This window comes from Rousettus aegyptiacus, unplaced genomic scaffold, assembly GCF_014176215.1.
Source record: "Rousettus aegyptiacus isolate mRouAeg1 unplaced genomic scaffold, mRouAeg1.p scaffold_m13_p_12, whole genome shotgun sequence".
Taxonomy (NCBI): Eukaryota; Metazoa; Chordata; class Mammalia; order Chiroptera; family Pteropodidae; genus Rousettus; species Rousettus aegyptiacus.
The window spans coordinates 7,960,205-8,075,504 of NW_023416287.1; the positions used below are offsets into that span (position 1 = coordinate 7,960,205).

Below are 115,300 nucleotides of genomic sequence, written 5' to 3' on the forward strand. Positions count from 1 at the left end.
GACCTGGCACAGACCAAGTGCTCCAAGCATGGAGTGAGACTACCCTAAGTCAACGAGACCGTTTTCTACTTGGGTGTTGTATTCATTTTTACAGCACTGACAAAAAAGACAGTTATTTTCAAGCCTGGGATTCGGACACTTGACTAGACCATGAATCACCTTTATAACTTAGGAAAGAGTCATGCTTTTCTTTTCAGGTCCTGAAAGATAGCCATTAAGACCGAATACTTCTCTAAAATGTGAATTTGATACTTACATGCAAATAAAAGGTCTATTCTAGCAGTTGGCCAAATTTACTCAACACTAAAATGTCACAACACAGTGGGTCCCTCCAAAACCAGCTCTAGGGACAGGGTAACAAACCCAATGCCCACATTTAGCCAGTGGATGTGTTTTGTTTGCCCCGAAGTACTTTAAAAAATAAGTGAAACTTCAAATGCGATTACGCATCTCCAGCTTCTTGGGGTCGGGGGTGGGCAGAGGACACTGGCGACACCGTGCCTCTGCGTCCACACGGCAGCGGTCAGCTGGAGCCGATGGCGGCATGGTGGGCCACATGCTGTCCAGCCCGCGCACCCTCCCGCGCACCCTTACGAAGGCCGTTTCCATGACGTGCCCGGCGCCTGCGAGCTTCAGAATCCCAAATCAGGTTCTATCATAGATGAAAACTACGCATGCAAAAACAAAGTGGGCAAAAATTTTGACAAACAAACAAAAAGGAGCAAGCTGTCACTCTGCCTCAGTCTGCACGACCGGCCAGCTAATCTTCGTGAACACCACGCGACGAAGGCTCCGGCCACTTCCTGGCTCCTGAGTACAGACGGCACGGCTGCCGCTCCTGGGACTCATCACATCGGTGACAAAACTCACAGTGGGGCCGGCGGTTCCACAGGTACGAGAAGGGAGGCGGCTGTGCTGTCCCCCAAGGGAAGGGCCAGAGCCCGGGCTTCGGACTCACCACGAAAGTGTCGTACGAAAACTGGTGCCGGCGCTGGACGTGCTCCATGAAGTTGGCGCTGCGGTAGTTGGGGTCTCCCCAAGGCATCGAGGCACATATGGGACAAACCTTTCAACAGAGAAGCACAGTCTCAGGCGCCTGGAGTCGGAGGTGGCCTCAGCCCTGTGCCCTGTGTCGGGCCTCCTTTCTTCCAAGACAGCTCTCCTGACGCGCCAGTCCCAGGCCTGGCCACTCCTTCGAGTGCACATTCGTATCTCCTACTCGAGTCAAATGACCCATGGCAGCAGGCAAAGGCTTTGGCCGCGACACCGCCCTTTCATTATTCTCTACTGGGGTCAGAACGCAGCGGGGGTCGAGACTGCGGCTTTCCAACCCAGTAAAAAAACAAAACAAAACAAAACAAAAAAAACAAGGAAATGACAGAAGAGCAATGTCCCAAGAAAGTAAAACAGCCTTAAGCGCTCTTTTTACAAAGTAAATGCTCAGAGGAGGGAGTGCGAGCTGAGAAGCCTGCACGCAGGGGCTGGTTTGGGCTCTGAAGACTGGAAGGTACCTGGAAAGACAAGGAGAACACGGAACAGTATTCCAGGAGAGGGGCAGTAGAGGAGCGGAAAGAGAAAAGGCCAAGAGGCAGTATTACAGGCAAACAGGCAGCCAATCAATGTGGTCAGAATGAAAGATTCGGGGATGGGCAGGGAGAAGCTGGGGCAGGGGAAGAAGCAGGCCTAAGTGGTCCAGCTTGGAGATGGAACCCCACTATTTACAAGGAAGATATGGTAACAAAGGGGGTAGGCAAGAAACGAGTCTGAAATGGTAGAAGACTCCTAGAGCGGAGAGCTGGGCAGGTGGCTGAAACCGGGCAGCTGGAGTTGGAGCAGGCTCAAGGCTTCAGACAGAGGAGGAGCTGGCTTCCTGGGGGAAGGGCTGAAATGCTGACACCTAAGGACTCTGCAGAGGCAGAGAGAGAACAGAGGGCCCGGGGCCGAAGGAAAGGAGGCTTCGACAGAGACGAGATGAGCGGAGGGATGTGAAGAAGCCCAAGGAGGGCAAAAAGGGAGAAATTAGGTTGCGGTGCCAGAAACCAGAGCAGTGCGACAATATTGATCACAATTTTGAGTGCACTTAATCTTCAACCGGATCAATCCACATTAAAGACCTTATTTTATAGATATACAAAAACAGGCAAGATGTTAAAATTTATAGTGGCCTTTTAAAATTCATTATAAAAAAAGTTCAAACCTACAGAAAAGTAGGTAATAGTTTGAACCATCTCTTATTCTCAACACCTAGATTAAGTTTGGAACACTCATTTCAGCAAAAAGGAAGCATTTTAAAGTAAGATACATTTTACCCTTAACTAAGATACATTTTACCCTTAACTATATCAGTATAGTCTTCAAAACAGGCATTTCCCTTTATAAATACTATACAACTCTCCCACCTATCAATCAATTCTTTAGTAGAATATTCCACCCTTAATCAAGTTTCCTGATATTGTCTGGAACTGACCCTGATGTTCATCAATAGTTAAATCCTGGTACAGACAAGTGATATAAACTGTGAAGCTCATTAAAAAGTAAACCAGTCTACATGTACTGACAGGGAACAGATGCCAAAAACGTGGGTTACAGCTCGTATAACGTGCTGTCATTTGTATAAAAAGGACAAAAAAGGGGTCGTACACGAATCTCTTAAGGACAGTCAGAAGCTGGAAATGTCTCTGATCACGATTCTGCTTTTCCACCTCTGCAGACCACTCTGATGCCAGTGAGCACTCGACAGAGGCATGTTCCGATGCTGTGAGGAAAGGGCGGGTTTAGGAGCCAGGAATCCAGGTTCCGGTACTGGCGCTGCCAGTAACGAGCTCTCTGACACGGGCGATCCTCTAAACGTGCTGGCGCACAGGTTTCTTTACTTATTCACTCGTAAAAACGAGTGCAGGGGAGATGGTGCCAGGAGTGAGAGCATCTCTACCATTTTACTGGGCATTCGCTTTAGTTTTCATAATTAGAGCTGTGTTTCTTTGGCTAACTTGAAAATGGAAAATGGGAAGTGAGGGCAGGTGAGTGGTGTGCGGGTCACTGCGTCCGTGCACACGTGCTCTTTCGACTGGCAATTAGTTGTTAAGAACTGTAACACATCCTGAAGAAGCCGAAAGCCTGGCTCTGGGGGCTTCTATCCGGCCTAGTGCAGCCAAAGAACAAGGACCGCGCAGCTCTTTTGGAATCTCAGGGACAGAAAGGCAGCAGGTGCGCTGCCGTCCAGGCTGCCGTCTGCCTGCGGAGACTCCCACAGGCTTCCACGCAGCAAAGATGTAAATGTCAGAGAGAGGGATGTTACCACCAAATGATGAGACTGTTTATTTTTGAGCAAGAATCAATTCTTTGCGACTGATCTCCTGAAGGGCTGGCAGGCCACCACTGTACGATATTTTACTTCTTATTGGGTTTATTTTTACTATGCTAACACGGAAAGTGGTAATACAACACATTTTCCACACACAAACACAGAATAAATATCAAGAATATAAATACTGGAAACTGATGGTACAGAAGGGAAACAAGGGCTAGGGGCAGGGGTTGGAGAGACACTCTTTACAGTTCGCTTTTTACACGATGAACTGACTACATACAAAGGAACACATTTTTTAAATTCCAAAGAGGTGACAGAAAACAAGGACCCGAGAAGACCAGCAGGGACCACAGAGAATGTGATGTCAGCAGGGTGGAAACCAGACTCTAGGGGAAGTACAGGAAGGTGTGGGAGAGACAGCAGCAGCTGAAAACCCACAAGCTGGAGGGAAAAGAGAAACTAAATACAATCTAGAGAAAGGGCTGGATCAAATATTCCTCCTACTATTTAGACGGGGAAGGCTTGGGTACATCTGAAGGAAAACGAGTGTAAGGAGCGGGTAGAGAGGGAAGCTGAAGGTAAGAACACGATGAGGAAGCCGCAGGGGCAGGGAGTCTTTCTCTGCGTCAGGCCCGTCTCGGTCCTTTGGATGCAGGTAGGGAAAGGTCAGACTTGGAAAGGAGCCTTTTCCTCAACACAAGACGGAATGATAAGAACAAGGAACAAGGGTGACAAACTCAGGTGCTCACAGGAAGCATGCTGGTCAGGCAAACGAGCAAAGCAGGATGGGTAGAAGCCTCACCTCTCCAGAGGGGCAGCAATTGCTCAAAGCTAGCTGACTCCTGCCAGAGACTCCTACTTTCTCAAATGGAGAGTATTAAGTCTGAGAAACCTTCTGATTTCTAAAGATTAGGGAAATTTAAATGTGTATGGGCCAGACATGTCCCACAGGCTGTCAGTCTGTGACCTCACAGGTAGATCAGAGCGCACCTGAGATAGAGGAAGGACGAGAGAAGAAATGAACGCACATCTGATACTTTGAACTTAGTTAAAAACAGGATTCAGTGTTATCTGTGGCAAGGATAGGGACAGTCATGGCAGGAACTCAATGTGGAAAGCTCAGGATCCCACTAGAAAGTATGTGTCTAGTGGCAACAGGGCCTGTGTGAAAGTGGGGCGCACGATGAGCCATGCCGGCCTAGTTCCCTGGTCTGGGGAGTTAGGACAAACCGCGGGGCGGGGGTTCATCTGTGGGATCTGTTGCAGCACAATGTGAACAGTCCAGGGAGGCCAGTGTGAACAGCGGATGGACTGACCAGAATCTGCACTTGGCAAGGAGTTCGATAAAGTCAAGAGAAGACGTGAGACATTCTTGAAGAGACCAGCTGCTTCTTAACATTTACAACAGAGAAATAAAGAAGGCCGGTAGGGCCTGATCCTATCAGCAAAGGCTCATGTGAATTCTAGTTCGTGCACCACCTTCTACACCCTGGGGCTGAAGACTGCACGTAAACCAAGCACACAGTTCATCGGGAGCAGCCTGAGATAAATGGGGAAACTGGAACTACGCGGGGCAGCTGTATCACGACCAAGTCTGTCAATCACATCAAGAGGGAAGGGTCACACTGCTGAGATGGACCGAATTCAAACTTTTTTCAGAACAAACTCCATGTCAGTCTGTGATATTTAAACGTCTAAGCTCCAATAAGCACTTTCCTGATAATTTCATTTTAAATTCTCTTTCTCCACAAGTATTAGGGAGCTACTCCCAAAAGGAAAATGGCAGCTTTACAGAGGAGAAACTTGGGGGACATCAAGGGGTCCAAGTTAGCATTACCAACAATGGGACCCAGACATCGAGTGGCCCCTAATGTGGCACCTGGAAGACATATCACTTAGGGAGCAGTCCTGAGTCTCATCATGGAGAAACAGATGAGCCCAATGAAGGACATGCTACAAAACCACCTGCCTGTCTGCTTTAAAAATGAAAAGGCCAGGAAAGACAAAGACAGAGACTAGGGAGACATGACAGCTAAATCTACCACACCGATCCAGGATTTGGGGGCAGCGGAAGACTTATAAAAAAAAACTACAATGGAAGACTTATTAAAAAAAACTACAATTTTTAAAAATTAAACATGAACTCTACATTAGATATTGGAGCATATCAATGTTATAGTTCCCGAGTGTGACAATTATACACACACAGTTTTCTAAGAAAATGTTACTGTTCTCAGGAAATACATGCTGAAGTATTTCGGGACAAAGGGACATGATACCTGTAACTTATTTTTAACGGTCAGCAAAAACGTGTATGTAGAGAGCAGGGTTAAGCAAATACGGTAAAATGTTATTAACCTGTGACCTAGGTCAAGGGTACAGAAGAGGAGTTCACTGTACTATTCCTGTAATTTTTCGGTAAGTTTGACTTTTTTCCCACAAAAAGTATTTTTTAAAAAAGTTTCTCTTACCACAGATTTGGTATCCGTGCTGTGGGATAACTTGCAGTGTTCCACAAGTCCTTCTTGATCAAAGTTCTTCTCAGGACAGTAAGGGCAAGGAAAGGTGTAACGGTTGGGGACATTCCTGGAAGATCAAAGGAAAAGAGAAAAAACCTGTCAGTGCATTTCCATGCAACTCCAACCACTGCACCCTCCAAAAAGGAGCAGCATTCGCTGAGGGCTGTGATGGTCACTTCAGAATCGGGTCGTGTTTGGAAGATGACATAACAGCATAGCTAATATTTACAGTGAACATCCGTCTTTCTCCACCCCACCTCCCGTACAAAACATACCAGCTTTGGCTGGCTTAACGATGACATCTTCGCTTTCAAAAACTCTTACAACCAAATCTTTCGACATGCAAAGTGCCCAGTGTCTCTGTAGCAAAAGATGACCTTCACCTTGAGGAGTCATTGAATCACTTACCTCGGCTGCAGGGACGCATCCTTGGTGGTGGCCTTCACACCTTCCATGATGTAATTCTGGTATTTGGAACAGGTAGCTACATGCGCCCGGATCTTGGATAGGAAGAGCTTGGACCAGAAATATCAGAGGCCATGAGTTAGTCAGGAGCTCGTACCAGGCCCAAAACAGTACCAAAGCAAAGGCGAGATGAAGGCTAGACCTCTACCACCCCAGCAAACAATCTCAACAGACTCCTGGCTATGGGGCCAGGATTGGATGCCTGTTTGTTGCATGGTTTCTGTTAATACGAAGGCTGTTTTACTTGACCAAATCAGGACATCTGCTTCCACTCTGACTCTCCTAGATGTCTGCTTTACTCACAATGTGCTCTCTGCTGAGACACACTCCAAACCCAGTTAAGTTTTTCAAGTTTTTCACGCTAACATTTAAACTCGTCTCCTTACAGCAAGCCAAGAACCACGTCCCATTATGTGCAGCAGAGAAAAGTGATCATTCAAGTAAAAGGGATAAAGTACGATTGCCACATTGTGATAAATGATCTTAAAAAAACACCTGAATTCAAATCTGAATTCAATTTCTTCTATAAAATCTACTCTTTGCAATATAGAAAAGAGAAAAAAGAAAACCCAAAGAAGAGTGCGTCATGACAGCTGTTTAAAAAAAAGAAAAGGGAAACGTGTAAGGAATGAAGTGAGAGGGTGATAAAAGGAAGATGCACATTTTTGGAGGCATGATGCAATACAGTCACTGATCTCTAAAATGGAGAAGATCAAAAGCATACAGGAAAAAAAATATGTAAAAATATCCATCATGTATACATGAAGGAGGAGATAACATGGAATTTTATTTTACTATCTTGAGTTTCTAGGTTAAAAGAAACTGCAAGAAAACAACAAAAAACAACAAAAAAAAACGCTTCAACATTTGAGCTCCCGCTTACCATGCTACTACTGTATTAACCTCCAGCTAAAGAACTTGACACTGAGCTGCCAACCAATGAACTTCCAATTAACAGGGATGGGAAAGAGCCCCATTTAGAACTATCCACAGTGCACCACTCCTGCTAAATCACTCTGAAAGGAAGGAAATGGTCAAGTGTCTGTGGCTAGCCACACTGAAGTGTTAATGAAACTGATATACAAGGCTGTCCAATAAGTGAAAAAATTTTTCAAAAGTGAAGAGAAGTAAAAATATATATTATAGTATGATCCTATTCAGTAAAAGTCCTACGTCGGTGTTTGTTAAGGGTGGGAAATGTTTTACAGCCTTCTAAATTGAATCACTTTAAAGAGATAATCTCTGGAGGGACAAGCCTATCTTATTTATTTTTGTTGGAAATTAACAAAATGTGATTTAAAAACCAATAAACCTGTGTATATCTCTTGAAAAATAAAGCAACAGTGTTTTTTAGCAGTTATAACAGATGTTAAATATACTTGAGTCATAATGATTATACTAAGGAGCATTTCAAATCAGATATTGCTATTATGATTTCATACTGACCTTTATATCACGATTCCTGTCAAATGCTAAAAATTGATTAAATTTTATATCTGTAATGATAGATTTTAAAACTTCCTCTCATACTCACTACAGCAGATAACTTGAGTCACTGACTTCATTTTATAAAAAAAAGAAAAAAAAAAAGAAATACTCTGTCATTATGTTCTAATCGTGTGTAGTGCTTTGGAAAAATGGGTCTTTTATAAGAAAAACGGAACTGATTTCTAAGGCTTTCAAAGCTGACATATGTAATAATCTAAGCCAACTCTTTAAAAAAAACCCAATACAGTTACCAAAATGAAACGGCACAGCCATTGCCACGGATAACTAGCATGCGCACGTGCTATTAGTCACCCAGTCATGCTCTAACTTCAGGAACATGGCAACAGCTCTATGTTTTACCCCATCTCAACACAGAAAGACTGACTCTTCCATTTTACGTCCACATACATTTTTACGGCAGCCATGGCAAGAAGTCTCTGTGCTCTCAATCTGCCGCTCGAGCTCCACAGCTCGGTCGCCAGGTGCCAGAGGGCTACGACACACCCCACAGACAGGCTTCTTCGGCTTCAGACATTCCTGCAGGCATGCAGAGCAAAAGCTAGAACAAGACATACAGAGAACCTGAGTCATGCATTGTGGAGACAAGACGACAAAAATGGATCAACTTTTAAAAAGACATCAAAGAATAATGGATTAAAAACTTGCTCCCTAACCCTGATTCAAATACTGGGTCTTCCTACACAAGAAAAAATGGGGGTGGTGAGGGGGAACAGGTCTTGCAAAAAACACACGGGTCCAGCAACAGAAACAAACACAAATTACTGTGATAATGGTGAAAGGTGTCATGGCGCTGTTTTCAAACCTTAGCCCCCAGCACTGAGGGATCTTGGTGGGCTTTCCTGACCCTTGGTTTTTCCTCTGTGAAATGGAGAAGCAGAGCCCACTTCAAGGACCGCTGGGAGGATAAAATACATACAGACCCTTAGTACAGTGTCCAGCACATATGAAATGCACCACAAAGAGGAGCTGCTATCGTCAGAGGTGAATGCAAAGCACTATGGGAATACAAAGAGCAACTAGTTGTGATCCAAGAAGGACAGGGTGAGATTTCAGTGACGGCACCTATGAAAGATCTCTAAGAGTTCAGCTGGCAGAGGAAGAGAATATTCCAGAACCTTAACTTAAAAATTCATGATGCGTCTGAGGAAATAAAAGCCTGACACTTCCTCATCAGCAGTGGGGACCCAGATGTTTAAAGCAAAGTATCAGTAAGACCGAATACGTTTTATTTTTTTAATTATTATTTTTTACGCTTACAGCACCTGGTCTTCCTAGGTGGTCTCCCATCCAAGTACTAACCACGCCCAACCCTGCTTAGCTTCCGAGATCAGATGGGATTGGGCTTATTCAGGGTAGCATGGCCATAGACCAAATCCCAGTTTTAGAAAAATAACTCTTGAAGTTATCACAGATAATAGAGTTAACTTGAAGTTGAAATCAAAGAGATGGCTAATGGCAAGGGACTGTGAGGGCTTAGCTGGGGCAATAGATAATGAATTCAGGAAATGATTCAGAGGTGGAATCAGTAGGACTGGTAACTTCTTAAATTTGAAGAAAAGGAAAATCGAAGATGGCCAAGTTTCTATCCTGAAGCCTAAGCAGGTGGTGACGTGGAAAGTACAAAGAATGGAATGTGCGGCACGAAAATATCCCAGCTAAACACCCAACGTGGTAGACGTAAAGCAGGAAAACAAAAACCTGCTAGAAAGAACTCAAGATATATAACTGAATGTAATCTGTGCGTTTGTCAATTTTAAACTGTCTACAAATTTTCTTCCTCTGTCATTAAACTAGATATTAACGCTGCTAAGCAAAACTAGACCAGGCTGGGAGAAGGTGAGGGGTCTACTGATTCACCACAGAGGGCACAGTGGTAAACTGAACTAAGTCCCTGTCCTCATAATGCTTATGTTACAGAGTGGAGAAAGACACAAATGTTAGTTTCAGACAGTGATTAAGTATATGAAGGGGAAAAAAGCAATGAGATCAGCTGGGGTGGATTACAGAAAGCTTCTTTAAGGAGGTGACATTTGAGCTGAGACCTAAAATTCTGAAAGATCCTCGCAGATCTGGATGGAAAGAGTTCCACACAGAGAAGACACCAAGTGTGGAGGGGTGTCCGAAAGGCAGAAAGGAAGGCCTTTGGGCCATGAGTCATGGTCAACAAAACAGCCTGCTTTCAGTTTCTATTTCCTACTATAGTCTTTTTCTATTTCAGCCTTCTTAGATGTTCCACCATTTCTGTCACAGTGTTAGGTACAAAGTCCCTTCTCTGGAGTACCCAGCCACTACCCTTCCCCAGCTGTATTCCATTAGACTGAAGAAGAATATAGTCATCAGGACTTGAAATAAAGTTTTATAAAAACCTGGTGTCCCACTCAGCCAGAGCTGCAGTGATGTTCAAGTTCTCAAGCACAAAGATTAGCAAAAACCAACGAGGCAGAGGAAAAAGCACTTGGCTGGAGCTGAGACAGGTACTGCTCTCAGCAAGGTGCATTCATCTGTCTTCAATCAACACTGAATTGAACACATGGAACTAGTCTGGTGAGTATAGAAAAGAGCCAAGGTTTGAATCCCAGTACTGCCCCTTGACCTCTGAGCCATGAAAGGTTAATCTGGCTCAGGGAAACCTCAAATTTTGTTGCTCTTGTTGCTAAACTGAACTGGGTCAAGCCTCTTGATTTACCCATTACCGCCGCCATGAATAGGTTTGATCCCCATAGCGCCCTCCCATTACACAATGAAGTTCACCATAGTCTGAACATTTGTTGGTACGTTATCATCATTCACGAGACTGTGAACCCTGAGAGCAGAATCACCTTGTTTCTTACTATGCCCCAAGAATCTGGCACATAATTGGCAAATATTTTAGTCTGCTGAACATAAGATTTGCTATGTGCAGCACATGCTCTGCGGAGGTAATCTAAATGAGAATGGTGATAAAGGAGGTAACAAACTGGACCTTGAAGTTTGAAAAGGATTTGGGTAGTGCAGGGGGGAGGTGCAGAAGTGGCAGGTAGAGTTCCAGGTTAACTGAACTGCAAACAGGAACAGCCAGGAGCTAGAAAGAGCTTGAAGCAAAAAGCAGTCAGTGTGGCTGGGGAGCCCTTGTCAGGTGCCAAGTGTTCTCTGGGCTGGCAAACATGCCTGTAGTCCATCTGGGAACAGTTAGACGATGGTGAGCCTAAGTACTCTCACCTGCAAAATGGTTACCAACCCTCTTCCCTGGCAGGACTGACTTAAAAATAAAGATGCCCATAAGGCCTTGCAGGTGCCTATTGTGCCTACTGATCAGTAAAGGAGTCCTATAGCCAACGCCAAAGTGATGCCCCTGAGGGAGGCCCTGGAGAAAATGCCAACTCCCAGGGGCAAGAAGCATGTGGTCATGTTTTCTACAATGCTTTCAACTTAGATGTGCTCGAAGCAAGGCTGAGATGCAAATCCTGCCAACCTCAAAGCACCTGCCCCAGCCCAGGACCCGCACTGACACTTTCACACATACCTCCCTAAGTCTTCACAACGTCTATCAGCAACATGCAGGCCACGGAGGCTTCATTCCAAACAGCACGAAACAAACCTGTACTAAAGTAAGTAGGAATGCTAACCACCCCTACCTGCCAACTCCCCACCTGTTTCACAGTTAAGGGAAAGGCTGGGCAGTTCTGTATCAAGACTTCCCTTTTGTTTTTAGTCTAGTTCTGCGTTTCTCCAGCGTCAGTGCACATTAGAATTATTTAGCAGAGCCGGATATGTGACGCCATCCGTAGTTTGGGATACGGTCGATGTACGCAATATTCGAGGGAAACTGTGGCTCTAGAGAGCAGACTTTAGACCCTAACCCCCGGCGGGGTGCGACTCCACTATCATGGGTGGGAAGGAGTTGACAGGCCGCCTGGAACACAGTAGGCGCTCATCCGAATGGCGGCATACTTGGGAGTGAGCAGGGCAACAAAGAGTATCCCGCCAACTTTCACGAGCCCGGAAAGCCCCGTCAGAGAAACCGCTCTAGGCCGGTCCTCTCGCTCCGGCCCGACGCCCTCCCTGCCGGAGCCTCGCCCCTCGGCTCCACTCCCCTCCCAATCGCCCCCCGGCCAGGCCCCGGCTCGCCGCTTACACGTGTCCGCAGAGCACCCGCACTGGCTTCTCGTACACCTCTAAGCACACGGGACACGTGAAGCGGCTCAGCGGGTCGGACTCCGCCGCACGGCCTGCCAGCTGCGCACCGCCTTCACGGTCCTGCTGTTGCGCCGCCATCTTGCCGCCGCGGAGCGCAGCGCAACGGCGGCCCAGAAGGAGGAGCCCGACGGGGCGCGGCCAAGGCGGACGGCCTGCGCGAAGGGGCGGGGCGACGGCGGGGCTCGAGACCGCTGGGGGCGTGGGCTCCGCAACGCGCGCCGGGCTGGGGGCGGGGCCAGTGCGCGGGGCACGCCTCTTGGCCCCTCTGATGGACGGGAGGGAGGACAAGGCCGACGGCGATCTGAAAAACGTGGAAACCAGATACGGAGACTGGCCAAATTGGAACGGGCTTTGCGCTTCGGCCTGTTTCCTAAATTTAAATCATTGCTGTTACTTAGTATTTACTTATACACTATTACTTAATATTTCTCTTCAAACTGAGTTGCCTTCTTTAAACTTAGGACACAAATTGTAAAAGGAGTCCTGATATCACTCCTGAGCTGCAAATAGAAAATCAGTATCACTTGCATCTGCAAAGGAATTGTAAAAATACAGTGGAAACAAAACAGTATCAGTTATTCATGCTGGATACTGTTGACGCTGAAAAGAGAGATTGGCCATTATAAGAGAGGCGTTGAAGACAGGCTATCACCACACTGAGACTTGCTAACTAAAGCAGAAGTAGTGAGAGGAGTCTCCCTCTGTGAGTCAACATTATTTAATACTGTGTTTACATGCCTGCTGGCGATGGGGTCTAGCTCCTGCTCTGTACGGATAGGGAAGCAGAAGCTCGAAGAGATAGACTAAACCTTAATCTCACAAGAAGCAGGTCTAAGACCCAGGTGTTTTGAATCTCAACTCTCTCCACTTTCTATTGCACCCAAGTGGCTCTTATATGCAGCCCATAGATGTATAGCTTTAATAAGATACATCTTTTTAAAAGGCAGGTTGTGCTAACAATTCTACATAGTTTTCTTAATCAGGAGAGTTAATGATCAATTAAACCTCCACCTGAAAGGCCACAAAGGCCTCATAGTAAGGAATCAACCCAGGACAAATAAATCATGCTTGTTAACCAGGTTAATTGAATGCAAATGTGTGCCTTCTTTGTCTCTCCCCTTCCCAATCATCTGGATTGATTTTTCTGGACTTGGTGGCAGCAGGAGGATTATTTTTTAGCTATCCACGTGGGTATCTTTTCTGCAACAAATAACTTGGTGGGAAGGCAGCCTCCCAAGAGGCCAATGCTTGCTTACACTTTGTAGTCTCCTTTTCCTGTTCCTACACCATGCACCCACTCATCTGATCTCTTCCCTCTCTCCCTCCAGGGCAGAAGTGGGGGCAGAGGTGGACTGTGGGTATTTACTAGCCTTTGCATTGGTCTTGTAGCTGCTGCTAGACCCTGGGCAGAAGCAAGAGAGCCCCAGACCTGGACTTCAGATCCACTGAGCGCCTCCAGATTGGGCTCTTGAAATGAAATTTCCATGAGGTTATATACTTAGTCACAGAGACAAGAGGACAAGATTGAAATATTATCAGTGAACTTTTCGGTGTTTATTATTATAAGCACTTTACATGAATAAATCCTCACTTTTTACAGCTATGCAAATCGAAGCACAGAGAGATTACCTTTTAACACAGACTGAAAACGAGAGTCAGGATTTGAACACCACAAGCACTCTGGCTTTGGCACCCACGTCCTTAAGTGACCCTGTGCATTAGAGTCAACTGGAAGGCTTCCTAAAACAAAACAAAACAAATGCTGGAGAATACCCCCAGAGTTCCTGATGCAGCAGGTCAGTAGGTCTAGACTGTGGCCGGAGGATTTGCAGTTCTAAAGGTTTGCCGGGTGAGGCTGATGCTGCAGGACAAGCTAGAACTACCAGGTACCTCAACCCTCCCCTCCCCCATCAGTGCTGAGGCTAGACGAATGTGCTCCATCCCTTCCTGTTTTTCTGAGCACTCCCAGCAACAATGTTCCCACTATCCCTTTTCTTAGTTTGCAAATATATTGCCGGTATTCTCCACACACTCCTATTTGCTATTTTTCAACAACGACCTAATAATGTGTGCCAAATGAATGAACTGTTCTCTTCCCATTTCCCTTAATGTTCTTTAGGAAAGTATTTCCCACAATAGTCTCTTCCTTTCCTTTAGTTTTTGGCAGCTTCTCCCAGGTTGCCGGTATCATCTAAGATTCTCTTAGAGTGAGCCTGGAGCCAGGAGAAGGTTCTGTTCAAAGCCTTCACAAACTTGATTTTTACTGCCAAGTTAGACTCATTCATTCAAGAGACAAAGAGTTGCTATGGGCCTACAGTGGACCAGGCCCTCTGCATGGTGTGGGGGATACAGTGTAGAAGAACAGTTGAGATGAATTCGGCATGATCCCAGCCCTCAAATCATGTAACCCTCAGAGCCCTATCTCCCAGACTCAGGTCGCATGTAAAACTTATTACTATACTAGGCAGAATTTACAGTAGTATGTATTACTGTATTTATTAATCTATGGGCAGATAATTTCATCTTGATTTCGAGCTGGTGCCAAACTGTAAGAGCCAGGAGGGATTCCCACCTACACCACTAGGGGGCAAACGAGTATCTCACAGACTCAAGCATCCCAACAAGGTGTATACCACATTCCTTGTTCTTTTCAGTTCCTTAGGTGTCTACTGCCCCTGCCCGTTATAGCTTCCTGTACTTGGCCTAGAAGTGAAAATCAAAAAGAGCATAGTCTTAGATTGTAAAGGAGTTTTCACATGAGTGACACTGTAAATATTCATTCGACCAGTAGCTTCTATGTGTCAGGTATTCATTCTAATAGGTGTTGGGGATATGGCAGTGAATGATTTGGACGTAGACAGGAAAGACGCAGGAGAATGACCACATAAAAATTCTGCTTCCAGAAAATTTTAGTTCATCAGCATTTTACAGTTTATATTATATCAAGAATCAGCCATATAATGGGTACAAACGATGATCCAGTAAGACTGACAAAAACTAGAACCAAATGAATATTATCAAGACTGACTGAAATAGGGATTCAGATCCACCATCATCAGTGACAAAACTGCACTTGCGTGCATATTTGTGACTTGAGACATTCGCTAATGATAGAATGAAGTTATCACCATTAGGAAGACATTGAAAAACTAAGCGTCCGCATAGAAGTGGAACTGCCATGTTGTTTGGCAAGTGCATGCTTAAATTCATGAGAAACTGCCCAACCACTTTCCAAATATTTTCCACTGCTCCTCGTGATGTTATGAGTTGCTCCACAATCTCACCATTTGCTTGTCAGCCATTTTGATTTTGGGCATTCTATCGGGTGTGTTGTTGATCTTGTGGTTTTAATTTTCAGAATGATGAATAATGTTGAGTACTCATTTATCTGCTTATTGGCTATTTGTGTGTCTTCCTTGGAAAGTATCTGTTTAAGTCTTTTGTTCATCTTGGGGGGGGGTTATCTTTTTTTTATTCTTTAGTTGTTGGAGATAAGACGTTGTTTTATATTTAGGCCATTCTTTTTGTGTTTATTTCGAAATAATTTTAGACTTATAGAAGAGTTGCAAAAATAGTTTTAAAAACTCCTAGAGACCTTTTCAACTGTATTCCCCAATTTATCACATTTGCTTTATTGTTCTGTCTCTCTCCATATATATACACACACATACACACCTATGGCAGGCTTTTATATATATACACACACACACATAAATACATGTGTTTATGTATATTTACGTATAAGTATGCATTTATGTATACATATGCTATTTTTCCTGAAATATGAGAGTAAGTTGTAGACATGATGCCTCTTCTAAATAGTGCAATGTGTATTTCCTAAGAATAAAAACATTCTCTAAAAAACTGTAGTACGATTACCAAAAAGAAGTTAGCATGAATACAACAGTATTATCTAATCTGTAGACCTTATTCATATTTTACCAATTGTGTCTGTAATCTTTATTTAAATAAAAATAAATGTCTTTATTTTTTATTATTGTTTTTTTTAGTTTGATTGTATTTGGTTATCAAGTCTCTTTAAACTTTGTTAACTTGGAAGAGTTCATCAATTTTCCTTTATCTTTCAAGACTTTAATGTTTTTGAAAGGTATATTAGGCTATAATTTTTATCTTTGTGTGTGTGCATATGTATTTTTAAGGTCCATAAAAAATTAGTATCGTGATTATTTATTATGTATATTGTGGGTGTTTTCTCTGATTTTATGGTGATGGAATATAGGAGTGAAAAAGTTTGGAGACCACTGTTTTATAAGATGCTTGTGTGCACATTTTCCTATTTGGAAAACTATAATGTATTTGATGTGTGATGTTGAGAAAACATGAGTTATTCTAATTGCCTATAGCAGTAATCTTTGTTTCCAGCAGCATAGTTTGGTTGCAGGCAACAGAAACCGACCCCAGTAAACTTTAGCAAAATGGAAAGAAAATTTAAATTCTCAACTGGAGGAATTAGCTTGAACTTTTTATAATCTGCACTGTATTCAGACTCCCACAGACGAGTCTGGTTGGCTCAGCTTGAGCCATATGCCCATTCCTTAGGGTAAGGGGCCTTGATTGACAAACTACAAGGCTGTAACCAAAGTAGCTGTGGCCAGTGGTGGCCTCCCAAAGCAAAATTGAGATGCTATTATCAGAGTAAGGTGGCGGGGTGAAGGTGGGGGTGGGGGGAGGTGGAGACTGGGTGTCCACAAGTGATCTACATTTACTGCTGGTGGTTTTGTGCTCAGGAAGCTCTGTTAAGGCTTCCATGTCTGCAGCTCTTTCTGAGGAAAAGTGCAGCCCCAGGCTCATGCCATGTGGTTCTAGTGCCCAGGCCACAGCTGACTGATCAAGGCCCAGGGTCTAATCTTAGCCACCATCATGGGCCACCTGGATTGTTGTAGCAGCCTCCTCGCTACTTCTATCCTCATCCTACGACAGGCCCTCCTTGACACAGTGCCTGCTTCCCGCTGATGCTACTCTCCTGCCACACTGGCCACACTAACCTTCTTTCTCTTTCCCAAGCACACCAAGTTCATTCCTGCCTCAGGGCCTTTGCACCTACTGTTCCCTCCCCCTGGCATGCTCTCCCCTAGTTACCTTCATGGCTTTTTATAAGTCTCAGGTAAACAGCCACCTTTGTAGAAGGGCCTTCCTGAAGCACCTATATGAAGTCACCTTCCAAGCATGCTCTATTACATGACCTGATTTATTTCCTCCCCAGCCTGTATCAAAATTTGCAATGATTCTGTTCATTTGTTTGTCTACTTATTTACTATCTCTCTCCTCACCCTTAACATGTAAGCATGCCCATAGCTTAGATCTTATCTCTTGTTGCCTCCCAGCCCCAGTGCCTGGCACATAGGTGTCAATAAATATTGAATGAATGAATGAGTCAATGATAAATTAGGTAGTTTGTTGAGAAGCTGAGCCCTCAAGTAGACTAACCTTCCCAGTCAAATTCTTCTCCCTCTAGCTATTTCCCTCTATTCACTTTTTCTTTCCTTCTTTCTAATGAAATAGCGGAAATCATATATTTTTTAAAAAAGTTTTTTGTGGATTGTATATCATAAAATTTGCCATTTTGACCATATAAAAATGTATTAGTCAGTGGCATCAGTTACATTCACAATGTCAGACAATCTTCACTACTGTGTTACCAAATTTTTTTCATCATCCCAAACAAACCGTACCCATTAAACAGTAACTTTTCATTCTCTCCACCTCTAGGCCCTGATAACCTCTAATCTACTTTCTCTTTCTTCAAAATTTGCCAATTATAGACATTTTGTGTAAGTAGAATCATACAGTATTTGCCCTTTCGTGACTGGCTTCTTTCAGGTAGCATAGTATCATCAAGTACCAAGTATCAGAACTTCATTCCTTTTCATGGACGAATAGTATTCCATTGTACGATGGATAAACCACATTTTGTGTATCCATTCACCTGTTAATAGACACTTGGGTTGTTTCCACCTTCTGGCTACTGGGAATAATGCTGCCATGAACATGGGTGTACAATGTTTTGTTCAAGTTCCCATTTTTAATTCTGGGTAGATAGCTAGGAGTAGAATTGCTAAGTCATATGGTAATTCTGTTTAACTTTTTATGGAACCACCACACTGTTTTCTACAGCAGCTGCATCAGTTTACATTCCTGCCTGCAATGTACAAGGTTTCCAGTTTCTTCGGATCTTTGCCAACACATTTATCCGCCCCCCCTTTTTAAAGTATAGCCATCCTAGTAAATATAAAGTTGTATCTAATTGAGTTTTGATTTGAATTTCCCTAATCGCTAATAACGTTGAACACCTTTTCATGTGCTTCTTGGCCATTGGTATATCTCTTTGAAGAGATGTCTATTTAAGTCCTTCACCCATTTTTTTCATTAGGTTGTCTTGTTGTTGTTAAGTCGTAGGAGTTCATGATATATTCTGAATATTATACAGTTTGACTCTTTTGAGCGGCATAAATGCAAGGTGATCAGGATTGACCAGTACCTCAAGCCCAGTAATGTTTCCCATCTGAAGCCTACTGTACACCACAGCCTGGAAAACCCCACGGCACTGAGTCAGAATCATCATAGCTAGCTTGTGTTGAATGCTCACCCTGTGCTGGCGCCATGTATTAGCTCATTTAATCTTTCAATCATCCTTGGTGGTTGTTACTCTATTAATCCTTTACTGATAAGAAAAGGAAAAGAGGCCCAGAGACAGCTGGCAGCTGTCCACAGTCACACCGCTGGGAAGGGGCAGAGCTGGGATCTGCACTCAGGTCTTTTGGCTTCAGAGGCTATTTCGCCTTCCTGACTTGGAAAAATGTTGCTATGTAACAAAGACAACCTGTGGCTTTCCGTGGCCTGTTTCAAGGGAAGGACAAAGACGGTCAGTTCCAGCAAACAGTCCTTTGAAACCCAGTACTTTAAGAGACTGGTACAGTACACACCAGGAGTTCGTAACCTCAGGGTTACTGTTTTCAGGAGCCATTTAGAATCATCCTGATGGTGTGCTGGCTGGTCTCCACATCCAAACCCAAGGCTGTGTCTTCTGAGAGCTGGGCTGGGCTGGGTGGATCACGCTAATAAACAGCTTTAAGCCATCTGGGTTACCTTTGGACTTGTGGGTGGCTCCCGAGAGACAGAGATAAAGACTTTGAAGTGATTGGCAGTTGGGTTTATATTGAGAGGATGGGGGGAGAGCCTTTCTTCTTGCGCGGAAGGCTGACTGTGCCAGCTTTCATTTCAAGAGGAGTCTTCTTCCGTGTTTCTAACCGCCCCCAGCCCTTCCTCCACCAGTGGGAGGTCAGAGTGAATGCTGAGCTTTGAGAACCAGTTGGAATTCTTAGCCCCCAGCAAACTCATGTTGCACAACACTGATCCTCATCGTGGATGACATTAGCTGCAGGCTCACCCCTTTCCAGGCACAGGGTAAAGTTATTTCTACCCGTAATTACATTTGATTTAAAAAAAAAAAAAGGATCAACAAAAATAGCTAATGCATAATGAGCACTATGTCACATGCTCGAGTGGACTACCTCCTAACCGGTATGGAAGCTGGTTATCATTGTTATTTCTCATCTTACAAAAAAGAAACTGAGGCACAGAGAGGTTATGTCATTTTGCCCAGGGTCATGCATAGTAAATAGCAAAGTGGAACCCAGGTATTCTGGCTTCAGAGTCCAGCTTCTTAGAGGGCCTTGCCCAACTCACAGGGCTATTAAATACTATACCAGGGACTTGAACCCGGATCTTCTGGCTGCAGAAACATTTCTGTTCCATTGTGTCATGCTTCTTGGGACTGCAGAAACTGATTTCTTATCCACTATACCTTGCTACCTCCCAGCACCAAACACCTAGTTTGGAGAGCAAGGGCTGTGATCACCATCTTTCCTGTTCACAGACCTTCAGTAACTCCCAGGTGCCACGGGGTCAAATACAGACTCTTGGACTGACATGCCAGGTTCTCAGAGACTGGGCTGAATTCTCATCACCCCGATTTCCCAGTTCACCTTGTGTACTCATATACCTAACAAGATGGACTACTTGTTTTCTATCCATCCTTAGGGCAGGCGTCAGACCTGGTACCCAGAGCCATACAGCCCTCAGAGACATTCTTCTGGAAAACACAGTGTTTTATGTTTGGTATAAGTATAGGATCATGGTTTCTCCCCCACCCTCACTAAGGGCAACCGAGTCCTGGGCTTGCATTGCCTGTGCCACTCAGCCAACAGACCGACACAGGAGTTGGGATATTTAGAATAAGCATTTATTGTCAGAGCATCAGTGATCTGAGAAGGCAGCAGGTTAACACCTTCAAAACTGCCTTCCTTCCTCAGTCTGGCTCCGAGTATTCAAGGGAAAATCTGAGCCTTAGTTCAGAGGCTGCGTGATGGTTCTGGGGTGGGGTGGGGGTCTGTTGTGCTTCACGGAGCCAGCCGTTCCTCTGGCAACGTGGTCCTCTGGTGGCGTTAGCAACCCAGGAACAAAGATGGGAGGAGTCTGGAAAGAATGCTACATCAGGATTCTGATCAGTAAGCATAAGTGCATTAATCACAAGTTTCAGAGCAACTTTCTATGGCAGGGGATGTGCCAAGCTCTGGGTCAAGCTACTGAGGACAATCTATTGTTCAGCTACAGGGCTAGGAAAAGGGAAGAAGCTAGGGCCGCCCTGAGGCTGCTATTAGGGTGGATGTAACTAGGCAAGAGCACTACGGTCTCATTCTATGCACCCAAAATGAGTGGAAATGTAGTGTGAGAGTACCTGGCTCACGGCAAGCATTCAGCAAATCCTTCAGTGTGAAAACGAACATTGTTGACCCCCTTCACCATCGTTACTTATGTGGATGTTCAAATTGTCCCACATTGGCCAATAGGAACAACCTCTCCAACCTGGTTTTTGTGGCCTTTTGACATGTCCCATCGTTCTGTCGGCATTTCCTTAGTTTCTGGCTCAATAAGATGTTCCTGTAATTTCCCTGCCTTGGCCTGAGAATCAGTCATTTCTCCAAGGAGCCTTGGTTCATTTTAGTGGAGAATGGTATTTAGAAAGCAAGATCTGGGTGCTAGACCCTCGTTACTACAGGGGTGGCATTCCTTGTAGGCTCTCTCAACAGATGGAACGAGGACATTTATTTACACATGTGCTTATCATTGATAAGATTCATTTGAAAACCTGGACTTCTAGCTCCAATTCAGAAACCCCGAGTATCTGACTACTACAGTGAGGAAATTGGCAAAATCAGCTGGAGCCCGGTAGGGGGTCAACAATATTTGTTTCTGCACTGAAGAATTTACTGAATGCTTGCTGTGAGCCAGGTACTCTCACACTACGTTTTTACTCGTTTCCAGTAGTACACAGAAATCAGACTGTAGCACTCTTGTGCCTAGTTACGCCCACCTACACTCGTAGGCAGTTGTTTCAATTTCAAGGCCTTGCTTTTGATTGTTTTCTTCCCTCCAGCTGAAAGGACAGCTGGAGAGCCTCACGTGTCCCACTCAAAGCCCAGCTTAAATGCCACCTCCTCCTTGAGGCCCTCCCCAATTTGCCTTGTCAGAGGTCACTTCTCCATTCTCTCAGCTCTACACCCCGTTCACGATATTTACCACCGTCTATTCTGCATTATGGGTTTTTAGTTCATCCTACTCCTATTTCATATTGTCTTTCTGAGAAGGAGACTGTACACTCCTTGAGGGCCGGGGCTGTGTCTGTCTTGCTCACAGTTATGCCCTTTAAACCTAACATCAAATCTGACATTCAATGAAAATTTCCATCGGAAACAAATTCTGACCAACTTCCTATTGTGTATAGGGTAATGTATATATGGCAGATAGTAGTAATATAATTCTAAGCAAAACAAATATAGCTATATCCTTATGGAGCTTCCTGACTTCTAGGAAAGAAATGAATTAATAAAAATCACATAACATGTATTTGTGGAATGATTTTAAAAACCAATGATCTATATTTGTATTATTGTCCTCAGTTGAATATATATATATATATATATATCTCCCCTTAGAAAGTAAGTAATATCTGTTGATGTTTTGTTTTTCATTTCAGGGTATGTCTTTCTTTTTTCATTGCACAGTAGGTTTAGTGATCCTTTTAAAGCAGTATATAATAGTCATTAGTATCCTTTTAAAGTGATACATAATAGTCATACCATTCCCCTACTGATGGACATTTAAAATGTTTTTGGTTTTGTTTTGCATTATAAACAATGATACAACAGATTTTTTGTGCACTTATGCTAGTTTCTCTAGTATAGTCCAAGAAATCAAATTGCTGGGTCATAGGATTGCTTTTTCTTTTTTGGTTCTAAACACGTTGTCAGAATTCATGTGTTACTTTTGTGCTTTGGGGGAAAACACCCAAAAAATAGAAAGAAGTAGGTAGATTGTTCGTGTTATTGGATCTTAGGAAGTAGACGTAGCTAATCATTGTCATATGACTGTTATATAATCTGCTAATCATTATGTAATAAGATCTGAAAAAGATGTTCCTGTGATTCCACATCATTAAGCAGAGAACTCTCAGGCCTTCAACCCTATGTAAAAGATGAGAAACCTGGCTCTCTTCAGAGACTTTGGGACTCTTCTAATACAAAATGCCACCAAGTCTCAATGACCTGGGTCACCTACTGGTAAAGCCTTTTTAAAATATTTCCCTTTTGTCTGTCACAGAGCCACAGAGCTGGAAGGGACTTATCAGCAGTCTCATGCAGTCTTGAAACAGTTTCCAAAGGACAGTTATGAGTTGTTGTAAAGGCAGAGAGTTAGGGTGGGACAGTTTTCATACCTAGAATTACTGTAAACACCATCACCTCTTGGGTGATTAAGGGAGGAGCTTAAACATGAGCTGATAAAGGCTGAAGTATACAAAGACCTTGAGTGGGGATAAGACAGCAACAGATAAATATAGTAATCGCTGCTGTTTGAATAGCAGGTTGCTGGTTCTCTGAATGCTTCCCCATGTATTATGTCATTGATGCCTGAGATAAGACTCATCAGCTTTAGCTGGGGTCACCAAGGCTGAGAGAGAGAATCCTGCAATCAAGGTACCTCATGATCAGACATATTCAAAGCTCAGGGAAAACACAGATGTGTAAGAAGCTCTAGGTCTTGTGTGTGTGTGAGTGGGGCGGGGGGAGGTCAGGTTTAAAAATATATCTAATCCACTGTGGTAAGAGCTGAGATAAAATTATGGCATTGTTGTGGGGAACCAGAGAAAGGCAGGTCTTTGCCTGGAGAAATCAGAGAAAGTTTCAGAAAAGGTGTGAGGGCTGAGCTGGGGCTGGAAGCCAAGAAAGCAAGGAAGGGACAAGGTGAGGGAAAAGACATTTACGTGGAATGAACGGCATATAGAGGCACAGAAGCCAGAGAGGAGAAGAGCACAGTAAGTCCAGGGAGCCAAGAGCATGTTGGAGGAAGAGAACTTGGCACAGAGTGGGCTCTGAGTCTCTAATAAATGTCTAGGTAGGTAAGAGAGAGATAATAAATGGTTCAATCACAAGTATGTTCAATAGTTTTGACTTTGCAAGCACTGAGGATTCAGTGAGTGGTGAACCACAACACCGAGTCCTCGGGGAGATCATGGGCAATGTGGTGGGTGGGAGTACAGACAAATCCATTAAGTGAAGTGACAAGCAACCAGTATCCATGCCATTGTAGACCATCTGGGTACTGCCAGGTGACTGGTGAAAAGTCACAAGGTGAGGAGGCAATATTTTGCCTTGGTCTTCTCCAAGACTGACTTCCATTTAAAAAGGCAAAACCTATTTAGATCCTTACTATATGCCAACTATTGTAATAAGCAGTTTCCAGATATAAACTCGTTTAATTATAAACTCATTTAATTTTCATATGAATCTCATGAGGCTGTACTATTATTCCATTTTACAGGTGAAAAAACTGAGGCTTGGCGAGGTTAAGTAACTTGTCCAAGGTCACACAGCTAATAACTGGCAAAGGCAAAGCTGGGACCGCACTCTTAACGACAGACTGTAACAACAGTCCTCCCAAGGCTAGATTTAGTCTCAGGTGATCCTGGGCATCTCTTGAGCTCTTTAAGCCTCGGTATTTTCACCTGTAAAAACAGAGGCAAGGGATCCAAATGTCGGATCCCGCTCAGGTGCAATCGGGAGCGCACTTCGGGGATCATCTTTACGGGGTCAGGCCCGGTGGTCGCTCAGTCTGCATTAGCAGCTCTGAGACGCCGCTTACCGGTTTCCATGACAACCCGGCTAGCTGCCATTCCGGGGCCGACGGTGTGCGTAACTTCCGGCCCGTTTATTTCCGGGTCCTGGCCCCCACCGGGGGCGGCAGTCCGTTAGTCCTCAAAGCGGGATTCTGCGGCTTCTGTGCTTGCTCGTCTGCCTCCCGCTCCTTCCTTCGCCGCCCGTGGGCATCGGCCTTTCCCCGGCCCAGCGCGCAGCCGCGGCCTGGCCTCCCTTTGGGCCCGCCTCCTAGGGACGTCACTTCCTGGTCGAGTGTTTCCGGGTCGCCGCTGGCCCCGGAGTACTGGTTTCGGTCTCTTGCAGCCGGCCGGAGCGGCGAGAGCCCAGCCGGGCCCGGCTCCGGCGGCGGCCGCGGCTCCTTCTTGCTTCCTCCGGCCGGGGCGTCCTCGGCAGCAGTGCTTAGGTGAGTGTGGGCCGCCGTGGGCGGAAACGGCCTCTGGGGCTTCCCCGGGCGCAGGGGGCGCCCGACTCCGCGGGGCTTGGCGGTCAGGGAGCTGAGTCCTCTCGCGGCCGGCTGGCCGAGGCGACTGGTGGTGGGCCGGCCTTTTCGGCGCTCCGGGGTCTCAGCTCGTCCACCCCCAAGGGCTGCCTCGCAGACATCTAGGACCAGCCAAGGGTGGTTCAGGGAAGCTCAGGAGGAACACCCCCTCTCGGCGACTAATCAATCAGGAGGACACCCCGATTCCACTGTGGGGCAGTTACTGCTCAGTGGCCCCCAACCCAGTTTTTGGAGGCAGACTTGGGTTTGTACTCACTATGTGACCTTGGACAAGTCATTTCATCTCCCGAGCCTCAGTTGCCTAATTAGTTAAATGGGAGTGAACCTCCCTGCTGGTACCGTAGTGGGGATGGGTTGAGATGCGTGTATGTCTCTGGCATACAGCAGGCGTCCAGTAAATGATAGCGGCTGCTAATTCATTTACAGACCCGTGGGGAGGGCCCGAGTTTGGGAGAAGGGTGTTTTTCACAACTGATGTAGCTCTCCGGGGCTGTAGGAATGATCAGGCTGGGAATAGCAGCCGCCAGCTTCTGTCCCCTGCAGGGAGAAAAAAACCACTTCTTTCAGAGTCCCTCGGAGAGGCAGCTGCCACTAGGGAAGCCCAATTTCAGCACCGCCGAGGTTATTTTCAGAGGCTTGGAAGGCCTGTCTCAGTATCTCTCTGGAATCTGGTTGGGGTGTGGGGACTCTCTGGTGTTTCACAACCAGTGGAAGGTGCCTTGGCTGTGTCTTTGGAGCCTCCGTCTTGGAATGAGTGCAAAGGAGTCGGGTGCGGAGGTGGAGGGGGTTGAACTGCTCTCGCCCTGGTGCTGTTTGGAGGCTGAAGGAACTCTGAGCCCGCCGAAGCTAGATCTGTAAACCTGTGGACTGGGGCAGTGCTGGGACCAAAATAGCTCTTGTCTGTGCAGGGAGGGGGCGCCTTCAGATGCTGCTTGGGGAACATTTCTGCTTGAATGGGCCAGCTGAGGTAAAGCCAAGCTAATGCTTTGCTACCCAGAATCATTTCAATTCCATCAGTAGGATTTTAAACAGACACAGCTTTCCTTGGAGATGTTTAAAAAAATAAATTAAAAAGCCACCCCCTCCCTGACTGTGATATCTGTCTCTCCATTGATTTGCTTTTAAAAGGGGCGCAGATATTGTGGGCGCAGAACGTGCTGACCAGGCCCATTGGCTCTAGGCACCTATCTAACTCTGTCAGGGATATACACAGTGCCATTTTCTTTTCTTTTTTTTTTTTTTTCCGCCAGACTGGCACGTCTTGGCTTTCCAGTCCTTGGGTTGCTTGGAGAAATTAACAGCTTGTGTCACTGCGCTGTCTGGTCTCCTGTAACCACGCTGTTTTTGCAGTGAGCGTGTTTTTGTTTCTTGCAGAGTGCTGGGAATAGATTGCTGGTTCTGTGAAAAGATACCAGCTATGACCCGACCAGCTATAATGCAGTCTGTATTCTCAGAAAATGTATTCAGGACGGATGATGTCAGCTGCCTTACCACTGGCCGGTCTCTGGCCAGCCTCTTTCCTTGGCCCTTGAGCTTACATCATAGAGCTTTGTAGCTCTTCCAGCCTAATTTTGTGTGGGAAGATGTGAATTTTGCTACTACAGGAATTTTTGGAAGTCAGCTCTGCTTGCCCGGCCACAGGGCATTCTAGCTTAGCTGAGCCCTTTGAAGTAGTGCTGTCCAGCAGATGTAGCAGGGCAGCTTTACTTAAAGCTGTGCAGTCTACAGCCATGCTACCCTGAACAAGCCTGATGTCTGATCTCAGAAGCTAAGCAGGATCTGGCCTGGTTAGTACTTGGATGGGAGACCACATAGGAAGACCAGGTGCTGTAAGCGTAAAAAAAGAAAAAAGTAAGGGATTGTAAACCGACAAGGTCCTTGCAGTCTGTGAGGTTAACCAAGGGTTGCTTTGTCTAAAAAATAAGTGAAGAAATAAAAAGTAAAAAATAGATAAAAGCTGTGCAGCCCAGAGCTTGATTCAGGGTTTTGGCACCAGACTGTGGTTCAGACCTCAGATCCATTTCTTTCTATCCTGTGACTTGGTCCTTGCTGAGCGTCAGTTTCTTCTTCTGTCACCTTGGGGCTCTTGGATGGATTTCATTAATTTTTATCGAGCCTCAGTAGAAGGCCCTCATATCCTAATCCCTCGGGGAATGGTACTAACTGAAACAATAAACAAGTGAGATAAATGGGGAAAAGCACAGGCCTCAGGGCCGGCCAGCCCAGGTTCACCTTGCAGTTCTGAGCTTGTGAAGCTCTTGGTTTCCTCGTAGCGTTGCCGTGAGGATGAAACAGGTCGATGCAGTTGACTTGGAAAAGCCCAGTGCTTAGCACATAGGACCTCGATAACTGTTTCCTTCTCGCTTTCCTTTCTTTAACTGTCTTTTAGCATTTATTTTCTTTCACCTTTTTCCTCGCTTGCCTAAGTTGGTTCAGAACTCTTCTTAGATGGGTTTCCCATCCTTGACTTTAGGATTTTGAACACCAACTGGGCTGTTTGGATCCCTTTTCTTTCTTTCTTGTTTGCCAGCAACAAACAAGGGTGTGGATTATGATATGATTTCAGAGCAGCAGACACTGAGCTTGAGGGTGGCTGGCTTTAAAAAAAAAAAAAAATCAGCTGCTATGGGCTGGAGGCTGACTTCCTTGTAGAAAACGCACAGTAGTGTCTAGGAGGCTTGCTGGTCCTCTGTTTAAATTGTTTTCAGGTGTACCAGAAAGAGTCCTTGGGGACAGAGGCAGGATGAAAGCTTCTCTTTGATAAATAAAAAGTGGTAAATGCATATGGGTTTTTATTAGCAAGGACAGCGATGTCTTCTCTCAAGTTGCAATACAGTTTTATTTTTTTAAGAGAATACGCAGACTTTGATGCTAGACAGTAAGCTCTTTCAGCTGGAGTTGAGGGCAGGGCTGTGTCTTCTCAACTGTTGTCCGTTGCTGCTCCTACCTACCCCATATCCCCCCCACCCCCACACTGCACCCAGCCCAAGGCCTGGCATGAGGTAGAAGCTGCATAAATACTCGTTGAACTCAGGAGTCCTGGAGAGGTGAGAGGAATACAGGTGCCAGGTTAGAAGGCCAGGCTTGAAATCTTGCCCTTTACTAACCCTGAGCTACTTAAGAGCATATTGTGGAGCCTCTGTCCCTTTTCTCTCTAGCTGATCTCCCAGGATTCTTGGGAGAGCTAAATGAGAAACCGAAGGAGTGGTATCATGATCTTACATCCTTTGCATCGTTCATTTCACCCTTTGTATCAAACGCCTACCAAGGGCATCGTGTTAGGCATCGTGGTGAACAAAAAATGTGCAGTCCTTGTCTTTGTGGAGCTTTCTGGGTAAAGGGGGAGACAGAGAGGAGGCTAGTAAAGTTGATAATTTCAGATGGCGATTATCCAAGGCTGACTGGGAAGGAGGGAGTTACTGAGCTGGGGCCGTCAGGGAGGGCCACTGAAGGCCGACATTTGAGCCACGGCTTGATTGAGAGTGAGCCAGCTATGGGAAGAATCAGAGTAAGAACATGGAAAAGCAATATGTGCAAAAAGGTCCTGAGATAGAGATGAGTTTAACGTGTTTGAGGAACAGACAGAAAGGTCCGTGTGGGCGGAACTGAGAGGGAGGGGAGAGACTGCTGCGGGAGGCGAGCGGGGCTCTGACCACGCAGCGCCTTTGACCTTGCTGAGGAGGTAGCTTTTATCCTAAGTGGATTTGTGTTTGCCTTGTGTGCTCCTCAAGCTTATCCATTCTGTTTGTTTCTGAAACACTGGCAGGGTAATGGGTGGGAGAAGGTGGCCTCCCTGTGTCCTGCGTGTCTTGCTTCTTATTCTCCAAAGCTGTGGAGAAGCCAGACGAGTGGGTCATTGGGACCTGGGTGATTTTATTGACCTTGCGATGGCTGCTGGGCTCATAGGCCTTTAGGACTTCCGGAGCTGAACTCGCATCTGCTGATGGACTCCACAGGTCTGTCCCATCTCATTGCAGCGTCTTTCTCAGTCTCTCGCCGTCTCCCACTGCCAGCAGGAGCCTCCTTCAGTCAGATAGCTGGTATTTGTGAAGCACGTGGCCTCCCTCGCCACGGTGCTTTGGTTACATTACTGAGTAATTCGTCATGATCCCTGCACCTGTGGAGCTGTGCTCCGGAAAGGCAGGGCAGGAGAGTGTGGAAATGCACATCTACGGCCCGGCCAGAGATGTTTGCCCTGCTCCGATCTTACCGTCCTGAGAGTGCTCGGCATGCTGGGAGGCAGCACCTTCAGACACCGGGAGCTGTCGCTCGTCTGTCAAGGGCTTCCTCTGAGCACTCGGAAGAGCTTTGTAGACTCGCTGCCTACGATCCTTCCACCAGCTCCGGACTCCAGGTTCCAGATAAGAAAGCCCGGAGAGGTGCAGTCATTTGCCCAAGTAACCTTGAGATGCAGGCCCAGGATTCACACCCAGGCAGTCTGGCTTCAGAATCTCTTTGTCACCACGGTGCTTTGTCGCCTACCCTGGCAGTGTCCCTCAGTGAATGCGATTTGCTTCCAACACTGGCATCAGGAATATTGCTGGATCTGTACACGTTCTGCTGCTGACGGGTGGCCAGGCAGATAGCAAGTGTACAGACCCTGTGTGTCCCAGCTCAGAACATTGTGTCTTCTCCCAGCGGCACTGTAAGCTGCTCTTCAGGTAAAGGGGAGCCAGCCTGTCAGGCAGATACAGGCGCTCTCCAGGGGCCAGCAGCCAGCGTCGTCTCTCTTTAAAATCGCAGATTTGATCCGGTCCTCTCCCCCTTGTTTTGAACTCTGACAGGCGCTTCACACAGCCCTTGGAAGGCGTGTGACATTCCTAAGTGCTCTTCGAGGCCTTGGGGACCAGGGCGCTGCATGTGCCTGCAGCTTCATCTCGCGTCACCTCTCCTCCCCACTTCAGCCACAACACAGGCTTCTCTCTGTTCGTAGCCACTTCTTCCCTCCCTGCCTTGGGAAAGCAGGACACGCTGGGCCAGGCTTGGACTTCGGAGCCGGACTGGCAGAGCTCAGATCTCAGCCTGCTGCTTAATAGTCCTGTAACTTTTGGCAAGTTTCTTAACTTTTCTATGTCCCGGGTTTTAGATCTGTAGGATGGAGGTAATGGTAACACCTGTCTCCTAGGATTGTCTGAGAGGATGGCATGCGTTGGCATGGGGTAAGCACCTGGCACGTGGTCAGCACCGGTAGTGTTAGCCCAGGGCCCTTCTCCCTGCCGACGCCTCTGCTGTGACACACTCCTCATCCTTCGGGTCTAACTGTCAGTCTTTTAAGACTTTTCCTTCTCCTCACAGAAGCAGTCGGGCGCCCCCAATCATATCTTTCATTAGTGAGCTCAGCCAAGGCAAGGGCCTCGTTTGTTGCGTTTCCACTATAACCTTTGTGTGCAGTGTGTGCTCAGTAAATGCACTGAATGCGGCCCAGGGCTGGTGGTGCCCACGGCACCCCAGGCCACTTCTGTGTTTTGTTTCGCCTTCGCAGCCACAGCTGGCACGTGGGCCATTTCAAGGAATGATGCGCTTCTTGTTCTTCCCCTTCCAGAGTCCTCCGCTGGTCCAGGTGGGCAGCATGTCAGTGCTTGTAGCAATGTCCCTGCGTCTAACCCAGAGGCCATGGAGGAGATAAGGTAGCCCCCCCTCCCTGGATCGGATGGGGAAGCCCAGTTCAATGGATACAAAATATAAGGATGACTTATTTCGGAAGTATGTGCAGTTCCATGAGAGCAAAGTGGACACCACCCCCAGCAAGCAGCGGCCCGGTGGTGACGAGCACCTGCGGGTGGCAGCCTCGACCCTGCTCAGCCTGCACAAGGTGGATCCGTTTTATCGATTCCGGCTGATCCAGTTCTACGAGGTGGTTGAGAGCTCCCTGCGTGCCCTGAGCTCCTCCAGCCTGCGGGCTTTACACTGCGCCTTCAGCGTGCTGGAAACGGTGGGCATCAACCTCTTTCTCTACCCGTGGAAGAAGGAATTCAGAAGCATCAAGGTAAGATGTAGGGAAGGGCCCGCCACACTGGTCTCCCTTCCGCTTTCTTGCCCCTTCCAGCCCATCTCGAGAGGGCTTATGCCAGTCCAGTCACATCCCTCTTCTGCGCACGGACCCTCCCGTGTTCCCCACTGCCTTTGAGATAACAACCAGTATTACCCCCCGGGTCCCTGGCCTTGCCTTCCTGTCCAGTGTCATCTTTTAGCTGGGTACCATCCCTGGCAGCTCACATCTGCAGCTAGGAGGTCAGATAGGCAGGCGGCACCCCGGTTGTGCAGGACCTTGAAGCCCAGGGCATGGATTTGTCCGAAGTGGGCTGGGAAGCAGGCAGGGCTGGGATCAGTTTACAGTTGAAGGGAATCCTTCTGGCTGGTGCGGGCAGCAGCAATAGTAGGGCAGGAGTGGGGTGGGGAGACCAGTCAGGAGGCTGCCATGGACATCCAGGCATAGCAGGAGAGAGACTTCTCTGTCATTCTGAAGGCAGTGATGGCTCAGGGGGCTTTCTATCAAATCAGGCTCTCAAGCCTGACACAGACATCAGACCTTTGAGGAAATGCCAGAAAGGGGTATCTCCATTCTTCGTCAGACACCTGCCTCTGCTCCAGTCCCTTCTCTTCCCCGGGTTTGCCTGTTCCTCGTAGGGAGCAGAGCTGCTGTGCCCCATGTAGAAAGCAAATGGCTTTGTTCCCTACGCTTAGGAAGGGAGTGATGTGTTGCCTCCTCCACACCAGCATGCGGAGCTGTTGGTAAGCGTTAGCCTCTGCCTCTGTAGTGAGACGCTGTTGAGATCATTCCCTTCCCTTTCTGCGGTTCCCCGCGCTCGTTCCGACTTGGAGGTACTGTGCTTTGAGGCAAGTCTCCCTTGTGTGTCTCAGAGAGACAGGCCCGCCTCTTTTTCTGCCCCCCCTTCCTCCTAGACTTACACAGGCCCCTTCGTTTATTATGTCAAGTCCACGTTACTGGAAGAGGACATCCGAACCATCCTGAATTACATGGGCTACGTGCCTGAGTTGGGGACTGCGTACAAGCTCAAAGAGTTCGTGGAGACCCTCCAGGTGAAGATGGTCTCCTTCGAACTCTTTCTGGCCAAAGTGGAGTGTGAACAGATGCTGGAAATCCACTCACAAGTCAAGGACAAGGGCTACTCTGAGCTGGACGTCGTGAGCGAGCGTAAGAGCAGCGCAGAGGACGTGCGCGGCTGCTCGGACGCCCTGCGGCGGCGGGCCGAGAGCCGGGAGCACCTGACAGCCTCGATGGCCCGTGTGGCGCTTCAGAAGTCGGCCAGCGAGCGGGCGGCCAAGGACTACTACAAGCCCCGTGTGACCAAGCCCTCAAGGTCAGTAGACGCCTATGACAGCTACTGGGAGAGCCGGAAGCCGCCCCTGAAGGCCTCGTTGAGCCTGCGGAAGGAGCCCGTGGCAGCCGATGTGGGGGACGACCTCAAGGACGAGATCATCCGCCCGTCCCCCTCACTCCTGACCATGTCCAGCTCCCCCCATGGCAGCCCGGATGACCTTTCGCTCCCCTCGCCCAACAACGGCCTTGGCCTGATGCGCGGCACATACCTCTCCGCTCAGGATGACGTGGATCTGTACACAGACTTGGAACCTAGGGCCACGTACCGGAGGCAGGACGCCCTGCGGCCGGATGTATGGCTGGTCAGAAATGATGCCCACCCGCTCTACCACAAGCGCTCGCCCCCCGCCAAAGAGTCCGCCCTATCCAAGTGCCAAAACTGCGGCCTGGCCTGCAGCTCCGGCCTCTGCCAGCGCTGCGACAGTCTGCTCCCCTGTCCTCCGGCCTCCAAGCCCAGCGCCTTCCCCAGCAAGCCCTCCACCCATGACAGCCTGGCCCACGGGTCATCTCTGAGGGAAAAGTATGCAGGCCAGACTCAGGCCCCTGACCGGCTGGCGCACCTCCATTCAAAATCCAAGCCCTCCACCGCAGCCACCTCCCGTTGTGGCTTCTGTAACCGCCCAGGTGCCACCAACACCTGCACCCAGTGTTCAAAAGTTTCCTGCGATGCCTGCCTCATCGCCTACCATTTTGACCCCTGCTGCAAAAAGAGTGAGCTGCACAAGTTCATGCCCAACAACCAGCTAAACTACAAGTCCACCCAGTTCTCCCATCTCGTGTATAGATAGAATGGACCTTGTACCTTCCTGCTGCAAGGGCTACACCACTGACCTTTCTAGTTTCATGGGGAAGAAGCGTCAGCGCACTGATGTGGGAAGCAGAGACCTGCACTTGACCATGCGGGGATCGTGGGCCGGCTGCGCCGTGTGGGAGTTCACTTAGCGACTCAGTTATTTCAGTTGGTAGCTGCTTTGTTGCCTGAGAAGGAAGAGGGTGGCATTTCCGTTCAGATTCATTTTTACTAATCACGCCACTCCCTAGTCCATGTCTTTGTTGTTGTTGTTGTTCTTTTTTTTTTTTTTTTTTTTGGAGGATTTCTATCTCTGGGACTCAAGCCACACCTACCCCTCCCACTGCAAAGCCAGCTTGGACTGGGAAGGGCCGTCCAGGTCACCTCCACATGCCCGCCTGGAGCAGCAAGCTAGAGGCCTGTTGGCTTGTGAAATGAGCCCTCCGGCCACAGTGGGCCTCTTCCAATGGCTCATCCCTTCGCGGCCCCCTTCCCAAATATAAAGGTCCCCCCCCGGACTCCCTGCCCATGGCCCGCCCCACACCCCCAGGTTTCAGAAGTGAACCGGGTCCAGTGTTAGCTGAGCGGCACCCTGTTGCCGCATAGCTCCGTGCGGCCTGTGGCGTTTGTGAACTTTGCTCCGACGCGTGGCAGTGTGGACTTGCCACGGCAGAACTGACTTTCCCCCTTTCTGTTGTTTGCACATGCCCTTCTTACTGTACTGTACATAGATATTTTGGAGATTTATTTTTAAATAAATATTCAACTTGCTGTGCGTTTCAAAGTGGTTAAAATGTTAATTATGTAGCTATTTATAAAAATGCCCCGGGTTCTTTAGTCTTCCAAGGAAGGGTCTCGAGCCCTTCTGTGTTGTGTCTTCCACTGACCCCAGCCCGAGGGTAGCGCAGAGTGTGGGGGCAGAGGAGGAGCAGAGACGATGTCCCTGAGTCGGAGAGCCACTGTCTTCCCTACAATAAATCTATACACCTACCTCCAGTGTGCACTTCGGGGGCGAATGCGGGCCGAGAGCTCTGTGCACCTGCAGACTGATCACCTAGTGACGAGTCAGGAACCTCACCTGGGATCTACAGCCTGGTCTTTGCCACTTGCCAAGTGTGAACCTTGCACTCCAGACTTCTTGAGTCTCGTTACAGAAGGAAGCTCATCCGAGATTCCCATCGCAGTCCTCTCCTCTTCACCTGTCTCCAGGACTCTGCAATCTTTTTGCACTAAAAGTGGGCAGGAGTTGGCGTGCGCGCATCAGACATGTCTTCTGAGATTCTCAGCTGAGCCTAAGCGCTTCCAAACCCGGAGGCCCCTTAAACTCCTCATGTGAATGACTTGAGCCCCAGAGTCTCCTTCTGGGGTGCAGAGCAGGAGTGGGGCAAGAGTTTGAAAATAAAACCGCTTCCTTGTGAACTAATAATATATTTTAGCCATAAGTGTTTGTGATGTACAGAATGTTACAGGAATTGACATGCAGCGGGCTTTCCGGTGGAAGGTTTTCAGCTCTTGAGCAAATTTAAATCTGGCTGAATCCTGAGGCCACTGTGAATTTGCTGATGTTCTTCCAACTCGAATGATTTTAAGGTTTTTCAAATCTTCTATGGCTTTTATATATATACATATATATATATATATCTGGTAGATCACATGTAGATATTCAGTGTATATATAAAGCTGAATTTCAACCAACTTTATTACTAAGATCACCCCAATCTGGGGCATTCATCTTTGTTGTTCTTCCTTTTCACATTTCAGAAGTGTCAATGCCTGTCCCACTCCCGAGAGCTCTAGTTTTCTAGTTTTCCATTTCCAGATCGCTCCAGCACTACAGTAACTCTTTTAAGCAACTGTGATGCCACGTAACTTAGACAGAGGACAAAAGCAGGAACGACTAACTCATCCTAGGAGAGAAAGTGCAGTGTACGCGTCCTCACGGAAGGCCTGTGTCTGTGGACTGGAACACGAAGTGCTCTGACCATGCTCCTCCTCGGTGTGTACCCTATTGTCTGAGGTTGCTGTGATCGAGAGCGTTAAATATGTGCTAATTTAAAGATGCAGATGTTTTGCATTCGATTTCTACCAAGAGTTGAAATGTTGAGAGATGGTTTAAAAAATAATAATAAAGTATGTTCCATTAATAAATAAAAAAGTGCTTGGGATTTTATGTCCCCCTTCCCTGCTGGTTTGAAGTTAGAGTGGCTCAGGTTTTTGGGTTTTTTATTGTTTTTGCTCAAGTCATACTTAGTTTTTTCATGACGTTTTCTCTATGAAACTGAGAATAGCCAGTATTTGCGTGCCCATCCTCTGAGCCAGGCACTTTACATGCTGAGACTTTACATGCGTGATCTCATAGAATAATCTCAACACTCCTGTAGGATAGGTACCATTAGGGTCCCCATCGTACAGACGGGGAAGCAGGTGTACAGAGTTCAGTCATGTTTCCCAGGAGTGGGACCACATAGTCCAGGAGAAATGACTTGGTGACCAACAAGCATTAAATTGAAGGGTGTTATGAAAATAATTAATCCATTTTTAATTCTTTCGATCCATTTAAATGCCTCAAGGAGGAAGTCACTTTAAGGCTATCTTGTCTTTAACAAAGAGAAGGCAGGGGTCAGACCCGGGGCCTTTGGCAGAATCTTAGCTAGGTTTTCACTTACATTTTTTTAGGGCAGGCCATCATGTTTCTATCGACAGCGACGATAGGTGATTCCTTTAAAAATTAATTTCAAATGTTTTTATAAATGAAGGTTGATTCAAAAGCAAAATATATGGCAGAAAGCTTAAGGCTGGTATACGAGTAGCTGTGGTTTGGAGACACCCCGGCCACAAGTACCAGCAGGGTCTCTATGCCCAAAATGCTGACCACTCTGCTGGAGTGGCCCCATGAGGTGGCCTAGTTGCTGGGGAAGAGACTGGATGGATGGGTTTCTCCATTTCGTCATGCACCGGCTGACCAAATATCCAGGCCTCAGGCCAGACCAAGGCCCAGGTGCTGGGTTTGGTTTTAGCTACAGCATAGGAAATGGCACCTACCATCTCGGCTGCCAGGAACAGCAGCTTCCCAGAGATGAGCACCCAGCCTGGGAGAGCAAAGGAAGCCAGACACTGCTGCCTCCAAAGTGGAGCAGAGACTTCAAGCAGATTGCTTAATTGGTATATGTAAATGACAAGCATGTTTAAACATCATCAGGCCCACCAGCTGTACAGCAGTGGCCCTGCTGGCGGCTCCGAGCACCGCTCTGTGGCACCCCACACGCCTGTGCCAGTCTCAGAGGGGTGAGCGTGGTGGCAGACACTGCGAATTGAACCCCTGTATCCGGCCCCCCTTTATCACTCGGTAGTGGAAGCCCTGATTTTTACATACATGGCCATCCAGAATACAGGGCGCCTTTCCCAAGCCTCTCCTGCAGCCAGACGTGGTTATATGACTGTCGGGTCCCTGGGGTGGAAAAGCGCTTTGCGTGGCTTCTGAGACGTGTCCTTCCCACCCAGCTCTTCCTTCCGTCCTATCTGGAATGGAGCAGCCATGCGAGACTGAGGCAGAAGCCCAGCGAAGTGGGGGTGGGGCAGTAGCTGGATGGGGCCGGGTCCCTGATGCCATCTTCCTTCAGCCACTTCTTATTTTTATTTTTTTAACACAAAACAGCTTCAGCAATTACCGACTGTGGCCATCGTGGTTTCCTCTCTCCCTGTCCTCCACTTTCCCGCTCCTCAGTTCCTGAGAAGCAAAATTCCAGACATCGATTTCATTCGTGACTATCTCAGTACGTGAATCTGGAAGATGACAACTTTTAAAATGCAATACCATTATCATATCTGAATTTTTATAATAATTCCCTAATGGCAGCGAATATCCATCCAGCGTCCTCATGTCCAGTTTTCTTATAAATCTGTCTTTTAAAAACTGTTTGCATCAGGGCTCAGATAAGTTCTCTACATTGCAATTGGTAGATAGCTCTTAAAATCACTGTTACTGTCAACAGCAGGGGCCCCATCTTTCTCTTACTTTGAAATGTGTTTGCTGAAGAAACCAGGTTGCCCTTTAGAGTGTGCTGGAGCCCAAGTTTTGCTTATTGAAGCCCTCCATTTGAACACGTTCTGTTTACTCCGTCTCCTGAAAATTGGTAGCTGGTTCTTCTTTTTCCCAATTCCTTACTGTTTACAAAAGTAGAAAAATAAACATTTCTATGATAATGAGTCAGGGCTGCACCTTCATAAATTAGGGGTGAGGGGAAATAACTTAAGGCCAGGTGGGGCTTAGTGCGTGAGTAAGGTGTGGGTCCTGGGCGGCTTGGGGGCGGGTGCAGGTTCTCTGATGTGCAGGTCTCCAATGGCAACACGTTTCAGGTCCCACTGAGGAGGTGGAAGAGGTTGAAAGTGACAGAGGCCTCGAGGCAGCCTTGGGACTCCTTGGCACAGCCAGTGGTGGAGGTGGCCCCAGGGGCTGGGGCCTGCTTTGGGGTGAGCCTTCAAAGCAGCTAGTCCAGGATGATCCCCAGGGACAAGTCACCTATGATCTAGCTTGACCTCCAAAGCCACAGGCTGCTCCCACACCCGCAGCTGCCCCAGGTTCCTGGTTCTGGGACGAGGCGAGAGTCGCAGCTAGTTTTTTTAGTGGGAGCGATTCTTCCAACGCGCCCTTGGCTTTGAAGGCTTCGGCTCCATGGTCGGCTTGGGAGCAGCGACAGGGCCTGCTGTAGTCAAGCCCAGCACCATGGTCACCAGCTCCAGGCACCTTCCTTATGGTTTATTCCTTAGTGTATCATTCTTTTTGATGCTATTATAAATGGAATTGTTTTTGTAATTTTCTTTTCAGATTGTTCATTGTTCATGTATAGAAAGCAATTGATATTTGTGTCATTTTGTAGCCTACAACTTGGCTGACTTCATTTCTTGGTTCTAACAAGTTTTTTTTGTGTGTATGTGGAATCTTTAGGGTTTTCTATGTATAGCATCATATCTTCTGAGAACAGATATAACTTTACTTTTTTCTTTCCAGTTTGGATGCCTTTTATTTCTTTTTCCTGTCTAACTGCTCTGGCCAGGACTTCTAATGCTCTGTTGAAACGACGTGGCGAGAGTGGACATCCTTGTCTTGTTCCTGACCTTAGGAGCACGATGTTCGCGGTGGCACATATATTTTCACATGTGGCTTTTATAATTTTGAGGTATTTTCCTTCTAGTCCTAGCTCGTTGAGTGTTTTTATCATGAAAGTATGTTGAATTTTGCCAAATGCTTTTTCTGCATTGATTGAGATGATCACGTATTTATTTGGCTTTTGTCCTTCATTCTATTATCGTGGCAAATCACACAGTAGTCGACTTTTGAGGCTCGCTCAGCTTTGGGTTTGCTCTTTTTGGTAAGAATACTTCAGGGATGTTGTATTCTTTCATCCGGAGGCACAAGACATCGTGTTCTCTCCTTTTGGGGTATTAACAGCCGTTGCGTCTGTTACTTAGTACTTAGATCCATTATTTCACTGTAGGTTGCAAAATGGAGATGTTCTAATTCTAGTGTTCCTCCTTTGGATACTTTTATAACAAGAGACTTTTATAAAAAGAGACTTCCCTGTGGTGGTGTGAATTTACATGTGATGAAATTGCATAGAACTGCACACGCACATGCACGCAGGAGCGCACGCACACCTGGTGGCCAGAGGCTGCGGACTGTGCTTCACGTCAGTTTCCTGGTTGCCGTGTTGTTCTGTAGTTATGCAAGGTGTTAGCACTGGCGGGGAAGCTGGGTGCAGGGGATGCGGGACCTTTCCGTACTGTTTTTTGCAACTTCCTATAGATCTATGGTTTGTTTTTTTTTTTTTTTTAAGTTAAAGAGAGAAACTCCCCTCATCTACTATTTGACTACCAGAGGTATAAGAAAGGTGGGATAAATGCCTAAGTCTTTCCTTTTATGTTTACTTAGAATAATGAGTCAATACCTTAGAATCCCTCAAGAGTGACTCATTTTTGAATAGTATCATTCTGAACTCATTGATTTCAGCGTATTTTAAGCATTTCGGTCCGTTGCATTATCATCATTATTGACGTTCCAGTTCCCACCTTTGGGCAGTAGGAACCCCTTCGGGCTGGCTCCTCAGTCCTTCTGACACGACCCTGAAATCTTTGCCTCCTCACTCTCCGGTGCGGCAAGGTGCTCCAGGTTCGTCTTGTACACGTCCTGCCCACGTCCCAGAGTCAGATGTTCATCCAGAGTCCTGGGTCCTTTCACAGTGAAATGACGTTTGGAGAGCACAGTCTGAGCGCTCAGGGTGTCACTGCCCCTGGGCTGCTGACAGGTTTTAGGTGTCTCCAGTGGGCGAGGAACAGATGGGCACCTTTAGGAAAGACAGTATATATACATCACAAGTTCATGCTTCTACTTTGCACTTTAAATTCAGGGCCGCAGAATGTCCACTGAACCTCGCTTGTCCTTTTTCCCCATGCTAAGAGTCCTGGGTCTTAAGGACTCCAGGGAAGCCACGACTCATTTTGATTTTGTCGCCCATGACTGAAGCTAAGCCTGATGGACATGAGGGCATCATGGGGGCCTGGGGGCGTCCTCGGAGAGCATCTCAGGTATTCACCACGGAGCCAGGGAGAAGGACCGGGGCTCAGAGGAGCATCTGCAAGTTTGCAGATACAATGAACTCCTGGTTGCCCTCAGCTGTTAGGGAATGAAACATCAGGAATACAGGTGAAGCCAGGGGGGGTGAAATGTGGTCCAAATGCAGCTCCTCACCTTTCCTCCCCTCCCCTGGAGGGCCCGGGTCCTGGCGCTGACCTTCCCAGTCTGCACATTTTCACCGCTCCCGTCTGCAACCCTAAGCACCACTATCTGCATGGTTTTATGTGTACTTCCGGTACTGTATTCTCCTGCAGCTTGCTCTTCCCGCTTCCCTCAGCATTCTCACATGTATCCCATTGATATGTGCATTCTAGTTTCTTTCATTCATTCATTCATCCTTCCATCCTCACTGCTGTATAGTATTCCACTGCATTGCTGTGCCACAGTTTATCCATTCTCCTAGTGACAATCATTTAGCTTGTTTCCAACATCTTGCTATTACAAATATTCTTGTAGGTGTCTCTTACAAGGTGCATGAGTAGGTAAGAATTTCTCTAGGGCAGGCCAGGGGCGGGTAAACTTTTTTTAAAATGGTCAGATAGTGAATAATTTTGGCTATGGGAGCCAAGAGGCAAAAGAAAAAAAAAAGTAGGTACTTATATAACAAGACAGAAAACAAATTTCCATAATTTTTTTAATTTAAAAATTCACAACTTTATTTATGGACATTGAAATTTGAATTTCATATCATTTTCACATGTCATGAAATAGTATTCTTCTTTTGAATTTTTTTTTTCCCCAACCATGTGAAACTGTTAAAAACCGTTCTTAGCTCTCTGATAGTACAACAGGAGGCGGGCGGGGCTGGCCCTCAGTCAGGAGTTTGCCGCCCTCGTGAGCTGGCGCATGAACAAACCCAGCGTGGGTGGCAGGGGGCCAGGCGTCTGTCCCCTGACTCGGTATTGCCAGACGTCCTTCGGAGTCACTCCTTCAGTTGGAGCCTCACCTGAGGATGGCGAGGCTTCCGTTTCCCTCGTGCTCTCAGGGTCCCGGCAGACGTTGCCTGTGTCGCTCCTCCAGTTCTGGTGTCATTTGCCATCACGTTTCGAAAAGTGAAGAGGACCCACTGTGTGTCCCTTATGAGTGAATAAATGTTCTTTACGAAAGAAAGAAGAATTTATACAAACAACAGATTTTTTAAGTTATCCATAATCCTTCTACTCAGGACCAAAGTTAAAACTTGACACTTAACCTTCCAGACTTTTTTCCTATATATAAACACGCCATTCATTTAATTTTTAGAGCCTAATGCTGTGCATATTATTTTGGAATCTGCTTGTCTCACTTCATGAAGTTGTATCAGGATTATTTTTGTCGTAACATAAAACCCAACCAGAAGTGGCATAAACAGTAAGAACACGTATTGTCTCGCACAGTGAGATCAGAGGGAGGTCAGTTCCAGGGCTAGTTAAGTCATTGGTCCAGCTGTGTCATTAAAGGCAGGCCTTCTGCTCCGCCACCCTCAGGGTGTCCGTGAGGTCTTCCCTCATCGACTCGAAATGGCCGCGGCAGGTCCAGATACCACGTCCTCACAGAACGGCGGGCAAAGGCCAGACGGTGGGAAGAGGGCGCTTTTCCTCCTTGCATCTTTTTTGGGAGTGAGGAAAGAGTTCTAGAGATTCCCCCAAGAGGTTGCTTCATTCTCCTGCCGGCACTGGGGCGAGGGGAGTGGAAGGACCGGGACCAGCATGCACTGGGGATGGATGGATGGGTCCAGTTTCCCCTTGGTGCAAACGCTCCCCCCTTTACGTGAAAAAATGGGTTCTCTTAGCAAAGACAACAGGGCACAGGGTGGAAATGGTGGTCGGTAGGCAACCTACAGGTCTGCCACATGAGGGATTAGTGGGTGTTTGACGAGTGGTATCTGAATGTTAAAAGAATTTAAGATTTCTCCTTTGATTCATTTTTAGTCATTTTGAAATTTCAAACATTTAAGGAGAGAATAAAATCCTCTCTCTAAAGGTGGCAAGATGCTGACCTAATACACTGTAAACCCCACACCTTTAAATCTTTAATTGCTGGTAAATAGCCTACCATTTTTTCCCACCAATCCCTCACTGATGAGCAAAGAATTTATTTTCAATTTTTCCTCATTACAGATATTGTCAAGGTGACTATTCTTGGAGCCAAATTTCTGTGCACATTTGTTGAGGGGAGTTGCTGTGTCAAAACACGGGACATCTCCAGGCTTTTGACAGGTGTCTCCATGTTGGCCTCCAAAAAGTCTGAGCCAGCTGGGCCTCCCACCAGCAGGTGGGAGTGTGCAGCTCACTTGGCCACAACATAAATTAACTACATTTCAGTAAGCGAAGACCTGTTTCCTCCCCATTTGCATCAGAGCATCATCTGAAAGCCACCTGTGTGCCCAGAGGGCTCCTGGTCCCTTCTGTCCCCAGGACCAGGCTGATGCAAAAGCCCCCAAAGTTCCAGCCTCTGTCCCATCTTCCCCTCCACAGTCCAAAGCCCCATCAAGAAGAGCAGCAAATCCTTTCTGAGGAACCGGGCCCTAACAAATGCTTCTCACAGCTTACTGAGAAGAGGACAAAAAGAGTAAGTCTGACTGTCCCAATGGCTCTCAAAACAAATCAAAAAGTAGTACTTAAAAAAAAAAAAATCCTTCATTTTGGAAAGAAAATTGCTTAACAGAATATAAGATTCTGATTCACCCTGAGAACACATCGAGCTTGCAGGAGCTGTGAGGAGAAAACGTTAAATTTGGTAAGTGACGAACCTCACAGCGTCCAGCCAGTAAGGAGACTGCCCCGGCCATGTGCCCTCCCTGTGTGCCCTCGCGGTTCCTCCGAGCGGGGCTGGCGCTGTGAGAAGCCAGCGCCAGGAACAGGCTAACGGGCTCTTCCCTGGCTCTTCCACGAGGCTGACGGGTCCATGGGTGACCCGCATGTCCCCATCCAACCACGGGGCCACAGGGCCCTTGAGGATGCTCTCACCTGGACATCAGGCAGCTCATGCAGAGCAGCCTGGGAGGACAAAGGTGGACCAGGTTAAACAAGAAAGTCGTCTTTTTTTCTGTCACATGGCCAATGACAATGGTAGACCCTCAATATCTAACTCCATTTGTGTGAGAAATGGCAGGGGACTAAACAGAAGGCACCTGGCTACTGTATCCCCCTTTAAGCCTTTACTCGGGTGTTTTCATTTAAAACATACGGCCTGGGGCGTTGGAGACTGCGTTCCTGGTTCCTGGTGGAACGACTTAGCGATTCTGGCTGCTGTATCAGGAACATTTCAGATTTGGTTTCCTACTCACCAAGCAGCAGGAGACACGTGCCTGCTCTCCGGGGGGAATGGGGAAGGATCAAGGGGACCGCTTCTCTTTTTTTTGCATTTAAAGTTCTAATCAATGGCACATCATTGCCACTGAGAGATTCCTCTTCACATCTGAATCAGGGACCAGTTCTAGGACCAGATCCACTCCAGGCCGTGCCTGCATCTTTGCTGCCATGACTTGGCCGAGGAGAAGCTGGCCACCAATCCCCCCCACCCCCCGCCCCAAGCAGAAATGAGACCCACGCTGTGGCCACCTCATTGAGGACTATGGCAAACGTGTGGCCCCTGTGGGAATGTGGAACCGAGACTTCATGAGGCTACGCCTTGCTGATGGCGCCTCTGACGTGAGTTTTGAGATCCTCACTCACCGATCTCGCCACATTCCACCGCCCACGAAAGCGTCGCAGGCACCTCAGCGCCTCGGGCTGCCCGCATCCTGGGCCAGGCCCTGCCCCTTGTCCTCACGACAGCCAGGGCCCGACCAGCACTCCCACGGCGAGGAGGCTGGCCTCGGGGTGGGAGGGTTTCGGTTCTGCTCCTGGGCCGAGTGTCTGAACGCCAGACTGTGGAACTGAGCCACCTGCTGCCTGGCCTGGGCCCAGGCCAGCCCGAACTTGATCTCTGCGGGCCTAGGGAAAGCCAGCTTCTTCCCCTGTAAGGCCTCGTACCCCAAGCCTCAGGGTATGGTTGTACCTAGGGGTCCTACAACGACAGGGCTGCAAAAAACATGGGATTTATTCTTAGAAGTTCAAAATGGTAGAGCTGCTGTGTGGGGCTACAGGAGTCGTCTCAGGGTGTGGGGCTCGCTGCCGCATGGCTCCCCAAGACAGCCATGGCTTCTGAGTTCACTGGCTAACAGGCCAGCTTCCCCAAAGGCGCACACTGACTTTCCAGAATTCACCTCACTCTAAATAGTGTCACCTTCTCTACATGCTACAGCTCTCCTGTCCCATGGCCTAAAAGAAAATAAATATGTGAGAAATTATAGTTATGCTGGATTTTTAAAATCTAGGCATTTATTGTTCTAAATAATAGATTAGGTATGCCATAGGTAGACAGCAGCAGTTTTGATTCTCAGGAAAATACGCTTGGAAAAATCCACCAGAAAAACCTCTATGGGCTTCTGCCTGCTCCAAAAGTGACCAGACTGCCAGACTGCTGAGGAACGTGGGTTACGCACCCTCGTTTCCGTGGGAACGCTCTCCCAGGCCAAAGCCTCACTCAGCCAGCAGGGGGCAGAAGAGGCTCGGGAGGTCTAGGTGGTGCCCGTACCCGCCTTTCTTGGCAGGTACGGGCACCACCTCTCCCCACGGCCAAGCCTTGGGGACCTTTAGCTAAGCCCGCCATGTGCTTCTCTACTGGTGTCACTTTCAGGTCTCAGCTAACCTGGTGACAGGGGCAGTCTGAATCGGGAAGATCCTGGTTTCATTTTATTCTGTGAACTCACACACACACACACACACACACACACACATACACACAAATGTTTTCTTTTCAGGCAAGCTATTGAGTTTGCAATGCAACTTCCACCTCTGAGATCAGACTCTGAATTTTAGAGGAGAAAGTAAATTATTTGTGAGTTGGGGAATGAAGCAATCTGGTCTCAGATCGCTGCCCCTCCCCACCTCGTGTGAGCAGAGCCTCTCCCTCTTTGGCCTCTTCTCTTACTTTTGCACTAAAAGGAAACAGGAAACTAGAGACTATGCATGCATCACTCCTCCAGCGGGGATAACAAGTGGAGCGAAAGAATCCTGTTTGGTGCAAATCTGGAGGTCAAGGTGGGAGAGGACAAAAAGGAAAAGATCGTATTTTTAGCTCTATCAAGTACAAATTTACTTTTCATGCATGAAAAGGAAACCCAGCGCTTCCTGCCTGACTGGCCTTACACTTACACTTCTGGGGAAAGGGAAAGGGTTAGGACAGGGGTCTGGCCTCGTAGTCCTGGAGGGTCCCAAGGTCAGTCCTTCCTGACATCCAGAGCCATGCTGCCTGAGGCAGAAGAGACAGACTCGTGCTTGCTGCCAGCCTAGGGTCCCTGGTGGGCCAGTGTGTCCTCAAAGAGAACCAAGGACATGCACATGATGAATTAAACCACCCAGAGAGTGCCAAGTCCCAGCTCCAGCTGGGACCCTGAGCCACATGTGAGAATCACCAACAGCCTGCAGATGGGCAAAGAGAAGCAGGTGTGAGTCTTATTAAAGGTCAGGTGTGCGTGGATGTGAGCGTCAGTAACTCCGTTTCATCTGGACATGATTGGTAGCTCCTCACCCAGAGATGGCCCGGGCGCTGGAGTGAGTGAGCGAGTGAGTGTGTGTGTGTGTGTGCGTGCGTGCGTGCACGCGCGTGCACGCGCGGGGTGGGGGTGCCGGAAGGGAGAAAAGGAGGGGTGGGAGAACGCACTCTAAGAGAGAGCGAGATCACCGCGTGGCTGCTCGGGTGCTGCAGGTAGGGATGAGACGCGTCTGGCTCCAGGCCACTGGAGTCCTGGGGAGGAGTGGCAGACTCTGGCTCCCTGCCCTAGTGCTGGGCGAGCTGGGACCCTGGCATGGGGACAAATGGGACCCAAAATGGTAGAGAACTGGGAAAGAGGAAACGCTGATTAGCAGTGAAGGTGAAAGCAGGTAAGTAAATGGTGGGCTGACCCTGTGGAGCCCAGGAAAAGGCCTCAGGACGAACAAGGACACCAAGTGGGGAATCAAGGCGAGGGAGGCGACTGCGAGGCCCTCGCCACTCTGTTCAAGTGCGTGAATTTAAACTGAATTCAGAAACAGCAGCTGCGGCCCGCGTACGCCCTGTACCTCTAGCTTTTCCCTCCAGAGGGCGCTCTGAGCCCACGGAATAGGTTCACTCACCCCCAAAAAACCCAGGGATGTGGCTTCCCACGGGGCTTGAGAGAAGGGCCTGGGCCCGCGCGTCAGTCCCAGTGTAAACATTCACAGTATTCCCAGAGAAGGCGGTGGCTGCCGCCACCCGGGGAGACAGCCTGCGAGGTGCCAATCAGAGGTAAAGAAGAAAAAGGTCACCCAGTTTTCCTCAGGGTGTGCAAGCGACGTCACAGAGGGGAGTGTAAGGTTTTCCAGATGTCCGGGCCTGCCACTTAGGTCACAGGTGCTGCCGCTGAGACCCGAGGCACCTCGACGATAAGGAAAACGGCAGCTGCTACCCCGGAGGCCCAGCCCCTACAGGGGCCGCGACCAAGGCAGAGCCTGCGGCCAGAGCTACCCCAAGGACCGCCAGTCACGGCGGCTTCCGCAGCAGGTTTTCTCCTCTCAGGCACCTCGGCTGGGCACATGACTGTTTGCCTTGGCTGCAGAAGCAAAAGGAAACATTTACCTGGACAGGTAGTCCCTCCAATCTGCAGGGAGCCACTGTGAGCAGAGGCCTGGCTCAGTGAGGAGTGGGGAGATGACGTGTTTCAAAGAAGCCAGCTGGCTCCGAAGGCCTCGGCTTCACCCTGCTTTCATCTTCCCTGAAGAGGCGGCCAGACGCATGCACCTCCCGGGGTCCTTGCTGGGTGTCCGTCCTGGGAGCCCGGGGGAGGCTGAGGGCAGCGCGGCAGCCCCGCTGGCCCCGCAGCGCCCTGCCCGGTCACAGCAGCTCCTGCTCGTCGTCCTCAGAGCCAGAGGGGCCTTGGCGCACCTCCTCATACCACTTGTTGGTGAGGGTTTTCATCTGGATGCGCCCGTGGTGGAGGTCCTGGAGCAAAGACACAACCAAGCCTTGTCAGGGGGTCAGGGCCAGGGTCAAGGAAGGGGAGGGGAGCTGCTCTGCACCCAGTGGAGGGGATGGGAGGCAGGCCACATGGCCACAGGCAATTTAGATGTGTTAACTGACAATTTCGAAGTGTTAACTGACTGACTCGCTGGGGTTCTTCTTTGTGGGAGTGGAGGTAACAGGAGGTGTCACTCAGAAACAGGAGTAGGAGGCAGGATGGCTTGATGTTAAAATACGTGGCTCTGGAATCAGACATGCTCGGGCTCTACGCCCAGCTTTGGCTCCCACTGGCTGTGTGTCCTCAGGGGGCTACTTCGCCTCTCTGGGCCTCGGCCGCCCAGCTGTCAGAGGTAACAGCTGCATCTACTGCACGCCCTTGGGAGAATGAACCGAAACAATCATGGAAAATGTGGTGCAGCGTCTGGCTCATAGTAAGAGCCCATGGACTGACAGACAGCACGGTGACTGCCGACGGAGGGGATCAGGACAGGAAACCGAGGAGGGCAGCAGCAGAAGGCCCCACCCCCACCCCAGAGGCCTGCAGGGGGCATGCGGACCGTTTCAGCAAAGTGGGCCCGAGCTGGACCCCATGAAACTGCGCACACACTGTCACCCAGAGGCCAGCAGTGCCCGGAGGGAAGGAACGAGGCCTTGAGCCTTGGGCCATTGCCTGAGGCCCTGGCATGTCCGAAATTCCTCAGCGCAGATTCAGGAGCTGATCAATGTCCCGAGTCTATCAACCAGGAAAAGCAAACTGTGTTAACAAGTCTATTATTAAACTAGCTCTAAATCTGGCAGTAAAGGAAAAACAGCAGACGCCGAGATCCACAGCACATCCAGCCCGTGGGCCTGGGAAGGAGCGAGCCAAGTGCAGGCGGCCCGGCTGTCCCTCCCCAACACAGCACGTGGACCTTTCCCGGCCACCGCAGGCCCTGAGGGAGAAGGGCAATGGACCCCTGGCCACGTGCGCTGGCCTATGTCCCACCTCCTGGGTCAGCCGCCGCGTGAAGAAGGGGTTCAGGTACTTGGCGTCCAGCCACAGGAAGCCTTTGAGGTCTTGCCGCCTGATGTAGTGGGCTTCGTACTCCTCCTCCGTGAGCTCGGACAGGTGCTCCGACTCCACCGTGTGGCCCTGTGGGGGAAGGGAGGCAGCGGGAGGGTCATCTGCTGGCATCTTCTTGGAAGCCCCACACCACCCAGCCTACCCAGCAGCCCTTCAGCCCTGGGCTCATGTCCCCAACCCTAGCTGCACTTTCAAATCAGTGTAGTGCGTCTGGGCGGCGAAGGGCTTCCTAGGAGTCTGGGGAGGCGGGAAGGTTTGTAAAGACACAAAGGATACCCAGGAATAAGTCAGAATTGTGAAAAATCAGATGGCGCTTCCAGGAGAATTTAATGTGCTCAGAGGATTGGGAACTTCGGCTCCAGGCTGAGCTCTTATTATCAGCAAACTGACCTTTATCAGAAACTTGTCATTTTTTGCCTGCGGTTTGGGCAGGTCAGTGCCAGGGAGGGGGTGGGAGGAAGGGGAGAGAGACACGGGACCTGCTCCCAGCAGGAACCGGAGAGGAGCGGAGAGAGAGGCTGCACTGCTGGGGCAGCGGGTCTCGGCTCACGGGATCCACTCGGCCCGGCCGCGGGCCCTGCAGGCTCGGCCAACCGGATTGGAACGCTCGGAACGCAGCGTTCGCTGTTCTCCGAGGGGAGTCAGCTGGGCCTGCACCCCGGGGCCCCGTGGGTGGTGGCGGTTTGGAGGGCTCAGGAACCCACAGAATGCTGGGCCTACCTGCAGAGTTCCTGATTCAGAGGTTTGAGAACTCACGCTAGAGCTTTTGTTAAAAACAAACAAGAAAGTTGGAGGGTGGCGACAGAGGAAAGGGCTGGGAGAGTGAGGAAAGGTGAGCCGCCCCGCCGGAGGGCACCTGAAGGGTTCTTTCCAGCACCTCAGAGACTGGAGGTCAAGACCAGCCCGGACCCGGACTTCCCAGCATGAGAAGCGGGAACGACCCTTCTCCCTGTCTCCTGGTTGAAGATTTCTGTGCCCTCCATGACTGATTGAAGTTACTAATGGCCTCGAATAAGGGAACTAGAAAAAGGTGCCTTTCTGGAAATGTGCGAGAAGGCAGGCTGAGAGGCCAGGGCGGCCTCTGCTCCTGTCAGAGTCTGGCTCGGCACATGGGCCTGGAGCAGGGACACAGGGCAGGATAGGTGTGACCACAGCTGGGCCCTGGCCGCTCCAGTCCCAAGTCATACCCTCCTTTGTCCTCCGTGGAGAGCACCTCAAAGCCACTATGAGCCCCTTCCTCCACTCAGGCCCCCCCAGGAGGCTTTCAGCAAACGTTGGGGAACGTGATTTTGAAAGCTTCCAGTCCTGGGCCCTGATGGAGGGTGCGCTTCCTGGCAGGCGAGGAGCGCCGCGGGGGGTCTGATGCGGGTTCACAGCTTTATGACTTTACCAAGCCACCGGGCTGGCAGACGAGGCACCCAGAGCGCCACGCTTCAGGGCTCCAGTACAACCCCCTTTTCAAGGTGGGCAACCACGTGCCTGCATGTGCGTGCCGTGCGCACACAGAGGTAGGTGCTGACTGTCCTCAAAGTGTCTCCCCATCTCCAGTCAGCAGGGCCCCGCCCACCCCCGCACTGACCATCTTCTCCGTCTTGCTGAGGTTGACGTCCTTCTTGTTCCGGCGGTGCGCCTTGGCGTCCTCGATGTCCACGAGGCGGATGAGCGGCATGGTGCTGCCGCCCAGCAGCAGGATGGTGAAGAGCACGATGACAATCGTGGTGGTGCCGATGAGCTGCCGCTTCTCCATGGGCTCCAGGTCCAGGTGCAGGCTCAGGGCGTAGGGGATGGCGCCCCGCAGGCCTGGTGGACAGCGCAGGGGAGTAAGAGGAGCAACGGAAGGAGGCGGGACGCGGTGGCATCAGTGACGCGGTTCTCTGGGGACCTGGGGACGGCCTGGCATCACGGCCAGTCGAACCTTCTCACAGACCCCACTGGAGAGTACAAACGCATCCTGTGGGGTCCTGGGGTAGAGAAAAGCAGGCCGCAGAGAGGCTCACCTCCAGTCACTTCACAGGGTGGCTGGGCAGATCAGAAGTGACCTGTCTAGGCCATGAAGCACCGTGCGCATGCGCGCTATCGAGCCCAATGCGCACATTTTAGACTATGACGGCCCAGAGCTCTCCCTGTGTGTGAGCCAGGCCCCAGGCCCAGTGTTCTGTGTGCACGACTCACGTGCTCTGCGCAGGACGCCCTGCAAGGCAGGCCCTACTATTCTCCGCAGTGTACAGATGAGGAACTGGGACTGAGAATGGAGTGTCCCCAAGGGCCACACAGCTTTACAGGCAACAGCACAGAATGCAACCTGCCCCCTGCCCCCCACGCAGCTGGCAGCAGTGACAGGACTGGCAGCCCTGGCGGTGGCCAGAGCCCGCTGGGGCCTGCATCCCGGCCTCTTCCTTACCTACTGTTCGGGCCCCTTGTGAGGCTGCTGTTGGGACTGAGGGGCACGGCACACGCGGGAAACAGCGCTTTCTTTCTAAGGCGCTTCCTGCTTGCCTGCTTCACATGGGGGGACAGGTGGTCTGGCCCTGCCCTCCAGGGCCAGGCATATGGCGACAGGATCTGACCCCGGCTCGGAGGTAGAAACCTCACGGCATGGTGGGGGTCCGACTGCTGCAGCAGTCCAGACCCCAGATGGGGACACAGTGGGGAGGAAGGTAGGGGACAGAATTAAGAGAGACGAGGAGAAGCAGCAACAGTTCACGGGGAGGTGGGGTGACCAGGGAAAAGCAGGGCTGACAGATGCCCGGGTCTTCGGTGGGCGGGGTGTCCTAGGAGGCTGTGCCATGCAATGGTCTGGGCATGGGCTCTGCGGTCTGGCCCTGGGTTCAGCTCCTGGCCCCTGCTTTCCGACGGGCCTCCCAGGCTGGGGAGAGTGACTCAACTGCTCAACCTGTCACAAGGGAACAGGGGCTGTTGTGTCGGTGGCGTAGGGATGAAATGCCTTGGCACAGAACAGCATGTGCACAGAGCAAACAGTAAGAGTTAGCCACACCTGTTATATACACATTATTGTTTTCTGTGGAAGGGGGATGCTGGCAAAGCAGGTTGGGCAGGAAGGGAAGTTCAGTCTTAGACAATGAGATCGCAATGTCCCACGACATCCAAGGAGGACTCAGACACAGGGGTCTGGATCTCAGAGGAGACGTCTGAGTCAGAAGGAACAGCTTTGGGAGTATGGGAACCAAATGGAAGGAAGGCCACAGGATGGGTGAGCTTGTGAGGAAGCAAGAACCAAAGAGAGTGTGGCGGAGTCCCGAGGAAGCCAATATTCAGGGGCCAGTAAAAGAGGAGGGGGAGCAGGATAAGAGCCTGAGAAGACCCCAAAGCGAATGAGGGAGACCAGATGCACGACCACGAAGCCAAGGGAATTGGGAAGGATGGTCTCCAGTAAGAAGGCAGGTCGGTGGGAGGAAGGCGCCCAAGCTGAGGGGGTGACCGGGGCAAGGCCAAGTGCGGCCCAATGGCCAGGAGGTGAGGAAGTGGAGAAAATGGGAGGGGACAGCCCACTCAAAGAGGGCTGGCCATGATGGGAAGAGATGGGGAAGCAGCTGGGAGGATGTGGGGGAGGGACTTTGGTTGAAGTTGTTGGTTTTTCGCTGGGAAATAGGAAAATCTTCAACTGTTTAAATGATGGTGAGAGGAGCCAGTGGAGACAGGTTGAACCAGGAAAGAGAGGGTGGAAATCAATGGAGAGAGGGATCAGGGTGGCCTGAGACAGAATACCTGGAGCCAGCAGCCCTCGCCGTTGAAAATTTGCTCCCCCAACACCCCCCCACTTCCCCATAGAGGTCTCTTATTCCCTCATCCCCAAAAGTCTCACATAACTTTATATAATATCTCATGTGTTTCCTAGATTTTCTTTAAGATTTTCAAGACCTTGGATCAACTACTTCACAATTTTTTTTCCTCACTGGCAAAAGAGATGGAGAAACAAATTTTCTCTCACTATGCATACATACACACATACATACTTATCTCACACACATGTATATATGTATATATTTTAAACAAGGCCTTTGGAAAAAGAAGAGAAATCTGTGAGAAATGTATAGATATGCTGTTGGATAGAAAAAAACTTACAAAGCATGTTGCTAAAGCCCAACCCACACGGAAATATTTTAATTATAATATTTAAATAAGAAAGCACAAAGATCTAGATATATTGCTCAAAAATAAATGTAAAGATGCTTAAGGATCCAGTTCTTTAGAAGCCAAAGGTTAATGAAATCATTTCCATCCTTTAAAAAGTAGAGGAATATGATTAAACAGCAACTGAAATGTTCACATAAACTATCAGACCTTAGTGATTAAACAGGAAAAAAAGTATCCAAATCTAGTCTATAGTACAAAGAGCTGAAACTTTAACCTTCTTTATTTTGAGCGACTTATTATTTCAGCCCAGACAGCACACAGGTGAGAACGCATCTTGCCCTGGGCTGTCCTGTCCATCAGACAGAAGTCAGACGGCAGGAGGGCGCCCCTGGCTCTGCCTCCTGTGGTCATGTGATCCCAAGCAAGCGCTTTGTCCTTGAGCCTCGTGTCCTCCTCCTCCTCCGTAGAGCAGACACACGCCTCCCATTTCACAGCTGGCGAGGGGTGCTGTCTACAAAGGGCTTTTGCCCAGGGGTGCCCATTACATGGGAGCCTGGGTTATTTTTGGCTTATGAGGCACACTCGTTTTCAAAAGGCTCTGTCTAGCTACATGCCCTCTCTGCACGGTGTGTTGTGCTTTTTTAGGTGGGATCGTCCCCTGATTGTGCCTTCAAGATTGGACTTACCACTAAACCACATGATGAACATCATCTTCGGTGTGATTTTATGATCACGGAAGAAATTCAGGAGGTAAGAAAGAGGGAAAATGTTCACCGCTCTGCCAAACAGTACAAGCACCTGTTAATAGCAACAAACCAAGTTTCAGGTGAAATCTCTGGTTCTTCAGGCTGGAGCTCGCAGAGGCTCACACAGGCCTTACAGCACACCCTTTATAAACACAGCGTTCCCCTTGCTTATAAAGGCATGAAGAACAATTCTGGTCAGAAACCCAGCGGGGCGTGTTGCCCTCGTTGCCTGGTTTGTATGTGTCTGGGAAAGGATACAGCTGTGCGCCTCACGTCTCAGTGGTGAGAGAGGGCTCATAAGGGATCGGCGACGGCTTTAGTAATGACAGCAGAAGGAAACTGAATGCCAAGAGGCCATGCAGAGGCATCCGGAGATTAATTTGACAATCTAGCTCCAAAGGTGCTCCGCTGTGGGGCATGCCTGTGCTAATTATTCCCAACGGGCTAGCTCTGGAGGGACAGACAAGGTGTTCCTGCCTCTCCTGTGGGGGCCCCACTGCTCAGGGAAGGGAAGGAAGATGGAGGAGGGCTGACCATGCACGTAAGCGCTGACCCCGAGCAGAAGGAATGAGTAGGTAGGTTCTAAAGGTCAAGCGCATCTGCCTACCCAGTTGCTTGCCATGGATTTAGGTTTCTAACCATCTCCAGAGGTGCGTCAGTCTTAAAATATAGCTTTATGTAAAGTTTAAATCTTACCCAAGTGGATACTTAGAACTACTTATTAATTTACTTTTACTCTTTAATCTTCTCACCAGAACTAATTTGAAAAGGATAATATACACTCGCACATTCTATAGGCTCTAAGTTTATCCTTTTAACCAGCACAAACTGAGTGTGCTTTGGACCGTGTGCCCTGGATAATTAAGTTAATAATGGCTCCCAGTCATCTAACATTTATATGACAGACAATGCGCTAAGCATTTTATATGCGTTATCTTATTAAATTCAGAAAACTGCACTGGTCTTATGAAGTCGGAATTATTGTCTCCATTTTAGAGAGAAGGAAATGGAGACACAGAGAGGTTAAGTAACTGGTCCGAGTTGACCAGGCAGGAAGCAGTAGGGCCAAGTCTCAAACGTAGTTCAGTCCCCAAAGGCCATGCTCTTGACCAATGAGCCAGCCTGAAGTCGTCCATCTGCAGGGCACAGGCCAGGCCAGGCTATGTGCTCAGGGGAAAGAGAGTCAGCACTCCGGAGCACGCTCTCATTTTTCTTTTCCTCCCAACCCCTGGCTGAGAACAGTCACCTCCCTGTGTGACCCCCTGGAATCCGATCTTCCATTCCTACACTTGCATTTCAGGTTTGACCACACCGAAGACTACCGTACATTCTGAAAAGGCTTGCTGCTGTCCTCTCGTCCTGAAACCCGAGTTTGGAGGACAGAAAACAGTGGCAAAGCGACGCGCTCTTGTCGACTGAGAGGTGGAAGCACCCGGATTGCAAGGGGAAACATCGTTTTCGTTAGGTTTCCTTATCTTCTCTGTGCCCCAGGTTCCACATATGGCCAACAGATAGGCCTCGCTGGCTGGCACGTGGTAGACGACTGAGCTTTAAAAAAAAGTTTGCCTCTCACTCAACAGCTGTGTTTATTATAATAATAATAATAAATTGACGATGAATTATCATTCAACAACAATAAAGTGTATTTCTTAAGTGTCTTAAGGTAACATAGGATCTAAAAAGGCGACAAAGAGATCAGATTAGGGACTGGACTATGAGTCAGGAGGAGGGCAACAGGAGATGAGCTCATGCCGAGGGACAGGGACAGAGGAGGAACACGGACCGTGGCCTGGGAACACCAGGCCAAATGCCCAAACTGTCAGGAGCTGGAACTTTCTCTTAAATGCTGAACATTTATTTTTTCCCCCCTCTTCATTCCTCGAAAGGATTTGATTCTGCTGCAAGTGATTAAACCTCCGTTTTCCTCTTTTAGAGGTATATTCCCACCTGTCTCCTACTGCCACCACCAGTCCCATTACATTCCCCAAACCTTCTTGATGGTAAGAATCACCTGGGAGGCTTCATTCCCCTGGGTAAGTCTCCAAGGGAGCTCAGGGCCCCGTAATCAAGCGTCCAAGGTCAGGCTTATGAATGGACACAGCGCAAGGAAACAGCAGTAAGAAGAACGTGTATTATAAATCATCCAGAAAACAGGAAAGAGATCATCTCTAGTTCTACAAGCACTGGGAGCATCTGGTCTCTTTTCTTTACATATTTTCTTTTCTCCATGAATAACGTTTTTACATGGTTATGCTCAATTACATAGTTAATTCTGAAATATGCTTTTACCACCTAACATCAAAACACATGAACTTGTACTTTTAAAAGAAGACCTTAACATTCAAGGCCATTTAAGATATAAAAAAAAGCAAAAATCCTTTTCTAGGGATATTCACTTACTTTTCCCTTTATTATACGTTCGTGATTTTTTTTTTTAACAAAAGAAACTTTAAACAGGAGAGTCTATGTGGCTATAGATGAATGAATCCAGAACACGTGGTTACTGATCTATGAGTAAGTAATTAAATAGAAAAAGCAAAGAAAATACTTACTATGCACCAGATGACAAAGGAAATTTCAAACTTGTGAGGGAAACTAAAAATGGACAGGCCGAGAAATGCAAATACACATGTTTCTGAAACAAACCAAAGAATGAATTATTCAGCTTCGACGATTTTTTTCCAGCAAGTACAAAGCTGTTAAGCAAGCAAATATTCACAAGCAAGTCAGAATCCAACAGAACGTCTTGCTGATGTGCTTGAAAACCCTGCGACCAATACCTTGGTGCAACTTGAACTTGGATTCTCTATTCTTTTCTGTCACACAAGCAACATGTGCTTGCTATTCAGAATCTCCTAATTTAATGAATCGACTGTCAAATACTCATGCAAATAAATACTCTCCCACCCAGGGAAGATGATAAATATATGAATCAGTCCATTTGCTGAACACTGTGATTAGCGAGGATCCCAACGGTGGCAAAGTGGCAAAAATTCAGACGCCACATGACTAACGTGAAAGGGCCCTTTGTTAACTTCCTTGCCGGAGCGGATGAAGCCAAAATGATTGACTTCCCATATTTAATACTGCCACGGGTTTAGAAGACGCCTTACACCCTGCAGGATTTGCAGGAAGAGACACATTTCCGACTTTTGGCTCTGCTCCATGAGTCAAAAAGAGTCCGACATTTGTGCTCATTGTACAAACAGTGGCTTGTGTATCCTAAGGAAAAGCACCACACACATTTCTAGTCCGAGGCTCCCTGCTTAAACTGGGACATCCTCCAGACGGGCCTAATAGCTAGGGAGACAAAGACTGTGTTTTAAAACAGTTGAACATCATAAAACAGTGAGGCTGTTTTAAAACATTTTGGTCATGTTTTTTCTTCAAATATATATCCTTTTAAAACAAGTCCACAAGTGGGACAGTAGATTAGCCCTTCTTGAATTTTTTTCTGATCCAATAAATATTTTTGTGATCTTTCCAAATCAGCTCATTTAGAACATGTTCAGATCTGTATTATACTTTTCTCTGGTAGCATAAATTCTATTATATGGGTATGTCATGGTTAATTTAATAAATCCTCTGTCAATGGTTATTTAGACTGTTTCTTTTTCAGATGTTACAAACTACAACAAACATCCGCATGCACAGGCAAAATCCCTGATGGTAGAATTGTGGATTAAAGAGCATGTGCTTTTTAAATTCAGACAGATGCTACGAATGACTCTCCAAAAAAGATGGTATCGATGTACAGACCCACCAGCAGGGCATGTTCTCCGTACACCCATGCCCGAAGTGGGTAATATCAAACCTAAAATTTACCAATCCGATGGGTACGAAACAGAATTTGGCTTTGATTTGCTTAGAATTGATGACATTTTGCTTTATGTTCATTTAATTGTGAGAGTCGGGCCAGAGTCTTCAGCCGTGACTTTCTGAGAGGGGTGCTATGGGCAAAATACCCACTGGACCAGAAAGAGACAGGCATGGCTTCTAGACTCACTTCTGAGCCAGGACACTGTGGGGCAAGACATCTGACGTCTCGGCACCCGAGCCCCCTTATCCGTGGAATGAAGTCTCTGCGCGGCCTGCGCCTGCCTCGTGGCACATGACAGCATGGAACTAGCGCCTCGCCAGGAGGCGAGCTCCACCGATGCCAGGGGCAGCGAGGACGGCGAGGGCGCAGATACTTGGGGGACCTGTGCAAAGGGACAGGTATAAACCAGGGGGGAGGGATGTGAACTGAGTGTGGGAGGAACAAGGGCTCAAACCAAAACTGCTTAAAAGAAACGGTCCCCCTGGTTCACCCCAGTTCAAACACCTCTAATGCAGAATCTCCCCAAATCACAACCTTTGGGGTCATTTTGTGAACAAAGGATCCTGTGGGCAAGTCTGGGAAACTCTATAACCATCTTCCTCTCTCAGAAATTCACAACATACATCAGCTGAAGAGTCTTGCGGTTGCGAAACTTGCTGAACTTTATTTACCCGGGATTTCCCAAACTCTTTTTTTTCACTGCGGAGCCCTTTTTCACCCTACGCTCATCAATATCAGTTCCAAGGAATACATTTTTGGAAATGTCAATTTAATACATTAAAATGTATGAGTCTTAAATGTTCATAATAAGTAGTTCTCATTATTTTTGGTTTTAAAATTGTAGGCGTCAAATGTTCCATTTGTTAGGTATTTCTGGAATTTGTTGGGTTTGCTTTGTGGGATTTGAAAGACAGAGGAACAAACAAAATATAAGGAGTGCAGTATCTGGCTCTGAGGAATCCCGCTGCCTCTGGGCCAGGGAAGTCTCGGACTCCTCAAACGGGAAGGAGGAACGCTGGCTCTGGGTCGGCCTGCGTGGGACCACGCAGAGGCAGAACTCACCACACAAGAAGGCCACGGTCCGGAGGGTTTGCTGCATGAGGATCTGGGTGACCGGGGACAGGTTGTGGTGCGTGTAGTGGGACATCACGATGCCTGAGAACAGGATGGCCATGATGCCTGGAAAGGGAAAAGGGGCAAAGCACCCAGGTATGAACGGAGCAGAAAGGCACCTGACGCATGATATACTAATCTCTCATGCTTCTTACAAGTCCCTGGAGCCTATAGTATTTGGTGTTTTAAGAAAAAGGAAAGGAGAAAGGAGAAAACCGTATCTGAGGGCTCCTTCTCTCTGGCAGCCTCAATTCCAGCTGGCTGACCTCGGGCCAGGTTTCCTCCCCACCCTTAGTTTTCTCCTCTGTGCAGTGGAACTAAGAGTACTCACTCATGGACCTATTAGGAGCGTAATGAAGATCAGCCACGCAAAGTGCCCATCCCAGGACAGGTGTGGGCTGTCACTGTCATCCACAGATATAATGGGGGACAGATGAGCCATTCTTGGTGCAGAAAGAGCGAAAGAATCTGGGTATGGAAATCTGGACAGATTTTTATTTACTTTTTATACTTTTCCTTAATTTTGAATTTTCCTATAATCTCCATGAATTATTCTTATAATATAAAGAGATGTGTTATTTAAAAAGGTAATGTCTTTTCTTTAAAGCTCTCTGTGAGTCTACGACTTTCATAGTTTACTAAGGATTTGAGTCTCGACGTGACGTTTGTCAACTGCCATTGCCACTCCCGAAACACTTCAGGTGGGCTTCCTCTCAGTCTCTCCCTGCCCAGGGTCTCTCATATAAGGAAGCTGAGATTTTCACAAAGTCATCAAATAAGCTGCCAAAATATACGAACTGCGAGTCAAACTTCATAAGTGAAATTTTAACTCTCTTCTGCCACACTGTATGAGCAGGGCTTACTGGCCAACTTTCCATTTATAAAAGGGTGAAAATCATAGAACTGTATCTATGTCTAGAGACATTTCAACTAAGCTTGCTGCATAAACCTTACCCCACAGAAGATATGGGGAAACTCCGCTCTCTGTGTTGCCCAATAGGCTGCGACGTTTTATCTTCTAGCCCTCTTAGGAAATAGTAAATTCCTTTGCTCTTTGATTTTTTCCCTATAAAGGAGGCTAGACAGGGACATTCCAGTAATGCTGCCCCCGAGCTACACCCGACAAGATGGGAGAAGAGGATGGAGTGAGCAGGAGACTTTACTTGCTGCTGGAGACTACCAGAAAGACTGAAACTCAAGATCGGCTCCGAGCCACTGCTCTGCTGGACAATGAAACCTCTGGTGGTTCTCAGTAGTTCCGCAGGTGGCCGGCCACCTGGAGAGCTGACCCCTCCTGACCCCGCCATCAGAAGACAAAGTAATGCGAAATGACAGGGAACAGACCAGAGCCTGGGTCTGGCAGTCAATCAAGACTCCGGAAGGAGGGCACTGATGACACACTTCTGCTTCGATGGACGTGACCTTAGTTAGCACTGCAGACCAATGCTGGAAGTCGCTGGCTTCTGGGCTTCCAAAGGGCTTTGTTTTGTTTCAGCAGCCTGCTTTGAGAAGGGTTATCAATTCTCTGGCAAAGCTGAGACTCTGGGGCTCTTGCCTTGAAGTAAGAGGTACCCCAGAAGAGCTTGAGGCACGTTTAAGTTGTGACACAAATGGTCACCCACCCATGTCATTGGTCTGTCCACAGAGACAGGCCACCACAGCCCAGGGAGAGTCCTGACACTAAATAACCGCTCCAGAAAGCCCAAGGCTCTGGGAAGTCAGATGACAGTGGAATATGGAAGTTCCCTCAGTGAAAAAGTAGAGCCCACTGCCAGGCCCCCAGGGAGCTGTCTTGCCCCCAGGCTCTTCAAGAGGAGGCAGGCTCAGTGCAGGCGGACTTTGGGAGGCCAGTTTAGTCAGGTGCACTTGGCTGGGGCTAGGAAACTCAAACTCCTCAGGGGCCAGAAAACAAGAATAAAAACATTACGTCATTGGGCAGCACGTCGGTGAAGAAGGCACAAGCCCATCTACGAAGGGCTGCCATCGGCCCTGTGCCTGGGGCCTCGGGCTGACCAGTCTTCGTTCTGGTGTTCTGAGAGATGCCAGATAATCTGTTTCTTATGGGAAATTTCCTAACTTTTAATAACGGAAACTGATTCAAATGTTTAAAAATTTTTATATAGATAAATAAGCCCCACCAGGGGACTGAATTTAGATCAGACGAAGATGGGCCTCTGGTCAATGCGAGAGTGAAGAGCCAGTCACCAACCATCTTTACCCCTCGCTAGTCCGGGGTCCAGGCATCTCTAGAGTTCTGGGGGCTAAAGGAGAGAATCAAGGTCAGCAGTGGGACAGCTCAAGTGTCACCCTATGTGCCCTCCCTAGGCAACGGTGACTTCTCCGCCCAGGCCACCCTCATCCATCAGCTGCCACCTGCACAGGCTGTGAACACACGAACAGGGTAAATGGTGCAAACGGCCTCACTGCCAGAGATAAAAGGGCCCCGTAAGGATGAATTCCTGACACATTCACTTCTTTTAGGAGAAAAAATCACTTAAGGAAGCAGATAAAATGGTCAGCCTCTTGGAAGGAAGAAAGGAGAAAGAGAAAATCCAGAGAAGGAGAAAATCCATTTCTAGTCTCGGTTAAATCAATTGTAATAAAGGAACAGAGTAAAGGGATTGAAGCTCAAAAGGCAGACATGCAAAGGGTGTCACGGTCCCATTCCCACTGTATCGTATCTTACTAGGTAAGGCTGAGTCTCTTTTCTCTGTTAATTACCCAAGGATAAACATGTTTTGCTATAAAACATCCAGACTCACAGGTACAGAGTTAAACAGGTCTCCATTCCCACCGCCTACCCAGAGGTAACTATTATTAATAGTTCACTATGCAAATTTCCAGCTCTTTCACTATGCCATTATAAAGTTGATCTATCTTTAAACAGTAATAAACAGGATTGTGTTAGGTGTATGGCACGTGTTACCAGCACAGCAAGTTTTTAAGCGGCCTCCCACACCTGCCTTGGCGCACGTAACAGAATCCCAGCTCCTTCCCAGGCCTACAGAACCCTGCGGGCTGGGTCCTTGCCCCTCTGTCCCAGCTGCACCGACCTCCTGCTCTTCTGGGGTGTGCCAGGCTCCCTCACGCCTATCTGGGACCCTGAGCACCGGCTGTTCCCGCTGCCTACACCCCTTCCCCAGACCCTCCCTCCGCTGGCTCTTGCTCACCACACAGTCTTAGCTCTGGTGCCACCTCGTCGGGGAGACCTTCCGACCCTCATCTCATGACGCTGCCACCCCTTGCCACTCTCTATCACATTACACCTCATTTCACTTCTCACTACCCGAGATGATGGGATGTTTCCCTACTTGCTTAATGTCTTCTGCAACAATAGCTCCAACACCACGGATGGTTCTTGGCACAGGGTGGGCATTTATAAATGTTTACTGAATGGATAAATGAGTGGTTTTCCAACTTTCTTACTTAAAATTTAACAAAATATCTTGGAGTTCTTCCCATGGTCATACAAATAGGTCAAATTCATTTTTTAAGCAGCTGCATAGTATTCCATAGTGAGAATAGACCCAAACTAGCTTAATCTTTCCCTTTACTGATGAGCATCTAGTTTTTCTCTCACAGGTAGTGCTGCAAAGGAATTCCTCGGATACACACCTGTGCATTTGAGTGCTGCACATATGATACATTCTATCTTTGGCTGACATGTCCCCAACACTTTACAGAAAGTGTTATGTCCTCATCAATCTTACAGACTCATCCTTCAACCCTAGAAAATTCCATCCTCTGTGACCCACCTTGACAGAGTCACTCCATGCCAATCCCGCTCCCTCAGCCAGCCCAGAGTTGGCTCAACTGGCAGGGGCGGGGCGGGGTGGGGGGCGGTCTATCCATCTTTGGCTCTAGAGCCAGAGAGCAAAGGAGCCCGCAAAACCAGCTTGAATGAACAATGGAAATAGTTAACATCAAATGAATTAGAACAAAGATTATGAGAATGGCTAAAACTTCTGAGTAATAATTAGGGGGATTATTTAATCTGCTGTTGAAACCAGGATCCTTTGTGAGTGAAAGGGGTTTTATTAATTTATCATGTTGGGGCAAAAAGGGGAAACGTACGGTCACCCAAGTAACAACACACATCGATGCCTCTTACTTGCATTGTTCCCTTTCATCCTCATCACGAATCTTAGGGTGGCACTCTTATTACATGAGGAACTGACAATCAGAGTGGTTAAGTCTGCTGTCTGAGGTTTCACGGCTAATGGTGGAGCTGGGATCCAAACCCAGGTCTGTCGGGCATCCTTAACCACTGCATTTTAAACGCGTGATTTAGGTCAGCGATTCCTATGGAGAGAACGTCCTGCCGGCGGTTACGGAGACCACTCGCTGTCAGTCCTCTGTGATAATCAGGCAAAGAGGAGCACGACAGGGAAGGAGGCGTTACCTTTCCCGTTTGCACTCTGACAGCGGGACGCGGAGGGTCTTCACAAAGCCCTGCGCGACAGCTACCCCAAAGGCAAAGAGTGTTTGGGCCGAGCCCATCACCCAGAGGTGGATGATGCGTTTTTGGCTGGCATGTGCTGTCTTTGGCCTTGCTGCACAAACAGCAGAGGTCTCTAAGGAAACGAAACCCTTTCAAACAAAAAACACTGCCTCTCTGAAGAAGAGACAAGCAAAATACTCCCTTGTTTTCATCGCAAATTCCAAATGGATGTATAAAATACAGTTCTGCCACAAGGTACTCAGTGTTCAGCTCAAAGGGGTGGGGAACAATTTAGAAAAACAGAAGTAAAAATATCTAGGCTAGAGCCAAATGACTCACAGGTAATGTTTATGTAAGTGCCAATATTCTGGAAAGATAAAAGGAAACTTGATGGCAAAGACTGGGTTGAAATTATCCAAGAGAACTGGTTTGGGATTAAAAGCAAAAAAAAAAAAAAAACCCTGATGTTTACCAAGAGTCGTCCAATAAAAATGGCCAGAGTCATCTCTGCTTCCTCCTTGGCAAGATCCACTCACAGAGCACCCATGCGAGATTCTAGAAAGTGATCTGTGAGAAAAATCCTGTTCAATAGAGTCATTAAAAACCACCGGGGACTTCCACTTTGCCCATGAAGAAATAATTGCTGCGCAAATTGCTGTCCTGTTATAAATAACTAGAAAACCTGATAAAAGATATAAACCTAAACTGTCCTTGGTACTGGGATTGAGGAAGGGGAGGATGGTGACTCCTGATAGAAAGGGAACAAGCAAGGTGACCACTCCTGCTCCGGGCCCCACCCCGCCTTACTGCTTGGATGCAGTTCTCCGCTGAGTCTCTGGGAAGGGAATCCTAAACCAGGTCTTGCTGAGAGGAGGGGACAGATGAGAGCAAGGGGAAGCCAAAGCAGCTAGGACACCAGAGAGAGGAGCTGCACAGGAAGAGAGCTCCAGAGAGCTACTGTCCAGTCCCCTTGAATCTTGGACCGATACCAATCTATACACCCGTGGGGTGAGAATCCAAGAGGCTGGGGAGCGAACCGCTGAAAAGGACTAGGTTGAGCAATTCCTGAAGCGAACCCAAGGCCAGGAATAGTCTGCGTACCTGTAGGCTGGAACAGAGCGACCTCATAATACGCGGGACAGGAGGTGAAGTCCTCAGAGGGAAGTGCATGAGTTCCTAGTGCTACTCTAGACCTGCCCTGACAAAGTTTAAAAGTAAACCTCAGAAGGATTAGACTGACTCCAGGAAACTCAGATACGGGCAGAAAAAAAATCCAGAACTCTACGAAGAATATCATAAAATCCAGTACTCTACAACACAGTCCAGTTCGCAGTGACTGGCATCCAATCAGAAATTAATAGGCAAGTAAATAGCAGGGATTTATGACTCATGAATAGAAGAAAATTAATCGACAGAAACAGACCTAAAATTGACAGAGATGATGAAATTAGGAAACGAGGGCATTAAAACAGCAGTTACAAATGTGCTCCATATGCTTCGGAAGGCAGAGACAGCCATGGACACGGGAGGAGGGACAGGAGATATAAAAATAACCCGAAGGGAACGTCTATAGATGAATAATGCATCGCCTAAAATGAAACACGCCCTGGATGGGATTCGGGACACTGATCATGACAGATGAACGTATCAGCGAATGTGAAGACACGGCATCAGAAACTAGCCAGAATAAATCAGAGAGAGAAAAAAACAACTAGAAAGAAAAGGCAAGAGGTATTATGGGATGACAGCACACTGTCTATTATAATTTAAGTGATTAGAGTCCCGAAAGGAGAGGAGAGGGGAGAACAGAAGAAAAAATTTCAAGAGATGGGTAAAAATTTATCAAATTTGATGAAAGATATAAACTCACATAAGCTTTAAACCCAAGAAGCTCAACAAACCCCAAGCAGAATGTAGAGCGAACCACACCAAGGCACATGAAGATCAAATTGCCACACACCTATCAGAATGGCTACACTTTTTAAAATTGAGAAGTGTTAGTGAGGCTGTGAAATAGCTGGAATTTGCTCATACATTCTGGTGGGGACGCAAAATGGTCCCGGTCGCTTTGAAGACCACTTGGCAGTGTCTAATAAAGTAAAATATATACTTACCATATGACCCAGCAACCTCACTCCTAGGCATTTATCCAAGATAAATGAAATTATGCACAAATATTCATAACTGAAATCTGAAAAAACCCTAATGTTCTTCAAATAGCGAATGGATAAAGTGTAATACAGTAAGAGTGTGTAAACGACTGATCCATGCAAAAACACGATGTCTCTCAAGAATGTTGATAACTAACAGCAATGAGACACAAGAGACTACAGGCTGCGTGATTTCACGTATATGACATTCTATCACGTAGATGACAGAACGCAGCTCCATGGGTGCCGGGTCCCAGGGCCCCGCCCTTCGACAGCAGGCCCTTCAGAGGCCTTGTTCTGGGAAAGAGGCAACCGTGGGAGTGACAGAGATCTCTGCTACAGGACGGTCAGTAAAGAGAAATAAATCCAGATGCATCCCTAGACAGCCAGCAGATTCCCGCTACTGCTTACGCTCCTCTGAGTTGTGACCATCTCTTGTGACTGAAAGTGACCCCGTGACATAACCTCTCTCAGGAGGCGGGACAACGCGCCATCACCCCAGCATTTCCACACTCTTGTTCGCTTACCAGAGAGTGAGATTCCTTCTGCGAGCCCATAAGGAAGATAAGCAAAAATGATCATCATGCCGAACTCCAAGGAAGGCGTTTTCCTCAAGTCGATGTGCTTTAGCACGTAAATGACAGTAGTCAAGGAAAAAGAATCAAGGGACAGTTGACGGGAGATCTAGAGAAGTCACACAACTGTGGCCCCCCAAATATATAATGAAAACAATGGATACAAAAGACTTTGGAACATCCCAAGGTAACAAGGGAAAATCTGTCATTGCGGATTTGTTTTGTTTTGTTTTTTTTTTGCAGGGAGATTGTTGCTTTAAGAAAGGGAATCGGATAAAATTAAGAAATGTGAATTCCTGAGACAAATGGTAAGGGAAAATTCAAATCAACGTAAGTCAGCCTATTTAAAAATGCTGACCTGGAGGCTGGCAGTGTGCCAGGGCTGCGGGGCAGAGCGGGGCTGCAGACGGTCTGAGGGCACCCCCACTGCCAGGCCCCTCCCAGGGTCTTGTCACTCTTTCACCCCTCCTGACATCAGATGAGATTAACTAATGGGGTTTCCGGAACTCTGGGTTCAATGCCCCATTGAAGGGCCTTTTTCTCTCTTCCCGGAGCTGTCCAAAGTCATGCTCCTGTAAAAGGAGAATCTTCTCTATGTTCAAATATCGTTCACAGGCCTGGAGCTCACAGCACCCATTCACTTGGCTTCATTACAACAGACGCTCCCCCTGCCCCTCTGAAGAAAAAGATAAATATGGAAGGAAATACTGAACTGGAAAAAGTTTTCTTTTCCATTCTGTTTATTGGTACAATATGAGAAGCTGCCAACCAACTCACTAGAGCCTTTAGACTTCTGGACAAAAGCGTCGAAGGGAAAATTCAAGAGGATGGCAGGCAAACATGCCTGTCACAGGCAAAAGAGGCTTTTCCGGCCATCTGTGAAGCAAACTGCTCGTGGAGGAGGGCCAGGTGGCCATCTCCCCAAGACGCAGGCTCAGGCTGGCACAGAAACGGTCTGGTGCCTCTTCCCGTTGCGGACATGATGAATTTTTGACAGCAGAGAAGGTGTCATTGGCCTTAACAAGCTGCTTTTCGTCTCCCGCTGGAAAAGCTAGCTCAGGGGCTGTTAGGCAAGAAAATCATTGCGAGTAACTTAGATGGAGCTCACTTTGAAAATCTCTTTTCTGGTCCTTCCAGATAAACGCTTTCAGATTTTCTCAATTTTACATTTTCAAAGGAAATTAGTTTTCAAATTTTTGAATGTGAAAAGTGAGACGGAGGAAAATGAAAATCATCTGAAAGTACTCTGGGAACTAAGAAGCCGCCAAAATCAGATCTGATACCCAACAGTGTATGTGTTTTTTAAGCTTTGAAAAGTGACATCCTAAATTTTACTTGTTAAATTTAAAAATCTTTGAGTTTAAAGTGCTCCTCAAACCAAAATGAAGCCTAAAAATCTTCCAGCAAACACGTCAGACTAAAATTGGCCCCCTGAAGGAACTAGAGAAAATGGCTAGAGATGGATGTAATTAAGAATAATCTCAGCCCCGCGTGTTTGTCACGTGAAAAGGATATTAATGCCGAGATTAAGCCAGTGAGTGTGCCGAGCGCGGCTGAGCCAAAGAACATTTTGAGGAAGTAGCCAAGGGCTTGTAAAAATGTTTGCCACCCACTGACATCTGACATATTTTTTCTTGTTAAACCTTCAGCTGTGCTAGGAAATGAAAGAAAAACAAAAAGAAGTTAAAATGTTATAGACGAACTTACTAAAAATTAACTTAGAACTCAAAACTTCTTTCTTGCTTATTCTCTCATTCCTCCATTCAGTGAGTCGAACAGGTCCTTGCTCACCTACATTGTTCCAGGCACTGTGTTAGTTTCTGGGGGTGGTTCAGAGATGAGAGCGAAGTCCCTGCCCTCGAGGAGCTCCCCCAGTCTGAGATGGGAACTGGTGACCACGTGGGGTCAGGGCAAAGGGCTGTAGAACACAGGGCGGGCACCTAACCCAGATCCGTGGGCGTCGAGGAGGTCCTCCATGATGTGTGAGCTGGGTGTAGATTCAGGATAAAGAAGGATTAACCACGCGAAGAAATGAGGGACAGCACCCCAGGCAGAGGGCACAGCGTGTGCGGAGGCAGGGAGCCCAGTGGGAGCGTTCAATTCCACAGGTTAGTGCGGAGCAAGCACAGGAACGGACTGTGGGGGAGGGGCCAGTGGGGAGGACAGCGGCAGAGGTGAGGCGACCGCAGCAGGCAGCAGCAGGGACCTGTGAACGGCTTCCGATGAACCCCGCTAAGGAGTTGGTACTTCATCCCGCAGGCCCTGGGGAGTCACGGGGTGTGTTTCTAATATGGGCGGATCTTGTGATAATACCTGAAACTGAGGCTGTGGCATGGAGTCAGATTAAAATGAAGCCACCTAAAGAAGAAACCATTAGGTAGCAGCTGAGAGGGTGAAATCGGGAGCATTGGGAGGAAGAAATGAAAGAACTTTCCTTTCACTGCAACGGAACAAAGGAAAACACCAGAAGCCATTACATTCAATTGTTGGTTTTATCCCCAAAGGGAAGACCATTATACCATTAAAATGGAGTTGTTCTCCTATTTATCTTTCTGCAGATTCTACCTTCCGGACCTTCTCTCAAAACCACCCACTTCTCGCCCTCCCTCCCCTACCATCCTCTGTCCTGGAGCTTAGGCCTCACAGCTGTCTCTGTATACATCCCTGTCTTCCTAGGGATCAAGCCATTTTTCCACCCGTGGCCAGAATGATCCGGTTAAAATGCACACCTGATCAGGTGATTGGCCTATTCGAAAACCCATCCACAGTTTCCTGCTGCTTGTCAGCATGACCTGACAAGCAGATACCTCTTGATCCCACTTTCCCATTCGGGATGGGGCCCTCCTTGTAGGTCATCTTTCACTCCGCCCTGGCCCCAGCTAACTTCCCAGTCTGTTTCTCAAGGTCAGTGTCACTTCCTCAGGGACACCTGCCCTTGACTCCTTCACACAGGCCAGCCCATTTACAGGCTGGTAACTGCCTGGTAACTGACTTCTCCACAGCATGTGAAAACTGATGAATCATCCCATGAAGACCAAGCCTGCCCATTCACTGCCACATGTCTAGGACCTAAGGCAGAGCCTAGCACACAAAAGATACTCAATAAACTTTTGCTAAGTCAGTAAACAAAACGAAGACTTGTCAATAACAATATTCAGCTTCATTAATCAGTGTTGACTAAGCTCATGAATCAGTATGATTTCAAAGCAAGAAAATCTCTGATAAAAGGGTAACTTGGTCAAATAACCTCAGGAAGCCTTTCATGGCAATTCAAAGCACAATGTGACATAATAAAGGTTCTCAGAAGTCCTGCAAAAAAAGAAATCTAACTTTTTGCACACAAATGTTTTGCAGACTCACCGGAAAGCACGATCTCCCCCTTTCTACTCCTTTCCTAGTAAACTGCAGGTTAACACCCCACCTTGGGGATCCAAAGCGGTGCTTACTGGGCAAGTGCTTTTGAAAGCTAAGACCACCTACAGCTTTCAAAGGGATCTGTAGCCCAGGACGTGGTGCGCAGCCCCTACCCCATATCGCTGCCTCGGCTGGTATACTGGCTGGTACGCCAGCTGGACCGGCTTTCTTTCTTCTTAATGCAGAGAAAGCTGAGGCCAGTGGTTTCTGAACTCAAGATAAATGAAAGTAGAATCTGGACTCTGAGCTTCAGCTATAGCTGGAGAGAACAGAAGTTTTTCTTTACAGCAATTATTTTAAGAATTGTCATAGTAACAAGTCAAAGCTAAAAATAATTTAATTAAAGTTAATGAGGAAACAGAAGACACTTAGCTTTCTGGCACTTATGTAAATGAAAACATGAAAAAAGGGGTAATCATTCCTCTATTTGGTTGCAAAGGTGTGTCAGATTGTTTTGAAAATGATCATTTATGAACTATACCCTTAAAAAAAAGACGTGATTCTACCTTGTAACCAAGGAAAGCTGAAAACAGTCCCCTTCTGTAGTACAAAAAAACAGGGCAGGTCTACCGAGCCCCCTTCTTCCTAATCCCTCTTATATCTGCAAATGCCTGCCAGCTCCTAAGACAGCTCATCTGACAAGCCAAACTCAGATCCCTGAATTTCAAGTGACTTTTCCCCTAGGACTGCAGTGTTCACTTCTCTGTGGGCATCTTTCTCCCACCCTGGATTGCATTTGTCAAATCCAATAGTCTCCGAGCAGCATCTGGCACGAAGAGGGCCCTCGCCAAACGCTGATGGTGGATGACCAGTCTGCAGCATATCTGGAGAGTCTGTAAAGCTGGACGTGGCTCAGGCCAGTGGCTCTACCCAAGCCTGTGTCCCACGAGTGGTGGAGGTAGAGCCTGAAAGCTACATACGCATGTGGTCCGCAGGTCCAGTTTTGAGAACTGTCATTAGAGGTGATTGTAGCCTTCAAAAGCACTTTTCCAGGAAGAACCTTTGGTTACTTATAATGACTCCACCATGTCTCATTTTAAAAAGAAAATATCTCTTACTCGTTGGCCTGTCTGTGGCAAAAAGACGTGGAAAAGTTCAGAAAAGGTCCTACTTCTGACAAATTTTTAAAAAATAGAGACGTAGCAGTTGAATTTAGCTCCTAATATATAAAAATAATTCACCTCCAATTTGGGCAAAATTCTTTACCACAAATGTTTGATACATGCCACCAGGATACAAGAGAAAAGTCAAATCCAGAAAGCTTAATATCTTTCTGAGTAGACCTTAAGTAAGAAAAAATATTGCCATCAGATTTTTTAAAGGTCTTATAGTACTATGTATGATAATTTCCTAATAAAGCTATAGAAATTTTTGCCAAGAGAAATGTGAAAAAGCCAATAAGAGGGAATTGGTTAAACAGGTCGTAGTAAATCCATAGAAAGGAATACTCGGTAACCAGTAAAATGATGTTACAGAAGATTATTTTATCGACTCTGTTCAATGGAAAAGCTACAGTACAGTATATGAGATATAAGCCCAGCTAAATAAAATATATGTATACTTTTATCTCTGGGAAGTAACAATGCATATAATTATTCTTTCTTTTTTTCTGTGTGTTTTCTAAATTACATATGAAGAATATATGTACTACTTTTAGAATAACAAAAATATTTTAAGGTTTTTTCATTTAGGTCTGCTGAGCACTTTTGGCAATTAAGCAGCCTTTGGGAAATTCTTCCTGCAAAAGTAGGATAAAAAAGGGGCAAACAGTGAAACACAATGGGGCAGGAGAAGAAGAGGAAAGGGTCTCACGTTAACTGACGTCAGATGCTTTTCATGTAGTACTAGACTTAACTATTCAATCCTCAAGTCCAATCCTAGGCTAAGGCCTTATCATCCTCACTTAACTGCTGAGACGCCTGTGGCTCAGAGAGGTAAAGAAGCCAACCCAGGTCACAGAGCCATACGAGTGGCATCGCCAGGACTTGAACCTGGGTCAGCCTGACTCCAAAACCTGGGCTCTTTCTACTATAAAACATCATTTTAGTTCAAGGTAAGAATCGCAAATGTCGACTATAATAAAGCTTTTAAGAAAATGCTAACTGCCGCAGAATATCACACGAGCAAGGCACCTTTCGACAAAGGAAACAAGTCAGTGTTCAGATCATAGAAATTCTGTTCTCTAACAGAACACTGACTGACCCCTAAGAGTCTCTTGGCTCGTCTCTGATACACTGTCCTGGGCTCTCCTGTCCAACTGCTCTGTTGGTGCCGTCTCTGTTTTTTGGCAAAGCTGTTTGCGTCTCCTGCCCACACGTGCTAATGAACACCACAAAGTACACAGTGCAAGGAAACAGCCTTCCATCAGATAAACACATGTGAGACTATCTTAGATTCATTTCCTTTTCCCAATGACTTCTTGACATTTTATGATTCATCTTTAATTTTTCAGATCCCATCAACAAGGGCGGTGATACAAATGAACATCAGAGAAAGATCTGCAGTTTCCAAAGATGCTTTCACCCCATAGCATCTTAAGGCGGGACGCCCATTAGTATCATTACCTTACTTTACAAGCTGTGAAAAGGTGACATGCGACCGCTCCTAAGTGAAAGAGTAGGGCCTCTGTCTACTGCTTTTGTCTGCAACGATGCAGCCCAAAACACTGAGCCCTCAAAGGGCTGCTCCATCATTGTCTGGGGAACTTATTAAAAACCCAAGTTCCTGGGACTCGCCCGGGAGCTGTGAGGGTGGGGCCTGGGAATGCCACGTTTAATCAGCACCCCAAGTGATGCTGATGAGAAGCTGGGCTCCAAACTGCCACCATAAAAGGTGGACTCTCCTCTCCTCACCACCCCAGACCTTGACCATATTCCTGGGGCACAGCAAGGCTGGTCAGGACAGAAAGATAGAGAAGCGGGTGAACCAATCACCCAGAGGACAAGCAACTGTACACATAGCTGCACGGAAATATCTGTCCCCTTGTTATAAGGATGTTTAGTTCTGTCACTTGAAGACAGCACACTTACTTGGTCAGGACAATGGAGACTGCATCGTTGAGGATACTCTCTCCGAAAACCAGCATGTTGAGCACTGGGTCCACGTGAAGGGCATTGAAAATAGCAATAGTAGCCACTGGATCGACAGCAGAAATCAGGGAGCCAAAAGCAAAACTGGAAAGAAGGGAACAGGAAGGGGGAATTCTGTAATGCTTGCCACTTGGTCCACATATTAAAACCTTAAAGCTGAGGATTGTAGTTGATATAATATCATAGTACATACTGCAGCCAAAGGAACTACAGAGGACAGTACATTGTTTTCCACTTATAATGTCTGCAAAGTGACACTCCGAGTGGAGCAGTGAAGGGCCCCCTTACCAGGACCTGTTAGGAATGGCTGCTTTTCCCCTGTAAGTATCAAGACCAGTGAGGACGGGAGACCTTAAACGCATGAGTCTTCCCAGCCTTCTTGGCCAGAGTAACTGGATGGCTCCGTGGCCTCTACCAAATGACCCAGCGGCTCCTGGGTCTGGCCTCTGCTTTGCCCTTGCTACCATCTGTGACTGACCACAGCCTCCACTCAGACTTGTAACGTCTAAGAAAATGCCAAGCTGATCATCTCTAACAAAGCTAGACCTAAGCAAGTATTGAGAGAGAGAGAGGAAGGGGGGGGCGGGGCGGAGAGCGTGCGCACGATCGCCTTCTGTCCCCTCAAACTGCTAAGCCTGGCACTGCCTTCTTTCTGCATCGGCAGAAGGGTTAGGTCTGCCTCTTCTACAACACGAGACAAAACACCGAGCCCCAGCGGACAGCCGGGCAGGCGTGAGAGACACAGCGGGACTATTTGCCGCTGCTTCCCCCTCACCAGCTGGCAGCCTGGGCGGGGCGAGGGAGCTACTCGGCCTGAGGACGGAGTGCGCTCTGTCCCCTCTGCCATCGCCAGCAGCCCTCAGTGGCCACTGGACTCGGGGCCCAGGGAGAAGCGTGCTGGCAGGAGGAGGTGCCTGGCTGCCTTACCAGTCACAGTTCTCTTCTTCGGAAATCAATACTCTGGCATTCTGGTTTCCATGGTAACTCCCTGTAAGTTTGATTAATGTGAATTCGTGCAAGAGAGGCTGCTCACTTCAAGGAGAGTCTCCAGATCCCAAGCCGAGGACCAGACCCAAAAGGTCTCAGCTCACACTGCGGGTCCCAGGCCTCCCCTGTCCTCACATAGGTTGTCACGTGCATTACGAGCTGTGACTTTACCTGCCTCTTGCCCTCACTGTGAGCGCCAGCGGGGTGGGCGCTGTGTTTCAGTCACGGGTATATTCCCAGGACCTGTGCTGACCTCGGCCCAGAGATGTGTGGAAGGCAGGCAGCAGGCAGGATGGAGGGAGGGAGAGGAGGAAAGGGAGGGAGTGCCACCAGCCAGACGACTGCCAGCCTGGGAGGCCGTTCCTCCGGGGCCTTCATGCGGCAACCCAGACACAGAGCTTCTTGTGCCTCCTTCTCCTCTTTCACTGCCACTCTTGGCACCCACAGAAACATCACAAGGGCTTTGAAAGAGAAGCATGTCTGAAAGGGGGAGGGAGAGGCGGGCGCGTGCGTGGGTGGCGGGGGCGGGGGGGGGGGTGGTGGTGGAAGGGGACAGGCCTGGGGGTTCCTGATGAGTTGTTGCTCTGCTCAGCTGCCCCGCCCCCATCCCCCAGCACAGTGCAGCAGAGGACAGCCCTGTTCTCTCTGCTCAACATCCACGCACCCTGGCTTTGTTAACAGCGCCTTAACTTTCCTTTGGGGAGCCACCTCACCTACTCTCCATCCATGTAGTGGCACGGGGCTCTAGGAGTGGACAGGAAGCCCAAGCCTGGTCGTCGATGGCCGTCACCAGGCATTTTAGCAGGTCATGGGGAATTGGGTTGGCCCTTGTGGCAGGGATGGCTGGCATAAGGGCGATGTGAGCCCAGAGCCATCAGCGTGGCCACATGGGGCGAGTGTGCCCAGCTCTTCCCTAGTCTGTCATAGAGTCTGTGGCATCCTGAACTGGAATCAGTAGCAACTAGAAGATGGGCTGATAAATCATCAGTTAGAATGATTGGTTAGAAGGCTGGACAGAGGGGGGCGGCCTGTGTTAAAGCAAATCAAGTGAAACGGTCATTGTGGACTCCAGGTGGTGGTCACACAGCTGCCGCTGGACATCGCTGCTTCATTTTCTCTGTGTTTGGAATTTTCATAATAAAAAGTTGGGGGCAAATGCTCTGCATAAATCACGTAACACATTTGCTTTGGTTGAGAATCTAAATCACAGAGACTATGAAAAGTCTGAAATACGAACTTCTTGAGTCATCAGAGGTCAGGATCTAAGGGGTCATTTAATCATGCCATCGGATGTCCTATTTCACATCTTCAAGACCCAGTATTTTAAAAGGCCAGAAGCTAGAAGTTAACTTAAAAATGTGTTTTCTTTATTTCACCATCTCAAAGAACAGCAACATCAAGGAAACAGTACAGAATGATGAAATAATTCAGGGTCTATTTATGCATAAAATCTCCAGCAGAAATATCACTAAAATAAAATCTTATTGCGACAAAATTATTTTTAACATTTTCCATAGTGCAGAGGTCTACGGGTCTCATGTTTGACCTGCACGGTGTTTGGAAAAACTCAATAAATTGTCAACATTTGAAAACCGGAAAATTCCCTCTTAAAATCTAGAAACCTCGCTTCTTTTGAAAAAAAAATTTTAAAAATATATCTAGTAATTCTGGCCCCATAATGGCAGTCACTAGGTGGAGCTGTGACGTGGCTGTCCCCTTTAGACAAGGTGTGCCCTCTGATTCACCAGATTCTCTGTCACCACCTCTACACATGCACCTGGCCAGCTCCCCTCTGTTAAGTGCCCTGCCAGGCTCTGCAGCTCTGTGGGTTTGTGACTGCTGGCTAATTTCTCCCAGAGCACTTCACACCCATGGGACAATTTCCAACAGGAAAGGGAGTGTCTGCACACGGAGGACGAAACTCTACCTGCTCTTGTTCTGCTTGTCTAAGGGACGATTTTCTTCTTTCTCTCCCCCAAACATCCCGAACATTGGTTCAACTCAATGTCACAAGAATTTATCATGCATTTTCTGTATCTCTAACCCATTGCCCCCAAACAGGTTGAAGAGCTGAACACTACGACATCTTCCTTTACTTCAGATGAGTACTGGGCATTTCTTTTCACTTGCAAAATATCTACAAAATGAAGGACGTCACTTCTGTTTTATTTCTAGCTCCTTATGGAAGAGAAATTTGACTTTTGCTACTTGATTATATATCAAAACTATCTTACAGTCAAAGCTCTGAAATTTATGTCCCTGGGAGAAAAATGAAGTTGGATTTAATGTTATTGGAGGCACATTTCCCATGAGAAGGGCTCCAAGATCTAGTCCCAAGTTGCTGCTAAAGGCCGAAAGCTCTGGCTGGTCCATGGGAGAGACCGAGGGCTAAGCACACGGCCCCACTTCCCGGCACCCCTCCCCCGACCCCCGGGGGGCCGCAGGGCTAAGTGCTGACTGTGGACATGAAAATGCAGGGCAGGGCTACATCCTCGCTGGATTTCTCAGAGAGGGGAGACCAGGCAGCACACTGCTTGCGTACTTTTTCAGCACTAGATCTATCTGGTACCTTCTGAGAGACAGCTGCCTAGGTTGCTTCTTGCTAAGCCGATTATGGAAATTTCTGGACTGGGCACCTAGGCAGCAGCTCTGAATGCTCATGGGAATAGCTTCAGACTAGGGACATCGGCCATAGAGCCCCTGGCCCTATCTTCTTGCCCTGCCCCCACCCCTTGGTATGACACAGTAAAGATCCACGCCTCGCTTCCCCCTCCATCCCTAATCCATCAAAATGACAACTTTTCATTGCGGCCCATTGAAAAGACTTAGAAATCAGTTAGAGATGATTAAAAGAACAATGGTGTGGCCTGTCGTGTGTATGTGTGTGTGGGGGGGCAGTTGACCCTCCAGGGTTATTCCTGCCAAAACTTAAACTAAATTAATCGTTTCAATCAACAATGCTCTCACTAGAGATCTCCAAAATTCCTCAATCTAGTTTGCATTCATCTCAGAGACACGAATTAACTCAGAATAGATTCTACAGCAGAAATCATCAGTAAAACAAAGAGAGAAAGAATAGAGAAGTACCACACCCAGGAATTAACGTGGAGAACATTTTCCCTGGTCTCAAAAGTAGTCACATGGGCGTTACAGCATGAAAGATTTACCTGTCTGTCATGTTGAGTTTAGCGATTACATCAGCCTGTAAAATAAAACACACAAACACACAGACACAAAAAAACCCCCTGGAGAACAGCCAAGAAGATTAAAATGTCCGTTAGTGCTTTATCACAAGCTAAATAAGGACATTAATCTTCAGTTTTCAAACCACTTGAAAAAATAAAAGAAACTGGTAAGTTTTAGTTTAAACATGCATTCGATCACCATACAACAAAAGTATGGAAAAGAATGCTACATTTTTCGAGCCAGACTACAGTTTTCTTTGCTAAAGTTTACTCCCTCTTGGTACTAGAAGCTGAGCAATGGAGGAGGCTGCATGACAGACGGATTTATTCTGGTGCCATCAAGGCAGCAGTAAAGGTGAAAATCGGATGAAATACTGGGCTTTAGCCTACAGCCGTCAAACGCAGCAAACACATGTGACGCACATAAGAGAAATCTGCCCGTCACCCAGGGGCCAGAGCTTCAAACTTTCTGCCCCTCATGACAAAGGAAAAGAAATGTGACACGCGTAGCTGTGCATAATGCAAAGCCACAGACACTACCTTCCTGGGTAGGTTGGCTTTAAATGAATTCAAATAATCTGAACCCAAAGTACGGAACACCCAATTGAGGATACTGGTTTAGCAAATAGAAAATCCGGAATACATAAATCTAAGGTGGTGGACGAGTTAGAATTGAGTGAACACATTCAGGCTCATTTTTGATTTTTAAAATGCAAAATTACATTTAAAAAACAGCATTTAACCTTGATTCTGTCTGACAACACAACTGATAATACTGTAACTTAAAGATCTTGATGGTATATATTCTGCTTTACTTTTAGGTATTCCAACTTAAGACAATATCAGTCTGCAAATAAGAGCAAATACTTTTGGGGATTATGGAAAAGATTCACTCAATTCCAGATATCAAAGCTGAGGCCACTAGAAACAATTTTAGCATGACTTTACCGTGCCTCCCATGAGTCTAGATTTCCTGACAGAACTTCACCTTGAACGTGAAACCCAGGCCTAGTGAGGCATCCCTAACCCACCTCCCTGCACTAGCTCTAAGAATGTAAGATTTTAAAAGTTGTTCAAAGATGTTTTTCTTACCTGGCCCAGAAAATAAATTCCTCCACCTACTACAAAAGCGGAAATTGCTGTACCGAAAACAGCAAACAAGGTGATGGAACCAATATTTTGAAAGAAGTTACCCTGTTTGAATGAGCAGAAAGGAGGGAGATGATTAGAAACGCTGGTCAGGTGGGCGCAGGCCTGGACCCCCGCACCCGGCCCTCCTCTACGAAGGGAACCATCGCCCACCCTGTTTGGCAAGCTGGGCCCCCGGCAGTCCTCCCTCAGCCCCACGCCGACGGCAGAGCCTCGTCCTGAGGCTCTAACTTTCCCCACGTCACTCGCATCTCCCTACTTCTCTCCACTGCCACCTCTACCGCCCCTGCCAAGCTGGCATCATCCCTCCCCAGCACCACTACAGTAGCTTCTGACGCGTCTCAACCAGTCCTGGCCCCTTGCCCTCCCTCCATTCTTCAGAGGATTCCAGAATGATTTTTTGCAAAAGACAAATCTGACTGTGCTGCCTTCACTCTGACCCTGACTTCCACTGGAAATGAAGCTGAAACCCCACCAAGCCTGGACGGTTTGACCCTTTAACCCCCGCCCTTTGTTTTCTGGGTGCCAGTCACGCTGGTGGCTTTTGTTCTTCAAACACGTTGTTCCCTGGGCTTGGACCACTCTTCCTTCCTCCTCACTTGGTGAGCTTTAATCATCCTAGGATCTCAGGACATTTTGACTCTTCCTGAGGGAAAGCTTCTCTGATCCCTTAGCCAGGTCAGATCCTGCTCTGCGCTCTGAGTGCACAATGACCCACCTCCGGTAGCACTTGCCATGGCTGTAATTTTATTTTTCACGTAACTATTTGACTGACTGATTCTGTCTTTCCCTCTAGGCTGCAGGCTCAGCCGGGGGCAATGACCACATCTGTGTTTGTGCAACGTCACCGACCAAATGCCTCTCAGCTACAAGACGAATAGGTACCAAAAGAATTAACAGTGTTTCACGTCTGATCAAAGTCCAAAGTCGATACGACTACAATTTTTCATTTAATTAAGAAAAGGTGCATTACTACAAAGAATGACAAGACTGTAGGTTATACTACCAGAAACTCCTTTTTGTCATCCAGGTCTTTTAAACAATTTTGTTTCAGTCTATATTAGTATCATCCTCAAATATAAATACGACAGGTAAATATATATTTCCATCTATACATCATTTAAGAGAAAATAATTGAGTCCAAGTAGCATCATAATATCTTTCAAATTTTCATAAAATTAAGAAAATTAGCTGTTTATTAGAATCTCATGGGTTCCACTTAGGAACACCACCAGAGAAACTTGATGATCCTTAGCTGTGAGCTAGACAAGGAACTCCAACTCTGCTCAGAAACTGTCAAGCCACAGACAACAGGAACTGACATTTCAAAGCTCACTTCAAAAGGATGTCCCCAGCTCAACCCTGGCAGCCTACTTACTAATCCTATCTCCTTCAGGAAGTTTCTTTGCTTCATTCGTTGCAATTTTGGTTTGGTTGCCTCAAATCTGACATTCAATTACTCCGTTTGGCATATCAATCTTTAATGCACAAAGAACTTTAAACTAACTCAAGGCAAACACGATGATTTGTTTTCTTCTAAACAAAAGGCTTTCATCTATGAGTTTTTCTTTGAAAAAGCTTCTTTATTTTGTTATTTAAAAATAGATAAAAGAAGTCTTGGTCTGTTCAGAGGAGCTAATTCTGATAAGATACATGTAGTTGTTATTCAAAAATAAATTTGGATGAGTAAAATTGTCCTATTTTACCACATGTATGTAACATAACCATGATCAAAACCAGTAGCATTCTTGATAATCCAGTCCCTTCTGATTCAATTTCTGGCAGTAGTAGAGAGTACAAGCAATGACCTTGATTACAACCAACAGATTATAACGAAAGGTTTGTAATTTGAATCCTTTAGAGCATACATATTTCAAGTGTGTTTTCAAATCATGAATACAATTTTGTTGAGTTTGAAATAAACTGAAATTTTGCTTAAAGGAAAAAAATACATATGTAGTTGGTTAACATTAATCTGGATATTGAAAATTTACCCAAATTCAAATTAGCACACTATAAGAACTTCCCTTTGCTACATAAAGCAAATTTATCTGTTTCTCTCGGACATAATGAATGTTCTAGTTTTTGTATGATATTAATAATTTAAAGAGCCAATATCTGCCTACCTAATGCATATCAACTGAGAACAGTCTTACTGAAATTTTTATTCCAAGTCTAAATTTACATCAGCAAATAAGGCAATACTAGAATAAAACATTCAAAGTTGACTACTCGTCTTCTTTGGGAGAGGGTAGGAAATGGATAGAGCCTCTGAATCTGCATTTCTAACATATTAGTACCTTTCACGTAAACTGTCATGTTTTCTGCTGGAAAGATATCTTCGAAGAAATGTTTTTCTAAGAAATTATTATTTTCCTCAAATTTTGAACAAGTTTATTTCTCCTCTAAAAAAGTAGAAAACTTTACATGCTCTAACACAGTAATCAAAGTGTGCTTTCAAGTCAAAATCAGATCAATTTCTTCAGCATTGTTTTGAAATACATAATCTGTTCATAGTTCCTTTGATTTACAAAATGAAAGAAATGAGAGTGAAAAAGACATTGACCTGAAATTCCTTTGCCTGTTTTCTTTTTAACAATTACCTGATGTCAGTAATAGTTTATAAGACTTGGGAATTTTTTTTTCTTACGTTAAACTTCTTTTTCCCATTTTCTCTGGATAGATACATAATAAAATAACAACTTTTTTAAAAACCTGGACCGAATCTCTTAGAATATTTTACTTTAGTACCCAGGTGAAAAATTAAAGCGTTAATCTGTATGTTTTAACCAAAACTCTCTTGACAAATTTAACTCTCAAGTTTAATGTTATTGTTTATAATACGACTAGTAATATTAATATTACTACTAACAGATGTTATATTAATAACAAGAAGCACTACTGTCTATTTGATGTGATGGGTAGTGCTTTGTATACACTCTTTCCTCTAGTGTAAATCTCAAAGCAACTTGAGAGGTAGGGTTTTGGGGGTTTTTTGGCTTTTTAAAAAAAATTTGTTCTACTCAAAGGAACCTGTAGGGGGCAGCACATGATTAGATGTAGGTATCTGGCTCCAGGGTCTTTCCTCTCTCCAAGGGCAGGCCAAACCTTAGTCCTTCCAACTTTCATAATTTTTTTTTTTTTATCACATTCACAAAATAACTTCTGTATTACTAACATTTTAATTAGAATCTGTTTTGAAAAAAATACATTTTTATTTAAAGAAAATATAAGCGAATAAAAAAAAAAAAAACCCATGCACACATAGAAAAGTGGCTTAAAGGTGAAACGCTCCCACTGGAAGTTGGAGGACAGAGACAAGATGTGACAAGGCAAAGCAGGGACCTGAGCAGGGGCCCGTGCTGTTCTCTTCAGGCTGAAGCCAGGGAGCCAAGAGTGGGAGGAACAACTGTGGGGCGCGGAGGATGGGCCCGAAGGAGCTGGAGGGCTGGGCGGAAGGATGGGGCTCCAGCCTAGAAGGAGGCGCCGGAGACTGGGGACTAGAATATCAGCTGGGAGCTGAGGCCCAGGGCAGGGCAGAGAGAAGAGACACTGAAGGGTGCATGGCCCTAAGGAGGGAGAAAGGCCCTACATGGCGAGCTGAGAGGATCAAAATGCCTGGGGCACATGTCCCTGTCCATCCAGGACAGTCTATTCTCTTAACACGTGTCAGTCTGTGTCCAACAAGAAAATTCAATGTGTTGTCCGTGTACTGCTTAAAATCACTTTGGCCATCTTCCTAAGCAAAGTACTCTTCTGTGGAAAACGCTACTTTACTAAGCCACACTGCCTGGAACCACCGAGCACGTGTGCTCCTCTCCACAAGTCAGGCAGTCCAGTCCAGCTTCCACCACGCATGCCCAGGACATTCGCACAGAGCCTCCACGGCTAAATTAACACCCAGGCTTTTAAGGAACTTGCCTCACTAGCACGGGAAGCCATCCAGACCAGAAACACTACTGTGTGCCTGAGTCTTACCTTGTGTAATGAATATCCTGACTCAAATATGATGGGCGGAAGCAACAGGAGGAAAAACATATTTGGACGAAACATCTCTTCTTCCTGTAAATAAAATGGGTATTTTAAGAGACGTGGAATGTATGTAATTAAGAAAAAAATTCATCAATGAAGAGCCAAAGTAATTCTTTCAGTGCCTGGCCCAGTGCAAACATACGATGTTTAAACGACTACCTGATAATAAAACCAAGCAGGAAGAGAGACAACCCCCCACCCCCTCAAAAAAAAAAAAAAAAACACCAAAAAAACAAAAATGTACATTTAAAAATATAGGACAGGTAATTTTAAAAGGTGACCAGCAAAACAAGTAGCAGAATGAATGCTTCCAAACACATAGTGGTAGAATTTTTATTCTTTACTGAGAAAATTAATTTTAGTATAAAAAACGTTTCATTTCTAATAGAACGCTTTCAAAAGTAACTCTACAAATTTTAATCTTCCAGGAAAAAAGGTAACAGTAAGCCCTAAAACGATCCACTTAGAGCAGGAGTAAAACCTATACGTTTGAAACGGCCCTGCTTTTTCTCTGCCTGTCACAGACAACTCTGTCATTTTCCTAAATTTGACTGTGATAAATTAGTGCCCCGCCTGATGCCCCCATGACTTAGGACAAAGTTATAAAGCGAGCCCCTTGGCATGCTTTCAGATTCAAATATTAAGTACAATTATGAAAGGCATTTCTAGAATATGGACATTTTGGGGTGGATGAAATAGCACATTCATTTTCTACAGTAATACATCTCTCTGATGGTGGTTGGATTGGGAAAAAATTAGTTTTCAAGCCCAACATGATTACATGTAACACATAGTCTATTAAATACTGTAAAATCAGGCTCTTTTTCATATGAAAATGTCCATCCCACAATCTTCACAGTCTGATTTCTTGTCAAAATCCCTATTCAAAAGAATGATTAAATGTATTCTTACAAATGTACAGCTGTTACCAGAAAGACTAAAATAACATTCAAATAAGGCTCAAAATAGAAGCAAATGACAATCTCTGAAAATGCCTTATTAAGTCTTAAAATAACTGCCTGTACAACAGACTCATGACTCAGACTGGGTCTATGTAAAAAGAAATGGGCCGATCTCTGTATTTTGTGGGGCAATTAATTCTCAGGATCTGTGCAGTGGGCCAACCACTGTATAGATTCTTTTGGAGTTTCAAAACTAAATGTCCCCTGGGAAAAAGAAGAACCCGCCTTCAGAGGGTTCCAAAGTATCCTCCAGCCCCAGTTCACATCCACCTGGAACCTCAAAATGTGACCTCATTTGGAAAATGGGTCTTTGTAGATGGAATTAAGAGAAGAATCCAGATGGGATTTGCATGGGATTAGGATGGGTCCCGAACCCAATGGGAGTGTCCTTACCAGGGAAAGAAAAGAACACACAGACACAAAAAAGAAAGTCGTGTGAAGACGAACTGAGGCAGAGACAGGAGTCACGCTGCCACGGCCAAGGAATGCCTGGGCCCGGCAAGGAAGGGTTCTTCCCAAGAGCCTGGATTCCCTCCGAAGGAGTGCGGCTCTGCCAACACTTCGATTTCAGACTTCAAGCCTCTGGAACTATGAGAAGAAATCTCTGTTGTTTTAAGCCACCCAGTGTGGAGTACTATGTTACAGCAGCCACAGGAAACGCATATACCACCTGACAGTGAATAATGTTACAAGAAAGTCCCTGGTTCCTTCTGGCGACATCCCGCGCAAACAGTCTGAGGTGATTGTAGGAGGGACTTGAGCAGACAGACCCTGCAAACTAAGAAGGTGGCCCCTTTTGATGCCTTCTCAATCCCAATTAAGTCAAAGACAACTCAGTGGCGCGCTGCCACGTGCAAAGCCTCTCTCCAATGTGCTGATCTTTCATTTTGACAGAGAGAACAGGCTCGATTGACTTCAGAGGCCTCAGCAGGCTAAGGTACTACTTTGTTTTTATCAATTTTATTTATAATACAATACTAGGTTTCCATCGAAAACAGTACTATGACGCTTCCTTTAAAATAAATGTATACGGAGTACACCAATGTTCATAGCAGCATTATTCACAAGAGCCAAAAGGTGGAAACAACCCAAGGGTCCATCAACATATGAATGAATACACAAAGTGGGGTGCAGGCCTACAATGGAATGTTATTCAGCCAGAAAAAGAAAGGAAATACTGATGCATGATACAACACGGGCAAACCGAAAACACGACATACTAAGTAAAATGAGCCAGACACACAAGGCCAAATGTATTATTTCACTTACATGAGGGATCTAGAATAGGCAAATTCATAAAGACAGAAAGTAGAAACGGGCTACTAAAGAAACCAGAAAATACAAAAAAATAGAAAGTAGGGAGAGGAGAATAGGGAGTTGTTTAATGGGTAGAGTTTCTCCGTGGGATGATGAAAAAGGTCTGGAAATAGTGGTGATGATTATCCAACATCATGAAGATATTTAATGCCACTGAATTGTACACTTAAAAATGGCTACAATGCTAAGCTTTGTTATGTATATTTTACCGCAATATAAGCTTTTCTTAAAGAAAAAAACTTACAAAATGCATATAAATAAAAAAGCAAGTTGATGTCAAGGACTATACTAAGCATACGACAATACAGGCAGAAGGCAGGCCCAGTGAGTCAGACTGAACATAGAACTTCACGGAGGGAAGACACCAAGCTGCATGGTTTTTCTTATCTCCAACTGCTCCCTGCAGTACCCGGTTTCCAAACAGGTGGCCCGCCTCTCACTTGGGTTTTCCACAAACACCTGTTCCTCCAGGAAGCCTGCCCCAATTGTCCCTGCCTAGAAACCTTGTCCTTTTTTGAGGCCAAGCCCTGGTTGCCTCGATGGCTCTTCAGACACCTAATTATATTCATCGCCCAACTTCAGTTCATTTGTCTGTACTATTAAATGTATTACTAGTATTTTAACCTGAAAAGAAACATGTTAAAAAATAAATAAGTTTCAGATAACACTGAAACTTATGAAACTAAAAGTGAGAGATAACCTCCCCTCTACTCCTGCTACTCAGAACAAGGATCACCAACCTAAAGGCTCCCTGGGGCCTCAGGGCATTACAGGGGAACAGCAGCTCAGTGCCTGGATCTCTGCTGGGCAGAATGTGGGCCTGATGTTTAGAGAGCTTCTGCTTTTTAAAGAGAAACTAGAAATTCAGATCTGTATGTGGAATTTCCAGAATTTTATGTCGATTCATAGTATTTTAAAATCAAGCAATTTTTAATTGTTTTAAAGTAAATTCCACTTTTGATCAACTGATTTTGAATCAAACAAAATGCTTTGGGTGCGATGTGTACACATCAGGCTACAACCAGCCCAGGAGTAGAGAAGGGGTTCTAGTGTGCACCCACAGTGAGGATGGTTACATTTACCAAGTTGCAGGAAGGCAGAGGGACCATCCCTGAAATGTTCCAGTGGGGCCGGCCCAGCCCCTGCTGAGAGGGGTTCTATAATATTAGGGGTCGAATATACATTTGAGAATTTATTTAATACATACAACACTTACTGAATATTATTTATAATAGCTTCAAATTGTGTTTTGGGTCAGACTAGACAGCTTGTTTTGCAAATTTTACACTCTACAGTTTAATAGGTGAGTAATTCCCAGCACTTAGGAGATGCAACAAAGTAGGAGGGGTTCGAATGTGATAAATTTGCACCATACGATTCTTTAATATTTTGAAATGGACCTTATTACCATCCACAAAATCAATTTTGTAACGCTTTTAATCTCCCTACTCAATATGGATGCTCAAATTTAAGTTGAAATTCAAGTTTCAATTAATCTCTATACCACAAGACGATGCTCATGCTCTCATGACCACTGTGTAAACACAAAGATCCAGGGATATCCTCAAGTTGAGGAGAGCATGGTGCGGGGGAGAAAATATAGAATACACAGGGCCAGAGGGTCTGGACACATGACTCGACTCAGCCACTTTCTAGTTCTGTGACGTTGTATGCGTCCTGACTTCTCGGAGCGTCGCTTTTTTCATCTGTAAACATGTGGTGATAAGAATGCCCAATCCACCTCCCATGGATGTCATGAGGACGATGCAAGCTATGGTTTGTAAAGCATTCAGTGAGTTCTACAGCGCCGGACAAATGTGTTTTCTTATCCTCAGTTGTCAGAACGGAATTGAGAGCAATAAACATTGTTTAATGTTTAATGCTAATTAGAGCCTTTCCCTAAGATTACAAAATGTGCATAAATAACAGAACGTATTATTGAGTGGTTCCATGTTAACTTGAAACAGTGTGAGATTTACACTGTTTTTAAAAATTCAGATGTAAAGATATCAACTCTAATCTAATAGAATGTTTAAAATAATTAATGGCATAATATAAACTGCACTGATAAGAAAGCCGCCATAACCATCAGTGTTACTAAAATTAAGAACTAATAAAAATTGTAATTATGTTAAAAAATGAACAGTTGGGCAAACCTACCTTCCAATTTGCCAGTTTTTTAAACTCTATAATTTTTATAACTGCTCCCATGAGAATACCTAGAAGAGAAAATGTAGAGTTTAACATAAGTTTAAGGTATGAAAAAGATTACTCAGGTTTATTATTTTAGAGAAACTGAATATTACTATTGTCTCTAAATGGCCTTTATGGATTTCTACAAGTTTTATATCTGAAAACATAAGAATGGAAATTACTGTGAATTTTAATGAGTCACCTGAGTTTCTCACCTGCATCTCAGGCAAACAAACTATAATGAAGTCTACAAAAATCTTGGGGGAAAGAAGGCTTTACAAAATAAGGCTCAAGGATAGTCTGCCTTATTACATCCATCCATCTTCACTGTGAAACAGGAGAATGCTTTTAAGCCAAGTTTGCTCCTTATTCCTACCATTTTCAAAAAAAATCCAAGGATCACTTTCTGAAACTCAGATGGCAGCTCCATGTAGAGTATTTAGAAAGCTGAAAATAACCTGAAGTAAAAATCTCTGAAATTCCTGGAACAAAACAGACCATCTAAGTTCAGGCATGTTTCCATAAAGCTGACAGGCTCATTACTCCCTCATGAAGAACCTACCAAAAATAATTCTCAAAGAAGCATTGCAGGTACAATTTATGATTGCTCTGTTACTCACTAGATAAATGATTCTTAACCCTGTTGGGTCATCAGAATCACCATGGGAGCTTTTTATAAAATAAAGACACCAGAGCAGAACTCCAGACCTACTAAATGGCAGTCTCTGCTGAGGGGTGATACAAAGCGAGTCTGAAGACGACCATGGTCACAGCCACTTAAAGATGAAGATGCCCCTTTCGCCTGCAGAGGAAGGAGCTTTGCCTATCAACAACAGAAAGTCGAAGGAACACATCTTATTGGGTGGGGTGAGGAGGCAGTACTAGAACACAGCAGTTTGCTAGGAAAAGGAGCTGCACTAATGCCAACTGCCACGGGGAAGAGAGGAGACGAGTGATTTTAACTTCATAAACCTCTATACTATTTGAATTGCTGTATGTTATTGAAATCATGATAAAATTATTGTGAAAAAGAGACCAAGACAAAATAAATCTGAGCTATACAGAGAGTCGATGACCATATTTTGAGAATAGGAGCTGTACATTCACTCGCCAGGCAGCATGAAAACACTGATTCTAACCCCTCCCCAGCTAGAGTTCCCCAAATGCTTCTTCTTCTTTCTCTCTCTAACTTGCGTATACATTGAGTTTTTATGTAAATTTTTATTAACCAAATAGTTCGTGAATCCTTTGCAAAATATTATAGAAAAGACAAAAGTCCCTTTGGATGAGATCCCACCCCCTACTCTCATCTTTGCTCTCTCTCTCCCTGCCTCAAGGAAACAAACCATCTTGATAAATTTGGGGAATATTCTATCATACTCTTCTCTATCCTCTCACATATTTATATTTACACATATAGTACTGGGTACGCGTGTGTTTATGTACATACAAGGCACACCTGTGTATATTTATATAAAATCACGATACAGTAATATATCTTTCTATTCTCTTCTATTTTGCTCAGTGTTAAGTCTTGATCTATACGCAATAATACATCAGGGATTATTACATGTAGACCTGCCTCATTCCTTTTAACAGCTCTACAGCATAGCGTAAAAATGCCACAGATCGAATAAGTGTTTCTCCAAAGAAGACATACAAATGGCCAATAAGAACACAAAAAGATGCTTATCATTAGTCATTAGGGAAATGCAAATCAAAACCACAAGACGCTACCTCTTCATACCCGCTAGGATAGTTATTAAAAAAAAAAAAAAAAGAAAGAAAACGAGTGTTGGCAAGGATACAGAGAAATTGAAACTCTCATACATTGCTGGTAAGAATGGTGCAATTGCTGTGGGAAAACAGTCTGGCATTTCCTCAAAAAGTTAAACCGAGTTACCATATGACTCAGCAATTCTACCCAACAGAATTGAAAACATGTCTTCTACAGAAACTTGTACGTGGATGTTCATTAACAGCATTATTTGTAATAGCCCAAAGGTGAAAAGAACCCAAATGTCCATCAACTGATGAACAGATAATCCAAATGTGGTATGTCCACATAATGGAATACTATCTGGCAGTAAAAAGGAATGAAGCACTGATACATGCTGCAATTGCGGATGAATCCTGAAAACATGCCATGTGAAAGAAGCAAGACACAAAAGACATATTTTATGATTCATTTATATGAAGCAAATCTCTAGAGACAGAAATGGTTGACTAGGGCTGAGGAGTAGGGCTCTGGGGATGAAAGCGAAAGGGGTTTTTTTTGGAGTGATCAAAACGTTCTAAAGTTGATTGTGGTGATAACGGTCGCACAATTCTGTGAATATACTAAAAACCACTGAATTAAGCATTTAAAATGTACAACTTGTATGGTATATGAATTATATCAGTATAACGGTTATCAAAAAAATGGCCATAGACTATATGATTCCATTTATATGAAACGTCCAGAATGGGCAAATCTACAGAGATGGGAAGTAGGTTAATTGCCAGAGGATGGGGGAAGGCGGAAACGGGGAGTGACTGCTATTGGGGAGAGGGTTTCTTTCAGGAAGGATGAAAATGTCCCAGAGTTAGTGGTGGTGGTAGTTGCACCACTCTGTGAATATACTAAAACGCAGTAAATTGTACACTTTGAAATTATGAGGTTTGTGGTATATGAATTGAATTTTAATTTTTTTAAAGTCACAATTTAAACTATTCTCCCAATGATGGCTGTCCCCAACTGCTTGCTGTTACCAGCAGGGCTGCAATGAACACACTTCTTTGTGTGCTTCCCTAAGGCAGATCCAGAGACAATGAATGGCATGAACATTTTTATCTCTGAAAATGCTGCCAAGTTGTCCTCTAAAATAGCTGTATGGATTTACACCAAAGCAATCCCCACAGCCTCGCCAACCCTAGATCATCATCAGTCTTTAACATCTCTGCCAACATGGTGGGCAAGAAATTGTACTTTAAGGTTTCAATTTGCATTTGCAGTCAATCTGCATTTAGTGATCATTTCTGATTACTAGGAAGGTTGAAACTCTTCATGGTTTCAGATTTCATTTTTAAAGCTAGTATTTTTCTGCCCTACTGAAACCTCGACTTTCTTTTTCCCTTTGTAAATGTATACCAAACTTTGATGCCATGATTAACACTTGTAATTACATATGAAGCAATTACATTTGAAAATCAGTAGTTATTCTATTGTCTAAGCTTGTTTGTATATTATAATTTATGAGGCACTAGGAAGCTTTGTAAAATATGATGTGATATTATTATTACTACTATTACTATAATTATTATTATTTGAGTAATCCTTTTGAGATGTCCTAGGACTAAACTATGGCACAGCATTAAATTGACAAACTACTTCTTTACTTTTGGAGACTGAGGTTCAATGCTAGAAGTGAATTTATAAAAACCCACACAACTGGCCACCAGATGGAAATAATGCCCTAGATAAAATTTTGTATATTCCTATCAATAAAAAGAATTTGAGCATGTACCTTCAACTTACAAATGTTTATTATTCTAAAAAAGTGCTACTATAGTAAAAATATTACTATGTTAAAATATATCAATATAGTAAATAATATACTAATCGATGTGTTAAATATTAATGATTTAGTGATACAATAGACACAAAAATAGATTGTAAAAAAGTGAGACTAAAATGAAATAGAAACAGAAATGCTACTATTTTCTTTTGCTCCCAAATCTTCATGCACACATTTCATTATGGACACTACTGGATTAAAACAAAACATCGGGGGCCATTAATAATTATCTGTTGAGCCTCTCTGCCCAGGACTTGTCACTTTACCTTATTTTTAATCCTTAAGAGAATGCTATAGGTAGGAAGGCTCAGAGAGTTTAAGAAGCTTGGTCTTGACAGCTCAGGGCCGGCAAGTGACACTGGACCGCTGGCTCCCGGCTGCACTCTGCACCTCACGATGCTAAAGACACAGGGAGACGGCACTGCGGCAGCCCATCTGCACTGCTGCTCAGAGCCACTAACACTCCCCTCTCCCAGAGCGCACTGCTGGCCCACCGCGTCACTGCAAAACAGGAGTGCTCCTGGTGATCAACATTACAGGAAAAATGCTTCAAACGTCCTGAGTATAATAATCAGGTTACAGAGCAGTATGTTGAGCATGATCCTGGTTCCCTTAAGGATATATATGCACACACACATATTATTTATTTGTACTGTGTTAAACACACACACAGACATGCACACGCATACTGTGCCAGGCATTGTGCTAAAATACACATTATTTATTTATTTGCTTATTATTTGCGCTATTTATTTGTACTAATGTATACAATATGTTATTTTGCTCATTCTCACAATTAGCCTATAAGGTAATAAATCAGAATAACATAGATGATAATGTTAAGAGCAGCTAACAGTTACTGACTACTTAACAGGTAGGCGGTACACTAAGTGATTTCTATGTATTACCCTCTTTCATATCTGCAATCCTATGCAGCAAAGGCACGGTCACCTGCATTTTACAGATAAGGAAACCAAGGCTAAGGCCCAACATCACTTAGCTAGTAAATAGCAGATCTGGAATTGTTTTAAAAATAGCTATTTTAATTTTTTTTTTTTATTATGTAACAGGTGCACATGGCACAAAATTTAAAGGCAGACAACAGTATCCAGTGAAAACTTGGTCCCCTTTCTACTCCTGGTCCCTTTCCTCCTCCCCAGAGGCCACCAGCATTCCCAGTCTCTTGGTTACACAGTATGTTTCTTCTGAGAGTGTCTGTACATTTGATCTTGGAAACCATTCCATATCAACACACGAAGAACTTCCCCACTTCTGTTAACGGGCGCGGTGCACTCCTCCGCAGGAAAGCGCTACCCGCCATGTGTCCCCTCGCGATGAGCCCTCAGGTGTTCTCCGGCTTCTGCTCTCACTGCCACTCCTGTCTGAGTATGCACATCATTCTACATGTGTGCAGGTATCCACAGGAAAAGCTCTGAGATGGGGATCGCTGGGCTGAGAGCACAGGCATTTTTAATTTTATAAAGAGCTGCACGTCACCTACAGCTGTTAGAGCTCTCCTTACAAATTTCAGCCAAAAATATATAAACAGCAAATCAGCACAATATGGCCAATGAAAATATAATGTAAGCTTAACTAATATGTGCAAAGGACAGTAAGAAGGAAAGAACCCAAAAAGTGATATAAACTCAAACCACGTAGTCATTGGGAGTTCCTTACGACAGATGACAGAGGAGGAAACAACCTGAGCTTGGTTTACGGACGATTCCGCCAGCCTGACCTTGGCTGCTTCGACGTTTGTGCAACAAGCTCAGAAACACAGCAGCCATGATGGCAGATAGAAGCTATGTAGGGCCCAATAGCATGAACTCCCTCTCACCAAGGCTGCCCTAGCTCTTGCCACTGTTGAATGCATGACTGGACAGTCACAGAGACTGACACCCATCTCCTGACGTGGTACCATCCCTTGAGAAGTTCAGCCAACTACATGATGGCAACTCAATTATATTCAGACCTCTTCCATCCTGGAAAGGGTGGAATTCATTCTGACTGAGACTGACATGCATACTGGCCGGCATGCCTTTTGGCACCACTGTCCAAGGGTCCCCAAGTGTCTGATCCACCAAAGTGGGCCTCCACACAACAGCGCATCAAACCAAGAGACTCGCTTTACAGCAAAGGAAGTGCTGCACTGGGTATGTGGCTGTGGGCTCCACATACATGGTCCTGCGCGACATGCCACGCCGCCTAGAAGCTGCCAGCCAGCCAGAGCGGTACAATGACCTCTTGAAGATGGAGCTGAGGCACCAGCTTAGAGATGACAGCCTGTGAGGAACAGAGCGCTCCTCCTCAATACAGCATACTCTTTAAACTAATGGCCTTTATAAGGTGGTATGTCCCCAACAGGCAAGGAAGGGTACAGCACACAATGGGTAGAAGCAGGGGTGGCCCCACTCAACATCACTCTCAGGGACTCACTTGGCAGTGGGGACTCTTACTTGGGAAATTTCTGCTTCCTTAGCCTGAAACTTGAGGTTCAGTGGGTTGAAAGGTCCTGGCTCCTAGAAGGGGACATTCCCACCAGGGCTCACATGCGAGGAGTTACAAGGCTGCTTCCCTCACTTTGGGCTCTTTGTGCCAACAGAGCAGCAGGCCTAGAGAAAGACTGCCACACTGGCCAGAATGACTGATGCTGACCGTCATGCGGACACAGATCTCTCACTACACTACGGGGCAAAATGTAATATAATTCACTTATGCAATACTTTTAAACCATAAGTGATTTTTTAAAATATTGTTAGTGTGTTTGTCAGCTATAATTATAGAACCAAGTTATACTATAATAAAATACTTTTGAAAATCCAGTCCTTGAATCTACTATTCACACTCAGGTAGATACTACCCCAAAGAGACGCTAAAGGACAGAAAACCGGCCAGTGAGATGGGAATCAGACCTCAGGGCTGTCTGTTTTCTAGGAAAAGGCTATTTATGTTTTGTTTTCAAAACAGCTTACTTTTTCAGAGGAATGCTATCCCTTACTACTCTGCAAAGAACATTTATGTAGTGAAAGAAGAAATTTATAAAAATCAACCCAAATACAGCAAGTTTCGAAATGCAATTCTTTAACAACCTTTTCTCTTTCACACTACCACACTATTCTGGCATAGCGGGAGGATTTAAGGATAAAATGCAGCTAAAAGATGATAAGATACGTAGCCGAGGGAAGATGACCATAAAACTAGACAAGTCCGGACGTGGTTATGTAGTGTAGCGGTTAGCTCATCTGCTTTACATGCAAAAGGTCCTGGGTTCGCGCCCCAGTGGAGCCACTGTCCACGTCCTCGGCCGTGCCACCCTGAACAAGCCCAATGTCTGATTTCGGAAGCTAAGCAGGGTCGGGCCTGGTTAGTATTGGATGGGAGACCACCTAGGAAGACCAGGTGCTGTAGGCATAAAAAAAGATAAAAATAAAAAAAACGAGGAAAGTCAAAGCAAGACTCCAGGCAAAAGCAGAAAGTTATGACACATAAACACACAGTTGGCTAATGGCAGCAAAACTGCACACAGCCTTCCAGGAACAAATTGTCATCTCTGATCCATGTTTCCAGAAACATGGAAGCTAAAAGTCTGTGCTAGCACTCTTCCTTCGAATGTGACAGCCTGGAAAATCCTTAGAGTCTCATGCAATCACTTTGTCAATTTGACAACCAATTTTGGCCTCGGCCTGCAAGACAGCTACTCTAATACCAACATGTTAATGCCTGTTTCTTCTTTCACAAATCAAAGCACCTAAGATTCAGGGAGCATTGCGCATGGGACATGTTAAGCTGCATCAGCATTAGACTCTAAACACCAAGGAAAGCTGTTCTACTTACAGTTAGCAGTCTCCCTTTACGTTTTCTTTAAAAAAATTTTTTTAGAACTTAAGTATAATTACAAAATACTTACTGTATCTGCTTTTTCCAGAATTACCTTTAGTTGATAACCTAGGAACTGAGTGATTTTTCATCATGCTCCACTCAAAACCCTCATTGACCAAAATCGACCCAAAGAATACTATTCTTAAAAAAAAAAATTAAAATCCTTTAGTCAAAAGAAGGAATTAATAAAACTAAAACCACAAACACAGGAAAGACGGTTACGACAGGTGGGCATTTCTGTGTATCCTATTCACTCAATGATCCAATGGAATCTAGCTATAAGTAAAACGGGGATTTTCTTTCAGCGGTGCTCAGGCTAAACACTGGTACTGGAAAGTCAAATTTCCAGCCCTTACTTAATCTCATTCTGGCCTCTCCTTGCTCTAAAATAAAGTATGATTACGAAAAAAAAAAAAAAATCTCCTGATTTTGCTATATAAAACACAGGATAGTGAGCAATATAATTATTTCATTTTCTTTCCTTATAAAGTAAGCCTAAAATATATACACAGTAAATCAGCACGATATGGCCAATGAAAATAAATATATGAAGTTAACTAACAAGTGTAAAGAATAGTAAGAAGGAAAGAACTCCCCAAATGATATAAACTCAAACTCAGTCATCTAAATGTACATGGCTACAAATGAAGAGAATGAAGCATCATAGAAATAGTTGAAATTGTCAATGAAGAGTTTTCTTTTTCTGTATAGCTATTGAACTGTGTAAAACATTTATTTTTTTAAAAAAGAGGCACAGACAACAGAATTTAATATAGAAAGCTTTGAACAAGAGCCAAAGAAATCTCTAGAATTTCATGCTGATACTCTGTTTTTCTAAAAAATGGAAAAAGTCTCGAGATTTATTTGAAAATACAATAAAATAGAAGGGAGGAAATCTGCTTTTAAAGTGAAGACAGTCCTTTTTCATACCAACCATTTCTTAGGAACTCTGCTTAAATATCACACAAAAGGCCAACAATGTCTCTAAATGACTGCAGACTAAACAGTAGCTTCTGGCTAGAAGAGATAGCCTAGGAAAATTTTTCCCTGAAAGAATGAAAACCCCATTCTCTCTGGCAGCTTTATCTAGGTTCTTTTTTGGCACAAAAGTTGGAAATTTCGAATGGTAGATATCTCAATATTTTGTTACACTTTGCTCCAGTAGGAGAAGTCCTCCTTCAATTTACACAGCTTTATGAAATGCAGGACTATTTTGATAGCTTTGTCAGCTTTTCTAAATCCCAACCAAATATCCTCTAATAGAATAAAAACTACTTTCTGAACCCCAGCACTCTCCCTGGAAGTGCTCTTCGTGTTCCAATCACCTGAGTTAGCAAATCATTATTGAGAACGAGTCTTAACTTTCCATCACCCCTCCCAAGACCTGGATGTACAGGCTACAGTTATTTCTACAACATCGGTGAAGAAATGAACCTTGTGGATGGAGAGCCCTGGCTGACTCCCAACACCATTCCACCACATGTCCGGTTCTGGGGTGGCCCGTGGTCAGAGCTTATCTATAACTTCTGGGGGAACCAGGGAGAAGAGGCCACCTTTCCCACTCTGACTGCTGCTGTAAAGATAGTGAGCCTGAAGCTATAAAGGCCTGCCTGACAGTGAAGCCAAAACAAAGGGAGGCACTGTTGAGAAACAGAGAAAAACTGGGTCCAGGAGACTCCTTCCAGCTACAGTTGAAGCTAACATCACTTGCAGTTTTTTGGGTCCTACGAGCCAATGGGTGTGCAACTCTATCCCTGCCGATTTATTTTCTTTGCGCCAATATGAATTGACTTTGTCCCTTGAATGGAGAGAGTCCTATATCACTTAAGATGTTTTTGGCTGCAAGTAGAAGAATGCCTGATTAAAAATGGCTTAAACAATACATGTTTATCATCTCATTTAACAGACAGCTCTGAGACAGGTAGCTTCAGGGCTATCGATTCAACAAAACAAAAGTAAAGTCAAGAATCTGGGCTTCCTATCTGTCCCCTTGGCAATCTTTAGCATTCTGGTTTTGTCTTTGAGGCAGAGTGACTGCAAGATGGCCATCGGTGCTCCAGGCATCATATCCTCATACAACTGGCATCAAAGGAAGAGAAAATTACTCTTTTTATCAGGGAAGAAAAAGATTTCCCAAACCCACCACCGAGCATACTTCCCCTTGGTCTCACTGGCCAGAACTGGATTTCATATTACCTTGCTGCCTCTACAACTCTCCCAATCTGTGGCAAAGGAGAATGGAATCATCATGATGGCAAAGACCAATCTTGACTCAGAGGGGACCATACTCCTTGAGCACACTGTGGCAAGACACCTGATCAAAATAAGGGTTCTATTATCAAGGAAGAAGGGAGGAAATGGCTCTCGGGTAGGTAACCAACAACGTCTGCTGTAAGTCCTAATACGAGCACAGGTGGTCAACCACTTGCAGTCGTCCATTCATTCAAGAGACAGGGCAGAACTTGAAATTCCAAACCAAATGATCGAAATCACCATTTAAATTTCCATGTGCACAATACCTAAGTACACACAAACTATAGTTCTTCCTCTATGAAAACTGACTGCAAAACTGTAAATTCCTCAGAATGTTTTTTTACGTCTTTACTGAATGCCCCAGAATAACAGGTATTAGCTATGTTGGTTATTTTCCATGTGTTTAACATCAGAAAAAGAATGTTAATGAAGGGTCTTCCATTTCTCAGAGCTCTAGGGCTATCTTGTTAGCTTAGGTTGATAGAATCTGCGAGGATGTGCAGCTGAAGAGTTTGCAAAACAGAGAACGGGAACTCTTTGAGTAAAACTGGTTCCCAACTCTTTACTGAAGATCAATACTATCCCATGGTGCCTCTTCCTTAAAATACGGAATCACCTGGGGGTCATGAGGCATAAATGGGATGGCAGTGTGAAAGCGCACAGGCCAGAGCCTGGCATGCAGTAGTACTGCGATGTCCAGGGAAAACATAGGAAGGGCGGTAGAAATGCAGGTGGTGAAAGCGAATGAACAGAGCCTGAGCGTTCATTTCCAAAGCTAACGTAAACCACGGGATTACTAAATATACTAAACAAGATCTATAAGGCCAAGAAAATCAACTTACCAAGCATCAGTAATAGGAAAAAAATTAAATATCATTGGTAGGCAAGTGGAAACTAGTAAAAGTAACTATATTATAACGATCTGACGGAAGCTTTAGCTGACCTTGGTAAAACCTTATTTACGATGCCTTAAGCATCCCCACCCACATTTTTGTCTTGATCTTAGTAAGATCTCTGCTTCTTCCATCACCAACCACTTCAATGAACTTGCATGTGAACTCACATCTGTTATTACACCAACTCATTCACTCTAAATAGAGGCTAATTATCTTGAGTTAATTGCCACAGGAAACAAGAGAGGTAGAATGAACGGAATGCTCTCTGAAGATTTTAGATTTGACTCTGACATTAAAGTGAGCCATTTCCCCTTCCTAAAATGTGAAGTGAGAGCTGTATAATTCTGTGACTCTATGAATTAAATGACAATTCTTTGCCTTAGTTCAATTGGATGTCAGCATAGCCTAGAAGCAGAGGTCAATGTGCCCCGATGGAAGTTCTAGAAGTAGAAAAAGCCTTCCAGTTGTGTAGAGGGGCTTCTATGTGACCTTTATAAGGTCATCGCCCCTCTCTGAGCCACAGTGTCCTCATCTGTAAAATGGGATCATGACACCCTCATGGCAGGTTGCAGTGAGGATTAAATGAGATTGGATACGTCCCCCATCTCTTGTGGTTCCTGTAAGGAGGCACTCGAAAAAATGACAGTTACGGCTACTGCTTTCACTGCAGAACCACCAACAAGCACTTACCTAAAGAAACAACAGCAACGCTCTCTGGCAAGAAATGTAATCTGTATCGGATCAGTAAATGCACCAATATGATGCAGATAGCTGTGGGAAAAATAAGACACTGTTAAAATTTTTAAATAATAAACACTAGGTTCAAGGCAATAGTTACTTCTGGGGGGCTACCAAGAAAATGGACAACTGTCAATGACATAGAAAACCTCAGTGGTATTTTCAACCTCTTATATCTTAACCTGGAGGTAGATCCCCAGTGTTCACAACATTTTCTCCATACATCCTTCCGTACTCGAATTAGTTTGTGTTCTAGTGGTTATTGAACGAGCATCAGACACCTTAATTTTTTTCTAACTTTAAACTTTATATAACCATTAAAATTATTCAAATTTCCCTGATTCTGAGAAAGGATCCCTCCCTAACTTTTTTGAAGTAACCATCAACTGGAAAACGCTACGTGGTGAGGAGGAAGTTAATGAAATCAATCACTTTTAGGTATGTATAAGTGTGATAGAATATGTTGAAACGAAGCATTTTGCTACCGCTTGACTGGTTCTCTTTTAACATAAGCAAGGGTGTTTTATAAACAGAACAAAGTAAATACTTTGGTTCAGTGATAAGAACATTAGAGACCTAAAGATGGGGCATCTGTTCTCCAGCGGGGCACTGGGGCTCCCCCTGGTTGAGGGCTCCCCATGAGTCAGGCACTGCCCGAGCAGTTCCAAATGCTCTCTTTCGACCCCCAACACTCCTCTTAACTAGCCATTATTACTATTATCTCCTTTGATTTTAGATGAGAAAACTGGGGCTTAGAGGTGGGTGCTGGAGAGTGGAGCCAGATTCTAATCCTGTCTCCTTAAACCATGGCACCCACTACCTCTCTCGTGGCTACCTTCATTCCTCAGTCCTCGAAATCAGAATAACGTCTGACTTTCCCCACAGAGGCGTTGTCATGAAAGAAAAGAAAGGAAACAAAAGGATGTAAAACTATTTAACAGGAATAAGTACTTCTGGACCAAAAAAATTAAAAGTATACTTTCGCATTAATAATTCCTAACTCTAACTTCATGTTCGTGTGCATGTCTCTTTTTTTAGGCACCTATGTGGTATACACTCTCGTCAATCATTGTATTATCTTAATAATACCAAAATAATTTTCATGGTTTTTTTTCCTTGTAAAAAGAAATGTTTAAACAATCTGCATGGCTGTTAACTGGTCACAGTGACAAATTAGATATCTTTAGTCCCAGCAAAAAGCACCAGGTGGCCAGAGAAAGGAAACAGTTATAAATATAGAAATTTTGTCCTCCTTTCATTCTGTGCTTTAAACGACCAATCTGTGGTGTTATTTTATTATAAATATTTAACCTAGTTAGAAAAATCCTACATTAAAGACTAAGGGCAAGAAGAAAGTTCTAGTGCATAAGTATAATATGTGACCGAAGAACATGCCTGCTAGCTAAACAGGCAGGCACAGGAGCACAGAAGTAGGTAGATAACAGATTAGGGAGCTGAATCAGCTTCCGCTCTTTCTGTGTACCAAGCTGAGTGAAAAAAAAAACTGATTTGAAAAGTTTAAATAAGTCAAACAACTACTTGCACCTTGAAGAGCAAAGAGGAAAACTGTCTATCAACAGAGAGAGCTAAATATAGGGTTCGGGGAATGGTCTTCAGCCATTCAAAAAAAAAAAATGAAGTCTGAAAAAATTTAACGGAAAGGGAAAACTTTTTTTGTAAATCACATACCTAATAAGGGTCTAGTATACAGAATATCTAAAGAACTCGTAACTCAACAACAAAAACAACACAATTACACATGAGCGAAGGACTTGAATAAACATTTCTCCAAAAAAAACTATAAATGAACAATAAACATATGAAAAGATGCTCAACATTAGTAGTCAGTAGAAAAATGCAAATCAAAATCACAATGAGATACAACTTCACACTCATTAGATGGCTCTAATTAAAAAAAAAAAACAAACAAACAAAAAAGGAAAATAACAAGTGTTGGTAAGGATGTAAAGAAATTGGAACCTTTGGGCATGGCTGGTGGGAATATAAAACTGTACCGCCTCTGTGAAAAAATTTGGTAGTTCCTGAGAAAGTTACACACAGAGTAACCATTTAACCCAGCAATTCCACTCCTAGGTATATATCCAAGAAAAATTAAAAGATATCCACTCGAAAACATGTACATACACAGATGTTAATAGCAGCATTACTTACAATAGTCAAAAGGTGAAAACATAAATGTCCATCAACAGATGAATGGATAAACATAATGTGCTCTATCCAAACAATAGAATATTATTCGGCTATACGAAGGCATACAATTCTAACACATGCTACAACATGGGTGAACCTTGAAGATGTGACGCTAAGTGAAAGAAGTCAGACAGAAAAGACCAAATATTGTATGATTCCATTTGTATGAAATATTCTGAGTAGGCAAATTCTCAGAGAGAGAAAGCAGAATTGTGATTATCGGAGACTGGGTGGGGCGGGAAGAATGGGGAGTGACTGCTTTAAATGGGTATTAGATTTCCTCTTGGGATGATGAAAATGTCCTGGAACTAGACAGTGATGATGGTGGCACGGCACTGTGAATGTACTAAATGCCACTGCATTGCACACTTTAAAGTGGTAAATTTTTTATGTTTATTTTACCACATACACATCCTTTAAAAAGAAAAAAAGGATGAGGTAGATAAAAAAACACTAACATGCAAAGATCTCCAATACATTCCTTGAAATGAGAAAGCAAGCTATAGGATCCCATTTATATTAAAACATACTCCAAGTTATATGTGCCTGACTGTACATGTCTGTGTTCTAAATGTACAAATGTATAAACACCAATACATGTTTTCAAGTACACCTGGAAAAAAAAATAGCAAGAAGGGACAAAAATTTCTCTGTGGTATGGAAGGTATGTATACCACAAGTTAGGTGCTTCCAATTTTTCATGCCTGAAGTACTAATTATGGAAACTTATGAAAACTTAGACATGACAATTTTAATAACTCCAATAAATATAATGGCCCATAAAATGTATGCATTGAATGATATTAATTGCTAACTCTAGTGCAAGTTAATAACAGTGACTCACTATTGTTTCTGCAGTCAGAAATCAGCAAAGGTGAGTATAAGTCTATAGACTTCAAGCTTCTAAAAGTCAAAAGTAACTAGAGTTTTGGCATCCCTTCTCAACAAAGAATGTTAATGTAACCCTTCAACATGCTATGGGACACAAAAGTTACCACTTGATTGGACTTGACTAACAGAGTAAACAAAGTGACAAATGTGTTTCAGGTTAGTAGTCCCTGAAGTCTAGAATAAACTATGGACTAATTTCCCTCAGTTTATTAGAGTTCATGTATTTAGTGGGTCAGCAAGTTACCTATGAACAGGAATTTTTTTTTTTTTTTTTACTTTACCAGATTTACATCTAATCAGGAATAAATATACAAGAAACATACTGTCTTGGTAATATACAAGAACACAGGAAAAAATGCCTTCAAATTTACTTAAAAAGCATTCCACTATGCTAATACATTTTGACCTACACATAAAAAGTGGAGATATCAACTCATAAACTGTCAAGAATCTGATTAGGTGAAAATGGAACCTATCTGACATTAGTGGGACTCTAGGGTCTAGGTTTATGATCTGTTTGAAGAGAAGACAATCCAAGAGAAATATACAGCACTATTAAATACAGTTCAGGCCTTTCTGGCCCCAAACATGTATTAACACTGAGCAGGTTTTGCCAGGATGAAAAAAACACATCATAAAAACCTGTTTTGTGGTCTCTGGCACAAAATAATCTTAAATGCTCCACACCCTGAAAATTACTTTGAAAGTCTTACTTATGCTTTTCACCCTCCCATGAAAAAAAAGTGATTACAAAAGTGTTTTCCAGGCCTGCCTTTTATATTGTCTAACATATCAAGCTGACGACAATGTGAATAGACCAATAGTACTCCTTCAGAATTAAGAAACCAAAGATTTCTTGATCAAGAAGAGAACTGCTTTTCTTCTTTTTATTCAGCTACTACAACAAAAGAAAAAGAAAACAAAACAAAGGTCCTTGATTGTTGAAGTAATTTCCTAGAAATGGAATTTAATGACATTTACAGGGTAAAAAATTACCTGGGTATTTTAAATCTCTATGGGACATTTACACTTGGGCATGGCTGGTGAGAATGTAAAATGGAATGGCCCCTGTGCAAAAGTCTGGCAGTTCCTGAGAAAGTTACACATAGAGTAACCATTTAACCCAGCAATTCCACTCCTAGATATATATTCAAGAAAAATAAAAACACCGCCCACACAAAAATGTGTACACAGATGTTCATAGCAGCACTATTTACAAGAGGGAAAAGGCGGAAATAACTCAAATGTTCACAACTGATGAATGGATAAACATAATGTGGTGTATCCATACAATGGAATATTATTCAGCCATACAAGAGAATACAATTCTAACACATGCTACTACATGGATGGACCTTGAAGACAAGATGCTAAGTAAAAGAAGCCAGACATAATAGCTTTTTTTAATCTATGAGAGACAAAGTGGAGTCCTAAGACTTTAAATAAAATTACTATATTATTAAAATTATTTGACTATTAATAGTCTAAATATAAATGTGAAAGAAGTGATACTTTCTCTCAAAAAACAGTTTCACTGTTCATACTTCTGAAAAGATCCAATTAGAAATATGACTAAATGTCATTAAGAAGAACAGAGAATATAAACATGCCAACTTCACTTTTCAAACAAAAGTTAGGACTTGGGTCAAATTTTAAGCTATTTTGTCCATAGTCAGCTAATCCGAAGTGGTTATACAGTTTCAACTGGATTTTTTGTTTAACATAGTTTTCTACCGTCTACAATCTCTGGGAGGCACTGAAGTTACTGCCTTTTATATAAACTCCTTGACTGATGTCTGGTAACCTGGATATTAGTCTCTAGTTTCCCAAACCCCTGGTACGTCAATTGCTTAACCTTGCTGGGCCTAAATTTTCTCATCCGTTAAAGTAGAAGGTTAAACAAAATGAGATTTTAAGTACGAGAGAGTGAATCTGTTTAAAGAAAAATATTACAAAAGTAAATAACAGCACTGGTGGTATACAGATATGCAAAAGTCACGACCATGGTCGTGTGCTAGGGCAAGGGTATCTGATCTTTTACTGAGTGCTGAACCTTTAAATAAACTTTCACATGTAACCTTAATAGACATGAGACAAAATACGTCAGCAAGTCAGATGCCCTCCCATTTGACTCCCCATACCTCCTGCCGCCACCACCACCACCGTGCGTGCGCGGGCACACGCGTGTGCACACACACACGCACACATTCTCTCTCTCTCTCTCATAAGCAGAGCTTGAAATCCGCTAAACTAGAAGACGTTCAAGGTTCTTTCTAGGTCAAAAATTCTTTAACTCTTCCTTCCAAAGGACATCTAAGGTACTATATGAAGGGCTCTTCAGAGCTGCTAAGCTCTGTGACTTTATAAAGAAAAAAGAGTACCCTGTTATAAAATTTTGAACTGATCACTGTCCCTCAGTGTTTGAAGTGAAAACCAAATGGAGCACTTGACAAATGTCACAGTGCTTTAAATGGGGTTAACCACACAGACAGCGCACACACTCAAGATGGCAGGTGATGGTGTCTCTGCATTCACCTAGGACGAGGAGGGTGAAGAAAATGGTCATGCCACTTGACTGTTCCTCCTGCTGAGCCTGCTCCCCTGTCTGTACAGGGAGGATGGGCTTGGCAGCGGTCGGGAGCACCAGTTTCGTAGTGACAACCAGGGTAGTGTGGAGGGTGACATTGAAACCTTCGTGAGTTGTATTGGGGAACCTGTTGGGGGACATAAAAAGCAGAATTAGATAAAGGAAAAAGGGCCCCAAAGTATTAACACGCAAAGCCATAAAGAGAACTTGGCACAGAGTTTTATAGAAGTCACAAGTCTTGCAGGCAACGGGTGGGACTTGGAGAGAAACTGCTTTTAAAAATTCCTGCCTAAGGCAGCAGGACAGTACCGATGTCCTCAGGTGCTTATGAACACAGCCACTTAGAGGAGAGGCGCGGGGCGAATCAGGTCAGTGTGGAAACCAATGCTGTCTGCTCCTCGGCATGCAATGGGGGATTTAAACAGAGGCAAACTGGAGTCTAAACACTCCAAGGTCCAATATTGTATACTTGGTGCCCTTATTTCTCCAATTTACATTCTTTTTCTTGAGTTATATCCACAGTTGAAGAGGCCATTTGAATTTGCCCAACTGTTGATCTGGTTAGAATGTGTCTACCCCACTTTATAAAATCCTTTTCAGATTTCAAAAGGCTCAAGTGTAATCTCCTCTGTGATACCCCACTGAAGCCCAATGCGTACGTTCCCCACAGCTCTCTCCTGACACAGTGCTGGGATTGTACGCAAGTGCGATATTGATATTATAATCATTGAAAATGATTGTAACAGCTAATGTTTATTGAGGACTGCTTCATTCCAGGGCCAGGTAACATACAACCTGTCATTTAATCGGCATAACATGTCTGAGGTGGGTACTTTCCCTTTTATGCCCACAAACAAGAGAGGCTCAGAGAAGTTAACATGGCCACTGTCTGTTAGTGGCAGAATGGAGCTCTGAGACCAAACTTGAAATCACTGGTCTGTATCACCTCTTTTGTTTTGTGCTGCCAAGGACCAGTTTAGTGTCTGGGACAGAGCAGATGCTCAGTAAATAAGGACCATCCCGCCAAGAGACATATCTGAAAAGCTGTCAGGTAAGGGAGTTCCATGTTAATTTTTACATACTCATTCCGCAAACATAGACAGGGCATCGATAACATGCAACAGACTGTGCTCAGCAGGTATGGAGATGGACTGAGTGTTCCATTCCCAGAAGTATCTGTAAGACACAGACACCTCCCACCCCTGCACCCCCATCTCATTTTGTACAGCTAAGCCCCCTTGCTTCTACATTCCAGCCATCCTGCCTGCCCGTGTCCCTCAAAGGCACGAAGCCTTGCGTTTGCTGTCCCCTCTCCTACCCCTCCTTCTGCCATTCTTCCTGAGTAGACTCCCTCCACCCTAACTATTCCATTTCTTTCAGAGCACTGAAATCGTCTTGTCTATTTACAGTCTTCTTTCCCTACTAGAATGGAAGTTCCCACAGGGCAGCTCCTGGTCTGCCTCCGTCACTACTACGTGCCCAGAGCCTGAAATAAGAGGAAACGGCTAAGAGTTAATGAATGAATGAAACTCAGTGAAGGAGAAAGATGCAAAAAATGATCGTTACAGTGGTGGAGGCGACAGATTAGGTAGGGGGTGGGGACTTCGTGGGGGAGGCGGCGGAGCGCTCCGTAATCATCAGATGACCGAAAACTGGGAAAGTGAACTGTGGGTTGCGGTTTCCGCCAGATGGCTTTCGAGGCCTGCGTTGAGCGGCCGATCCCCAGCCCCGCGGGTCCGACCTCAAGGAGGCTGCAGGGCCGGGCTGAGCCCAGGCCTGTCCCTCCCGCCCTCCTCGCAGGCGCCGGCATGGTCAGTCCTGGCCAACTGGCACAAGGAGCTCCGCCTTCCGGGGCCTGAGGGCGGCCTGAGGCGCTAGCTGTCACCGCCGGGGCCCAGCCCCGCCGTCTCCGCCGCCCTGGAAAAGCCCACTCACTCCTCTTCCGCCATCTTCTCCCCCATCCTGCGGAGCCTCCAAGATCATAGAGTTGGGCGTCTGGGGGCTAGCAAGGCCCGCTCCTTGCTTCCGGCTTCCGCTGGAGGGGGCGGGGCCTCGGTCGCGCGGGGGTGGGTCTTCCGTCTCTCCGTCTCTATTGCTCTGACGTAGGAGGAGGCCCGGGCACTTACCCGGCGCGGCGCGCGTAGTGTCAGGGCTTCGTGATCCTCTAGCCCCACGAGGTTTCGGCTTTTTCCCGTCACAAGGCGGGGACGTTTTGAGGGAAACTCCCCGTGAGGACGCTGTGATTCACTCTGAGAGCAAGTGCTCTCCACCCAGTGTCCAGGACGTCACTAGGCTAAATGTTGGGAAAGAAGCCTAGGTTGGGCAGAGGGACCCCACGGATGCACTTCCCCAGTGTGACCCTCAATTTTCGTCAGTTGTCACACACTGGGCGCGCCGTCACCTCAGCACTTGCTGATCGCTTTGTCTAGAATACAGTCTTGTGCTGCATGACGTTTCAGCCGGCGGAGGACCTCATATATGATGGTGGTATACCTCGAAGCCTAGGTGTGTAGAGGCTAAACCATCTAGGCTTCTGTAAGCTTACACTATGATGTTTGCACAATGATGAAATCACCTAGACACATTTCGCAGAACTGTATCACAGTTGTAAAGTGGTACATGACTACTCTGCTCCTAGGTTGACCCTTGGCTCCCCCCACCTTCCTCGCTTAGGGGCTTTTTGTTTAACCCTTACCTTGTCCTTATGCCTTCGCTGACCACCTTGTTTAAAATCCAAACCCCATCTCCTTCCCTGAGTTATTTTTCTTCGTAACACCTAATGTATTTTATTTATATATTTGTTTATTGTCTTTCTCTTTCCAAGAGGATGTAAACTTCCAGAATGCAGAGGCTTTCGCCTGTTTTGTTCTGATTTATCTCAAGTGCCTAGAACAATACCTGGCATATAGTAGGTACTCAATAGTAAATGAACATTGAATAAATAGTTAACTCTAAATGTGTTTGGAAACAGAAGGGTTTTAAAAAGAGGAGTGCTGCCACCTGATTTTTACTGGGACTCCTTTGCTTGTATAGAGTTGTGGTGAGTCCCAGGGAGGGGACGGCGGGGGGCCGGGAGCAAGGATGGAAGCCTCCAGACCAGCAGGAAGGCCTTTCCCATAATCTGGCGAAGAGTCCGAGGGCAGTTTAGGTTAAGGCGATACTATGGAGATGGCAGGAATGGTTGGACTCTGGGTGCATACCGAAGGCAGGATTTGCTGATGGATTGCGGCATGTAAAATAGAGGAATCAAGGATGAGGTCAGCTTTTGGCCCTGGGCAGAGAAGAGACCTGTCTGGCTCAAACCCAGAGTCCTCTGCTACTCCAAGACCTCTTAGAACTGTTGTGCTTATAATCAGCCAAGGTTTACTGAGTCCTTCCTGTGGGTGTGGTCCTGGGCTATTGTTTCCTTAATTCTTTACATTTCTTTGAGGCAGATACTATCATAATCCATAAAATGAAACCCAGAGAAGTCAACCACTCACCAGAAGTCATGCAGCGGGCGAATGTTGAGTCTGGGATTCAGGTGTAGAGTCTGCATTTTTAACCAGTATCCCCTGTTGCTCTCTGCTGCTTTAATTTCTCTGGCTCCAAAGTGGGGCTAAGAGCCTCTTTTCCTACCTTAGCACGAGCAGAGCCTGGCGAAAAATCAACTGGCTCATAAGAATTGAGAGCTGGGTTCTCTCTGACAGAGGACTTGAGGCTGTTATTTTTCTTCCAGTCCCAGAAACCCCCACCCGGCTGGACTCAGGCCCCTATGGTCTGGGGGTAGGCCCCTTGCATCAGGCTGCAGGCTGTGGGCCAGTAAGGAGAGAAGCAGGGCCCTAGATTCACTGATGGCTGCCCCATTTTATCTGCCATCCCACTCACTGCCCCTGCCTGTTATCAGGTCCAGATCCAGGTTTTGTGGCAATCATGGGCCCACTGCCAACCAGGAGGCCATAGAACACCTGCTGTCAGGCCTGTGGGCAAATCCCAGGCCCTTCTCACCTATTCCTGGGAATTAATCTAAAATCTCTGGTCATTGCCCTCTGGAAGGCAAATAAAACAATTTGACAGGCAGTTCCCAGGCTCCTGTGCCCTGCCAGACTGAGAAGGGGCTGGCACAGGGCATGGTAGACTCTGGCACCAGGCAGTCCTGGCTCCCTACCCCAACTCAGAACCTGTGGGCGCTGTAACCCTGGGACCCCACAGCATGCTCAGAGCCTTTGGACCCCATCATAATTGTGACAGAAGCCTTCGGAAAGGCTCTTATAGGATTAAAGAGAAAGCTTGGCCTTTGTTCTCTGTTCTCTCTGCCTTCTTATGCCCAATATGGTCATTCAGGTCTCATTTTAAATGTCAGCTCCTCAGGGAGGCCCTTCCTGACCACTCAGTCTAAAGCGAAGGTTGGCAAACTTTTTCTGTAAAGACTCAGACAGTAAATATTTGAGTCTGAGCTCTGTCACAACAACTCCACTCTGCTATTACAATGGGAAAGCCACCATAGAATGAGCCAGCTGTGCTGGGGAGCCAACTGCTCCCAGAAGAACACTCAACCAGTGACTGACAGGAGAATGACAATCAATGACAGGGGGAGAATGAATATCTCCGCTCCCTTACACCTTGGGTGGGACAACTCTGAGGCGCACGTTCTAAACAGTTTCCCAGAGTTCCCCAGTGAGATTCAGCTACAGCTGCCCACAGTGGTGACCCGCTTGACGCCACATATAGAAAGCAGAAACCCAGTACAAGATAGAAGCAAATGGAATCCCCAGATGATGGCGAGGAGAGACCCCAGGATGACAGCTGTGCACCAGATGGGCTAACCAGTCAAGATTCCAGTATGTCCGAAAGCTCCAGAGAGATTTCTGCAAAAAGGTAAATTAATATAATTTCTGGTGCATTGGAAGGTGTTGAGAGGCCAACTTGGAACACTGACAAAAAGTTTGGGGTTGAATTAATAACAAATATTGAGAAAATTGGGTCCACTTGGGATGAGGGAAGGGAACAAAACAGTTATTAACTCAAAACTAAAAAGCTATTCAGGAAAGCAAAGCACATTATAATTTACCACAGAGCTCAGCTGTGAATGGCATTTAACAATTATATAAATAGTAAATATTGATCTCGCCAAGATTATAACTACCTGGAGAGGATGGGGGGATGGGAAAGGTGTATATATGTGCTGGGGCCAAGTGTAGGGAAGGAAAGGGAGTAGAATCCTTATGTCTGACAGTGGGAAAGCAGATTATACTAAAAACTGAAAAATTTAGAGATGGAAATAGAAGCATGTTATTTAGAGACATGGAATTAAATATCAAAAAAATCAACTAAAAGAGGTCAAAGTGGTTGTCTTTGGGGTGAGGATAATAGGAGGAAAAGGTGAAGTGGGAATTTCTGTTTTCATAAAATTTGGCACTTAAATTTATGTACATGTGCAACTTAGATACACATAAAATCGAAAACCTAAGAATAAAAAAGGACAGGAACAACATATATTAACATGTTTTGATAATGGTTGTGTCTGAATTTTGGATCATGGGTATTTCTTTTTTTTTTATTTGTTATTTTTTGATATTTTTTTTTTCCTGGAAATATTATATGGTGAGAAACGAGAAAAAAATACGATATTTTTTAAAGGGAGAAAGAAAAAATGTATGTCCAGTGGCAGCCTGGAAACTAGTGTTTTCATTTGTCACCAGGTCTCAGAATGGGAACAGTGAGAAGGATACAAAGAGGAAGGTGTGTGAGGGGGGAGGGGGGTGCGGGGAGGAAGAATTGACAGAGCTCGGTGACTCAGAATAGGGAGGTGAAGCAGTATCAACGATAGAAATATCAAATAACCATGGCCTTGACTTCCTGTTTTTAAAGAAATATGACAAGCTGGCACATTTCTAGCTTATGAAAGATGACTGGCAGTTGCTAAGTGTTCCTCATGACAGGGAGAGTGTCAAAGGGCTTTACTTAACATTCGCTGCTTCTGCCCTTACTCACTTGCCATTTACTTCGCCCGCAGTTCAAGCAGTCCTTTTTAAGCATTCATCGGATCATGTCACTCTCTTGCTCAAATGCATCTTGTGGCTTCCCATTTTGCTGTGACCAAAACCCAAACTATTCCGTCCGATTCCTGCCCCCGTAAGGGTCTCTGGTTGTCTCTTGTATCTTTTCCACTGCGCCCCAACTCACTGAGCTGCAGCTCCGCTCACTTATCTGCTCCTTGAATGGGTCAAGCTTGTCCCCGCCTCAGGACTTTATTTCCTCCTACATTTTAGACGATAATTTAATTAAGCATATCTTTACGTGGATCTGTGGATGCTTAAAAGTCATCAACATGAGCATTGTGCCCTTGACCTCCTGGCATGTCACTGTCACTTGGACAGTAAATAGAGTCGTGTCGCATGCCAAGCGTCCAGGGAGGCACCATGTACCAGCCTATGATGAGAAAAAGACTCAGTACACTGACAGCAGTATTTAGGTGCATCTTTTGTTTTTCATAAATAAGTTCTTCCTGGACACTTACTTACACTTGGAGAGGGCCTAGGAGTGCCATTCCATTGGAATGCAAGGTAAGCCACGGATGCCATTTTAAATGTTCTTTTTTACTTACAGGTAGCACTTTACTGCTTCTCTTTGGAATATTCGAATTGTCAACATCATTACTCTTGAGAATCAATAGCCAGATGAAGAGATACGTAAGGGCGAGGTCCTGAACAAAGGGGCTGTGTCCTCACAGAGCTTGGGCCTGGCACAGTGGCACAGGGAAGCAATTAGTCCCCCAATGTGGAAGCTCTCCAAAAATGGCCCCACCTCAGGACCTTTGTATTTACTGATCCTTCATCTACCTTCTTCTAGATATTTATATTGCTGCCTCTTAGTCATTATTTATGTCCCGTCACAAATGTCGCTTCCTCAGAGGGGCCATTAGGAACCACCACCCTGTACTAACCAGTCACTGTCTCTTCCAACATTCTCCTTTCTGGTCCTCATGGTATGTGTCACCATGTGAAAGTGTTCTGTTTTTTTTTTTTCCCCTCTTTTAAAAATGTTTAAAAAATTATTATTGAGATGTAATTCATATAAAAAACTTCATCATTCAAAAGGACGCAATTCAATGGCTTTTTTTTTTTTTTTGTATTTCTGATGTTGTACACCACTGTTCGCGTCCCAGACATTTCCATCACCCCAACAAGAACCACCGTATCTGGTAGCAGTCATTCTCTCCTCCCCCACACCCTGGCAATCTCTAATCTACCTTTTGTCTCTGTGGATTCGTCTATTCTGAACATTTCATATAAAAGGAATTACATATGTAGCATTTCGTGTCTGGCTTCTTTTCATTAGCATAATATTCTGTTTCTTTTGAAAATTTACTTCCTTATTATCTGTCATCCTCTTTGGACTCTCAGGAGCTCTACTAACTATAATAGTGTGCAGCATAATTCATTAAATATGGATTAAGCAGCTTTTATATGCTATGTACACAGTAGCACAAAAAAAAACTCTCTCCAAGGAAACTCTCAACCTCCATGTTCTTCAAGTCTCCCTTTGCACACCCCCAAGGTAGGTGATGGACTAAGGGTTAGTGGGCTGGTCGGGGAAGTCCCCCCTTTCCTGGCCCAGCAGACATGATCCAGCTCTTTCAGGCCAGCACAGGGGCCCCAACCCAAATTGAAACAAAAGAAAAGTCCCATTGAACACCTGTTTCTAAGGGGTTTCCCTGTTGCTTTGGTTTTTATTCAAGACAAATCTGTAAGACAGTTAAGATAATGGCCTTAAATAAAAAGTGAAAGGGGCCATGACAAGGAACTCAGGAGGCCTCTAGTCGCAGAGAGAATATAGTCTCTACCACCAGCGGCAAATAAATTGGGACCTTAGTCCTACAACTGCAAGAGACTGAATTCTGCCAACAGACAGAATGATCCTGCGAGTGGATTCTTCCCAGAGCCTCCAGCTGAAGACACAGACAGACTGCCATCTTGTCTCCAGCCTGTGAGACCCTGAGCGCAGAACACAGTGGGGCCTGCGTGGACTTAGGACCTCAGAACTCTGAGCCGAAAGTGGTTTAAAAGGAGGAAAAAAAAGATGTTCGCTTTGCTGCCTTCAGTTCTCAGGCGAAGGCAGGCTCGCTGTGAGGTCCCCAGGGCTGGCTGGTTTACTTGGGGCAAGGCGCGAAAGAATGAGAGTTAAGAAATGAGACACTGCAGCCAAATTTACAGTTCGAACCCCAGCACTGCCGCTTACTACCTCTGTCATCTCGGGCACATTACCCTCCCCGTGGCTCGGTTCCCTCCGTGTGTATTTTAGAGTATTATTTTTTGGATTTAACGAACTAATACTCCTGAAGTTTCAGAGCCCTGACAGGCACCTGATAAATACTTTAGGGATGTTTGTCAAATAAAAGGAACTCCCCCAGATGATATATGTGCGCATAGTGGGGTGACTGGTTCTAAGTGGTGTTGAGCCCCTTTGTAGATTTTCCTAGGTTAGAAATACTGGTTGTGGTGACCTCTAACCAGTTTTCTTACCTCATTTAAAGACCGAAGGGGAAATTCTTCTCTGTTTCTGAACAGGAGAAAATTAGAAAAATCCCAATTATCCATTAACAGAAGAGTATCTGCAGATGCTGAAAATGGTGACTCATATCTGTGAATATTAACTCAGGAGAGGGCCTGTGCTCAGCCTTGGCAGTGTGCTGTAGTGGTTAAGGTCATGGGCCTTGAAGCCGGACTACCAGGTGTGTCTGAATCCCGGCGTGGCCACCTATAGCTGTGTAACCTTGGCTACATTACTTACTCTCTCTTTGTCTCAATTTCTTCATCTGTAAAATGAAGTTAATAATAGTGCTTATTACACAGAACAATTATTAGGATAAAATGAATTAATACACAGAGAGTGACTATCATATGCACTATAAGTACTCAATAAACTTTAGTTATTACTGTTGAATAAAAAAATAGCACAAACATACTTTAGGGCTTAAATACATGTCCATGCATTGAAAAATCTATGAGATAATTTATAAAATGCTCTAAAGTTATGGCTTTTTCCACTTTCTTCTTCATACTTTTCTGTATTGTCTGAAGAAAATAATAATAATAAGCCAACACTACTTTTGTAATCAGAAAAAAATTTAATTAATTCCATTTGGGAGTGGAAGCTTCATAAACAACTCTGTCTTCAATGAATTGTTTGCTTGTCCTCACCTTTGTGTGTTCGATGACTGTTTTTGCCTGGGAAATTCTTGCTAGAGCACTAAGTCACCCATGTTCACTCAAATCCTTTCCCTGTGAATCAGAAGAGCCTGCTAAAGGCTGGGCAGGTTCTTCTTTCCCCTGCCCTCCTCTGTGCTGCAGGAAAGGAGGTACCAACACACCCATTCCTTGGTTCTTCATTTGGCTGTTTATTTCATCTCTAGTCATTCAACAGGGTTTGAGAAAACAAAAATGGCCCATTAGATAGAATTCCATGCATTCATCTCAGAAATGGAGGTGAATTCACATCTGTTATCCTGGAAAGGTGCTTGTGATCGCACTGCTGGGATAAACCAATCAACTACAGAATAGTATTTATTGAAGAAATGGGTATCGCATATACTCAGCCACTGTCTTAAAGGAACTAGGGACATACCGATGGGAAGCAGAGAAAAACCCCAGAAGCTTATGTTCTGGAAGAAGAGACAGACAGTGCACAAGAAAACAAAATAAATTCATTTAGATAATGAAAAATGTTAAGATGTAAGAGATGGGACGGAGGCAAAGATATACAGACGGGGTGTCCATAGAAGGCCTCTCTGAGGAGGTGGCGTTTGAACTGAAAATGTACAGTGTGATTCATTTTCATAAAAATACACCACTCTGTGTGTCTATAGGTCTGTTTATTATAACCATAGAGAAAAAGTCTGGAGGGATACTCACCAGACTGTTTGTACTTTTAACTATAGATACTTCTCGAGTTCTACTCTATGCATTGACCTGGGCAAAATTCTTGGGTCATCAAGCTGATTTGAGCAGACATGGTCCTGCCCTCAGAAGACTACCTCCATTTCTGTTTCCCTACCTCAGTCAGCCTAGGCTTGACTCTGAACTCATCATTGCAAGCAACAGGAAACTCGAACTTGTCTAAAGGAGAATTGGGTCATGTAAGGAAAAGTCTGGTGGTATAACTGGTTCAGGCACGGCTAGATCCAGGAACTCTACGGTATTAGCAGGCCTCTGCCTCTCTCCTATTTCTGCATTCCCTTCTGTTGGCTTCACTCTCAGGCAGTCTCTTCTCAAGGTTACTAAGACGATCTCCAACTCAGCAAAGTTCTAGAACTGCCTGTCATTGGTCCAGTTTGGATCACATGCTTTCTATGAATCAATTGCATTGACAAGAGGGCTGTAGAAATTCAGATGAGGCTCACGCATCGACTACTGGAGCCAGAAGAGAGAGTCTCCCACGTTTAAGTCATATCTACCGAGGAGGGGAAGAAGCCACCAAATTGCTACTGGAAGGTCAAAAAAAGGAAAAAGCATGATCAGCACTGATTGAACATTAACTGTTTGCCACAGGATATGAACTTACTTCCATTTTACAGAGGAGAATGGAAGGTCAGAAACTTTTGTAAGGCCAGACAGCAAAGCAGTGGAGAAACTTATTTGAAGTTTGTCTGATGCTAAAGCCCCCAAATAATGATAACGATGTTGATAAATATAGTAATAAGAACTACTATTTGTTGAGCCCCTACTATGTATTAAACTTTGCAAGCGTGATCTCATTTCGTCCCCTTGCAACACTTCAAGGCAGGTTTATAGGATAGTTGACTCCTTAACATCCATTCGAGCCCAGCCATAGGCCTGGGACTCGATTAGTCTAAGCCAGTCATGAGAATTGCATCCCCTTTGCCAGAGATTGGTTCAAGAATGGGCATGTGACACAAATCTGGCCAATGAGAAATGAGGAGATGTTTGCCAGGAAAGTTCTTCCTTATTCTTTCAGGAGAGGGTCTGGAAGTGACCCCATTTTCCTACCGGACATGAAAGAAGATGCCTTTATCCCTGGAAGCTCCTAGCAGTCATCCTATGATCACGAGAACGGCCTCAGGATGAAACTAACACTATGGACAGCAGAACAAAGACGGGAAGAATCTGGATATCATTAATAGGCTGCTAGATCTACCACCATCCCGTGAGGTTAGCCTGTTCCAGTTAAGCCAGTCTGAAATTTATTATCTTCTTCCTTTTAACCAAAGGCATTCTAATGGGCTCGGTATGAATTTTCTAAATTTGTATTTCACAGATGGGGAAACTGAGGCTCAGAGAGATCAAGTGAATTGCTTCAGGTCGCACAGCGAGCAAGACTTTCATCCAGGGTTTGTTTGATTCCAAACTCATCACTCCATCCAGTTAGTTCCCACACAGTAGTAACCTTCCTTCTGCTAGATACTTTTTAAGCACTGCAACATTGAATGCTTATAACTACCCTGCAAAGTAAGTGCTTTTACTATGTTCACTTTGCAGATCACAAATATCCATAGTGGCGGGAGGCTGTTTAGCAGAGAGGCTTTGGATCTGAGGAGTGCTTTCAGGTTTACGATTCACGGCTAAGGACAGACAACAAGTGGTCAGGCAGCAGGGGATGGGGTGAGGAGGTGAGGGTGGGAAGTAAGAAATTCCTGGAGGTTGCAAAATACCAGAATCTTATTTCAACCCTGCTGAAGTGTCTAGCCAGGAGGATTGGGAAATAGAACCCCAGAAACTCATTTGCCCCTTCAGGGTTGGCTTTTAATTAATTTTAAAAATGAGTAAAAACATTCATGAAGAAATACATCATCATTTTAGAACAAATTGGAAATATAGGCAAGTAATAAGATAACATGATTCAAAAATCTTACCAATAGTCCAGCTGTATCATTATTGGCAATTATGCTCAATCTCTTCATGCCTCTGTTTCCTTTAAACAAGCCTCTCTGAGGAGGTGGTATTTGAGCTAAGACCTGAAAGATGAGACAGAATCGCCATGGGAAGTGTGTTCCAGGCAGAGGGAACAGCACATGCAAAGGCCCTGGGTTGGGAGTGAACTAGGCTGACCGCAGGGACAGGAGGACATCCAGTGGGTTCATGAAAAACAAGGGAGGGAGGAATTGCAGGAGGTGAGGTCAGGGAGACAGACTAGGGTCGGATTTCCACAGAGAAGGAAATGGGTTCGGGGCCAGGGAGCTGCCCATGTGCTCTACACACAGGTGATTGGCCAGTAATATTAGCAGGTTTAAATTAGCATCAGGCTTCTGGGAGGGAGGTTGAGTGACACATTTTTACCGCGTGCCCACTGTGTGCCAGGCCCTGCCTGGAGTTCTGACCTCCAGGAGCCTTTGCTTTGAAGATCAGAAATACAGGGGCAGCCCAGGCTATAAATAGGCATTTTTCCAAAGAGGACACCTGACCGGCCAACAAATGGCTGGAGAGATCCTCAAAGTCCCTGCAAAGCAGGCAATGCAAGTCTAAACGCTTAGCGATGTGTTCACAGCCATGGGCGAACTGACAATTTGAAAATCAGAAAATACCAAAGTACAGAAGAGTGGTTAATGCCTCAGGCTCTGGAAGCAGCCTCTCTAGGTTCATACCATGCTCTGCCATTCCTAGCCGAGTGATTTGGGGCCACTTACTTCCCTTCTCTGTGCCTCTATCTCTCTGTCTGTCAAGTGGGGATGATATTGTCTTTATCTCAAAGTTTCTTGGAGGGTTATGTGAGTTATTTCATGTTAGACGATGAGAAAGCTGCCTGGCACGTAACTCGTTTCATATGTGATGGTGCTATTATTATTGGTGAGAAAGTGGGGAAAGGGGAACTCTCATACACTGCTGTTTGGCAATTGAAATGCGTGCACCCCGTGACCAGCAACCCCACTTCCACATATCCACGCCTGAGAAGCTCTAGCACGTGCAAGGATGGGTGTGGTACCTTCGTCCATAATGAGCCAAAGTGAAATCGACTGGTTAGTTGTCAGCAGGTGAGTGGGTAAATAAACTGTGGCACGTTCCCAGAAAGGAATGCCAGTGAGCAGGAAAAATGAGCAAACTAGATGTAAACAGGTCTTAAAAATGTAATATTGAATGAGAAGAGGAACTTGCAGGGGTAAACTCTTGGTTTGATGCCACTTATTTAAATGTTAAAGCCATAAAACAATGTTTTATATATATAGTAATAACAGGGGTGTTATTCAAATATTTAGCAACCGGCATAACCCAGCCACTGACCAAACAGAATAGAGGCTGACCATATAGGTCCCAGCAAGTGGTCCGTGGTTCCCATTGCTCCTCGGATAATGACGTGGCATCTCCATGCTCACAGTCCTCCTGTCCTCCCCGACCCTGTTCTGTCTAATGTATTGCTTATTAGCTGTGTGACTTTGGGTATGTCGATTAATCTCTCTGGGCTTCAGCTCTTTTCATTTGTAAGATGAGAATAATTCTCGCAAGACCTAACACATACATAGTTTCCCACGTGCCCAACACTCAATAGAA

At 45.6% G+C, this 115,300-nt stretch overlaps 3 protein-coding genes and 2 pseudogenes across 4 annotated transcripts in view; 2 read left to right on the top strand and 3 right to left on the bottom strand.

Annotated features, from left to right (window-relative positions):
- Positions 1–12,083, bottom strand: part of RNF114 (ring finger protein 114) — a 14,086-nt gene extending 2,003 nt beyond the window's left edge. The window contains exons 1-5 of the mRNA XM_016143739.2: positions 11,918–12,083; positions 8,191–8,341; positions 6,238–6,344; positions 5,782–5,896; positions 959–1,066 (exon numbers count right to left, since the gene is read on the bottom strand). Of these exons, the coding sequence (XP_015999225.1) occupies positions 959–1,066; positions 5,782–5,896; positions 6,238–6,344; positions 8,191–8,341; positions 11,918–12,057 (621 nt within the window). The 5' untranslated portion in view covers positions 12,058–12,083. The remainder of the gene's footprint in view (positions 1–958; positions 1,067–5,781; positions 5,897–6,237; positions 6,345–8,190; positions 8,342–11,917) is intronic.
- LOC118610191 lies at positions 9,054–9,172 on the bottom strand (annotated as a pseudogene).
- Positions 12,084–24,478: 12,395 nt separating the features above from the next.
- SPATA2 (spermatogenesis associated 2) lies at positions 24,479–35,042 on the top strand. Its single transcript, XM_016143736.2, has 3 exons — positions 24,479–24,615; positions 30,254–30,697; positions 31,615–35,042. Exons 2-3 carry the CDS (start codon positions 30,362–30,364, stop codon positions 32,839–32,841), a joined length of 1,563 nt encoding a protein of 520 aa, XP_015999222.1. The 5' UTR covers positions 24,479–24,615; positions 30,254–30,361; the 3' UTR covers positions 32,842–35,042.
- On the top strand, positions 26,432–26,547 carry LOC118610606 (annotated as a pseudogene).
- A 6,475-nt stretch (positions 35,043–41,517) lies between the features above and the next one.
- SLC9A8 (solute carrier family 9 member A8) lies at positions 41,518–103,865 on the bottom strand. Of its 2 annotated transcripts, XM_016143734.2 has the most exons (16): positions 103,755–103,865; positions 101,768–101,946; positions 96,083–96,163; positions 84,775–84,833; positions 80,282–80,365; positions 76,247–76,348; positions 75,137–75,171; positions 70,923–71,066; positions 65,995–66,133; positions 64,432–64,537; positions 57,263–57,379; positions 54,933–55,015; positions 52,321–52,432; positions 49,119–49,339; positions 47,462–47,608; positions 41,518–46,458 (listed from the first exon to the last, which is right to left on the bottom strand). In XM_016143734.2, the coding sequence occupies exons 1-16, from the start codon at positions 103,778–103,780 to the stop codon at positions 46,351–46,353; spliced, it is 1,743 nt and encodes a 580-aa protein (XP_015999220.1). In that variant the 5' UTR covers positions 103,781–103,865; the 3' UTR covers positions 41,518–46,350. The 2 variants fall into 2 exon arrangements, with proteins under 2 accessions (XP_015999220.1, XP_015999219.1); XM_016143733.2 differs by lacking the exon at positions 103,755–103,865 and having other exon boundaries at positions 101,768–103,748.
- Between the last annotated feature and the right edge of the window lie 11,435 nt (positions 103,866–115,300).

Coding starts and splice junctions, on each gene's coding strand:
- SLC9A8 (XM_016143733.2), bottom strand. CDS start 102,017: ATGGCTTTGCGTGTTAATACTTTGGGGCCCTTTTTCCTTTATCTAATT. Junction 76,349..80,281: donor CAGGATATTCATTACACAAG/GTAAGACTCAGG, acceptor TCATTCAAACAG/GGTAACTTCTTTCAAAATAT. Junction 57,380..64,431: donor AGAAGGAATCTCACTCTCTG/GTAAGCGAACAA, acceptor TTCCCTTTCCAG/GCATCATGGCCATCCTGTTC.
- SPATA2 (XM_016143736.2), top strand. CDS start 30,362: ATGGGGAAGCCCAGTTCAATGGATACAAAATATAAGGATGACTTATTT. Junction 30,698..31,614: donor AGGAATTCAGAAGCATCAAG/GTAAGATGTAGG, acceptor CCTTCCTCCTAG/ACTTACACAGGCCCCTTCGT.